Source organism: Prunus mume, linkage group LG2 (genome assembly GCF_029339155.1).
Source record: "Prunus mume cultivar Tortuosa linkage group LG2, ASM2933915v1, whole genome shotgun sequence".
In the NCBI taxonomy this organism is placed as follows: domain Eukaryota; kingdom Viridiplantae; phylum Streptophyta; class Magnoliopsida; order Rosales; family Rosaceae; genus Prunus; species Prunus mume.
Window position 1 is genome coordinate 18338384 of NC_142699.1, and position 140108 is coordinate 18478491.

At 37.4% G+C, this 140108-nt stretch overlaps 17 protein-coding genes and 1 long non-coding RNA gene across 24 annotated transcripts in view; 9 read left to right on the forward strand and 9 right to left on the reverse strand.

Annotated features, from left to right (window-relative positions):
- Positions 1–15238: 15238 nt before the first annotated feature.
- Positions 15239–18259, forward strand: LOC103341444 (Endosomal targeting BRO1-like domain-containing protein). 2 transcript variants are annotated; one of them, XM_008244962.2, is made up of 6 exons: positions 15239–15612; positions 16115–16282; positions 16722–16983; positions 17101–17267; positions 17426–17575; positions 17697–18259. In XM_008244962.2, the coding sequence occupies exons 1-6, from the start codon at positions 15568–15570 to the stop codon at positions 18045–18047; spliced, it is 1143 nt and encodes a 380-aa protein (XP_008243184.2). In that variant the 5' UTR covers positions 15239–15567; the 3' UTR covers positions 18048–18259. The 2 variants fall into 2 exon arrangements, with proteins under 2 accessions (XP_008243184.2, XP_088902862.1); XM_089046736.1 differs by lacking the exon at positions 15239–15612 and adding an exon at positions 16577–16618 and having other exon boundaries at positions 16144–16282.
- A 185-nt stretch (positions 18260–18444) lies between these two features.
- On the forward strand, positions 18445–21094 carry LOC103341443 (Metallo-hydrolase/oxidoreductase superfamily protein). Its single transcript, XM_008244958.3, has 8 exons — positions 18445–18653; positions 18744–18837; positions 18924–19049; positions 19189–19347; positions 19897–20015; positions 20357–20548; positions 20637–20727; positions 20822–21094. Exons 1-8 carry the CDS (start codon positions 18499–18501, stop codon positions 20912–20914), a joined length of 1029 nt encoding a protein of 342 aa, XP_008243180.1. The 5' UTR covers positions 18445–18498; the 3' UTR covers positions 20915–21094.
- Positions 21095–26886: 5792 nt separating this feature from the next.
- LOC103341442 (transcription factor HHO3-like) lies at positions 26887–29629 on the reverse strand. Its single transcript, XM_008244957.2, has 5 exons — positions 29005–29629; positions 28609–28886; positions 28200–28485; positions 27967–28043; positions 26887–27532 (listed from the first exon to the last, which is right to left on the reverse strand). The coding sequence occupies exons 1-5, from the start codon at positions 29135–29137 to the stop codon at positions 27161–27163; spliced, it is 1146 nt and encodes a 381-aa protein (XP_008243179.2). The 5' UTR covers positions 29138–29629; the 3' UTR covers positions 26887–27160.
- Positions 29630–33746: 4117 nt separating this feature from the next.
- Positions 33747–35345, forward strand: DOT5 (C2H2-like zinc finger protein). The gene is made up of 2 exons (XM_008244956.2): positions 33747–34400; positions 34678–35345. The coding sequence occupies exons 1-2, from the start codon at positions 33954–33956 to the stop codon at positions 35113–35115; spliced, it is 885 nt and encodes a 294-aa protein (XP_008243178.2). The 5' UTR covers positions 33747–33953; the 3' UTR covers positions 35116–35345.
- A 2398-nt stretch (positions 35346–37743) lies between these two features.
- Positions 37744–38848, reverse strand: LOC103341439 (allene oxide cyclase, chloroplastic). The gene is made up of 2 exons (XM_008244955.2): positions 38538–38848; positions 37744–38437 (listed from the first exon to the last, which is right to left on the reverse strand). The coding sequence occupies exons 1-2, from the start codon at positions 38833–38835 to the stop codon at positions 37911–37913; spliced, it is 825 nt and encodes a 274-aa protein (XP_008243177.1). The 5' UTR covers positions 38836–38848; the 3' UTR covers positions 37744–37910.
- Positions 38849–39119: 271 nt separating this feature from the next.
- MAP1C (methionine aminopeptidase 1B) lies at positions 39120–43633 on the reverse strand. 2 transcript variants are annotated; one of them, XM_008244952.3, is made up of 11 exons: positions 43371–43633; positions 43177–43261; positions 42560–42800; positions 42173–42334; positions 42053–42094; positions 41591–41662; positions 41292–41371; positions 41032–41129; positions 40456–40503; positions 39957–40106; positions 39120–39671 (listed from the first exon to the last, which is right to left on the reverse strand). In XM_008244952.3, the coding sequence occupies exons 1-10, from the start codon at positions 43492–43494 to the stop codon at positions 39961–39963; spliced, it is 1098 nt and encodes a 365-aa protein (XP_008243174.1). In that variant the 5' UTR covers positions 43495–43633; the 3' UTR covers positions 39120–39671; positions 39957–39960. The 2 variants fall into 2 exon arrangements, 1 of the variants encoding a protein (XP_008243174.1); XR_016123971.1 differs by lacking the exon at positions 39120–39671 and having other exon boundaries at positions 39939–40106; positions 40932–41129.
- Positions 43634–45698: 2065 nt separating this feature from the next.
- TEM1 (AP2/B3 transcription factor family protein) lies at positions 45699–47296 on the reverse strand. Its single transcript, XM_008244951.2, has one exon. It carries the CDS (start codon positions 47158–47160, stop codon positions 45901–45903), a length of 1260 nt encoding a protein of 419 aa, XP_008243173.2. The 5' UTR covers positions 47161–47296; the 3' UTR covers positions 45699–45900.
- An 8935-nt stretch (positions 47297–56231) lies between these two features.
- Positions 56232–61259, reverse strand: LOC103341436 (Di-glucose binding protein with Leucine-rich repeat domain-containing protein). The gene is made up of 9 exons (XM_008244950.2): positions 60916–61259; positions 59734–60792; positions 59507–59657; positions 59320–59391; positions 59162–59230; positions 58384–58452; positions 57899–57976; positions 57139–57347; positions 56232–56902 (listed from the first exon to the last, which is right to left on the reverse strand). Exons 1-9 carry the CDS (start codon positions 61004–61006, stop codon positions 56799–56801), a joined length of 1902 nt encoding a protein of 633 aa, XP_008243172.2. The 5' UTR covers positions 61007–61259; the 3' UTR covers positions 56232–56798.
- A 4510-nt stretch (positions 61260–65769) lies between these two features.
- On the forward strand, positions 65770–67644 carry GATL3 (galacturonosyltransferase-like 3). The gene has a single exon (XM_008244949.3). It carries the CDS (start codon positions 65841–65843, stop codon positions 67092–67094), a length of 1254 nt encoding a protein of 417 aa, XP_008243171.2. The 5' UTR covers positions 65770–65840; the 3' UTR covers positions 67095–67644.
- A 1053-nt stretch (positions 67645–68697) lies between these two features.
- Positions 68698–72664, forward strand: STN7 (Serine/Threonine kinase domain protein). 4 transcript variants are annotated; one of them, XM_016796516.2, is made up of 10 exons: positions 68699–69316; positions 69401–69490; positions 69803–69922; positions 70072–70170; positions 70589–70757; positions 70865–70958; positions 71459–71552; positions 71651–71707; positions 71858–72271; positions 72361–72664. In XM_016796516.2, the coding sequence occupies exons 1-10, from the start codon at positions 68867–68869 to the stop codon at positions 72526–72528; spliced, it is 1755 nt and encodes a 584-aa protein (XP_016652002.2). In that variant the 5' UTR covers positions 68699–68866; the 3' UTR covers positions 72529–72664. The 4 variants fall into 4 exon arrangements, with proteins under 4 accessions (XP_088900502.1, XP_016652002.2, XP_088900501.1 ...); XM_008244948.2 differs by having other exon boundaries at positions 68700–69316; positions 69800–69922; XM_089044376.1 differs by having other exon boundaries at positions 68698–69490.
- Positions 72665–75377: 2713 nt separating this feature from the next.
- LOC103341433 (small polypeptide DEVIL 6) lies at positions 75378–75920 on the forward strand. Its single transcript, XM_008244946.3, has one exon. It carries the CDS (start codon positions 75527–75529, stop codon positions 75671–75673), a length of 147 nt encoding a protein of 48 aa, XP_008243168.1. The 5' UTR covers positions 75378–75526; the 3' UTR covers positions 75674–75920.
- Positions 75921–79512: 3592 nt separating this feature from the next.
- SOG1 (NAC (No Apical Meristem) domain transcriptional regulator superfamily protein) lies at positions 79513–82885 on the reverse strand. Its single transcript, XM_008244945.2, has 6 exons — positions 82748–82885; positions 81644–81785; positions 81276–81462; positions 80745–81196; positions 79994–80434; positions 79513–79889 (listed from the first exon to the last, which is right to left on the reverse strand). Exons 1-6 carry the CDS (start codon positions 82753–82755, stop codon positions 79836–79838), a joined length of 1284 nt encoding a protein of 427 aa, XP_008243167.2. The 5' UTR covers positions 82756–82885; the 3' UTR covers positions 79513–79835.
- On the forward strand, positions 82754–91514 carry LOC148919768 (uncharacterized). 2 transcript variants are annotated; one of them, XR_016123528.1, is made up of 3 exons: positions 82754–82884; positions 83659–83830; positions 91121–91514. It is a non-coding gene; the product is annotated as an uncharacterized LOC148919768 (long non-coding RNA). The 2 variants fall into 2 exon arrangements; XR_016123529.1 differs by lacking the exon at positions 82754–82884 and adding an exon at positions 83049–83148.
- A 5385-nt stretch (positions 91515–96899) lies between these two features.
- LOC103341431 (GC-rich sequence DNA-binding factor-like protein) lies at positions 96900–102190 on the forward strand. The gene is made up of 6 exons (XM_008244944.3): positions 96900–98217; positions 98651–98818; positions 99126–99802; positions 100002–100284; positions 100527–100813; positions 101540–102190. Exons 1-6 carry the CDS (start codon positions 97018–97020, stop codon positions 101730–101732), a joined length of 2808 nt encoding a protein of 935 aa, XP_008243166.2. The 5' UTR covers positions 96900–97017; the 3' UTR covers positions 101733–102190.
- Positions 102191–111970: 9780 nt separating this feature from the next.
- On the forward strand, positions 111971–115559 carry LOC103341429 (leucoanthocyanidin reductase-like). Its single transcript, XM_008244943.2, has 5 exons — positions 111971–112369; positions 112490–112630; positions 112730–112967; positions 114557–114760; positions 114849–115559. Exons 1-5 carry the CDS (start codon positions 112166–112168, stop codon positions 115109–115111), a joined length of 1050 nt encoding a protein of 349 aa, XP_008243165.1. The 5' UTR covers positions 111971–112165; the 3' UTR covers positions 115112–115559.
- Positions 115560–119398: 3839 nt separating this feature from the next.
- On the reverse strand, positions 119399–125185 carry LOC103341428 (Transmembrane Fragile-X-F-associated protein). Its single transcript, XM_008244942.2, has 14 exons — positions 124837–125185; positions 123875–123965; positions 123663–123747; positions 123463–123532; positions 123035–123104; positions 122491–122560; positions 122334–122379; positions 121987–122236; positions 121694–121899; positions 121496–121570; positions 120945–121005; positions 120723–120803; positions 119880–119959; positions 119399–119777 (listed from the first exon to the last, which is right to left on the reverse strand). Exons 1-14 carry the CDS (start codon positions 124971–124973, stop codon positions 119699–119701), a joined length of 1401 nt encoding a protein of 466 aa, XP_008243164.1. The 5' UTR covers positions 124974–125185; the 3' UTR covers positions 119399–119698.
- A 3819-nt stretch (positions 125186–129004) lies between these two features.
- LOC103341427 (transcription factor bHLH30) lies at positions 129005–131990 on the reverse strand. Its single transcript, XM_008244941.3, has 2 exons — positions 131066–131990; positions 129005–130279 (listed from the first exon to the last, which is right to left on the reverse strand). The coding sequence occupies exons 1-2, from the start codon at positions 131627–131629 to the stop codon at positions 129785–129787; spliced, it is 1059 nt and encodes a 352-aa protein (XP_008243163.2). The 5' UTR covers positions 131630–131990; the 3' UTR covers positions 129005–129784.
- Positions 131991–138985: 6995 nt separating this feature from the next.
- Positions 138986–140108, reverse strand: part of LOC103341640 (Eukaryotic aspartyl protease family protein) — a 1742-nt gene continuing 619 nt past the window's right edge. The window contains exon 1 of the mRNA XM_089046908.1: positions 138986–140108. This exon is cut by the window's right edge and continues 619 nt beyond it. Coding sequence (XP_088903034.1) covers positions 139167–140108 — 942 coding nt within the window. The 3' untranslated portion in view covers positions 138986–139166.

The window sequence follows — 140108 nt, forward strand, 5'->3', positions numbered from 1 at the left end:
CGTTGGAATTTAAATTTCAACCGTCATATCTTTTTTTTTTTTAACCTTTAAAATATCTTAGATTTAATCATCATCGTTTATTTACGTTACATGAAAAAAACAAAACAAAACAAACAACAAATAATTTCAAATGTTGCCGTTAACGACAACTTCCTAGGTGATTGACAAGTGGCTTTTTGGAAGAAAATATGGCAGCATCAAAAAATGAGGTAGGGCCCACGGAGGAATCTTTGCACATGGGGCTACTGATATGAAAGTGGGCTCCACGAAAATATTTGGGTCTGGGCAATAAATGGTTTGGTATTTGGGTCCAAATTTGGGTTTTCCCAAATTTTAGCCCTTTCATTTTCATGGGTTGGGAGAGGTTTGGGGCCATATTTTGGGTTAGAGATGGCCTTACACCCCACTAAATTTTTAAAAAATTTCAAATTACTCACTATACCCTATTTTTCTTCATAAATTGCCCTTATGAACCCATTCCCTAACTTACTGTGTAAACCCCATCCATATCATACAACACCCATCGAAAAACCCATTCCCTTTCAGATACACTCCATCTGATATCAAACCCCACCCCATTCCATATCAAGCCCTACCCCATCGAAAATTATCTCCTCTTGCAGACACACCCCATCAAGTTTACAACAACCTTCACCGCACACCCCATCCCTTTGAAGCAGAGCCATCGCACAACCCATCTATGCAATCTTCATTACACAACCTATCTCTGCAAACCCGAACCCATCGCACAACCCATCTCTGAAACAGAGCCATCACACCTCATAGCCAACCCCAAATGCCTCATCCTGTTGCAAACCACCATTGCCTCAACCATCACCAATCAGTCAAGTTTTCACAAATCCTTCGAATAGCCAAGGTTTGATTTTAATTTTAATTTTGATTTCTATATTTATGTTTCTAAGTGTTGATTAAGTCTAGGTTTGATTTCACTTTTGAAAAGCCAAAGTCTAGTATTGATTTCAACTTTGTGGGTGTATGGTTCGAACCTAGTTTTACGAAACTGGAATTTTTGTTTCGGTGAATTACCACCCAAATGGTTACATTGCTTCAATGGTAGTCCACCGAATTTGAACCTGAAATTAATTTTACATTAGGTGAGTTACCACCGAAATCGTTACCTAGTTTCGGTGGTAGTCCACAGAATTTGTTTCAATTTTTCAAGAGACGCCCACTGAATGTATTTCCGTTTCAGTGGTACTCCATCGAATATGTTTTCTTTTTTCAATGATAGTCTACCGAATTTGTTTCTATTTTTTAGTAATCATCTACCGAATACGTTACTGAGTGTGTACTTAATATTGTTTGTTTTTATATATGAAGATGAACTCGCAGAGGTACTACGGAGGCTTTATTATCTCAATATAATAGACAGCATCTCATGGCCTCAACGAGGAGACAGAGAGCGGCTCCCCAAGATCACTTTGAGAATACTACAAAGGTTAAATATGTAGCTCCTACTCATGATAGTAATGTTAACGCAGAAGGTTGAAGATGCAGCTGCTACTCATGATAGTAATGTTGAGGTACATGTCGAGCCTACTGAGCCATCTCGAGTAGGTCACATTGATCCATCTTTACTTACGAGTTTTAAAACTCACATAACATCTGCAATTTGGAATAACTAGGTAAGTCGTTTTACTATGACAATAGAATGTAGAATATAAGTCTGGTTTATAGTAATTAACCTTAATATATGTATATTTTTAACTAAGAACGTGAGCCCCTTAGGTGCATGTCGAAGACATCTACCCTTCGTGCGTGGAATTGGTGGGGTAATCCAAATAATGGTATATTCAAAAGGTACATTCAGAGGTCTGGATTAGAGCAACTTATTAGGTGTTCTTATCGGAATGCTGATAAGATTGTGGTTCCTACATTACTTGAGAGGTGGCATCCCGAAACGAATACCTTTCACATGCCTTTTGGTGAGATGATCATCATATTGGATGATGTGTCATCTATTTTAGGCATTCCTGTGTCTAGTGCAGCGGTTGCTCTGCTTGAAAATGATAACGATACAAATTTTGAGTTGTTAGTTAAGTACTTAGGAGTGACTAATGAAGAGGCTACTGAACAAATGCACTAGTATAGTGATGAGTATGTGAGTTTGTCATAGTTACGGGCGCGATTCTCCAATGCTTTAGACACAGATTCAGAGGAGTATATCATGTATTCGGCCAGAGCATATTTGTTATATCTCTTGGGTTGCACTTTGTTTGTTGACAAGACTGGCACGAGAGTCCAAATTGTGTACCTTAGACTACTTAGAAAACCTTGATAGTGTTGTTGGTTATTCATGGGGTTCTAGGTGCTTAACATGGTTGTATAGACAATTAGAGCAACTCCACCTATTTGCCCTTAGCCATGGCAAGGGGGGAGCTAGGGCAGCCACTATTCACGTGAATAGTGGTTGCCTTTGCAAATAGTATTTTGTGTTTTCACCCGTTGCCATGGCAAATGGCAATTACTATTCATTTTTTTGTTTTTTTCACAAATTTTTAAACCTCAATAATTAATTTGGATAATATTTTCGGATAAGATTTCGGGTTCCTACGTGTCAAGACTATTCATAATCGGATAAAATTTCGGATAAGATTTTTGGGTTCAAATTTCGGATGAATTTCAAAATTCAAATTTCAGATAAATTTGGGTTCAAATTTCTTATGAATTTCAAATTTCAAATAAGATTTTTATCCAATCAAATCAAGCCACATGACATCTCTATCTTGCCAAAATTTTCTATAAAACCAGTGGCTCAGCTCATACCTCTCACACCACATCTTTCTATATTTTCATTTCTCATAGTTTAGAATTCATACTCCATTCATTCTCAATGGAAGAATTTTAGGAGATGTTTGGAGAGGCAAGAGCGAAGAAACAAATTAGAGAAACCGTAGAGCAGATGAAATCAATGAGTTACAGAGAGAAGTCGATGAATAAGTTGTCATAGTAGAGGCTTTGCAAGATGAAGAGAACCAAGGTCGCCGCCGTGGTTCACAAGTCGGCCGCCGCCAAAATGTGGACAGACATAGGCATTCTCGGGGTAAGAATCTTTTGAAAAATTATTTTATCCCAACTACTTTGTACTCTGATGTTGATTTTCGAAGGCGATTTGGAATGCAACCTCATTTGTTCAATAAAGTCGTGCATGATATTTGCAATTATGATGCATACTTTGTTCAAAAGTGTGATGCTGCTGGGGTTTTGAGACTTCTTCCGGAGCAAAAGCTTACATGTTATCTGAATGTTAGCGTATGCAGCATCTGCGATCATGTGATAAGATTGCCCAGATGGGGAAGTCCACTACGTTGGAGGCTTTGGTGAGATTTTGTGATGCAGTTGAAACTCTGTACACTAGGGACCGCCTGCGTAGACCTACTTCCAGGAACCTCCAACGGCTTCTACAAAAAGTTCGAAGCTCGAGGATTTCCAAGAATGATTGGTAGCATCGACTGCATGCACTGGCAATGGAAGAATTGCCCAACTGCCTTACAAGGTGATTACGGAAATAGAAAAGGCCAAAAAAGTATCATCCTTGAAGCCATTACTGGCTTTGACACATGGGTTTGGCATGTCTTTTTCGGAGTTGTCGGATCCCAAAATAACCTCAATGTGCTAGGTCAATCTCCGGTCTTCAACGATGTTTTGAGAGGCCAAGGCCTCAATATCATCTATCAAGTCAACAATACAATATACCAGATGGGGTATTATCTAGCTGACAGCATCTATCCGAGATGGACCACATTTGTCAAATCCATTCCGAATCCCCGATCCCATAAGCAAAAATTATTTGCTACCTATCAAGAAGGATACAGAAAAGATGTCGAAAGGTGTTTTAGGCATCCTTCAAGCTCGATGGTTGATTATTCGAGGTGCAGCCCGTATATTTGATGAAGAGATCCTCAGAAGTATTATGATGACTTGCATCATCCTCCATAATATGATTGTGGAGGATGAAGTACGATTATGATGCTTTAGAGGTCTACAAACTGGATCCAATGTAACACGGCCTTGACACGGATTTATGAAAGGCTCATAGGGCCAAGTGGAGAACCGTTTGAGCCAGAACCGTTGGTGATGGATGGTCGTTTCATGACTCGGATGATAGATCGTTATATAGAGATGCAATCTTCATATATTCATGAAAGGCGTCAAGTTGACTTGATGGAACATCTATGGGCGATGAAAGGCAATGAAGATGAATGATGTAATATAGATGCTTTGGTTATGTTTTATTTAGTTATGGTTTGCTTGTGTTGTTTTTTATTTATTATGGTTTGGTTGTGGTTTGTTATTATCATTGTGCCTTGTTTGTAGTTTTTTTTATTTTAATTATGTTTTGTTTGATGTATGGAATATATTGAATAAAAAGGTATTTTATTGAATGCTTTGTTTATTAAATAAAGAAATCCAATACAAGTCATTAAGAATTACTACTACTAAAATAAAATACATGAATTACAACAACTTTAATAGAAAACATGAAAAATACAAATACATAAAAGGTATGCCAACTAATTTAATGGTTTTCATCATTTAACCAATCCGTGTTGCTAGGCCCATCATCCTGGAAAAGTCTTCTTCTCATAACATCCCTTCGTTCCAGCTTCCAAAATTGTTTTGTTTCAAGGGACATATGGCTTGTATCCATCACCATAGTTTCCCGAATCCGTCTTGTACATATCTTTTTTGTGCAAATACTTCCTTTCTCGTGCATACTCAGCTTGAATTGTCATCTTGTTATCTTGGCGTTTCTACTCTATTTCAATTCTTATGGCGTTCTGCCTTGCAATTTCATCCAAAATTGTTGAATTATTATTGCTCAAATTACCCGTTTTCTTTGCCTTCACAGTCTTTCACCCAACGGGCCTCGGCTCCTTTTCGATGGGTGAGTCTTCACTCATAAGGGAATCGAGAGGTGAATCTGATGTCATTGAATCACAGAGTGGTGTCTTGTTTAACACAAAGACGGGACCCGTGGGAATAATTTTGAAGCGTTTGCAATATTTCACAACCTCCCAACATTGATGATAGTTGAAACTTTTTTTGCCTTACCCAGTTGCACCAAACCACATCTATGCTTGAATCATCTATTTTTTTTTTAAATGGAAATAGAAGAAATATTTAAAATATATTGGATATACAAGTAACAAAAAAAATAAAATAATGGAAATGCAATTAACCTTACAAATAAATTGAAAATGCAAGAAATATTAAGAAACAATTGGAAATGCAAGAAATATTAAAAAAAAATTGAAAATGCAAGAAATATTAAAAATATATATATTAGGACATTAAACTTAATAAAACGAAAATTACAAAATACTTACCTCGTTACTAAGATTTTCCCCGCTTCTATGGTTGTCCATCACTTTTTTCAAGGCATCTCTCCATTTTCCAACTCTTTATTGAGAATTTTCCACCTACTAGACAATGCAATTTCCGTATGAGTCGACCCCGAATTTTTTCATAAAATTCGGCATAAATTTTTTTCCACATATGAAAAAATTTCATCTCATTGCCTGACACGGGACAATGACAAACTTAGAGCCAAGCCTCAGACAAGAAAACATCTTCCATGGTGCTCCACGCCCCTCTGGTTTCGATAGAAGAAGCCATAAATATAAGAACTAAAAATACAAGGTGAAAGAGAGGAAAATGTTGAGTATAAAGAGTGAATAATAGTATAAGTAGAAGAAAATGTATGAGGATTGGTGTTGAAAGTGAAGGATATTGATAGGTATTTAAATTCGATTTTTTTTCATAATTTTATTGCCAAAAAAAAGCTAGTCATTGGATTAGAGGAGAGAAGCAAATCGGAGCGCCCAGGGCTTGACACTTGTCTTCTACCCGTTGGAGCTTGCGCAGGGCTAACGTCCACGACGCGAGTTTAAATTTTTTTACATAAAATAAACCAGCGCACGCGTCGTGCATGACATCACTAGCCCTCGGGCTGAATCGCCTAAGGGCCAGCCCGACTTCGTGGTCCCACTCCTAACCCGGCTTGGGCTCCTTGCTGGAACGTCATTTTTTTCCTCCCCAGCCTTGGGCTTAATGCTCCGCTGAGTTGCTCTTAGGCCAAACTTCGAGGTCTACGGTGAAATAGATTGCTGGGTATATGACTTTGCTAGAGGCATGGGTGTAAGAGCATATGTATGGTGTTGTTGTCCTTGATCATGACCTTGATTATTTAGAGGTCCAGCCTCGTGCATTTGTTGGATTCCACATCAAGACAATGACACAACATCGATAAACGTGCAAAAGTAAGACAGCAACTTAATGCTTTGAATGTTGAACATGTGTGTTTCTCTTACATATCATCCAACTTTGTTATGTTTTGTATTATATATATATATATATATTAGTTTAGTAATGTATATTCCAGTAGTTCATACTATATTGTGTATCATATTTCCGGTTATATGGGAACCTTACAATTTTGAAAGGGAACACCACCTATTTGCAGATATTGCATTCTACTCAAGGATGCTCCGATGTTGTGATGTTATTGAGCCCTACCATCCTGAGCGGGTTCTTAGGCAGTTTGGTCGAGTGCAGACGATTCCTCCTAGAATAAGTGCCCCAACTAGAAAGTTGACTAAAATACTTACGTATTTGAGGTCGTCAATCCAAGATGCATACAAGTGTATGTCCATGCGGCCACAAACCTATCATTAAATGGATTTAACCAATTGTCATGTATGTATTCAAGAGCTTTTGAAATTCACTAACTTAGACTCAATCTGTCGCAAACAACGTCAATATTCTTCCTCTGTTTCTGAACCAACCAAAGTATTTCAATCCTCATTAAATTGCTTCCGTTGTTTAATGATCCCAAATAACTTCTTGCAGTTTGTCAACACTCCTTTGTTAATATGTCATCTACACCAGAAGACGTAATAGAATTCATAACCAAAGCATTCATGAGTGTTAACTCTCGATCGATGACAATAACACCAAGAAGACAATTATCATCTAATAAACTCCTCAATGCAGTCAATGCCCATGGGTAATTATCTTCCTTCTCGGCATTCATATACATATACGCAATAGAGAATGTCATATTAGTATATGTCACTCCCACAATTTGCAATAGTGGGAAACAATATATATTAGTCTTATAAGTGTAATCCATGATAAGTACATATGGAAATACACGCACAATCTCAATATTAATGGGGTGTGTCCAAAACAAGGTCAGGTACAATATCACCAGATGTCCTATGGCACTCAATATAATTATGTTCGGATAACTTAGTAAGCAATTACACATTATGTTCCCACATTGTTGCCTTCAGTAGGGGCGTCACATTGTTTTTATTCCTTTAATGGGAGTAAGATTAAAATAGCTTGCATTAAATTTGTGGTCGGAAAAACGCCTCATACCTCATTCAAAACCTCTCTAACTTCAATGTCACCATTTATGAAAGATATTTTTTCACCAATATAAATGTATAAATCTAGGGTTTAGGATTTAGGAACATGATGATTTGAGAAAAAAGTCAAACTAGGGTTGCAGGAACATGTGGGGTGTAGTGAGCAATTTTATTTTTAGTTTTTAATTTTTTTGTCCTTAAAGATAATTATGTACAAGGGTAAAATAGATTATTCATATTTAAAATTAGTATGAGGTGTAAAGAGCAAATAATGGGGTGCCAATAAAATCTCCCTAGATATTATTAATTAAATGGGAATGATATCATAATTCACACTTTTTCATATTTAAAAAAATTAAAATTAAAAGAAAATTCAGATAATGAATACTATTTTTATGTAACACAACTACCCATTATTTTTTTAATTCTAAAATAAATTTTAAAATTTTAAAATAATGTCTCTCGCAAACGCGAGAGCACGTGCAATGGGGCTAGTTAAATCTTATGTCAATTGTATGAAAAAATATATATATTATGGTTAAAATAATTATTCTCAAATAAGGAGAAAAAAAAATTATGATTGAGAGCTGTTGATAAAAATAAAAAATAAAATAAAACGAACATGAGGTGTTAGTTGATGCTAAAAATTACTCCAAATAAAGCAAGAAGTACATGGAAGGTTAATAATTTTGTTTTCTATAAAATGTTTAGACCTAGGTCCCGTTTGGTTCATAGGAAAGGAAGCTTGAAAATGGGAATTCAATTGTTTTCCCATGTTTGGTAAGTCCAAGCATGAGAAATGGTTGCCTAGCACATGGGACAATAGGGGGGAAAGTGAAGCCCTCCTCTTAACTTGGGTTTTGTTTTCCCTCCTCATGGGAAAGTTTGGGAAAATGAGCCAACATTCAGTGCACAATTTTCATGACTATTTTGTCCCTATGAACAATTTAGAATTACAACGTATCATTAAATGCATTCTTTTTTTTTAATTTGATTTAATATGGGTATAATTGGAAATTATACAAACTTTGTTTTCCATTCCTACTCAAACAAACATGAGAAAGGAAACAAAGTGAAATATCTCGATTACTTTCCTGACATTACCAAACGTGGGAAAGAAATCTTTCATTCTCATTCCTTGGGAAATGACATGGAAGTGATTTCCACTCAAATCTATTCCCTGAACCAAACGGGGCCCTATAACACTTGTCAAACGTTGTCCATAAGTTTGGAATTGAGTAGTGGCTACACTTATTGAACATTTTCAATTCCTTTTAATGTAATAAAATAAGAGAATATTATACACATCAAAGACAATTTACAAGAAGTTCATGTGTCATAATTTTCCAATAGTTTTCAATTCCAACTCATGTCATGTATTTGTGGCTCACCAGCTTCAATTGGATTCGATTATATTGAATTCACAATTTAATAAATATTAAATTTTATGCAAATTTGCTACATTTTCTTAGCTACGATTGAATTCTAATGAGCTTGTATTATATTGGATAATTTGAAATTTAAATATATGGTTGTAAGTAAATTATATACATTTTCATCCAAACAAGTCGGATTGGATTGTATTGAAAAATACAATTCAAACGCATATTCCCCTATATTTTCAAGGTTAGGAAGCCTCATGGATTAACTAAAGTAAACCCCCCAACTTATAGGGGTTATTATAAACTCATACCCAACCTTTATTAACTCATTTGACCAGTACATGAACTTTGTGAATCCTTTCATAATACACCCTCCATCACTCAATCCGTCAAGAGCCTCGTTAAGTGATGAGGTGACGTTGTCGATGGAGCAATTTATAGGGTCACCATGGTGGCTCAAAGTTAGAGGTTGTCACATCGGATTCACGCCCAAATGAAGCTGCATGTGTTGCCATCCCCCCAAGACGATGAAGCCATAATCCCCAAATTAAACCCAAATCGTCGATTCCTCTGCATAGTACAGAAAAAAAAAAACTCCTCTTTTCATTGCCAAAAGCCTTCAATTTCTATGGATTGCAGAGGTAAAAGAAATCGAATCTTGAAGGTTTAAGTTGTTATCGGTGATGGCTTGGTGTACCAGACCTTGAGGAGAAGTGAGACTGGAGTACGGTAAGTTTCAAACGGTGATATTGGATTTGTGGGTTGTATTTGTAAGTTTTGAATTGTGGGGCCTGGTTTTGGGTTGTGTTTGTCGGTGTTGTGCTTTATTGCTTTTGGTTTTTTTCGTTTATGATTTTACCATTTTAGGTTTTGGTTTGACTGTTTTCTGGTTTTGCCATTTTTTTTTATGTTTTTCCCTTTTACAATTTGGGTTCCATTTGATACTGAAAGAAGGGTTTTTGTCATTGTGTATAGTGAATGCAGTGACTTTTATGGTCCCAATGAATACTATTGTATATCTGTTGTTTAATTGCATGTGCATTTTGGTATTTTCAAGTGATCCTGATATGTTTACAGTGACCATGTATCACGGGGGCAGATTTAGTGACCTATGTTTGAGGTGATATTGCCTATTTTGATTATGTTGATAAGGACAGATTGTCTATGGTTGAAATAGGTTATACGGTTCAAGAATTGGTTTATTTGGAAGGATTATACTTTATCATTATAAGTTACCTAGCATTCAAACTCTCTCACATTGCCTCAATATGATGAAGATGTAGTAGATATATGTGCATTAGTTCCAGAATTTAAAGAGATTAAGATATATCTAAAGTATTTAGACTATGACGTTGAAGACTTCCTTAAAGTAAAGAATCCCAATTCAGTTCTACAATTGAGAAAATGTGTAAAGTGCTTATTAAGAAAATACATGAGGAACATCCCCTGGCAATTATACAAAGTGGAAGCAAAGATGGAGTTGACATTAAGGTCAAGAATGGTTGTGACACTAGGGTTGAGACTGGAAATGTGACTCGAAATAAGGAGGCATTGGTAAGGGAGAAGAGAAGAATTGGGAAAGGAAAGACAGTTGTAACAGAACCATATGATTCCTGTGATGGTTATCCTTCTAACAACTCCAGATTGGTAAATATTGGGTATGTAATGTATGACAATGATGATATTGACCTAAATACCTTAGTTGGAGATGATTGGTTGAGTGATATTTCATTTACAAATACACAAGGCCAGGTTGCACATGAATTTGCAATTGAGGCCATAACTGAAGCTGCAAATGGGCTTAAAGAAGATACAAATGGGCCTGAACAAGATGGGCCTGATCAAGGTGCAAATGGTCATCCTCAAGATGGACCTGGGCCTGAGTGGAAATAAGCCTGAAAATGGTGCCACTGGGTCTGATCAAGGAAGAACTAGACATGATGGGTTTTTTTTTGCAGTGATTTTAAGCCACTAGAAGATATTGAAGAATGTGACCATATTAATGTTGAGTTGTGGGCTGCATCAGATGGGGAAGAAGGTGGTTCGACTAAGAGGTTCACAAAATACAATCCTAAGACAGACAACCATGATCTACAGTTTGAGTTAGGCATAATGTTTTCTAATTGTCATGTGTTTAGAGAAGCAATTAAAGCACCTTGCCTGAAACATGGGTAAGATATATATTTTAAGAGGAATGAAAAATACAAACTGAAGGTTTACTATAAGAAAGACCCATGCCTATTGCATATATATGTATATGCTAAGAGTTCTGTGGATAAGACCTTGGTTGTGAAGATTTACAACCCCAACCATAATTGTAGTAGGGTTTGGAAGAATAAACAAGCCACTACCAAATGGATAACTTACACTTTCATTGATAGAGTTCAATCCAATCCTCAAATTCTACCAAAATCACTTCTAGATGTTGCTGCTAAGGAATTAGTTGTTGGTGTTTCACACATAAAGCACTATAGAGCCAAAAGAGCTGCTCTTCAATTGATAGAAAGGATTATGGCTTCAAAATATAGCAGGTTGTGGGACTATTGTGAAAAAGTGAAGAGAACTAATCTGTGAACCACTATGAAAATGAAGTGTGATTTTAATGGCAATGATATAATATTTCAAAGACTTTATGTTTGTTTAGGAGGGTGTACAACCTATAATTGGGCTAAATGGTTGTCACTTAAGTTGAGTCTACGGGGGATTGACAGCTATTGGGATAGATGCAAACAATGAGACTTGGGTCATTGCTTATGCAATGGTGGAAATGGAGACAAGGGACTCTTAGGACTTGGTTCCTTGAACTGCTAGTTGCTAATATTGGAATTGTTAACTCACATGGGTGGTCGTTTATTTATGAAAGGAAAAAAAAGATTGCCTGAAGCATTTGAAGATGTAGTACCTAATGTTAAGTAACGTTTTTGTGCTAGGCATCTATTCAGCAAGTACATAAAACTGTACAAGGGCAAGGCACTTAAAGACATGTACTGGAGTTGTGCAAGAGCCAATATAGTTAAGTAATATTGGAGGTGCATGAATCATCTAAAGACTATTCATGTTGGGATCTAGGAGTGGCTAGTGTCTAAGCTTCCACAAAAATGGTCTAAATTACACTTCAACTCAGCTGTGAAATGTGATATGCTCATCAACAACCTGCGTGAGTCATTTAATAACATAATTAAACCTGTAAGAGATAAGCCAAACATAACTTTGGTGGAGATGATAAGATGCCTATTGATGAGTAGAATAGCATCTAGAATAGCATCTAGAATGTGCAAGATGATGAGTTGGCCTCATGAATTATGCCCTAACATTTTTAACAAACTACAAGCCAAAAAGGTTTTGTCTGGCCAATGCACTGTCATGTGGTCAAGAGGACGCTAAATATCAAGTGGATGGTGGGAAAAGGGATCAATATGTAATGGACTTAGACAAACACACCTGTTCTTGCAGGGAATGAGACTTGAGTAGTATACCATGTGCACATGGTATTGTTGCAGCACATTACAAATGGGGTAAACCAGTTTAAGAGTATGTCAACTCTTGCATTAGCAGAACTGCCTACCTGAGAGCCTATGACAACCTTATACAAATTAATGGTCCAAATCTATGGGCCAGGTCTAAGCATGAAGTTGTTAAGTCAAAATCATACAGTAGACAGCCAGGAAGACTAAAGAAACTAAGGAGAAAAGAGGCTAAGGAGAAAATCGATAAATATGGGAAGAAATTGCTTGGAAAACAGGGCATTGCTATGAGGTACAGCCAATGTGAAGAATAAGGTCACAACAGCAGGACTCATCACAGACATCTACCTCCAAAGCAAAAGAAGAAAACTGGAAAAGCATATGGCTCCAAAGGGAAGACAAAAAGAAAAGTTGCAAGGGGTAAGAAAAAAATTAGAGAATCTCCAAATGTAAGTCTCTAAACCCTAGTATGTTGTTTGATGTATACAATTGTATGGTAAGCATAGTAACTATGCGTAAACAATTGTTTGATGTATACAAGAATCAAACCCTTCAATTGAACCAATTGCAGTGAGGACAAGAAGCTACAAATCAACACCAATAAGGACTTGGGAAAGAAACAAAAAATAATTGTGCAAGGACAAGTGAAATGAATCCACATCTTTACTTTTCTTTTTCTTTTTCTTTTTTTGCTTATGTTGAACTGTGCTTGAATTGATATATTTTGATATGGGAAGAGTTATGTTCAACTATGAATTGGTATATTTTGAGATGGGAATAATTATGTTCAACTCTGATTTGGTACATTTTGATATGAGATAAGTTATGTTCAACTCTAATTTGGTATATTTTGATATGGGAATGGTTATCCTTTTGAGATGTCAACTTATGTATTTTGACACTTCAGTTTGGTTGTATTTACAAATGGGAAGTTATACACTTTCATATTGGAACTTATGTATTTTGACACTTGCATTTTCACACCTGTTTTTTTTTTTATATAAATAGTTTACTAAATGTAAAGGTTTACAACTTCATTTCAAAATGTAAGGTTTGCACAACTTCATTTCACACCCACATTTTCAACTCTACTTATCTCATTTCAAAATGTAAAGTTTACAACTTCATTTCAAAATGTAAGGTTTGCATTTTCAACTTCATTTCACACCTACTTTTTCAACTCTACTTCTCTCATTTCAAAATGTAAAGGTTTACAACTTCATTACAGATATGACATAACTTACATTTCATTACAGTGTTATCATACAAATACCCTTTGCAAAACAATGACTAAGACAAAGCCTAAAATTCTAATTCTAGCCTAACATTTTTGTTAGGTACATGCTTTCTCGAGCCCTCACCAAACAACACCAACAAAAGCACCAAAATTGTAACCCATGAACCCAGTAGCACTACCCACATAACATTCCCTCTTGTCACCACTTTTCTTTGCAACTCCTCATGCTTTTTTACCTTTTCAGCAACCCAGGAATAACAGTCCTAGACTTTTCACACATTCGGGATCAATCCACTGAAAGAAGTTGCACTCTTGTCCTCTCTGTACATTACATCAAGTCAAGCACTTTCTAACCCAACTTCACAACAACAAAAAAGAGAAATTCAAAAACACAAAACTCGTGTCTCTTACCCCCGTGCTTCGCACATCCAAAGAAACGTCTCCCAAGGTTCACATCAATCCAGGAAGTAAACTCTTGAGCTCACTTACCACAACCACACTTTGACACCTCCATCTTCGTATCAATTGGAAAAAAAAATAGAGGAGATAAAATTAGAGATTTGACGATTTTGGGGCTCATAGGCCTTTTCTTTTGTATGCTCAAGTCTTTTGTCAACAATTTTAAATTGCTCCACGCTATCAAAAATACCTATGTTGACAGCGCTAGCTCATCACTTAATGAGGTTCCTGACAGACTGAGTGATGGATGGTGTTTTATGAAAGGATTCACAAAGTTTATGTAATGGTCAATAAAGGTGTGTATGAGTTTGTAATGACCCTTATAGGTTGGGGGGTTTAGAGCACATCCACCCCAAAGGGTAAGGCAAGGTAAGGCAAGGTTTGTCACTATTCACATGAATAGTGGCAGCCCTTGCCTTTTTTATTTTCACTCCAAAGGGCAAGGAAAATTACTATTCACTTTAATTTATTTTATATTTTTTATACTTAAACCATTAATTTTAGTGTAAGAAGTGAAAAATATGACTAGGTATTTATTTTTAAAAGAAATTCTAAAATTTTAGGTTTTTTTTTTCTAATTTTTTTCCGTTGCTAATGTTATCGATGACGTCATGCAAGATTTGCCTTCGAGCCTACCCAGGCTTGTGAAGCCCACCAGCCTCTTGCTTGTTGCGTCTTTGGAGCCAATTGAGTCTAGGCTCCCTCCTGCCCCAACAAAAGAGGAGCGTTGAAAGTGCCCTTAGGCCCCGTTTGGTCATGGGAAAAGAGAATTAAGAATGAGAAATCAATTACTTTCTCATGTTTGGTAAGTCCAGGAATGGGAAATCGTTGGCTAGTCCATGGGAAAGTAGGGGAAAGTGAAGTCATCCTCTCAACTTGGGTTTTGTTTTCCCTCCTTATGGGAAAGTTTGAGGAAATGAACCAACATTAAATACACATTTTTCATGACCATTTTGTCCTTATTAACAATTTAGAATTACAATATATTATTAAATGTATTCTTTTTTTATTTAATTTAATATATGTATAATTGAAAATTTGTACAAACTTTGTTTTTCATTCCTATTCAAAACAAACATATGAAAGGAAATAAAGTGTTATCTCTCGGTTACTTTCTCAAAGATTATCAAACGTGAGAAAAGAATTTTCCATTTCATCCCTTGAAATGACATGGAAATGATTTTTCCTCAAATTCATTCCGTGAACCAAACGGGGCCTTACTATAGTTAATCCGACTTCTTTTTTTCTTCCATCCTTTTTAAATAAATTTTAGTTGACATTATTAAAAAAAAAAATTATGAGAGTCGGCCGGAGAAGCCCACGTTCGCTTGAAGAATGTAGAATCAGGGGCCCATTAGAGTATGACCACTTATAAAAAAATCGAAATCTTAGCCGAGAAGCAAACGAACGAATCCAGTAGGCAATGATCCTGAAAACGACCCAAAACAACAAAACCCATTGGAAAATGGTACGCGCTAAATAAGACGAACCACACTCTTCTTACTCTTCTCTCTGCTTCTTAACCTGAAAGCTGATCTCTACTAGTAATCTGAGCTCTGTAAAGGTAAAGGTTTTAGAAACTTCTCGTAAAACCCAGATATTGTCTGGGCTTTGTTTAATTGGCAACGATGATGCTTCATTTTCGAGACCCGGCAAAGTTGAAGACTAAGAAGGTATTTCTCGGTGCCTCTCATATTCTTGAGTTTATATTTTGGTGGTAAATGTGTTTTTAGTTATTTTTGGAGAGTCTATGGTGCTATTAAGCTTCTTTGGTCTTGAATTTTGTTTTTTTCGGATTTTTTATACTGAGCTTATTATACACCCAGTTGATCAAATTTCCAATTTTGTCATGCCATGTTGCTTGCTTGTAATCAGGATTGAGATTGCGGTAATGGTGAACGAGCATAGACCCAGTTGGGTTTTCGTGAATTTTGTTGGGTAGAAAATCATGTTTAGGACACACAATAGGAGGACAACAAAAAATATAAACTTAATAATGTGACATTGTCAACCCACTGAATGAAATTTTGGTCTACTATTTTGGAGGAAAGATTTTGGAAGGTTTTGGGGATGAATACATAGAAGTGGATATATGTCCAATAAATTATTCGGCAGTGTTACTTGTTCTTTGTGTGGTTAATAATTTTCCAAGTGATTTGTTGTCAATGGGGACAGATTGTGTTTGAAGAGGCTTATGCTGCTCGTGATTCCATAACACTTGAGCAACTGAAAGAATTGAGCTCTAAGCGTAGAATGATTGAGGAGTCTATTAATGAGAGCAGCTCCATTACTACGGCCATTGCAAGAGAAATGTCTGGAGGGTTAACTTCTCGTTCTCAACAGGTAATTTGTCAGTATGGCATTTGGTATTTGGAAGACCCACTTATTATTTCTTGCCAGGCATATGAGATTTAGTTTGCATTCTTTCATTTTCATGCATATTAATGTCACCCTTTGAATATACGTAAAAAGCTTTATTGTTTAGTAATACTGGCACTACCCTGTTCTAATGACGAACTCTGTTTGTTTGTAGGTACTTTAATATCTGTTTGGATGAAACATTTGTTGAACTCATGTCTTTGTGTTTAATAATCTTATGTTAGTTTAATGCCGTCCTTCAATCTTCATGTGTTTTAGGTTGTGAGATAATGTTACATGGAGAACTTGCGTATTTATTTGGTACAAATTGATTCTTTCCGTTTGCATCTAGTACGACTATTTAATCCAGTCTCTGATAGCATTTGATGTTTTGCTTATTCTAGTATTCTTTTCAATGTCTCAGGTTCTTCACAACCTAGAAATGTATCTTCCATTGCTGGAGAATTTGATTTTCCATGTTGGCATGATCAGCGACTTCAGCCAGATAGTTCGATGGAATTCAGAACTTAAGATGCAATGGACTAGTGCTCTTAGTTCATCTTCTTTCTTTAACTTTAAAGGTCCAAAATATTTTCAAATCAATAGCTTGCAGTTTGAGATTGGTATGACCCTTTTCCTTTATGGTGCAATCCTTCGGGAGAGGGCATTAGAAGTTCTTCCTGCAGGTAGAAGATGCTAGCTTACCTTCATATTGCACTTTTGAGATCTTTTATTATTGTTATTATTATTTCTTTTGTGACCATGGATGTAATTATCTGATCAGTTTCTTTGCGCTGTCATAGACCTAGTGCAATCGGCCACCCTTTTCAGAGAAGCTGCTGGTGTTTTTCATCATCTTGCTCATAAGGTTCTTCCTATTCTACAATATTCACTCACTGCGGAAAGGCCACCAGAAGTTGTCTCATCTGTGTCCACTGTCATGAGCCTCATTTGTTTGGCCGAGGCCCAGGTGAGTTTCCATTACAGAATTGCGGATGTTTGCTCTGTCCATACTGATATATGAATAAATCCACTTACTTTTCTTTACTAGGCCAGTTTTAAAGAGATGATAAAAGTTTTACGGTAGGCTTCTTTGTGATAATTGATGTTGTTACGAAAATGTAATAGGCGGTAACAACAAAGAGGGCTGAAGAGAAGGGCACTACCGTGGGTCTTTTGGCAAAGTTGCATCATGGTGTTGCAGAGTTGCTTGATGAAGCTGCAGGTGTTTTAAATACAGCAAGTAGGGATTGTAATGATATTTCTTCACGCATTGTGGTATGTGTGCATTCATTTGCACAGTTATATTTTTATATTCCTTCCTCACCTTGAATGAACAGTTTGGGGCTGATCAGAAAGTTTTCTTTCCCATTTTGGTTGCTCATTCTGGTTTGTACAGGAATTCATATCATGTTGCAAAGCGCTACATGAGTTAAAAAGTAAGAAATACTTTGCTGAAAGCCTGAAGATTGCCAACCAATTCGGGGCTGCCATCGGAGTTCTTCGAGTTGCACTGGTTGATGTGAAGAAGAAGAAAATGCCAGGCGAAGAGTCATGGAAATATGTTCTCAAAGAGGAAATTGATAAGTTTGCGGAATTACTCAGGAAGCATGAACATGAAAACGAGTTTGTTTGGCATGAGAAAGTCCCCTCTGAGGATGAGTTGCCAGAACCTGAAGGTAACAAAATTGCAAGTATCATACCTTATCAACCCAAAAGATGGGAAAGACAACTTGCCTTCAAGATTTGAATGTACAAGAACCACTTATTGTAAAGCATTTCTGTTTCAGGTGAAGCCAAACAAATTAAAGATTCCTAGATTAGCGAAAATCCAAGTTTTTGCTGGTTTCTTTCTTTAGCTATATGTGCTGAACAAAATTGTGTATATTGAGTTGCAACTTTGCTGGTGCATTGCTGCGTTATCTCCTACAAAAGAAAGGAATTTCAGTTACATTCTTTTAACTTTTCTTTAATCAAAAGATCAAAAAATAAAAACCATTACACACATTAAATTAATTTTCAAAGATTTACCATTTATTAATCATTCTTTTTATAATAAAAAGTTAAATGTTCTTGTGGGTGAGCCCGTGGCAAGTGGCAGCATGAAATCCATTTGAATTTTTAGGAAATGAAAATGATTTAACTAATAATAAAGTAATAAACTATGCACTTCAATCGCTCTCAAAATTCGCGGGAAGGCCATGGCTGTGGGTCAGTGCAGCTCTCTTCTCTGGTCGTGCAGACCATGCACGCCGAGAATACCCTTATCCCCTGTCGCGCCCTCTCCCATTCTCTCGACTCCTAGCCCCACTCCCATTCGCGCAAGTTCCAAACAATTGAGGCTTTCAACGTCCAGGTCTCTCTCTCTCTCTCTCTCTCTCTCTCTCTCTCATATATGCAGGGTTTTGTAAATCTTAGAGCTGTCTTCAGCTGTACATATTTGCAGGATTGGTAGGGTTGTTGCTGCTGTGGTTTCTGAGAAAAGCGCAATTCAGTCGAGTTTCGCCGGCACTGATGGGTTCGAACTCACTTACTTGGAGGTGGGTTTTCATATTCTTATTGGTCTTTCTTAGATTTGATTAGTTTTGGGCATTTCCTGACATATGCATACAAAATTTTGCTTTAGGGGAATAGCTGGTTGTGGGATGTGGGTGGGTTGAAAATTTTGGTCGATCCAATCTTGGTGGGTAATTTGGATTTTGGGATCCCCTGGCTTTATGATGCTGCCAAGAAGTTTTTGAAGAATTTCCAGGTAGTCTTTTAGTTCTTAATTCAATTTCCTTTTTATATATAATTTGCCTTGTTGTTATGCATATGTTGCCATTATCTTGTAGTACAATTGTTCTGGAATTGATAAGCCTGTTTTGATTGGGTGTGCAATTTTAGTGCAGCTAAGTGATCTTCCAGAAGTTGATTGTTTACTAATCACACAAAGCCTCGATGACCACTGCCATTTGAAGACTTTAAAGCCGCTCTCTGAAAAGTACCTGAATCTTAGAGTAATAGCTACACCCAATGCTCAGACGTTGTTGGATCCCCTTTTCAGCAATGTAAGCATATTCAATCTGAAACCAGCGTTTTCTTTTACAGGCTGCAGCTCCTGAATATTTCTGTTTTGTTTTTTATTTTCACATATGCTATTCATTCGTTGTAGTCACCATCAAAGAAATTAAGACCTGAGAAAAATTGGCTTGGTGGTCTATACTATAACAAGCTGATAATGACACTACACTTATATGGTATGATCAAATGAAATCCAAAATCATAACTTAACAATAAGCAATGCCTTTTTCTCAAGAACTAGCATAGTTTTTGGGCAGGAGATGTCAATCAGGCTGGGGCCTCTGTTCTTATTCAGCTGTTCCCTGTCAATTTTTGGGTAATTGCGTTTACTGCTAAGATGGTGGACATGACCGTAGACAAATTCCATGCCAAAATCACATCTCTTGTAACAACTGAACCTAAACCGTTGTCTCAATTGGTTTCTGAAAGTTGCAATACTAGCATTCAAGATAATTAAATAATTATGCCCTCAGAAGCATAAATTCAGATGCCTCTTCTCTGTTTGATACTCACACTCTAATTTTTTCGTTTTTCAGGTCACATATATGGAACCTGGTCAGAGCTCCGTAATTGAAGCAAGAAGTGGTTCTACAGTCAAAGTTCAGGCCACTGCAGGGCCTGTTCTTGGTCCTCCTTGGCAGCGCCCTGAAAATGGGTAAGGTTTCATTCATCTATTGCCAATATGACACTAGTGAATTCCATTTTCAAGGAATGTTACAGTTCCTTTGCGGTATAATTGTTGAGAGTGTTTGTCCCACATTGAAATGTTAAGGGACCTAGCCTGGGTTTATAAGGAGTTGGGCTACTTCCCCCATTGCCAATTGGTTTTGGGGTGGAACCTCAACTTCCTTCAATAATATGTTCTTCAACTTTTAGTCTAGTGTATTTCCAAGGAATGTTACCTATATGTAGATTTGATTTTGATGTAGTCTGTTATCTAATATTTACTCTTTAGTTGAACGAATATTAAGTATATATGTATGCTATGTGGACCAGATATCTTGTCAGTTCTCCAGAAGGGAAATTTACTCTTTACTATGAACCCCATTGTGTATACAACAAGAGTTCAGTGGAGAAGGAAAGGGCTGACATTGTCATCACGCCGGTCATAAAGCAGCTTCTGCCTAAATTTACTTTGGTGTCTGGACAAGAAGATGCAGTTGAACTTGCAAAGCTGCTGCATGCCAAGTACAAATTCTTTTTACCTTGACCCTGACATATAAAGAAAGATGGTTTTATTGTAAGTATTTCAATGTCTTTGTTGTACATTTTGTAGGTTCATTGTCCCAATGACAAACGGAGACTTGGATAGCAAAGGGCTTCTTGCTAGTTTAGTTCAGGCTGAAGGAACAATAGAATCATTCAAGGTTGTTTTCTTCAACTCCTTGTTGAGAAATATATTTGAGTCATTATGCTTTTGAAGAAAATAAACTCTTAAGATTACATGGTTATGTAATGCAGGAACTTTTGTCCAAGGAATTACCAGATGCGCAGGTACTGCAACCTACTCCTGGTGTACCTCTAGAGATCCCGCCACTTTCCAACCTCCCATAATTTCTTTTTGCAGATACACAGAAACTGTATCTCCTTAAAAATATGTACATCTTTATCAAATCAAATTTGTAATTTGCCAAATGGAAGTTCATTGAAAGGCAAGGCCCAATGGGCTTGGTCTCGCTACATATTTTTTAAAGAAAAAGAAAGTCCACTGTGGGTACAGTTAGAGGCGCAAAACATTTGTAATTCATAGAATGAGTGCAAGTGATGCGGGTAGTCTCTTAATCGTTTGATCAAATTAGTTAGTCGTTGGATTAAATTGATTAGTTTTATCATACAGTTAAGAGATATGACCTCATTTAAGGATATTAGACAAGGAACTAACTATAGAATGACTCGGATAAGTATAGTCTCAATTTAATTAGTAACTAAATAAAGTACTTGAAAGCTCTTAGTCTGTCGGATCCTGTTCCCATGAATTTTTACAGTTCTATAAATGGTGTTTGTTTGGACTGAATTTCCTATAAATGTTTACATTTTTGTAATTTTCTAGGAAGCATGTACGCCACAATCTGTTTGTTTGCCTATGGAGTTTCCTCTCGTTTATTTGCCTAATAAATTAGGTATTTTTCTCAATTATAAGGTCGCTTTTCTCTTTTTATTTATTTATTATTATAATAAAATGAAAACAACTTTGACAACCTCAATGAACCTGGCCGGTTCCATCCATGAGAGATATTAGCGGTAGTGTTATTAGACTGCAACCACAACAATATTCCATTTCTGGAGCCAATCAAATTATAAAACTAGTTTACTTTTTTATCACCAAAGAACAATGGGAAATGCACATAGAATCGAGCAAATATCATTGCATTTGCAACAAACCCGAATGCATTTGGACGTGTTGGCGTCGTGCTTCAGGAGACTGAATGAATGATTCCGTGAAAATGGCCTACACATATCTTGTTATTTATTTATTTAGAATTAAAAAAGCAACACTGGTTCGTCTTAACCACTGAACCCATTGATGATTGATCCAAGGGCCGACTATGGTTTAAGCTTTTAGGCTTAGTTGCTTGTTGAGATTTGTATGTATAAATAATATAATTAATCATCAAGCTATTGATAAATGCATTCGGTCGAGTTTGTGTCCTTAAGGGGCTGCATAATCATTTCATTAATCTCGGTAACTACTATAACAACAATTACTTAGTAGGATGCTATCTAAGGGTCTGTTTGGGAGTGTATTTGGAAAGACTAAAAGAGCTTTCTGATAACGAAAGTTCTTCTGACATTTGACAAAAAGTTTAGAAGCGCTTTAGGTCATAAAAGCGCTTCTTCAAGAAGCACTACTATGTGCTTCTTCAAGAAGCACTCCCAAGTGCTTTTCCAAGAAGTACTTTAATTTTTTATGAAAATTTAAGATTTTTATAATAAAAGCTCATTTGTTAGAAGCGCTTATGAGTAGAAGTACTTTCTAAAGAAGCAATCCCAAACAAGTTCTCTGCCAACCATAACTAGCTAGGAACTAGGAACCCCAAAGAAAGCCAATAATAATTGTTCCCATCATAGGTAATATATTACTTATTGTGAGCCATTGATGTATTATAAAATTCACTTGCATTAATAATTGACACTCAAATGCGTATTAACGGCTATTTCTAGCTTTGAACAAGGTGAGGGACATCACTCTCAGTGTGCTGTATAATGACAATGAAAATTTAATTTGCGAGCATGACTAGCTAACTGGAAGATTCGCTGAATTAAGGTTAATAGCCACAGAGAATCCAAAGGGATCTCGTATAATTAGATCAATTAAGTACATGGGGCAGAGCAAATAATGTTGTTGCTTCGTGGTGTTAATTCCGCCAACCACGTCAGCTAGCCAGCACATAAATGTGGACTTCTCAGACTCCAGAGCTATAGCTACCCAAAAAAGCCAATTAATTGTGTGGAAATTTTAGAAATTAAAAATTATGTGGGTAATATTGCCCCAGTGGGCACTTGTCCCCCTAATTTGTGAGATTCACTTTGGAATATAATTACAATTTAATTGGGGGAAATGTAAGGATATGTATTGGAACGGGAATGAAGTACTAGTACATACTAAATAGAGGGGTGAGAAGATAATTATAATTCTGCAGTTTACTCGAGTCAATATCAAATGCTAATTGGTCACAGTTGTTTTCTATCTTCAAGTTTGGAGGTCTATATTTAGTTTTGGGCTACATTTAACCCTCTAAAACAGGATTTTATAAAAAATAGTGACAAACTATATTTTAACCGTCTCCAACAATAAATAGCTAAATTTAATATTTTAATAACTTTTAGTATATAATGTAAATTTATTAGTTAATTTAATTAAACCACTATTTATATTTATACATTTTAAAAAAGAAAAATATTTTGGGATAGGATTTTTTACATATCCACGTGTTGGCAAGTGATTAGTCCTATAGATTTATGATTAGATTTTTTATTGTTATAAAAACAACTTCAAAATTAATTTAAATGGAAAAGGATGAATGATAGTTTGTAAAAGAATGAAGAAATTGTGAGAAATTATGTAAAAGGATGAAATTGAGGAAGGATAATATGTAAAATTATGAAGATGTTGTGAGAAATTATGTAAGAATGAGGTAGGTATTTATACCAAAAAAAAGTAGGAATTTTTTAGATTTTTTAAGAAACATCACCTAATGGCTAAGTGACGTTAGCTGAGCCCCATCCAATTATTTAGTTTGGGCAAGCCAAAGGGCCACATGTGGCCCTCATTTTAGAAATTGGCCCTTTGTGTAGTCATTCTTTTTTTTGATAACTCTTTGTGTAGCTCACTCTTGGATATGGATTTTAGGGATTTGGGGCTATATTTGAGGATATAGCCATCACGTGGAGATGGTCTTAGTTAAAGGAGATATCAAGTGCAACTCATATGGATGCGATCATGCGAAAATGATATTTGTGATGATTTTATTTTTCGGTCAGAAATATTTGTGATGATTTTGCTACTCAAGTTGTGATTAGTTATATTGTAAAAACATAACTTTGTTATTTGCGTGTGATCCGATCGGTCGTAAAATATATTTATAAATGTCATATCGTTTGTCCACAACAAAAATGTGAAGAAAAAAAAACACCAAATGCGCATGTATATTCGAGAGATACAGACGTTGACGTAGATAGATACCATATATGAAATCTTTTTGTTTTCATTTTTAATGTGAAAAGGAAGATGGGTTTCATTCAGCACTAATTAATCTAAGTCAAGCATGACAAGTTCAAAAGGAAAAAACAAAACTTGGCATTGAATAGTTCAACTTTAAGAAGATCACCAGAATATGCTCAATATCTTCCCCTCTTCTCTTCCCCCTCAGAAGAATTACGATGACATTTTGTCACCAAATGAACCAAAAAATATTCCTCTTAATGAATTTAATAGAAGGCAAGAGGCACTTGGCCTTAAGGTTCACTCAAGGGACGCTTCTCTCTCTCTCTCTCTCTCTCTCTCTCTCTTTCCCTTGGACTTAGTCCTAATCCAACCCCATCTTCTTCTAGAACACTTTGAAAATGTCCTCAACTCAATGGATTCGTTGTTTATTTTCTTTGCTTAAAATACATATTCAATTCATTTTCTATTTAAGGACACCTTTGATTCCAAAAATAGAAATATCATCTCCACCCAGAAGGAGAAGAATAAGTCTGATGAGAACTCAGAAACCAGACACTCGATTACAAATTGGCCCACCATCAAGCTCAAGCTGCATAATATACCGAGCATACATGTGAGCTGGGAGGCCCCCACACCACATGAACCAATTGGGCTCTCCGCTCTTCAGTAATTAATTAATCTTAATCTGAGTTTAAGTTGATTTAATTTATATGGTAGATTCTTGGACAAGGTAAGATTCTTGGGGATCAGAAAACCTTACTGATTGGTCCTTCCTTCCCCAGAAGATAAGTTAAGAAAATGGAGAATATACTAGCACATTATTACATTTTAGATGATAACATACATGCACATTTGCGAATAATAAAAAAAAGTAAATTAAAATATTAAAAACTAGTGCCTAATTGTCCCGAATACATTGGAATATTCGGATGTGGACCATGGAAGTGGTACGTTTTCACTTCGTTTTCTTGTATAAAAAAATTGGGAGGACTGGCAATGCGATAAGCTAGAAAATTAGCTCCAACTAACACACAGCTTTGTCCTGTGTGTCTTGTGTTGACACAACACAAACACAAACACAAAATGATAATAATTTATGGGGCCTAGCCTGGTTATAACTTTTAACTTGTACCATCTACCATGCATTATCAGAGCCGCCACGTTTTAAAATGGCCTGGATCACCGCCATGCAAGCATCTAAATAATATTCCCTATTGGATAACATTTGTTTTTCTCTGGTTGTTTTGTATTTGTTTAGATAAAAGCCTAAAAAGTTGATAGAGAGATGACCAAATTATTCCATATTTTATTACGAATGTGGACACTTTGAAGTAATTATTTCGTCATTCAAGCTCTATATATATATATATATATATCCAAACTTCTGTTTAAACTTGGAGGGAATGAAAGGAAAAAGAAATTGGTTGATCTTACATGTCATGATTTTATTTTATTTTTGGGGGTAAGGAATTCGTAACTCAAGTCATTATAAATTTTTATTTTTACGCTTGAGGCCCTAGGTTTTGGTGATCTGTACAACTACAAAGTATAAGACGAAAATTATGGTTAGCTTTGGACATTTGCATGAGTTCATCTTCTTAAATCTCAAGTATAGAACGACCCTTCATGATATTCTAAAACCTATCCTTATCCTTTCACTATTGGAAGGGCTCTGAAACATGTAATGGCTGGCTTCACTTGAAATGATAAATATACAGTCATTAAAAAGAACAAGAAAAAGTAAATAATATATGCAAACAGTTATATATATAGTTTAATAGTGCCATTCAATGAAGCCATGAAACATGTAATCGCAGGGATAAATTATACAAAATAAACTAAAAAGAGAGTGAGTGAGTGAAAAAATTAAAAGAGGGGGAGGGGGAGGGTTGGGGGTTGGGGTGTGGTTTTATGGATAAGGTATCCCCATCTAGCTTACCCAACCAAAACCTAATCAGCTTCAGATAGAAGTTAACATTAAACTGTTCAAACCCCACTTTCTAAAGCAGTTGATGTTCAGAGGGGGTGGCTTTATTGGGAAACATATGATATGTGTGTATGTGCACATGTTTTTGATGCATACATATCCAACAGACTACTGAATTTTCCCAATATTTTTCTCCTTTTGTGCAAAAGGCCAAGGAATTATCATATTGTGTGTAGCCTCTACGCAACCCAATTTTCTATGATTTGAGGCAACAATAGCCAAACAGAAAAGATTTGATTAGATCTGCAACATCTGTGATTTGCTTATTTTCTTGGGTAGGAAGATTTCTCGTGGGTCAGGATTCTTTTGTTGTCATTTTTTTATTTTTCAGGACTTTTAAGTAAAGAAGACTATATTCCCCTCTTTGTCAACAAAGCTCTATAACTCCCTCATCAAGTTATAGCTACGAATAGACCATCCTTTTCCCCAAACCTTATGTGGCTGTCCGGCCAGTTGGACAAATTCAGTGTGGAAATTAGTCAGCATTTACATAATTTGGAGTTTAGCGTTTAAGTGATTGGTTGCCTGTGTAATTATTATTGTCGAGCCTTTTGGGATTTATCAATGATATTTTTATAATTTGGCAAATATATATATATATATATGCAGTACAAGTCTTAACCTTGGTGCAATTAGTAATTACCACAGTAAGTGCCATGAAACAGTTTGATTTGCAGCTTCTCTGTCCATTAACATGTTCGTATTAGACTTTGATATTTTATTGCAAATTGTCTAGGTTCTTGCAATCTCAGCTACCATTCAAATTTCAACCTCGTATCCAGTACAAAACAGAGCATTCAATCAAATGCATACAACAGTTAACAAGCCGACGATTACTAAAATGTGCAGGCTATACATATGTACATAGAGATATAACAAACAAGAAACATTATGTTATTATTGGCGTGCTCGAGCCTCATAATATTTTTTGTTCTGCTTCCAAATTCTGTATGTAATTTATTCAACTTCAAAACTTTACTGTCACTGTCCCTCGTATCCAGCACACACCTCTACATCTTATAGCTCATAGACAACAGGAGGGAAAAACAAAACAGGGAATAGGTCAGAATATTGGTGTGGTAATCAGAAAGGACTTTCTATAACGCTGGTTACAAAATTTTTACATCATTCTCATGTTAAAAAAAGCTTATAACACAGGGGAAGCAGTGGTGTGAGTGGAGGATGATGTCGCGGTAGAATTGCAATGACCGCGGCCTTCGCTGTGGCTGACCCTCTCTTCTGAATGAGAGGACACAGGTCTCTTCGGTCGCGGTCTTTGCATTAAGGATGGTGGTGACACTGGTGTGACGGTAGACGGAGATGTAGCCACAGGTGCATATATTCCATTGGCTGCAGCAACCCTGGCAGCCTCCCCTGAAGCTGTGGGTGCTGCTACTGCTGCGTAGTCCTGGGGTGGCACCCAGATACCTCCCACAACCAAAAACTGTGGTGCTTGTGTGTTGCTGTTGTTGTTGTTGTGCATTGTTGGAGTTGGTCTTCGAGTGTGCAAACGATATTTCTGTGAACAATGGAAGATGATAGAAATTAGGCTCTGCTTGATTGCAGAACGGCTTAATAAAAATTCACAACTTCTGATTGATTCTTCAAGAAATGTATGCTTTTGTTAGATTCACAACTCTTTGTTGCTGGGTTGTTTTATAATATTGTTTTAATCACATTGTAACTTGCACATAGAGAAGCACCCAAAAGTTAAATATGAATTGAAATTCAAGACTAATAGCATGACTTGAATTGATAGGAAACCTAGGAAATACAAACTAACAGTACCAATAAGATTATTATATAAGTTAAAATTGTAAAGATCTCCATAAAAACATTGCTTCCAATCTCTGTCATGTATGAGTAGTGGCATGGCATTAGCTCCTTGTACAATTTTATTCACATAAAGCAAATTATTATTAAAACAGATAGATGATAATCACATATACAAACCTGTAAATGGCTTTTGACTTCATCGTTTGTGAGCCCATCAACCTTCATTAACTCTCTAATTTGCTTCGGTGTAGCAGCTGCAAGAAAAACCAATCACACCCACAAGTCAAGCAAACATCCAAATGAATTTAATCCCATATGCATCCAATCATAATAAATAACATATCCCATGATCATTGACCATCCAAGTAAATTAATCTCAAAAACATTATAAAGGTTACTCAACAACATACCATGTGAACCACCAAGCTGTTGAAGAGCATGCAAGAACCGGCGATGCAACTCCGGTGACCAATTCCGCCTTTGTTTCCTCTGACCCTGTCCATCCTTTTCTTCTTTCTTGAGGCTTTCACCACTGCCTCCACTGACGGTGTCTGTGGTTGAACTAGTAGCCGGAGCAGAAGCAGGCACTTTAGCCACTGGCCTATTAGTCTTTCCAACGCTTTTCTCCCTTTGGAAAGGCTGAAAAGCCCCCCCATTTCTCTTGACCTCCATCACTGAGGCCTTTCTAGGCAATTCCTGCAATGACCAACACCCCCAAAATCAATACTTTCCCACTCTTTTACCTCAAATAATGGAGCTGCTAAACAAAAGGGCAATCACAATTCATTTCAATAGATAAAGGTGGAATCTTTTTTATACCTCTTTAAGGGGTGGATCTGGGGTTGTATTCCAGAGCTGGGCAGATCTAAGCCAGTCTGATTTTTTCTTGTCACCATTAGTCTTATCCTTGTCATTGATCTTGGGCTCCTGAGACTCTTGCACCTCATCATCATCACTATCAGAGGAGGAAGTCCTTTTCAAGGGAATGAATTCCTCAAACACAAGCCCCTCACTTGAAGTTTGTTCCGAGCACTCAGATTGTCCATGCATGTAGTCTGTGGTTGTATCCGAAAGCTGTTGCTTACACCTCTCAATAGCTAGAAAAAACAACCCAAAAACAAAATAAGAAAACAAATCCATATAAATTCAAACCAAGACATGAACTTTAGGATTTATAAGACAAGACTTCAGGTGTAAATTGAAAAGGGTCCGTACCTTGAGTGACAAGCTCCAAGCAGAGAGGGAGCTCTCGCTGAAAAACTTGAATCTTATGCCTCTCCTCCTCTAAGGCCTTGACATAGTCACGGAAACCCAACCTTGAAGCCTGCATTTGCTCTGTAGACTCCATAGCTAACTTTTTATTTTATTTTTTTCTTCCTGGATTTTTCAAAGCTTGTGTCTTTATCTTCCTTCTTGGGTTAAATCAGAGCTAGAGAAATGCGGGTGCGGGTGTGAATGTCTTTATGTATGAGAGAGATTATAAGGAGGAGCAGGTGGAGGTCCAAAGCATAGATAGAACCGAACAAGGGGGATTGGGTAACGAATGGGGCTTGTCAAGGACGCATATGGGATCCAAGTAGAATCCGAAACCGGAATAATCTTGCAGACCAAAACCAAATTATTTAAAAAGAAAGAAACCAACAAAAACAAGTTTCTAGAGATATTAAATTAGAAAAGAAAAGATGGAATTTTTAGGAGTGTTTTTTGTTTTCAGAGAGAGAGAGAGAGAGAGAGAGAGAGACGTCGGGTCGTGGCGTCGCGTACAAAAGCGAATCTGTGATTGGGTTTTTATTTCCAAATTAGTTTTTTTAAGAAGTCGGGGTTGAATATTCGATGGTATGAATTGTGATTCGGTTTTCTCTGCCTATCTATGGGCTGGAGCTGACGTCACCACCTCCCCCACCTACTTTTATCTTTAATTTTTTATTTTTTATTTTTAAATGTTCTAATTTTTATCGGATAAGATCAAAGACCGATTGCTCCCTCCCTCCAGAGGGCTCAGCCTCTTACCAGTTCCTTTCTTTTTCTGTTCCCTACCCTCTGTCTGTTTTTATATTTTATTTTTCTGTTTATCTGATTAATTCTTGGTCATATTTATTTCAAGTCTATTGTTTCTCTCTCTCTCTCTCTCTCTCTCTCTCCCCCCCTCCGAATATTCTCGGGGTTTTCCGAGAGCAAAGGGAATCTTCAAGGTTCAATCTTCTTGTGCGTGGGTGTGTGCGTGCACACTCGTGGCCACGACGCGTAGCATTAGGCGTGATTAAATGTGCCTTTTCGCGCCCTCTGAGGGCCAACTGCTGCCCATCCTAATCCACACTGCCCTCTGTTTACGCTATGTTCAATCATTGCTTCCACCACGCCCTGTCATCGGTGCGTGCTTCCCAATACCCGTAGGATTTTGACACCTGTCATTTTCTATACAAGGAAATTGAGGCCTTTCGGCTAAGATCAAGTATTCCCGGATTCTGGACGGTGCAGCGATTCCCTGGAGGTGGGCGTACTGTAGAGATGGTCAATAAGGGCTTAGTATGTTTGGCGCGTTTCGGGTTGATCCATGGCCCAGGTAATAGCCGGGCTGGGGCTTATTTGGATTCAGCCCATTAATTTAGTTTAGAACTTAAATAAAAGAAAGTTTGGCAGACTTTAGCTTATTAGATAAGTTGGTTTGAGTGGATGTGAAACCTGCTATGCTCTCGAGTTTAGAATTCGGATCCCCCTTTATTATAATCTAAATTAGATTAAAATAGAATATAATTTGTATCAACAACAACAACAAAAAGTTAGTTTGGTATTTAAAATGACCAATGTGTTGCCTTACTATTTAATTAATTAATTAATTTATTTATTTATTTGGTCTGAAGATGTTTTACTACCTGAGAATTGAAAGAAGATCACTCCATGTCCAGTCTTTCAACAAAATAAAATCAATGTAATGTTGAGCAAGCAAAGTGCTTCTCAAAAGTTCATCGATCACACCCGAGAAAAAGAAAGTAAAAAAAAAACTAATTGTGTCAGGCTCGAGAAGGTGACGCATAATCTTATGACCATGTGATCAATGTGAATGATATGGCAATTTACGCTCCCCCCCAAACCCCCAACCCCTCCGGACATCCAATCAGAAAATAAACGTTTTTCTTAAATTTAGTGTTCATGAATATTGGACCATCTTTTGTAGGCTCCAACTCTACAGCAAACTTTTAAATGGAGCCCAAAAACAAGCTGCCCAAATTATAAAAGATCCTTTTACTTTTTGGGAGTACAAGAAGAATCTCTCTTTCTCAGCCCCAAGTAACATAGCATCTTCTCTTGCTTGCTTCTTTGAAAGTTTCTATTGAATTTTATTTGTTTTCACACTCTTCAAAAAAATAATTATTAAAAAAAAAAAGTCAGAAAATATTGGTTAAACAGTAACATAGAGATCCCTGTGCTGTGGTGGAGTCAACAATGAAATTAGTCTTTCTGTGTGAAGGAGCTGGGACTGTCACATGAACAGTAGTTAATTAGAGGAAGGGAAGGAGGGAGGTGGTGTGACAAATCAACTGGGGCGGCTATGAAGTCTGATGAGGTTGGCACTGTTGGCTTTTCCCAGTTTCTTTTTTCAGACAAGACGAAGATTTGGAAATTTTTACTTTGTCTTTCCTACGTTCGAGTCTCACATACACATATTTTGCAAGGCAAAGCCCTGAGTGACCAACAGTTTGTCTTTACACTTCCTCAGCTCATGTCATTCAACAACAATAGTAAGTAAGAGTACATCCCACCACTATATATACACACTGCATCTTGGTGGGAGGTATTTCTTTTACCCAATTTAATTTGTTGTGTTATGATTAATTGCGATCAAATTAATCGGAATGAACCCGTCATGTGGTATTATATATCAATTCACATGTTGTAGCGTAATCTTATTAGTTACATCCCGTGAAAAATTACTCCAAATAAGGTCAGCTAGCACGAAATAAGAAGTACCTTGCCTGCCTGCATATATAATGTCAATCAATAGCATGAAAATAGGAGAGGTATTATCTCTAATTATTTTGATTCTTTGTTGGGTTTCTAAACTTTCTATGTAAGTGTACTGAATGAGAGGCTGAGATCATAGGCCTAATAGCTAGTCAAAATCCGTTTTGTACAAGTTTTTTAGTTAAGAAAAAAGCAAAAGAGCAAGATTAAAAGTGGCACAGGGAATTTCTGTTCGTATAGAACCCAACCCACATGCGGGCACTTGACTTTGTCTCAGAGACGTACAATTAATCACCAAAACAAAGCTCATTGTTCAAAAGTTGCACCTTATAAATAGTGAGCTACAGATATAGCTAGGCTCCTATGCTTAGCAAATTACCCTTCTCTCTCTCTGCAAAGCCAAAGCCATGGATGCGTGCATGTTTTCGAGCGTGCTTTTGTCATGTGATTAGTCATGATCATGCAGTGTATGTTTCTTAATCCCGATAAGCAACTAAAAGTTGAGCTAGGGACCAGGCCAAACCTAGTACTTTTTTAACCAGTCCTTTCGCTAGTCCTTTCAATGGGTTATTAGCTTCGGGAAGAAGCACATGGATGGAACTGTTTTTACTATCTGGTGGTGTTTGGTTTTTGTTTTTCCTTGTATTTCAATGAAGTCTCTGGACATTGATGGGATGGTTTGAATTACCATCCATCTAAGTTTCTGTTTTGGGCCGTATCCAGTCAAACTTTTGCACTGCACCAATCGGTCAGGTTGGCCCATTTATTATTCTGTCAAAATCTTGTTCGTATATGGTACAGAAACACCTAATATTTTTGTAATTTATATAGTCTTTTTTAAAGTTGGTAAATGATTTATTTATTTGCCATCGGTTATTGGGATATTTTGAACAATTGGTGGCACTTTACTTATGCATGGATTTTGTCTGAGATTCTAAAAACAATATTCCAGCACAAGAAGAAGAATATAAAACACAAACAGTAGTATAAGTTGAATGAATGTTGCTTTAGCAGCTGGAGGTCGCTTTACTTTCTCACACTGCAGTGCAGTGCGGTTTCTGGCTTGGCTTGCCCTTATGACAGATTTGTGCATTTCATTTTGAAATTTTTACTTCTTTTTTTGTTTTGTTTGTTTTGTCCCCATGGTATAGTAATTAGTAACTAGGAGGAGGAGGTGAGTGAGACCCTGTGTGGGGAAATTGGTAATGTGTCCCTTTCGGGTTTCCATGCAGCAACATTATTTGGCACCATGGCTTAGCTAGCTATCGCCATCACCATCTCTTTTATAACAAAAGTATTGGGGGAGAAAAGCTCACGCCTTCCACTCTACAGTCCTCCATGTCTACCATACACTACTGTAATATTGTATGTGATCAATATATTTTCTCTCTCTCTCTCTCTCTCTCTCTCTCTCTCTCTCTCTCTCAACTTTTGGATTTGGAGAGAGAGAGAGACAAAGACAGAGACATAGAGAGAGTAAATAAGGGCGGAAGATGTATCTGAATAAATAAATGAGAGAGAGATGAGCAGGGGGAGGTATATGATATCTAAGCTAGGGTCTCGGGAAACGAGCAAGGGTTTGGAGCAAATTGGGGGAGAAAAAGTACGGAGTTTAGAGTGGTGTTATTGTAGAGCACGCTAGCTATTCTCTATGCATTGCATTGCCTTGCCGTTTGCCCCCACTACCCTAGACCTCCTCCTCCTCCTCCTCCTCCTCCTCCTTTTCTGGTTTTTGTCTCCTCCATTCCCGAACACGCCAAAAACCCAAACATCTCTCTATTTAATCAATTCCTCCTGTGCTCCTACGCCTATCCAATCCACGTGCAACTTCCCACAAACTCTAGCTCTCTCTCTCTCTCTCTTGAATCTTTTTTCTATATAAAAACTCACTCTCTCTCTCTCTCTCTCTCTCTCTCTCTCAAACGCAATGCCGATCACATTGACAAGCCACATTTATAATCTGATATGATCATAATTTATCATAGCTACCATAAGAACCCACAACACACAAAAAACCAAATACCCAAAACACAAACATAAACAACATTTGTTTATGTATATTTATTGCCTTTCCCTTTCCCTTTCTCTCTCGTCCCCACTTTTCTTCTCCACCAGAAGCCCAAAATCCCACTTCCCTTTCCCAATCTCTCTCTCTCTCTCTCTCTCTCTCCCATATAAACAAACGCTTCATCAAAATCACCATGCAAACTCCCTCCACTACTACTACTACCACTGATGTGGGTACCAGTGCTACTTCTTTCTTAGAAGCTGATGAAGATCAAGATGAAGAGTCCATTTTTCTTTCTCTTGGTCCTCCTGGACAGGGTGTCCCCAAACAGTACCACCTCATCTATCACCAGTCTTCTTCCTCAACCCAACCTCCTCCTCATCATCACCATCATCATCAAGATCAAAACCCTAATACTGATCATCTTGAGGATGGTGCTGTCACAGTAGCTCTTCATATTGGGCCACCAAGTACTGGTAGTACAACTAGTTCATCAATTGGAAACCCTAACCACAACCACATTGGTGCTCCTATAGAAGGCCAGTACTGGATTCCCTCCCCTGCACAAATCCTTGTTGGCCCCACCCAGTTCTCCTGCCCTGTCTGCAGCAAAACATTCAACAGATACAACAACATGCAGGTACTCATCATCACAATCAATACCACTGCTGTATACATAGTAATTCATTGCTAATACTGCTTTTATCTACTTTTAGCATTTTATTTTCTGTATGGCCTAAGCATTCCTTGCATTTGCTAGAGCTAATTACCAAATAATGTTCTTTCTTTCTTTCTTCTCTTTCCAAATCCCCACTCCCAAATGGTCTCCTACACTCGAAAATCACAAATTAAAGTAGGAGTGGAATAGCATTTGCCCTAAATTTTTTTAAAGCTGCGTTTACTGTTAATTTTTGCAGATGCATATGTGGGGGCATGGATCACAATATAGGAAGGGGCCAGAATCCTTAAGAGGGACAAAGCCAGCTTCATCAGTGCTGAGACTTCCATGCTACTGCTGCGCAGAGGGGTGCAAGAACAACATAGAGCACCCAAGGTCAAGGCCACTCAAAGACTTCAGGACACTGCAGACACATTACAAAAGAAAACATGGGTCAAAGCCATTTGGGTGCCGCAAATGTGGGAAGCCATTTGCGGTGAGAGGAGATTGGAGGACTCACGAGAAGAACTGCGGCAAGCTCTGGTTTTGCATTTGTGGGTCTGATTTCAAGCACAAGAGGTCGCTCAAAGACCATGTTCGTGCATTTGGGGATGGCCACGCACCCTATGGTGTTGAGTTGTGTACTGAGCCTGAAGAAGAAGATCATCTGGATGATGAAGATGAGGATGATGATTAAATAACTCTGCTTTATTTGTTTAAGGGTAATTAATTAGTAAGTACACTTGGAGTTCGATTTTTAGCTAACTAGCTAGCTAGCTAGCTGTAATTAATTAATTAGATTTAGTTAGTAGCGATGAGATTCTGTCTCTGTCTCTTCTCTCTTATGTGTGTGTGAGAGACAGTGAGAGAGTGAGGGAGTGAGAAGATGAAGACAAACAGTACAATGAAAAGCCAAAGTTCTATGCATTTAATGTTGGAAGTGGCAGTTCAATTCTTTAATTAAAGTACGTACCTTTTCTGATGCTTTTTTAATATTCATAATTCTAAGAAAAAACTAGAGAGAGAGAGAGAGAGAGAGTGAAGGTGGCCAAGTAAATTCAGTGAGAAGAGAAACAGAGGAGGGCAGATAAAAGTGCAGACATGGATACAGTAAAGTCACAGATTCTACTGTTGATAGCTTTACATTTGCCAAAGCTATTGAGTATATTGAGCTGAGCTTGGACTTGGAGAGCTAAAAGCATCGTAAATACTAAAAAATACAAAAACTTTTTTTTACCCAAACAATAAAAATAAAAATTACAAACACTTTGATCAATGAGTCCATGTAATGTCAGTGGGGTTAAAGAGGGACCACTGAGAGTTGCTGCATTTGGGGTTTCACCCAAGGGTTTGCCTTTTTCCTTTTCAGAGCAACTACAAACTGATACTACGAAACATTTTCAGACTCCTGTGAGCTTTGCCCCTTAACCCTATCTATCTATCTATCTATCTATCTATCAATCTTCTGCAAAATGACCACTATCATCTCTCATAATTAACATCTTTTTCCTTGGTTTTATTATCATTTTTTGATCTCTTCCATTTTTTCTTTTTTGCTTTTATGTATAATATTTGTGCTGCCATCAGCCATGCAAGCATGCATGTGAGGGGAGATCATTTTAGCATGCATCTGTGTGTCTGATCATTACATAAATTCAGGGGCTTGGTTGGTCGTGTCTGGAACCGTAAATGTTTTGTAATTAAATAAGATTAGGGCAGAACTCTGAGTTAAAGATCCGAGGCAACTGATGCAGCTTTAAACTTAAAATCTCAATCAGTTCCTTGCTGTGTGAGCCAATGGGGTGCTTTGCTTGTTGTTGCTTTTAATAATATTGTTTGCATGCAATCTTATTAAATTCTTCTTAGACGTTTTCATGTCTGTATTGTGTCTGCAAACATCGATCTTCGAAAACGAGGCCTCCATCATATTCATGATACTACTATTCGCAAAAAACTTGTATCAGAGGCAATATTGCTATTATGGTGGTTAACTTATATATATAGGTATTGTTACTATTATTATTATATAATTTAATTCAAATTCATCTTTTTATATTGTCAAAAAGTTAAAAGTAAAATTTAAAAAAACTTGTCTCTTTCCCTACGTAGGTCAATTTCTCAGCTGGTTACAGTTGTTTTTACCATAACAGCAGCATCTGGGTTGTAAATCGAATCTAAAAAGACTGCTTTCATTTTGTACGTTGGAGGAAATAAATAGGGACTGGGCTGATGATCTGGAAAAGTACAAAAAAGTGAATGTTGATAGTAGGAGGAGGCTTGCTCTTGCTTCTGATATCATTACAAATGACTAAATACCTGGGTCTTAAATTAGATGCGCAGCATGTGATTCCTTGTGAACATGAATTTGAAGAAGCAGACCAACCTGCACATATTGATACAATCAAATCCTATTCAAGCTATGAACTCATTCTTTTTTTTCTTTTTCTTTTTGTGGCTGAATTTATATATGTTTATCTGCCAAAGTCACTGGGACTGGGACTGGACATAATAATCCTACGTACTTATGTACTCACTAGTCGTCTTGATGGTTTTCAAGAGTCCAGTGTACAAAACAAAACAGGCAAAAGAGGACGTGGAAGAGGACAATGGTTTTCAAGAGACGATGAATCGTTTTCAAGGACCCTACTGACTGAAAAGTGCTACCGTGAGTGTGAGACCCTCTGTTTTCCCCCTTGTCTGTACTTTCATATTTTACTCCTCCGTTTTTTTGTTTCTTTGGTTTTTCAAGAGGCCCATTAGGCAAACCCAAATTTATAGCTTATGAATCAATCGGGTCGTATGTTTTAAATGGACGCCCATATGCGTGGTTCATTTTTCGTGGATCTGGTGGCAATTCATAAGCCCAACCCTGATATCTGGCCCAGGCAATTCAAGGTACGTATGGCATTCTATAGTAAGGGCCTTATATACGACCCTTATGTGAGGTCCCTCTCTTAATTATTTGATTATGGAATTCTTGATTATTGACGACTGTCGTTAGATCAGGGTCCTAGGTTTTCAAACCAACCAATGATGTTCGTTAGATTGGCCCAGACTTATAGTATGCTTAGTGCTCCCAAGTAATCATGAGCTCAAGCCTCCATGATATAGAGTGTGTAAATTTCCCCATACCCTTCTTTGAAAAAGGAACAAGTGATTGCAGGACAGATAAGCATCCATTATTCCATGACTAGTCCAATTATTATGTTATTACCTAGATGGCTGATTAGTTGGTTCATTTCAATTTTCAACAACAAAACATTAACAGATGATTTCCAAATTTTCCATTAGCCCTGCCTAAATCCGTCCATGATTCTCAATAAAGTAGAGAACGAAAATAAGATTTTAATACACAACTGCAATAGCAAAACACTTTAAAAAATAACAAAAAAACAAGAGGTTGGTGCCACGACATACACCAGAAAGTCCACACCAACGTTTTGCTTTTTTTTTTTGTTTTTTGGGTAAAGTTCCACTTCCACCATAAGATGATCAGTTGGTGAAGTTCGGGATGGTGGCGTTCGGCTCGGTGGCCTTGGCAGCCGGAGATGGCTCAATAGTCGGCGTCGGATCCACCGGCGTCCCGCCGGTAAGCTCCACAGGCAAATCAGAAATGCCCTTCAAATAAAACGTGTAAAACAACTTGATGGGAAATACAATCTGCTTCAGCTTGACCTGTCCGTACACTCCCTCAAAGATCCCAGATCCACCGGTCACGGCCAAGTAAGTGTCCTCATAAGTCAAATAGGCTCCCTGAACTGATATGTGCCCATAGTCTCCGAAGTAGAAGCTGTAGATCGCCTCGTACCTGTCTCCTTTCTTCTCTGGTACGTTTTGGATCAGAACACATAAGCCTGCTGTTACGCCCAACCTTTTCTCCAAGTCCCCAGAGTAGATCTTGTTGCTGAATGGAACAAGGTCACCGAGTGAGTTGACTTCTTTTTTGCTGAGTCTTAGGTATGCTGGGCTGCCTCTGTCTCTCTCGTTGATCTCATACACATGCAGTTCTTGAACTTTTGCTGAAAATGGAAAAGGAAATTGAAACCTTTTTAACAAAGAAATAAAAAGAACATGTTAATTGAGCTTATTGCAACAATAACAAAAAAAAAAAGTACTTACTGGGTCTTGAAGAATCAGCTGGCTCCTTCTTTTTCTGGGAGAAGAAAGCTGTGCTTGTGAAGTTCTTGGAGTTTGGGAAACCTTGGAGGGTTGGTGTGGATTTTAGGGTTGGGAAGGAATGCGAGAGATTGAAACCCAACAGTCTTTGAGCTTGGGAAGGTGAAGGAGACCTGATTGAGTTGGAAATATACAGGGAAGAGATTGCCTTGAGAGAGTTTGCAGACGCCATGGCAGAAGGAATCTCAGAGGTTGAAGGAAGGGGAAGATGGAAAGTAAATGGTAAAGTAGTGGGAGACATGATATGAAGCGGAGATAGTGGGAGTTATATAATATGAATTGCTTTTTAGAATATTGCTTTTTGAACACGTGGGTTCTCCGCTTGTGTGAAAAGTGGAATGGTGTGGACGACATTGCAAAGTGGTCGGCATGTTGACACCTCTTCGGAGGAAAAATAGATTTTGTTTGTTCAAAGGATGCTTGGTTGTTATTTAGAGGGCGTTTCTCACATGGATTCTTGATCATCATAATGGAAAAATAGATTTTGTTGCAATCCATTTACAATCACGTCTCCCAAAAAGCTAATTTATGAGTCTACTTAAAATCTCCGACTTTTTCACCATTAAAAAATAAAATAAAAAATCTCCGGACTTTCAAAAAGCAGATTTTTTGAAGTAAAATGTCGGGTGGTTTGTAGGGAACAACGATTATTTACAATGAAAATCTCAATGTTAAGCACTTTGAAGCTAAACCCAAAAAATGTCATGGCTTGGAATGATGAGGTGCATATTCAAGAATTGCAGTAGCGTCATTTTGTGATTCAATTTTCGACTGGTCAAACAGACATGAGCATGACAGGAAGTTGCGCTTCAAACTTTCCAAGGTTTGACTGACTGGCTGAAGGTGGGAAAATTCACCCGTTCTGAAAACACATAAACTACTATAATGCCCCTAAGAATCAGTTGCTGCCACACGTGTTGAAGGTTGGAGCTGCACCGCCAGAGCGACAGAGACTTGGATGAGCAGGAATGCTAGTGTTCGACAAAATGGTCGGTGATTTTGTGCTGAAGTTTCAAAATCCTGGCACAATTTTTCTGGTTTGTTCTTTTCTTCCAGCAGCCGGAGGAGAAATTTTACCTGCATTGAATAATATGTTCAAGGAAAAAAGGGCATTTACCAAATCATTTGGAATTGTTGAGAAAGTGGCTCAAACCTTCTCGTGTCTCAATAGCTAAAGAAAAATGCTACGTGAACAGAAGTTCACTAGAAATTTTATATGATTTCATGACACACAATAAGAAAATGCTAACTACTCTTTTGATGAGACTTTCCAAGCTTTGATCAATTTTACTAAATACAATTCTAAAAAAAAATGTAGAGACTTATATATAAAGCACTCACGTCAAAGAAAAGGAGCAATACCATGTTAACATATTGTTAAAATTTCAGCACCAGTTCTAGTGATCAGAATGGTATGCTCAAACTGTGCAGCAGGGCTACCATCAGCAGTTAGAGTTGTCCAATTGTCCGGCCATGTTTTACACTCAATGCTTCCCATAGTAAGGATGGGTTCTGCAGTCCAAGAGAAATAAATTTGTGTCATGAAGATTATAGAGTCAGAAATCCACTGTCACATGCTCAAACTTAAGATCTTAAATTCCCCATCTTCGAGGATGGAATACATCTCTAGACCAAATAGATCATCGGCTTTTAACCCTCCCCTACTTCAGCAGCAGTAATAGAGGGCTTTCAATTTTAATTTTTACTCTTTGTATTTCTCTTCTATTTTTTTGTAATTATTTTTCGGTACGAGACATTCATCATCCTAGCCATACTAAGTCGCCTTCAGTAAAATCTACGCATGTTTTAACCATCAAAATCTGAATAAGGAACTTCCCGGTAGTACTACTAATGCACTCACCAATGGTAAATGTCTGACCTTCAACCATGCAACCAGACTGGTCATTGCCTGTTAAAAAATTAACATTTAGGATTAGTCACGCCTAATCAACAGCCAAATGAATGAATATATTAAGTATGAGATGCAATGCAACCTCCCCACCGCAACCAAAGGAAAAGCAGAAAGAACCCAAGGTTTTTTATAAAAGGAGAAAATTCAACTTTCTTGAATGCTTGGGCGGCAGGTCATTGCAATTTTTCTATGTGAGCAGTTGATAGGTCAATCAGAATGGTATTCTTTCTTTGAGAAATGATAGAATATTCCTGGTCCAGATTCAAGCATAAGTATACCTTTATGGTTTACCTCATTAGGAATAATATTCTCAATTAGTAGCCACCATTATCACACCAGTCACTGATACTGTTCAGTTAATAGCATGAATCTTTCCTATCAGGATGTACCCAATGGCATAAAAAACATGGTGAATCCAAACTTACTGTAGTTTTCTTCACCTAACCATTCATAAGCAGTTCATTCTTTCCTGAGGCGAAGATAGCAACAAAGTATGCAAAAGTAGAATTTCAACTAGTCACTTACGGTGATGTAATATTAATGGTTCAGAATGAAATACAGTCCCCACACCATGCCCAACAAAACGCTCCACCACGCCATAACCATATTTTTCAGCATGTTCGCTGAAAATGATCCAAATAAAATCTTAACAAGAAGAGAAAACATTTTTTTAAATCACCTGTTGTGCATTTATGCAATACACATGTTTATTGCATCATCTTTCAAATCTAAAATATGTCTACAATCTGTTCTTATCCAACATATCACAAGGAGGTGAAGCAAACCTAATTCGCTTTCCAATTTTCTTGAAGCTAGCACCATCCTTGCAAACTGCTATGCCCCTTTCCAAGCACTCTTCAGTTACCTGCCACCAAAGTAAAACGATTAGCAATGATATATATAGATGAAGGTAATGCATAAATTGGAGATCCGTAACAGAATCAAAGCTTAATAAGGAATAGATATAGTACATTTCAAAATAGATATGAAACCTTGATGTACATGAATGATTAAAGTATGTTTTTTGCATGTCCAAAAAAATTCTGAACCACAAGAGGAAATGCTATCAATCTGAAAATTTTACCTTCACTAATTGTTTGATTGCATCACTGACATCCCCACAAAGAAATGTCTTTGATGTATCTCCATGATATCCCTATCACAGACAACATGGGATATAAAGAATTATACCATTCATTATCAGATAATAGGAAATGGTACAAGAAGTCAGTGAACAAAAATATCCAACCCATTGCATCATACCTTTTATTATCTAATAATGGTAATGAAACAAAATTCCCAGAAAATGGTTGGTATTGAACAAAAACCATTTTTAATGACTGCACACGTTAGACTACCAATAGCTGGTAGACAACTAGTATTTGTAAATGCAGAACTGGCATATTGAATGAATTGACGTAGATAAATAATCGGAAATTTAGGTTACAAACAATTAAACTAATGATAAAAACATTTTCTGGGAGCATAGGGAAGCACACAAATGAGCTAAAGCAAGAAGTCATAAATCATAAAATCAGGAACATACATTTAGGTAGACAGTCACGTCTATGTTTATAATGTCACCACTCTGCAAAAAAGATTATCGTTAGTACGGGTATGACATGAATATTGTGCAATGAGCAATGTACAATGTAGCATTCCAAACCTGTAACTGTCGAGAATCAGGTATTCCATGGCACATGCACTCATTAACAGATGTACAAACACTCTTTGGAAATCCCCCATAGCCAAGAGGGGAAGGATAAGCACCAGCATCAATAATCATCTGGTGCACTGCTTTGTCAATTTCATTAGTTGTTACTGATGGCTGGAAGGATGTAAAAGGATGTTAATGGAATACCAAAAATCCCTGATCTTTAAGATTAAAGTGCCAATGGTAGGAAAACATAAGTTGAATCGTAGAATTAAGATATGACATTGAAGAATAAAGGTACATTCACTTATTCTTTTTCATAAGAAACAAAAAGCTGAATCTTCAAATAGCTTTAAAAAAAATTGAAACTTCAAACCTAAATTCAGGTAGCAAGCTTACCCTAACCAACTTTCCTGCAGAGTCTAAGACGCGAGCAGCAAGCTCACATGCAGCTCTCATGTCAGCAATGCCTTGAGAGCCAGGAATTTGATGTTCACTGGCAATTTCTGGCAATTCAGATGAACCAACATAAGGAGGCATTGGAATGTGATCTGGAACAGGAAGTTCTGGCGATACCCTTCCACGCCTCAATGGCGGCCTTCTTTTAACCTTTGGTGTAAGCTGCTGACTCTCACGTTCTCTACATATTATTAAATAATCACCAGCTAAGCCAAGTAAGGTCATTGAATGATGTATTCTTAATATCAATTATCAACTTCAATGACTGAATTTAAGTGATGTTCGTGTATCTTTCTCCATGTATATATCAAATTATTGTCATATTTCTACTTTTTGTTGTTGTTTAAATTCCGAACTCTATTCAAAATTCGACAGTCTAATTCAAACAGCATTATTTTATAGGGGAACTCAAATTATCACATTTGTGACACCTAATAGAGTGTTCAACAGCAACTCTGAAACAGCAGAAGAAGGAAATAAAAGATTAATTTGATAAATCCGAGGTTTCACTAATTGTAAGACTTGGTTTGAAGGAACAGGAGGTGAGCGGACTGTACCTTTTAATTCTCATGGCTTCTTCCAAGCCCGAAAGTCTCCGAGCAAAGACAACGAGCTGCTGTTTTCGAGAATATGGTTCTCTTCCTGAATACGCAGAACATGAAAAGCATATAATGACCAATTAAACGCATAGCTAAATCAAATGATTACGAAATAAAAATAAATTTCATTTGACACAGAGCTAGGTAGGTACCAGAGGTGGAGAGTGAGAAGCGGAGTGGGGCCCCCGAGAAGAGAGATGACTTTGCTGAACTTAATAAGACTTGGCCTTGGCCATGTGCTGAGGAAGCCGAGAGTTGCAGACCAGCGACTGCCATTTTCTCTTTCACTCCAGTCTCGTCTCTCTACACAGAGACACAGAGTGACCAAGGAGGAGGAGAGAGTGGATAATGGAATTACAGTATCATTCGGAGGCGTTTTGGGTTTGCTTTGATTTTGAATGAGAAATACGGGCTTAGCGAGCAAGATTGGGTTGGGCTTAATGTAAAAAGGAGTTTTCTTCTTTTCTGAGCATCATCCGTACGACGTCGTTTCGATGTGGTTCGAATATACAAGATGTTTGGGTTTTGGGCTTTGGGCTTTAATGGCCACCACTCCAGCCTATCCATGAAATTTAAAGACACTTGAATTGGATGCTAAAAAACTGCAATGAATGGGATGAATATTTCTTTCATACAAGAGAGATTTGTGCATGATGAGTAACTTCTCTTAACCATTTGAGTTACAAACCGCTTACAGTCAATGAGATAAATATTAGGCATAAATGAATGTGTAGACGAATCTAAATGCCAAGAAAAAGCGTTGATACATGAAACATTAGCGTCCAACAATTTTCTATAAATGAACCCTAAGTAATACAAAACCAAAATGATTTCAGAAATGAAGATGCATATTATGGCGATATGATCCTACTAATATTCGCTATTTTAGTTAGCTTGTTTTAACCGAGAGTTTGACAAAAACATCCACTAAAAATCAATCGTGAGAAAACCGAGCTCTCTTTGTCCCCTTTCATAGTTTGAGTGTGTGTGATGGTATAACAGCAGCTGCTTTGAATTGTCTTGTCCCTATTAGGTATAATGGATTACATTTGAAACATCAATTTTCTTAAGCTAGATAGACATGAATTGCATCCATCTCATGCGCAACATGTCACATATCTAGCATGAAAATATCACTCGATTCGATAACACATTGCGATTCGATCAAACGTCCCTTTAATAACTTATTATAAGCATTTCAATATTTAATATTATTTATATTCCTTCACTGATCAAATTCACATCACATCTATCTGAAACTAGAAGTTGCGGCGAAATATACAGAACATTAACCAAGGGCGATCGGCCGCAAAGCAAAACAATACTTGATTAGAAAGAAAGTACAATTAGTTGTCAATATTTCATATTTTCCATATAAATACAAGATTCTTATGCTTTGAATTCGTCAAATATTAGTTATAAAAAGTCAATAATCTTGTGGGATTCTAAAGACGGATGCGATAATAGGCATCTTAGCATCTCCTTTGAGGATGCAAAATTTGACTAAACAGAATTGTTCAAAGTGTGCATGTGATCATATTTCCTTACGTTTAATAATGACAGCAGCAGCAGCAGCAGCATTGATATTTTCTTATCCCCATGAGGCAGGCATGCATGCATGCATGCATGATGCAGAGTACTTTGTATGTAGATATAGTCATATAATAACCACTTCAAAAATTATATATAGCAACTAACTACTTGATTATATTATCATTATACATATAATTGCAAGAACTAATAATATATTCACTTGCTAAGCCTAAGCCAAGAAAATGTGTGCTTTTACTCATTTTTCACTAATTATGACTACGAAAGATCACATGTTTTAATTCATTTACTAATTCATGCAAGTTTCAGGAAACTCTGTAGCTCTATATGATTTATAATTAGATAATTATGTCAATAAGGTGTAGTAGCTCAGTGAAAAAGAGTACTAACTCGTAAATTAGAGGTCTCAAGTTTAAACCCCCACGACATGTTAATTCTTAATTAATGGAGATATTTGCGGGAGATTGTTGTGCCAATACATATCCAAATTATATGCAAAATAGCCGACGTGAAAACAAAAGAAAGTATCTATTCCTATTCTAGGATATTACATTACAGCTAGGCTATAATGCCATAATGCTATAATGTTACAAGTCAAGATCTATTAAAAAGATCTCAACTTTAGATCCACTGCACCATCAATTATACTTTTTAATCCTCTCTGTTTGAGTAACTAATTATCTCCATTATATATCTTTAATTAATAATTAATTCCACTTGTGCACTATTATAATGTAAGAACACGTAGAATGATAATTGGACAAAATGAAGCCAACAACACGCCTGCTGGCTACTGCTATTTTGCTATTGGAAAGAGCTCAACAAATCAGCGCAGAGAGATATATTTTGGGAAAGCAAAAACAACCAATACTATTTTACTATTAAAGTAGTACCTAGCTAACAAGAATATCACAAATTGACACTTATCCTTTGAGATCGAAATCAATTCTTTATCAAATTAATTTGCTGCACCTAATTACAAAGCTTTGCTTTCTTCAGCTTAAGCATTTGTTTTTCTTTTTGCCAACTAATTTACAATTCGCCCCTTTTTTTTTTCTTTTTCTTTTTTGGTTTTTGCAACTTCACAAAAAAGAGCAAAAGGAAGTGAAAACAGAAAGGAAAAAACATTTGTTACAAAGCTCCAATGATCCTTGGCTTCTTGCTAAACTCTAATTCCAACAACTCCATCTCTCTCATTCTTTTCCCAACATTATTTATATTATTATTGCAAGAACCTCCACCAATAGCAGCAGCCGCAGCGTCCACAACAGCCCCACCCCCGCTCCCAGGTATTTTGAAAATGTTGACCCCAAATAGCCGAACCATCTGAACCGGCTGAACCGGAACCGACCCAACACCACTGCTATTATTATTATTCACATTCATCCTCGGCTTCCAATCAATGTAAAGCTGCTTGTCCTGTCCCGTCGACCTCTGGAAGCTCACAATGTCACCCGCTTTCAGGTTCTTCTCCTTCACGAACCGGCTCCACCCTTTGGTCAACACGTAACTTTGACTGCTGTTCCAGTACGAGTACCTGAATCTCCACACTTTTCCCCCGACGTCCTCAAAATTCAAAAGCACGCCTTTGCAAGCAGAACCGCCACTCGTGCTACTGGTAGTGTGGTTGTTGAAGTTGTTTCCGCTTTGTAACGGAAAGTGCTTTTCAGCGTGCTGCTTTGGGATCACGAGACGGTTCAACTTCCCGACATCGCTCGGGGTCACCGCTTTCTCGAAAAGCTGCTCACGCGCCTTCGGGACCCGGTCGGACCCGAACGGGCCCAATGGTCCGTGGGCCCTGGCCCGCTTCCCGTTGGCGTCGAGGAAGCCGTAGTTGTTGCGCTTGCTCTGCTCCAGCTCGTCATTGTAAGTGTGCTTCCTCAACATGTCGACGATTTCGGACTTGGAATGAGTATTGAGGAAGGCGGCCTCGACGTCGTCGCTTTCGTCGTCGTCGGTGCCGGTGCCGGTGCCGGTAGGGGAGGGCTTGAAGTTGGTGACGGCATCGCGGCCGCGGAAGCGCTGGGCGGCGACGTCGTAAGCCTTGGCAGCCTCGTCCTCCTCGTTGAAGGTGCCGAGCCAGACGCGCTGGTGCTTCTCGTAAATCTGGGCGCCCCAGCGGCCGTTGGGCTGGGGGACGACGCCCTTGTATTTGGAGGAGGGGAGCTTGCGGGACTCAGCTTCGATGCCGACGCCGCCGCTGCTGATTTCGGAGTCGAGAATGACGCTGCTGGCTCCGCTGCCGAGGCGGCAGAGGCTGTCGGCGTGGGGTGATGACTTGGCAATTGGGGACATAGCGACAGTAGTGGGAAGAAGATGATTGTTGGGTGAAATGGATATGGAGTCGCTGGTTGTGCTTTCTTCTGTGCTGCTTAAGCTTATGCCATCCATTGTTTTTGTTGCCTAATTTAATTGTGTGTTTAAAGAAGGAGAAAGCAAGAGGGAGATAAGAAGGTGCTTTTGATGTATGAATGATACAAGTCCAAGAGAGGAGAGGTGAGATGAATTGGGATTGTTTCAAGGTTGAGTATATATATATATATATATATATAGGGGGGGTGAAGTGAAGGAATAGGGGATGGTGGGTTGGGATTTACTTATGTTGTATGTTTACTGTATGGAGTCTATGTGTATAATTATACATATTAAATTTGAAGAAGAGATATGGGTATATGTGGGTATGGTGGGTCAACCCAACCCAAAGCCAAAGAGATTGGGATGGTAAGAGGTAGGAAGGTTCATGTCTACATCCTTTTTTTATCTTCATTTTCATTTCAACGCTGTAAGGGAAGAGAGAGAGAGAGAGAGAGAAATGAGAAACAATTGGCAACTGGGTGGGAACTAATAAATGAGAAAAATAAAATAAATATGAAGTGGGGTCTATGTCCATGTAATGCATCTGTCTCTGTGTTGTATCTATATGCTATAGGTCTTTGTTTTTTAGTATATGCACCATTCGAGAAGAGTTTTTCACACACACAAATTACAGTTAAAATGCTATGAAAATTCAAACATAAAACTTCTAGTTTGTAAATTAATATATTTTTTATTGGACTATACCCCATTGAGTATGGTAGCACTAGTCTAATAGGAATAGGGGTGATGGATAATAATATTATGAATGTGCGGGTTGTGGGCAGTGTATGTGAGGTGGGGCCCAGGGGAGGGGAGGGGGAAACAAGTTGATGAAGTTCACATGAGCATGGACCTTGTTTTAGTAATTGAGTTCATCCCCCCTGAATAAAGCTTTTGCTATGCCTCTCTCTCTCTCTCTCTCTCTCTCTCTCTCTATCTGTCTCTGTGCTCACCCTTCCAGCATGGTCTCCCCTTCTATTACCATCCATCATCTTCATTTATTTAATAAATATATATATATATAAATGAATCTTATCTGAAATGTGATAATCTAAAATGATTGTGCATAATTATCAATATCACATAAAGTTGGAGAGTGGTAGGATGTTTGGATATTTGTTGGGATTAAGAAGGTGTGTTGCTTTTATTGCTCCAATTAGAATTATAATTAGATAAACATTGAGACAAGGAGATGTTATGTTACTAGTTGTAGCTCTATTCCATTCCATTCCATTCCCACTAGGATGGGTTGTGGGGCTAAAGTTAAATGAGCCCTTGTGGGATTGGGATTTTTTGGATAGGCATTCACATCTCTCTCTCTCTCTCTCTCTCTCTCTCTCTCAATAGTATACATAGCCAAAGCCAAAGGCTTGGCTCATCCAACAAGAAATTCCATCTCCCCTAATAAGTCCTACCAGCTGGCTTGATTTGATTCGTCCTTACCCTACTTTCGTGGTTTGTCTTATTGGCTAGGTTCAACCTTACCTTAGTATCCCCCATCCCCACAAAACACAAATATACATAAATATATACTTCCTTCCAATTCCATTATTTCCAACCAACATTGACATTTCTCCCTCCAACTCTCCAAGTGGCAAGGCTACCCTCCGTTCATGCACACACCATGCCTGCCTGTGATACCAATATTACTCCTTTTAATGTGGACCCTTTGATTTGGAATGGGGATCAGAGACAGCCTAATCGGACGGCGCTGAACTCGTTCTCCAAATATTCAGTGGGCCCAACAATTACGTGTTTTTAATTTGTGGCAAACTATAGGTGACGGTGAGGGTGTTGAACATTTGATTTCAATTGAATCCAGATATATATATATATATTTGTCTAATATTATTTTTTAAATTGGGTTTTGTGTACGGACGAGTCCTCGTTCTTCTAAGGACCCACATGCAAGTTGATCTTCAAAACCGAGCGCTGAAGACGGTGGGTCAGCCCCTTTTTTGGGCTTTGCCTCTGTGGAATTGTGGTTTCGTTTTTCTTACGTGGGTCCTGCTGCTTCTTTCAGATTCCTTTCTAATTTTTTAATTCTAATAATACGATGGATTTACGTGTAATTAACTTTGATTTCCAGAAAACAGCGGACGTACGGTATTATTGTATACTGTATACGGAACCCGAGTCTTTCTGTTATCGCCACTCCTTACAAGTGGGAACTCAACAAACAAAATATGAACATAAAATTATTTTGTGTGTCTGAGGTGCATCATCTCCAATAAACTTGCTTGTACCACATAATATACACTTGTGTAATTTAAATATACCACAATAACAATAGGATTCGCAATGCATAAACGATTGACAATTTTATATTACTTCGCACGAAATTAGGCTAAGATTTCTGAGTAAATGATTGATTAATGCTAGTCTTTTTCATTCTGGAATTACATTGGTATGGTAGCGTAGGGCCAAATATTATTGCAACGTACAAGTGAAGCGGTCGTATATTTATTTGCTCATATAGAGAAGACAGCATGTTGGTTTTGCATTTTCCATTAATTTGCTAAGCGATTAGGTCATCCCTCATTAGCAAGATTGCCACATTGATTGGTTGTGTATGTCACGTCAGTTCCTTTCAAATCCAAGAAATAAACGTATGTATCAAAATATATATATCCAAAGGCCGACACAAAATAAACAAATAGTGAAAAACGTGCATCACATATCTTCACCTTATGTGATTTTTTTTTCCCCATAATTAGATGATTAAGAGTACAGTTAAGTATATTATCTTCTTGGAATAATTTTTTGATCCCACCAACCAAGCTCTCTCTGAATCTCTCTCTTCAAAACCTAATCTGATAACCCAAATGTTGTAAATATATATATATATTTAGATCTCTGCAAATTCCTCTCTTTAATCATCATCTATCTCTTAAGTAAGATAGGTGGGTAGCCTCCTCACCATGCCATACCTAAGCCTATCCTTTTCACCTCTGGATAAACGTTGGATTAATATTGAATCCTTAATTAATCCAATCAAAAAAGACATTGTTCAGGTGCTTAACCTTTTCCACCTGTACCTGAATAAACAAATTAAAAGCTGTTTAAAAGAATAAACACTTTCCTATCAACTACGTGGCATGTGCCCTTATCGCAAGTTTGCAACAAAAACGTTTATTTAATTGGAAATTACTATATATAGTGGGGCTGGTGACGAGGAACCTTATTTCACATGTCACCAATCCCAATTTGGTTAGTGCATATATTGATGATATCCAAAGCAAAAGCATGCGTTTATCTGTTTCTTATAGTTTATATTAATATAATAATTAAGATAAACATTTTGCGATTATCTGCAGAGATTTACATAATTAACTTTTAGTGTCGGCTAATTACAAGCCTCCTCTCTAGGGCATTTTCAACCGTTGATGATTGAGGATCACTATGCCAACACATTTCACGCCTCTACTTTATTTTTGTGAATAAAATACAATATACGGGAATATTTTTGATTTGGATGCTTGAAGAGAATAAAATTGAAGGGAACTTTTTAAACGGCCAATAGAAACTAACACCGAATTAAATTATGACAAAGATGAGCTTATATAACACTTAGAAGCTTGACTTTTATTTTAATTTTCACACGGCTTTATGGTTTTTCAGGTAGTGATGAATCTAATGATCTCATCTTGTGCGGTTTTATAATGGAAAAAAAGTCGGCATGGTGAGGAATTTGGTCATGTTTGTTTTTGATTGGTTGGAAGAGGATAAAAAAGATTTGTATTGTGCCATCAGCTTTTCTTTTTCAGTCATGGAAAGATTCATCGTACACTTCAAGTAAGTATACAAATAGAGATATACAGGACATTTAAGGCAACAACAAGTTACAATAATGCAATCAATATTCTAAATTAATTTAGTTTAATATAATATGCGGGAAGATAATTTGAAACTGAATACAAAGAAACAAGTTCATTGTCCTAACCAACTTGCACGAAAGAATGGCATGACATGTCAATTTTTATCTCATATTTTCAGTCACTAATGGTGGATTAGTTTCCTTAATTAACACATGACAGTACAAAATAATGCAAAACTCATCAAGGGGACGTGTTTTAAGAGTGACATTATTAACAAGGCTTGCCAGTTGCCGGATGCAAGGTGGAGCTGGACCACTGGTCCCCAAAAACAGGTGAAATCCCCCTATTATTTTTGGCAATTTGCACCAGTTGTGCGAAAAGAAACGCGGAAGTAAATATTTTCTTCAATTAAATTTTTTTTTATTTAAAAAAAATGGTTATGGGACAAACATGGGGAAAATTATATTTCCAAATATTAATTTTCTTGGGGGGTGGAATTTTTCCGCCACGTCAAGAACACGCATTATTTGCTTCGCCATTTGTTGTTTGTTTCTTATCGTCCAACTTGTTTCTTTCCATCTGTTGTCTGTTCACACGCAAGCAACACTCCACCAACAAATACAAAGAATATAATAATATAACTAGGGGCCAATTAAAATTAATTAATTACAAAATTAGAGAAAAAGGAAATAAGTAAAACCGAGTGATATCATGAGATCCTTGACCGTTGCCCGATCCTCTACCGACGTGGACAATGACCCACCGCTTTCGGGTCAAAACCACGTGATCGTATATCACCACTCAAACCCTACTTCGTACTGTGACTGTGTAATTAATTAGTAATAGTACTATCTCAATTAATTTAGAAGGAGTGCTAGCAATTTTCTCTCTAACTTTTTTTTTAGACATTTTCTCTTCTCCTCATGACAAGTGTCATTTTTCTTACACTAAAAACAATGTCATTAATGCATCACACAAGTTAGTTTTTGTTTTCCAAGTTTACCATTTTAAAATGTATTGGCTTTTATATTTCCTTCAGTTTATTTAGATTTTGTTACAACTTCTTTGGCACATTATTAAATTTGAAACTGCAAAGATGTTGTTTAGATCTCTTGACTAAAATAGTAAACTTTTTTTTTTCTTTTTTGGGTGGAAAATAGTAAACTTGAGAATATGTTATTTGAAAACCATATGCGAGAATTATATGTTACTTAACGAACACGACTAAACGTAATTCATGACTCAGTTAATTAGTCATTTATGTTTTATAAACTAGTCTTAGGGTATTAAAATTCAAACTTCTAGGGTTGAGGGCTAACGAAGAGTGAGATTAATTAGCTATAAAACCGGAAGAGAGAGATTAAACAAAACAATGCAGGAAATCAACGCATAAGTCCAGCTAAACCCTAGTGAGAAAAAATTGAAGTTGGTCAAAGAAGCGCATATATATATATATATATATATTTTTTTTTTTGGAGTGTAGAAGATTCTATATATATTTGTGGTGAAGTAAACGAAACGAAAATGATAAGTAGGCAAGTAGGCAGCCACATTGTTTGCAAGCGAGGACCAATAATGAGCTTCACATTAGGTGAGCAACTAGGCTGTAAAGAAGTAGGGTCATATCATATGTAACTAGAAGTTGCTTTTGTTGACTCAAACAAAAGCAAATGCAATGCCACCATTGGTCCTTGGGTTTGGGCCCCACTGTCCCCTGTGTGCCACATAACTCATCCCATTGGCTGAGAGGCCATGCCTCACACAAAGTCTTCCTTGGCAGTGTTCGATACCCACAGTTCACACCAGTCATATTGCTAGCTAGCTAGACCTAGAGAGTCTAGAGAGATAGTGTATTAAACACTGGAAAAATAATAACTGAGAATATTATTCGCTTCTAGATACACCTGCACTGTTTCAAGTCTTTTGACCCGCAATTTGAAGCAATGGGGTCTCACTGATTTTGACTTGATCAACTGATTTTGAATGATATTTTGGGCTTTTTAGCATTTCTTTCTTTCTTTCTTCATGCTTTAATGATTGTCTGCTCTCAAATTCTCTCAATCACAGAATCATTTGCATTTCAATGTCGGCTTGTTTAATCTTATGTAGTTTTATTTTTGAGGTGATGGATTCTTTACATTTCACATTTAAGTTTTAAAAAGTAAAATTGTGCGTGAATTATCGTCAATCGTTAACGTGTATTACATGCGTGACTTACTTATTTCTAACAGAACTCTCAAAGTTCCTATTCATATTCCGACTAAACCCATTGTGTTGCTAGAGGAAAAAGAAAAATGAAGAATATATTTTCTTAGGGTTAAATCAGCAACTAATGACATGCTTAAAATGGTTTAGATAGATAGATAATTTCCCCAAATGCAAGTGGGTCCCAGTATATTATTAGTAATGGACTAATGTGAGGTTATTTATGTTGCCGACATGGCACGCATGAAGTTAAGGCTCATAGTCAAATTAAGCCTTGCCACTTGGGTTGGGGTTTGTGGTTGGCTACCAATTTCCATTTGCCAAAATATATGGGGACAAAACAAAACAAAACAAAACAAATAGCAAGCGATTGTGATTGTGTCTTGTTTTCTTCTGTTGCAGATAAGCATTTATCTTTCTCACTCAATGCAACGTCATCACCCCTCCATGCCACCACTACCTGCCAATATTTTTATTTTTATAATTTATAAACACACACTTGCCAAAAAGCTATGCGGGTGAGATGAGACAGTAACCAAGTCATTAAGAAAATATAATACACCAATAACCAATGGAATACACAAAATACGAGGTCAAGCAAGCAAATCAACAAGTCGTATGCCAAACTATTTTCTTAATTTCGTGGATTACTAGTGTAGCGTACATTAAGGGACACACAAATTACTATTTTGAATTGGATGTTAAGAGTATCTATAATGATGCTCTCTATTTCTTAGCTAAAATTTAACTAAAAATATAAGAAATCTATTTTAGGGGCTCTCTAAAAAATTTCAACTCCAACCATATTCTCTAATTTGGAGAGTCATAAATGTTATAACTATTTTTTTATTGGTCTATTTCTATTGAAAAATAAAATAAAAAATAGTTAACATTAAATAAATGTTTGAAATACTCATTAAATAAAGCAGCATTAAATTATATGGAGTTACTAGGAGTCATTTTTCTCTTCTCAGATTTAAAAGCTCCTAGAGGATTTCCTATTTTAGGAGGTGGATAGGGAACGTGGTTAGAGTTGTATTTTTACTATTTCTCCCTGAAATTTGTTGGTTTAGATAGTCCATTATAAATGCTCTAAAGTATGTGGTGAATCGGTCTAATCAGGTATTAAGTGGAGAGGCTAATGGGGTTAACCAGTGGAGTAAAACTCATCTTAAAATATCATGGAATTTTAAATAGATTTTTTCTTTCATTCATTCATTCATTGTAATTGGGAATTAATAATTAATAAATTTACTAATTCACAGTCAAAAGAGAATATCTGACTCTGATCCAGAAGGGTGGTTGGGGACGTGGAAATATCACACTCAAAAACAAGAATAAAGAAAATAATAATGCAAAACCAAAACCCAATACCTGTCTTCAATTCAAGTCTTTAATTTAAGTTGTACGCATGAAAGTCGTCGGCAAAGCTTGTATTAAAAGAAGAGTCAACTCAAACTTGGGGATTTCATTTGATGAATTTGTTTGTTTTGATGGTGTCCAAAGTCAAAAGCTCAACGCAGCTCTCTTCTTCTCTACTTTAATACTTATTCTTGGGAATTTGTAAACCATACATTTTGTTAGGTTGATGCCACCACCACCATCCCATTTGATCATTTGTTTTCAATCAAACCTGACCTGACCCAGTTGGGCCACTTGATCTCTCTCCTTCCCTCCCAAGTCCGCTTGTTGACAAAGTCGTAGGCTGCAAATTGCAAACCCTACTAATTAAAGATAAGTGAAATGCAGGTAATTAACACATGGTTAGTGTTGCTTGATAGAGAAACTTGGGGTTCTGATGAATTGAATTGGTCTAATCAGATATTAAGTGATCAGTGTTTGCTTAATCATCAAACTGATCGTGGCGCGATTAACCATAATCAAAGTCATTTGGTCTTAATACTACTTGAATGGTTGTAGTAATTTATGATTGGAAATTAAGATTATTTGAAGACATGACATGATGATGCATGCATCATATTCTTTTGAACAAGCAGAGAAGCAGTCCAAGAAGCAAAGACCCATGACTCAAAGTCTGCTCAAACTGAAAGAGACAGGGCAACGTGGATTATTGTTGATAAGCATAATTTAAGGACTGCATGCAATGCTTAGGAATTGTTTAATACCAATTAATCCCATCCCAGCGAGTTGATAATCGTGATCAGCTCAATTAATTAACTTTAATTTTTGACAATTTGCAACAAGTCATGTGTGAAAGCATGAGAGATTCCTTTATTCAAACACTATAGGTCTCTGGATGAGAAGATATATATATATATATATATATATTTGTGTTGGTTTTGGTTGCTGGTTTTGCTGCTATTCTAAATCAAAGTCTAAATAAATATCCATTCAAATTTGGAGCGTGACATGAAGAATGAGCTAGCTGTAGAGAGAGATGAGATCAGGTCATGTGGTCCTTGTTTTACAGCGGCCGGGTCTCTCTCTCTCTCTCTCTCTCTCTCTTCCAAACGTGCTGCCTAATTTGCAATTTGCAAGTTTTAATTTGTGGTTTCTAGTGATGAAATGATGACTTTCGCAATATCTTTGTCAAAATGGCAGCTAATCTGATCTCACACTTTGGGAGGTCATCAGGTTAAGAATTCCATTACCTGCTGCTTTGTAAATTGTTTGTTAATTAAAAATATATATATTATCTACGATAACATGTGACTTGTTGCATATAAAATTATTGCTTTACATAGTATTTGAGGGTTGAAAACCTCCCACATATCATATTGCAAGACTGGATACTTATTTTTTCAATTTTATAAATTATTATAGTGATTAATTTTTATTTATTTATAACTTTTTCTACCAAACTTGAAGGGTGAAAATTCTATCACGTTAAGCAACAATATTTTATAAAAAGATAATTCTATTCCCCTAATAAACAAAAATAGTTGAGCCCTTACTTTCTCATTATTAGGCACATACAGAAACCTTTTCCTCTCATGGATAATTGCATTGGAACTGTACTAGAGGAAAATCCACCATAAGACACTGCTAATTGCATATCAAGGTTGAAACTCAGTTCACAACCGCAGCTGATACTGATAATAACATACGGTAGAAAAGCGTATCTTAGTGAAAGAACAAGCCTATATTTTCAGGTGTTTACCTCAATTATTCATCAGAAAGACACAAGCCTGCCAGTTGCTTAAAATAGCGTTATGAAAATCCACTACAAAAATTACACATTTCCGCAGGCAAATACTAATCTGGCTAAAGATCAGTCAGTGCATGTAGATTTAGCGTGGGAGGGGAAAATTAGACCAGAAATCAGTAACAATGAAACAGCGACCAGTTGGTAGAATTGTGAGTTCCATTTCATGCACTCTAACTATAAATTTACATCAATATATCCAACAAATGCTGAGACTTTGGTATAAGATGGCTGGGGCCTTATGCATTTCTTTCGTCAGTCAAAAATTTTGATCCATCGTATTCTGCGGACTGGCTTCGGGAAGACTTCATGCCTGAACAATTGTTCCAAAATGCAAAAACCATGAAGCCGACTCAGAAGCAGGGGTGCTGCTGTCCACATCATAATCGAGAACTTTGTACAAAACACAATCAAGTTCCTCATTGTATGTCTTCTTGGTAAGTGAGTGTTAAGTTTGCAACTTTCTTCTTCGAGAAAACACTTCGTTACTGGGGAGTAAAAGGTGTTAATGCCTTGGCATGTTGGCTCTCCATTTCAAGAAGCATCAAGGACTTCTGTCTCTGATATCTGTTTCTCTTAGCAGCAAGTGCTGGAAGAAAAGCCATTAATTTTATAATAAAAAACAAAAGAAAGAACCTGTCAGTAGAAGAATTTCAAAAAATAAAAGCATTATATCCAACTATCTGATTAGCCAATAATGCCTAAGAATTCCCACATGAATCCAAAAGTATTTCTGGCTGTTACAAGGAAACCAAATGCTAAAATAGTTTAAGAATGCAACTAAATAACAAAATCTAAATAAGATTGAACTTATTTCATACTCACACATTAAGTCTTGAGGTAGGCCAAAGTCATAATCATTCCTACGCCTTCGGATGCAGATTATGTATAACACCAACAGCAGCAGACAGAAACCAAAAACGCATGATACGGCTATTGCAATTTTACCCTTCTTAGATAAGCCACCATTTCCCCAAAATAGAGGGCAATCAGGCAAAGATGGTACCCCACATAAACCTTTGTTACCGTAGAGACTGTCAAAGAAACACAGTAGCTCATTGGTTAAACATACAACAAAAAGCTACGTTCAAGATTAATCTTAACCAACAAAAACAAAGAAAGTAAATGCAACGCATGTGATAAACATTAATAGGTACTTGCGAACTGATGTAACTCCTAGACAAGGTTTGTAACACAACTCATTATCCCTCTTTCAAGAAAGAGGTCTTGGGTTCATCTCCTAATAGATTCCAAATCTGAACCCCCAAGGCCAGCTAACCCAATGGCCAACAAAATAAAATAGAAAGGCCAGGCTATAGCCCATGTTTTGAAGTACAGCCACAGGAACCAAAAATGTTTTAATACCAATAGCAAAATTTGGACAGTATTCAGTGTCTTTTTCAAAGTAATACAGCAGGTTTCATATAAGTTTGCTGGTAAAACAATATATACATACATATTACATTTTAAACCTTACCAAACCAACAAGCATGTATACAAGTATAGAGAGAACTAACAGCTTCATCAAAATTTGAAATCATGTCAAAAGGAGAAACTAATAATATAAAATTAAATTACGACATACTCAATAGATCCACCATGCACACCAATCGAATACAACTCCTCTGGTACTTGGCCTTCCAATAAGTTATTATTCATTAGCCTGAGAACAGAGAATGTGCATTAACAAGATAGAAATAAACACATGGAAAGCGTTGGGCTGATCCAGACAATGCTTCTTTCACATTGTTAGTTAATGGAAATTACCTACTTTATATATGAATGATAAATTATTAGCTTAAGTAAAAATTCCTATAAAACATCCGCAATAGACAAGACTAGTAAGAAAGTATTGAGACCTTTCCAAACTAATGCATTTGTCCCTCGCAGATTAACAAGAACTTACTGTGTGGAGTGTAGTGTGTTTTACTCAAACAACATATATTTAACATACTTGGCTTGAGTGTTGGTAACATTTCAGTAGAATGCCTATTGATTGCGAAAAGTACAATGGAACAAAGCTCCATTATCGCCAAATGATGGACACAAATATACAAGGAAACTACTTACACAAGCTGGAGATCTGAAGTGGCTAAACTCTGTGGTATAGACCCGGAAAATTGATTGTCTGACAAATCCCTACAAAATAGCAGTGTACTAAAAATAAATAATAACTCGGAAGCACATAAACGACTAGAAAAATAAAAGCAAACATCAGAAAATGTTAACATACGAAATTAACAGGCGTGCTATCACTTTGCCAAACTTAAATATAACAGAGTTTTTGTGAGAAAGGAAAAGGAGGAACTTTCCTAGAAAAGAGTTCAGCAGAAGATTTTGCAGGTTTGTTTATCACACTGAAGCCACCATGAAGAAGGGTAATAATAAATATACACATCGAAACTGATATGACAACCCAAAACAAATATTATAATCTTCAAACAGATGCAACTCCTAAGTGAATTGATGACAGAGAAATGTTATTTAGAAGAAGAGTAAGAAAGGGGCCAAGAAAAATGCTTTTGAAGAAAGGATTCCAAACTGGTTGGTAAACTTGTTTCATCAGTGAAGCAGAAGAAAAACAATCCATGTTACCTCTTGAATTGTAAAATAGAAAAATAATGCATACGAACAATGAAATACAGTTTCAAGTCACACAGGGAAGGGATATAAGAAAACAATAAAAGTAAGATTATGCTCAACTGAATCAAAATAGATGCTCAGCCAGGAGATGCTCCCTTAAGGAACAGTTTTCAGTTACACAAGAACATCAAAATAGAATTTATCTTTCACAACAAAGATCAGTAAGTATTTCTACTGACATGGCAGCAAAATGAGTGGGACTTACAGCTTGTTGAGAGAATTTTGGCCTAGACCAGATGGTAATGTGCCCCACAAAGAATTAGAGCTCAAGTTCCTGTGTATTTATATTAAAAAAACAAAAACTGTATAAGCTGAAGCTATAAAGTATATCCACCAAAAAGTAGTTTTGCAGTTGATACTTACAGGCTTGCCAAGTTTGACAAGAGACTAATCTGGTCACTGATAAACCCTTTCAAGCCTTGACTTCCAAGATCACTGAAACACGTGATATAATTACTTGAATGTGTAATGCGTTGGCCAGTGATTTGCATCTGCAGGTTAAGGTTTGAAATTGAAAAGAAAACAAAGATTAAGAAAATATATTCCTTACATTCGAGATATGACGAGGGCAGTTTCATTCTTATTGAGATGGCATGTAACTCCCTCCCAAGCATCCCAATTCGTAGGAGCACAAGGATCACCATTCCACCCCATTCTATCAGGAATGCGAAGTGAATCCTTCAATGCTCTCATAGCAACCACTGCAAACCAATCATAATTCTTCAAGGCTTTCATCATTAATCAAACAATTAAATAATAAATTGGGATTAATTATACCTTGTTCTGGAACCGTCGCAACATCAGCCGGAACCAGAGCGTAGTTCTCAAGCCCACTGATCAACGCAGCACCCGCCACACTCTGAAGCTTCACGCTCAGCACCGTGCTGCTCAAATTCTTGACAGTGTAACTCCATGAATAAGCCGCGAAGTTCCCGACCTCCTTGAATATGTCAATTCGATTCACATTCTTGCCATTGATGAGTATATCGAACACTCTCTGCCCCGACTTGGTCACGCTCGAATCGATCTCTGCGAAATGGAACCACAACAAGTAATCGAGCTTCGCGTCCACCTGCAATTCGTACACCAGCACTCCTTTGCCGGCGACTAACGTCGCCGTCTGGTACAATTTCATCGGGAAATAGTTAGGGCTCTGGTCCGTGTTGGCAATGGTGTTTCTTGTGGACAGTGATCGGACCGTGGAATCGTCGTCGGTGGATCGGACGTCCTTGTCGTTTTGCCATGAGCGGCCGAAGAGATCGGTGTCGTTGCTGAAGCCGGGGCCGAACTGTTCGGAGCCGCAGGTGAAGCGGCCGTAGTTGACGAGAATGTAGTTTTGGCCGATGGAAACGGCGTTGTAGGAGGCGGGGTCGACCCGGATGAGCTGGAGAGATCCGATGACGGGAGGGTCGGTGGCAATGCTGTAGAAGCAGACATCGGCCTCGGAGTCGGAGACGAATGCGAAGAGATCGGAGTAGGCGCCGGTGCGGGCGAGGTCCTCGGGCCAAGGGGAGCGCCAGGAAAAGACCACAGTGCCCTCGACGGAGACGTCGAAGGAGGGAGAGTGGGACTTGCCGTCGTAGTTGTCGTAGACGGTGAAGGTGCGGATGTAGTAGCGGCCGGAGGGCAAATTGGGGATGATGTAGCAATTCTTCTTGCCAGCGGAGAGGGGGAAGTAGCGGAGGGTCTTCTCCTGGGGGTGGCGGAACTGGAGGGGCTCGGAGACGACGGAGGTGGCGCCGCCGGTGAAGAAGAAGCGGTCGGAGAGCCACGCGGTGTTGAATGGGTCGACGGAGTCGGTGGGGCCACCGCAGTCTATGTGGTAGGAGAGTCCTCCTGTGAAAGAAAGAAGAAGTAGAGTTAGTGACAGTTAGAGAGTTAGTTAAAGTAGTTGATCAGAGACAGAGAGAGAAAGAATGCGCGCAATGGTTGTGGAGTGTGGAGGGTGGAGGTTGTTACCGTAGGGATAAGGTGAGGCAGAGGAGGAGGAGGAGGAGATGAAGAGAGAGAGGGAGAGGGAGAGGGAGAGGAGGAAGAAGACGAGGCTCATTCTTTTCTTTTCTTTTCTTTTTTTCTTTTTTCTGTTTTTTGGAGGGAGTGGGATGAGTGTTTAGGACATGACTGATTGACACACTGATGAAATTGGAGGTTTAAAAAAAAAACAGAGAAAGAAAGAAGAAAAGGCGGAGATTGGAAGGCGAGATTAGCGGGGAAGACGAATGAATAATAGAATAGAAAGAAAGAAAGTGAATGCCGGTCCAGACTTGGACTTGGGGTCGAGTGAGTCGACTAATTTCAGTAGTGGTGGTTCGGTAATTATCGAATTAATTAAATAAATAGTAGTACTGATTTGGGGAGTTAAATCAGGGATTGAGACTTATGTAAACTTACCACTTACTTTACAGATATAAGATATTTTTAATTAATTAAAGAAGATTTGTTTGTTATTTTGGGTGAACTACCAGACTTAAAATGGCGTTGCTGCTGATGCTGAGGAAGCAGTAGGATTTGTCAAATTTTGAAGTGATTAAAGTGTTTTTTTTTTGGGTGTGGAAATATTAGATAAATCAAACGAAATGAAAAGGAACTTGTCAAATGGTACATGTGTCTACTTTAAGTAGAGCACAGCAGGCCTCACGTGAGAGAGTAGTGGAGGATGATGATCCGGACTTGGGAAGCCGGAAACCGGAAATTCGGAAATTGCAGAGTGTAGGCCGTGGCTCTCTACTCATCCGGTGGTCCGGGGTTCAGTCTTGCACTGAAACCGATGGAATGAGGTGGGACCCAACACAAACCAGATCTTCCATTAAGATGTACAGTGGCTTTCTTTTTCTTAGTCTGGCAGCCATTTATACAAAGCCTTTTTCCTTTTTCTCTTCTGTTTTTACGCGCGTTCTTCCTACTACTAGACGAAATTTCCCTTCCAACTTGCAATAGCAATTAAAAGATGGGACAAAACCCACGTTGCTTCATTATACTTATTAATTAAAACGAAATTAATTAAAAGTTATAATTATTAATTTTGATTTGAAGGGTATAAATAAATTCGGACAGTGAATGCGATATGAAGACAGTCACCCAACCTCTGCTACACAATCAACTGATATTAATATCCTTAATTATTCCACTAATTAACAGGCCTGTCGCTTCTAAACTAATCCACCGTGTTATTTAAAATGATTTCTTGCGCCTTGTTTGCTACTAGTTGTTGTTGCCTTGTATGCATGCATGCTTGGAGTTGTGTTGAACTCTCTGTGTATTTGGAGTTGTGTTGAACTCTTTGTGTATCCGTGACCTATGGTTTGTTGTTTTCTGCAATTAAAAACATATCTATTAGCTGTTAGGAAATAATTCCATCGTGCCCAAATATAGAGACAAATCACTGTTATGTCATCGACTTACCTCTTGTTTAATGTTCTTCATTTCAACACATAGTAAAACGCCTCAGTCGTAAAAAATGTGTTTGTTTTCTTTTAAATAGTAATATTATAATTATGTAAGGTAAATCAATCATCGATATTGTGTAATTTTAAGGTTTTCTTTCAAAGATTATTTATACAAAAAATCGGATAAATCGGACATTGTATGGTCATTTAACTATCCCACATTCTCATTTAGTGTTATGTAATGAAGTGCATTTTCTTTTGCATATTATAGATTTTCAAATAACTTTTTATTCATATGATTTTTTGCATGAATAACTCTTAATGAATAGCAAATCTGGATTTAGTCAAGTTGGCTAGAGCAGATGTGTTCCTCAATCTGCATCCGAATTCGAATTATCCTCCTTATAGTTAGAATATATTAAAGTAAAATATCGTTTATATTTAAAGTACATATATTTTGTGAGGGAATTTTTGAAAAGTGAGGATTGCCTCCCCAGCCTTATTCTAGATTTGTCGCATTCCATGAGTTCCATCTTTTCCGTGACATTTCCGCTCTCAAATTGTCCGTATTGTACATACATTTAGATACATGTAATGATTCTGTGTTGTGCTTTTGTGGGCTACTTGTGTATTCCACCAAACCAAACTAAATGGGCTGAGGGGCGAGTTTAAAACTGAGTGGGCTGTCAGTCTGACTTTAGGTAGTGTGGGTGGGTGGGTTGAGTATTTCATTTTGAGATGAGTTATGATTATTAGGTCCGATTGGTTCATGAAAAAGAAGGTTTGAGGATAGAAAATTAATTGATTTTTTATGTTTGGTAAGTCCAAATATGATAAATTATTGTCTTGCACATGGGAAAGTAAGAAGAAAGTGAAGCCATTCTCCCTCCACGGGTTTTCTTTTCATTCTCATGAGAAAGTTTAGAAAAATAAACCAACATAAAGTATGCATTTTTCATGATCATATTGTCTCCCTTAACAATTTAGAATTACAATATAGCATTAAATACGCATTTTTCATGATTTCTTCTCAAATCCGTTTCGTGAACCAAACAGAGTCTTAAGGTATCAAATGAAACTATCAAATTCTTGCCTTTCGGATTGTGTTATGAGTGGCACAATAATTCAACAGGACATGTCAATTAAGAATTTAAGATACAAAACAAATACCACAAATATAAAAGCATTTCTTAAAACAACAACTGTCCCCATTTAACATGTCAAATCACGTCCCCATTAACATTATTTAATTAAACATGACTCTGCTTAAAATGACATCATGATAATACCTTTAACTTCGACCTGTTATGTATGTTATAGCCAAAGGCTTTCTAGTGGCACCAATCAAGAATGAATGACTTTTAGAAATCAAAATTTCATGTAACACAAACACACAAACAGAACCATGGTGAGGTTATATATGTATATATTGATCGTGACATTTTCATGAAAAAATTTCATTAATTTATAAAGAGCACAATCAAACGAATTGTAATTAATCCATGCCCTAATTAAGAATAGCGAATTTAGCTACAAATGCGTTTCCTAACATGCGAATTTGTATCGTAACAAAAGTGCTACATATGGCATAATAAATCAGGATTGGGGCAAATGAGATTCATATGGCAAATGATGTGACGCGACAAAAAATGGATCACTAATTTACGAGGTAGATAGTTATTGCCAATGTCCGTGGTGGTTGAGAGCTTGAGAATGAGAAGAATGCTCTACGAAATTATAATATTTGTTTTGTATGATGTAGAATACAACAGGGGTGAGGTGGGGGGGAGATAATGCCAATGGCCATTTGAATAATGAACACAACTGCACAATTAATCAAACGTAAGCGAAACCACCGTTGATGTGCATTCTAGGTCTAGCTGCCAAGCCAGGTGGAATGGAATAATGGATCTTATTCCAAGTGGCATGTGGAGCAGCACAACACAGAACCCTCTTAATCGCTCATCTCCAGCTGTATATCATCCAGATCAAGATGGCAAAGCTAGTCTAGAGTTGCTTCTATCTATGTGGTCCCGCTTTTAATTTTTTATATATACAAAAATAGTCTTAAATTATATTTTAAATTAATTTAATATACGAAAAGAGAAATTCAATACAAGAGGTTAACTCGCTGTCTTAATTTACTCACCTGGCCAAACCGTCAATTCTATACGGTCTTCAATTTATAATGCAATGCATGGCTTGATGGCTTTCCCATTTCTCAGAATTATGCAACGGGCGAAATCAAATTCAAGTAGAATAGTAGCAGTAGAGTGCATTTGTAGCAAGTGTCTGCTTTAAACACTGAATTACGGAAGCTTCTTTAGCCTTTGTTCCATCCTTAATATAATGTCGACATTCAAAAGCATGAAATTACATTTTACCATCCATCCATCGCTCCCCATAAAATAGATACAGATGCATTCACGTGTAATGTACTGGGATTTGCTTTGCACATTCATTCCCTTAATTATATTTTACCATCCATCCATCGCTCCCCACAAAATAGATACAGCAAAAAAAAAAAAAAATCTTATCTTATTTGCTGCTAATTTCAGGCCACATTCCCTTAACTTCAACTCTTAAACAACGCCGCTGCCTCGTCTCATTACTCTAATCCTATATTCAGGGACGGACCCACAGTGGGGTCAATGGGGTAAAACGACCCTATGAACTCCATGAACGTAAGGTAGAAGGTCCATTTGAACTTGTATGTAACCCCATGAATGGCTGAAGGAGGAGTTGCAAATCTGAGGAAGAAGAAGCTGAACAGGGTTCAGCTTTTTAATAAAAGAAGCTGACCAAAACGGCGTCATTTTGGGTCACTTCTAATTTTTTTATAAAACCAGGTTGGCCAAAACGCATCGTTTTGGACCAATGAATTTTTTAAAAATACGCTGGATCCAAAAGCGTCGTTTTGAACCCAAATAAATTTTTTAAATGTCTGGCACCAAAACGGCGTCGTTTTGGACCAAGAACTAATTTTTTTTTAAAAGACCTGGCCAAAACGACGTCTTCTTGATCCAAGTCTTTGGAAAAAAAAAAAAAAGAGATTGTAGTTGAAACAAACCCTTCTCTTCGACCAAACAGAACATACCCTTCTCAAAACTCCAAAACCCCCATTTCCTAAACCTAAATCCCCAATCTCCACCTACCCACGAACCTTTAACCCTCTCCCCACCAAACTTTAATTTAAAAAAAAAAAATTGAACTTTTACACTATGACCCTACGAGTTCATATTCCTGAGTCCGTCCCTGCCTATATTAACCCATCCCAGTAATTCATTTGAACGAGACGACATGACGTCCACCGTACGCCTCCCATCGTACGGCCCATTTGTTGCCTACCGTGAAAGCTAACCATCCACCACAAGATGGCCACACCTTTGTTCCCAACACTAGTTTACAACTAACAAAAGGACGCGTCTTTCCAGCCTGGCTTTTGCCTTTGCGCCACTCCCTCCCTCTCTCCTCTTTCTATGCTCTGGAAAGAAATGAATGCAAAATCAATCAAAGTATCATCTCTCTCCTCTCTCAGACTCCATTTCCAGGTCCCCACAAAATACCAAAATTACCCTCTCACTAAAACATCCCTTCTCTCCCCTCCAAGCCACACTCCATTCCACACTTCATAGTCTAATATCTAATTCCCCTTCTCCCTCAAATTCCCTACACCACCAGACCATGCCACCGGACCATGGTCGCCTCTATTTCCTCCTCGTCGTCCTTGTCCTCACCGTGACCGTAAAACTTATGGCGACATCCACCGCCGTCGAGCTCCCAAAGTTTCAAGAAGCACCTGCATTTCGGAATGGACGAGGATGTCCCCGGACCGCCTGGTCCTCACTGGACCAGCACTCCCACTACAACCCCTCCATCATCCACATCGCCATGACCTTGGACACCACCTACCTCCGCGGCTCCATCGCCGGCGTCTTCTCCGTCCTCCAGCACGCCACGTGCCCCGAGAACATCGTCTTCCACTTCATCGCCGCCTCGCACCACAATTGCCGATCCTCCGACCTCCTCCGCCACATCATCACCTCCACCTTCCCCTACCTCACCTTCCACCTCTATCACTTCGACTCCAACCTGGTGAAAGGCAAGATCTCCTACTCCGTACGGCGCGCCCTCGACCAGCCCCTGAACTACGCGCGAATCTACCTCGCCGATCTTTTGCCGTCGGGCGTCCGCCGCATCATCTACTTCGACTCCGATTTGATCGTCGTCGACGACGTGGCGAAGCTGTGGAGCATAAACCTAGGGAGGCGCGTGCTCGGCGCACCGGAGTATTGCCACGCCAACTTCACCAACTACTTTACCCCGAAATTCTGGTCAAACGCGGCATTCGCGGCGTCGTTTAAGGGTCGGAGGGCGTGCTATTTCAACACGGGGGTGATGGTGATCGATCTGTGGAAATGGAGGGAGGGAAAGTACACGGAGAAGCTGGAGCACTGGATGAGGGTGCAGAAACGGTGTCGTATATACGAGCTGGGGTCTCTGCCTCCGTTTCTGTTGGTTTTCGCTGGTGACGTGGAGGGAGTGGAGCACAGGTGGAACCAGCACGGGCTTGGCGGTGACAACCTGGAGGGGCTGTGTAGGGACCTTCACCCTGGGCCCGTGAGCCTGCTGCATTGGAGCGGGAAGGGGAAGCCGTGGTTGAGACTGGACTCGAAGCGGCCGTGTCCATTGGATAGCTTGTGGGCCCCCTATGATCTGTACCGTCATTCGTCGTTGTTCTCTGATAGCTGAAGCCGCATCGTGATTCACGGAGGCTTGCGCTATGTCCGACGATCTCTGCTCAGCTGGCACGCGACGGGGGCGGTGGAGATAAATCCGACAATATGAATGTCCTTATTGTCTGGGCGGGTTTAAGGCACCGGGATTTACAGCGGTTAAGGGGGAATTTTACTGGAAATGGCGGGGGTAGTGTTAGTGGACACGTGTTGAAGAAAAAGGAATGGATTTTGACGAGGAAGGTGATAAATTGTCGGTGCGTGGTAAGAATTTGAGATATCTACGAAGGCCAAGTATGGTCTGGTAAATTAGAGTAGGTGAAGTGGAATGGCCCAATGGCCCAATGGGTGGGTATTTCGTGCAGATTTTTTTTGGTCAACTATTTGGTGAAGATTCGGAAATGAAAGATGCGCATTCTTTTTTGTTTTTTTCGTTCTTTTGTATGTGTAAAAGGCTAAAAATAGATATTGTAAGTAGTGGAAGTGGAATGTATCAAAGGTGTTAACTACTTTTCACTTTTGGAGTACAATCATTGAAAAAGAAAAAAGAAAAAGTTTCCTCCCAACCTACCACTTGTTTCTTTTACTGTAAATACGGGGGCGTTTTGGTTGTTAGGAATTTGTTAGAATAATGTTTGGTTTTGCAAATTAAAATTGGGTGATACATACTTACTTGTGATGAAGAGGACTTATTATAAAAATAAGCAAACAACTCCTGTGTACGGAAGGCATATATCGTTCATGAGTTTCTAGTTTTGAATGGGATGTTGTGATGCCTCGGACCTGAAAACAGTGAGAAGCAATGATTCGATTTTTGAATAAAGAAAAGAAATTATTATGTAAAACATACTCTCATTAATTTGAGGTTGAGGAAGTTGCTATGAAGAAAGACTTCTATGAAACGGGAATATCATTATTTAGATATTCCCAATTAATAACGCTCACATAAGTGATATCACATTATTGATTAAAAATAGCAAAATACAACTAAATATTTCTCGCTGCGATGGTACAATGGCCGCAACCAACCATAGTGCAGTGCAGTAAAAATTGAGCCACCGACAGCTGGAGTGGATGACAAATGCACTCAACCCCAGAGCTCCAACCAAGCCCATTATCTAAAAGGCTACAAGGACAACCACCACCGTCAACAACTGACCACGGACAGACACATTAATCTCAGATGCAAATTAATAATAATATAACAGCAAGGAAAGCCCAGAACAAGAAAACTATTTGTTGTGCTTGTGGGCGTTTTTCTTCTTCTTCCATTTTCATTTTTGTTCATGGGCTTCTGAGTCTGAACAGACAAATGAAATGAGCCAGACTTTTTCTATGGGGGGCAAGTTCAAGTTGTGCCTTCCTGGGTTGCATTGCAAAAGAAAGTTCAAACATGGGTTTTGCTACTTTCCCCAAGCCCAATTAGTCTTGTCTTTTGTATTTTTCCATACACGATGCACGTCAAAATATCAACAACTCCTTCTTTCAAACAGATGATTTGTGCAGCGTGAATGTCCCACTCCAACTCTGTGCATGTGTTGACGTGTCAATCTCTCAATTTTTTGGTGAATTATGAGCCATCAATCCCATTGAGCCATTTCCCTCCACAAAATAACGGTCACAAGGAAAATAAGAGAAAAAAAGAAAACACCTTCGAAAGAGATAGAATCTCAGATTGAAAGACATTTTTTAAGTAAGCCAGCGACTATAGGTATCTGGATTTTCACCCATACAAGTTCTGAAAGCCTCTCTCTCTCTCTCTCTCTCTCTCTCTGTGTATGTACAGCCATGGCTGCTACTGTTGCAGCCGGTGGAGTTAGTATAGGAGTGGCCAAGCTCCACCCTCACAAATCGAAACCCACATCACCATTTCTGGGCAAGAAGCTTAGAATTAATAAACCCAGTTTCGAACCACATCCCAGTTCAAGATCAATAACTGTCTCCAACCCGAAAACGTTGCTGGTTTTCGCCTCTGGCGGCGGCGAGTTGATCCATGCGGTTCAGGACCTCTTTTTGGGCGTGGGAGTGGGGCTTCCGTGTACAGTCATGGAGTGCGGTGATATCATATACAGAAGCACTCTTCCAAAGTCTAATGGCTTAACACTCACAGCCCCTGGTGCTATTTTGGCTCTGAGTGCCCTATCTTATCTATGGGCCACTCCTGGTGTGGCTCCTGGGTTCTTTGACATGTTTGTGCTTGCTTTTATTGAGAGGCTTTTTAGACCCACTTACAGGAAGGTTAATTTTTGGCTGATTTTTGGTCTGATTTTGGATTTTATTTGGGAATCTCAAGTTTGTTTTGTGTTTGGTTTTGTGGGACAGGATGATTTTGTTTTGGGGAAAAAATTGGGTGAAGGAGCTTTTGGAGTGGTTTACAAAGGTTCGTTGGCTAATAAGAAGTCTTCTTCCAAGGTATCAAGTACTTAATTGAATTTCTTTACATAAATTTGTTATTTTACTTGGTCCTGTGAATGAATTAAATTTTGAACATATCAAATGGATTGAGTTCAAAATTTGAGTTATATGATTTCAAAAAGTATTGCTTAATTTGCCTTTGCAGTCATTACTTCAATTTTGATTTGTGTCAAAAGTCTGGGTTTCGATAAGGAGCTCACTTGTATTGTCAAATGGGCAGTGTCTTCTCACATTGGAAGAAAGAAAAGAAAAGAAGAGTATGAGAATATGATATGCTAATATGTTATGTCTTTTGGTTGTCACTAGAAAGAAGGTGACTTTGTGTTGAAGAAGGCCACTGAATATGGTGCTGTGGAGATTTGGATGAATGAACGTGTGCGAAGGGCGTGTGCAAATAGTTGTGCTGCTTTTAAGTACGGCTTTCTCGAGGTGTTACTCTATAATGCCTACTAGTACCATATGATTTGAAGGGTATCATTATCTCTAAAGATTGAAAAAGAATTCTTTGATAGCTCTTTCCATTGTACATTCTAGTTCTATCCCCATTATAAGAATTAATACCATGAATCTTGTTGCAGACTTCTTCAAAGAAAGGAGCTGAATATTGGCTTATATGGCAGTTTGAAGGGGAAGCCACACTGTATGATTTGATGCAAAGTAAAGACTTTCCCTATAATGTTGGTACTTTCTCTCATCAGCCTTTTTGGTTGCCCTATAAATTGCCAGAATTAACCATTTTTGGTGTGAAACTGATGATTTCTTTGTCATAATTAACATCCTAGCAGGCAAAGTTCGAGAAATATTTATTTGATTATTCAGTTGAAACTGGGATTGCACCACTATTTTCAGTCTAGTTATTAATTATGACCAAAATTTAGATACTCTTTACCAACAGTATGCTACAAGCTTCCATGGTTCTTCCATCATCTATGTTTAAACTGATCTTTGATTCAAAAGGAAAATTTGGAAAAATTAATGATAATGGGAGTTGGCATGTTAATTGCTGGTTACATGTTGCTTCTTATTTTTACAGTAAATTTTGGTTTAATTCCGTTCTACAACTGTTAACTTCACTGATGGTCACATAAAATCCAGGTAGAAACCATGATTCTTGGAAAGGTCCAGGACTTGCCAAAGGGTTTGGAAAGGGAAAATAGGATCATTCAAACAATTATGAGACAACTGTTATTTGCGTTAGATGGTCTTCACTCAACAGGGATTGTACATAGGGATATAAAACCACAGAACGTTATTTTCTCCGAAGGTAATAATACTTAATGGCATGCTGTATTTGAGTCAATGGAGGAACTGGAAAAGTTCAATTATTCTCAGAGTTTAAACATTTCCTATTGCTATTTTAACAATGAGCAGGCTCTCGAACGTTCAAGATCATTGATCTTGGAGCTGCAGCAGATTTGCGAGTTGGCATCAACTATATTCCAAAGGAGTTTCTTTTGGATCCAAGGTAAACCTCTACTTGAAGAAGACAATGAATGATGAGTTTCAGTTTTTACTTTACATCTATGGGCGGAAGAACTAAATTTTCAGCACTAATATAGTTAATGTCGTCTGGAGGGATACCTTAAAATAGTATCAGTTTTGTCAGGCTAATGCACCTTGAAATGATCCTAAGTACTGATAAAACAGAAACACCCACAGTTTAATTTGATTTGCAAAAAATTATCCAGATGGAGGCCAGGGCAAAAAATATTTTAAAAAAGTTTCAGCAAAAAGCGTGCAGTTTGTGAAGTTTGTAATACATGAGACTTGTATGTTAATCGAATATATGATATTTGATTTCTGAATGAATGCTAGCTGAATCATCAGTCTTAAAAGTGTATCCTTCTGATTTACATATTTTTAGTAATACCTAGGTTCAGTTTTCTTATAACATCTCACTCAAATTGATGTAGTGTTCTCTTATCAGAAGGCTTTCATGATGTCTTTGGATCCTTCCCTTTTCAGATATGCTGCACCAGAGCAATACATCATGAGCACACAAACGCCATCCGCTCCCTCTGCTCCAGTGGCAACAGCACTTTCCCCAGTTCTATGGCAGGTGGAATATTAACTGTGAATTTGTTTTTGATTATAGCTAGCTTACTTTCGCAGGCAGCTGACTGCTTTAATGGTTTTTGATTATATGGTCTTAAACAGATGAATTTGCCTGATAGATTTGATATCTACAGTGCTGGGCTCATATTCCTACAAATGGTGAGTGACAAAAATTGCTAGGTAGCTATAGTTGTTATACTAACTAATTGACTGATACTCATTCAACTTCTCATTATCACACGCGTTCAGTTTGATGTTTATAAATATGGGGGGTTTGAAGGGTTCATACTGCTAGTCTTCTTCCTGTAGGCATTCCCAGGATTACGGAGTGACAACAGCCTAATACAATTCAACCGTCAACTAAAAAGGTGTGATTATGACTTGGTTGCATGGAGGAAAACCGCTGAGCCTCGTGCTAGCGCCGAACTACGAAGAGGTTTTGAGCTGCTGGATTTGGATGGTGGAATTGGATGGGAACTCTTGACATCAATGGTTCGATACAAAGCAAGACAAAGAATCAGTGCAAAAACGGCTTTAGCATATCCTTACTTTGACAAGGAAGGCCTGTTGGCTCTGTCCTTGATGCAGAATATGAGGCTGCAACTGTTTCGATATACACAACAAGATTATGGGGAGGCTGCCAAATGGATTATTCGGCTAATGGCAAGATCCGGAACCCAGCAGGACGGTGGCTTCACAGAAGCTCAGCTCCAAGACCTCAGAGTTTGTACCTGAACTAAGTTCAGAAATCAGTAAACCGTATTCTTTTGAGGATTTGTATGCACAGTGATCTTTATTTCTATATTGTGCAGGAAATGGAGCCTAATAAGAAGAGGGCAAGTGCTTCAAGAAGAAATGCTCTTGCTTCAGCTCTTTGGCTCCAGAGGAAGATTGTAAGAACATTGAATGAGAGCATGGATGAGATTAACCGACGTAGGAAGAGTCTCTGGTGGAGCAGGTGGATTCCCAGAGAGGATTGAAGTTCGTGAAGACGTACTTTTTTTTTCCTCCTTTTGTAAATGTTGTGTAGCAGTCTCAACTGACCAACTTGGTGATATAGAATTATGTTTAAACATGACAGCAAGTAGCTGGAATCTAATAGAAACATACCTCGAATACTGTCCCCCCAAAAAAAAATCCCATATATTTTTGAGCACACGTGCAAGGACGTAGAATATGGATTATAAATCTTACGACACGGTCCTCCATGAACTGCAACTGCAAGCAACCATTCTCAGTCCTACTTGACCAAAAGAATAAAAATATTCCGAGTCTTTCGATGTCAAGGCTGTGTGAGCCTGTGATGCACTTGAACTAGGCAACATGATTATGCTGCTCGTGTTCTTGCCTTTTTACCTTCTTTCTCTGTCATGGCCTTCCTTTAACTTGAATATAGGATCAAGTTTTAAACAATAATTAGTAACTTATTCCCAATTTTTACCCTAAATTGTTGTCATTTTATTTCTAGCAAATGGACTCGGCAAACCTAATGCTCGTAGTTGGACTTTGGGATGGATCGACGGGTCCGTCTCTAGTGTGATTTGGAGTTGGTCATTTAAGCAAGCAATCTCACCCTTCCACCGACAGCAAAACCAGTTGACCAAAACCCAGTTGGCCGAGTTGGGCTTCTTCCTTTGTGTTTCATAGATTTTTCATTTTCATTTTTTTGTTTGCAGAATTCCCCATTTCGTCAAAAGTTGCTACACTACGTAATTGTATGATTATCTTAACCAGGAACTAGCCATGCAAATGACCATGCTGGCTATGTGGTCAACGAGCACGAACACAATAATTCACTAGGAAATTGAAGTGTACGGCAATTAAAAGCTGTAATTGACGCACATTAATTCAAGAACGTGGCTTAAAATTATTCAAATCAAAGCTTCCTTTAAAGAAAAGCCTGCCAAAATCCGATATGCATGTAAGAATACAACTGTAGTTGCCACTAAAGTCCGTACAATCCACAGATGTTTTTTCACATGTTCATGGTTGATGCTAGCTAAGCTTTTAGTTGATTGCCATTTTGAATTGGAATTTGAAATTGCAGAGGAAATGCCGTGGAAGGAAGCACAACACAACATGTTGCAGAAGGAAGGAATTGAGTTGAATCTGAAGTTGCTTTTAATAGAAGCATCAAGAACAAATATAATTCAGGGCTTTAGAGATAAGATAAGGTTTAATATTATGTTACAGGCAATGACATTGTAAATCACGAGAACTTCACGTGCAACTTTGTCTGGCCTTCTTGCTCAGTACAACCAAGCCAGATTATTATTTTTGGTTCAAGTGCATTTGGAACAACAGACATAACATGAGACGCTTTGAATATAGTGCTCTCAGACTCAGAGATTAAGACTAATTAGCACCAATTTCTAGCTCTAATCTGGGTGTAATCTATGATTTGCCTGATTAGATATTGACAGCTTAAAATTGCTCAGAGAAAGAATAAAAAATGGAAAATTTTGTTATTGGAAGTTGGCCTCCTGAGAAAAAAATGGGAGGAGCACGAGACAGAGCAAGTGGGTTGGTTTGCTTTGCTTCTGGTGAAGCATAAGGTACCTATAAATTAATCAATCACTTGGGTTTTCAGGTCTTATATAATTGCTTCGCTTTGCTTGGGAAATCTTGGGCCTTTTGATCCACTGCAAAATGCAAATGGCTTCATCATCATAATATATTTTTTAGTTGCCCTTTCCATATATTCCTAGTGTCTCATTTAGCGCACACAGACAACTTTGTCTGTCACATTGCCCACCAAATATTTCAGTCTCTGTTTAAAGTGCAAGCTCTGCAAATCTTACTCTCTCATCTGCATGCCCTGTTGCCTACACTGCAAATAACATATATATATATATATATGTATATAGCATCATGAGATGAATCAGCAGATTCAACTTCTGGCCTTTATTCTGAAAGAACAAGCCGAGCAGAAAAAAATGTCCCATGTTTTAAGAAACCCACTTCTCCACAAGCCTTGTTTGTTACACAGAGAAAGTTTAATGACATCATCTTTGATAGAGACCAGCCAAAAATGACAATGAACTCTCATCATCTGCATTTCTTGTGTGCTCACTGGCCACCTAAAATATGCAATAATTGCCGGAGCATGGTACAGGGAAAGCCTAACATTGCAATCAAAGCCGTTGTCTTGTCCCTACAGATATGGTTCTGCTATTTATTTATAGTCCCCGTCTAGTCTATATGATGATAAGCTGAAGTCATTAGAGTCTTAAATCATGCTGATTAAAGTTAGTTAATATGCTTTCTTATGTAGGATTCAACTTCTTCCCACCTCCTATCCTAATCCTATTGCCTGTTTAGGTGGATCCAACAAAAAAGTTAAAAAGAAAAACAACAAGGAAAAGCACTAGAAAAGAGGGGAAATTTTGGTGTTTGCTGCAGAATTATGACCTTATCATTTAGAAAATTTGAAGGCTCAGCTCATAAACTCCCAAAAAAACAAACTTGCTACCTTGTGGTTAGTAGTGGCCGACCCATTATGCTGGTGGGTAATGCCTACACAAACATATTGATACATTTACCCAAATAAAAAAAGAGTAAAATAAAATATGATGTAATAGTCCAAATTAGACCTATGTAGGCATAGCAATATTACATGTGAGGGGGAGAGGGAGAGAGGGGTCCCCGTCTTGTTTGGATTGTTTTATCATTTTCTTATGTGTTGCTTGAGGTATGGATTCCAAAGTGGGTTGTGGGCTCCATTTGGGGTGTTGTCTGGTGAGTTTTGGGGCACTTCACACCCTTTCATGCCCCATCCTTGGCTCTTTTTTTTAGACCAATCTGATCGTGTGAGCAATTGGACCACACCCCTCCTCCTCTTTCTATAAAGAAGCTGAACCCCCTTTGGCCTCTGCACTTTGAAACCAATTCACACGAGCACATTCCCTCAAAAACCCTCATTTGACTTGGAAAAACTCAGCACCAGTCAAAGAGAAAAACAAAACAGATTGTAAAGATATGAAGATTGTGAGCAATTCCACCATGGCAGGCAGCAAGAGAAGGCTTTCTTCAAGCAAAGGACTTGGAGGGGTCCTCAGAGAGCAAAGAGCAAGGCTTTACATCATAAGGAGGTGTGTGGTCATGCTCCTTTGCTGGCATGATTAATTCAAGTCCTAGCTAAAGTTTTAAAAGTCCCAATAGTCCATGGCATGATGGGCAAGAAGATTTTGGTTCCCTTTTTCTTCTTCTTAATTTCCCCCCGTTTTTTCTATCTTGATCTTCTTGGTTGAGTGTAAATAGCAGCAATGTTCTTCTATCAGGAAGTTGAAACAAAATTTTGTATGGGTTGGCCTTGCGGGGCTAGATATGTACATCGGATAGCATAATATAAAGTTTGATATTTATATTGCAAGCTAGAGTTGTTGGTGTTCCTCATCCTCTCTGTATATTACAAGCTTGAGTTTGTTATGTTTATATGATTGAGCTTCAATGATCAACATTCATGTGATTCTGGCCTTAAATTTGGAAGAAAGTTCCAAACTTGCAACTATGAAGATTCAAAAAGAGGGGGGTATAAAGTTTCTTCAATCATCACCTCCCTAAAGCCTCTGCTTTACCTCAGAAGGTCAAAGCAACTAAAGCCTAAGCTTTTCACTTCCTATAATGAAAGTCCTCTTGGGCAAACCCTCTTGGGCTTAGCCTATAATGAACTTTTGTTTGTTAAAATTGAAGATTCACATGCATGCCCATCCCAAGTTTTCTTCCTTTTGAGAGGGTTTTCTCAATCTGTTGATTCAACAGAAGAATTATGAACAGATCAAATTGGTGCTAATCAGCTTAAATATCTTCTCACAGTGTTGTTAAAGGAAATGGACCATAAGCATTCTCATATTAATCATTTAAATTTCAAGTGAGGATTGGATTTGGAAATTGTAGGGTTCATTCAAACTGTTCACTTCAATCCTCCACATAATTTGTGCTTTTTTGGATTGCATGTCCAAAAAGTGCAGAGACCATAAGATGATAGATGCATTCATAAGTAATACTTGATTTAGTCGGTTGATGACAAAATTGTACCTGGGACCAGGTTTAATTAAACTTAAACAAGCAATTGCAGTTGGGCCCATCATCACCAATCACTATAACATTATAAGCTTTGATTGTGATCTTCTTGTCTTCAACCCCAACAGCACCAGCACCACCAGCATATCCTCAAAATCAATCCCACCTAAGCTTTGTCTTCAACTAAGTGAGCGCCCAAACATGGCCTTGTGAAAACAGCTTTTCACGTTTGGGTCAAAACCCAAACTCAAAGCTCCCCCTTGCTTTGTGGGCCACTTGAATTATTGGATCCCAACTCCTGTTCACGTGTGCCACGTGTACGGTAGTCATGGGCCTACCCCCAATATTATTCCCTTTTGTCTCTTCTTTCCTTATTAGAGGAAGAAGTAGGGAAGGGTTAAAAGGAAAAAAGGCCAGCAGCTTCTACTTTTGTTGGAGTCATAAGTAAACTCCATCTACTCTCCGGAGCACCATAATACTCTACGCACTTGCATAATACGTTGACACGTACTTGCACAATGGTAACTGGACACGTGGCATACGATCTATTATCTTTGTAAAAACCAAAAACAGCTCTATTTTGTTGTCGTTATTTATTTTCTTCCTCTTGTTTTGTGGGTCAGAATGTCAGATGCACAGGAGCTGAATATGCAATCTTATATTCTGTTGTCGGCCACATAGGATAGTGCCACCTCTCTCTCTGTTTTCCTCTCTTTTTTATGTAAGTTGGAGAAATACTTCCTTAATCCCGTTTAAATGTCTCTTTCTTCTTATTTGTATCCTCTTTAACAAATGACATGAGAAGATAAAAAAGGAAATAGGGCAACTAAACAGGAATACGAAAAAATTTCTCCTCACAGAGGGAGGCTTTTAGGATTTCGAAAGCTTCTACAATGAGGAGTTTAAAGTGAGAAGTTTATTTGAGGGGTTTAATAGCACCATCAACCATCAAACCACTTAAAATGTTTAAGTCCATTGATTTTCTCATATTTGTTAATAATAAAATTGAACCCCTCAAATAAGCTCCTCATTCTAAACTCTTCACTATAGCTTTTCCGCAGTATTTTAGGCTCTCTCTTCTCTTTTGGGCTATTTCAGCTATAAAAAAAAGCCCAGAGGTCCCCCGACAGAAAGCAATTGGGTCAAAGCAGCCTTATCATGCCCACGTGCGCCTCCCCAATCTTCAACCCCACCACACAACCGATTCTATTTTAATCTAACATGCGGCCCACGTGTGGTCCACACTTAGCACATCCACATCCCCTGTTCTCCAATAATGAAAATGTTAAGCATCGTAATAAGTGCAAGTGTAACATGGATGATATGCATTATATCCAATTACCCATCCACATCAACATTGAGTATGGATAAGTACGCAGCTTCATCATCAATCATGAAGATGAAGAAGATTCTCCAATACCCTTTTGCTGTTTTCTTTGTAGGATTATAAACAAATTATTTAGGATGATATTAGCATTAATACCGTGTGAGTGCGTAACTCAATTTCAGGTCTCACACTCATCAATGACACTTTAATACTGGTGGGCGTCACTGAAATGCTACTGAAGATAACTAATCACGATTGATAGGCGATTACACTCAATTCCTTGTTAGGATGTGGGTGGATTATGGAAGGGAGAGTTTAGTGTCTTGGCATAGTTATCATTTAATTAATCATGTTGACTTAGAGCTTACTTACATTCTTTGGGATTATTGGAGAAAGATGGGTCCTGGTGTGTCCCCAATGTTAAGAAGGTGGCCTATTAACTCTATATGATATAAATATACGATATAGGATAGAAGATTATGTTGTGCCGGGTGCCAACCAGGTTGCTGAATCTCATCTCTAAGGCCCCTAACTGCATAGCATGTGTACACGTATTGTTAGCAGCTGAGGTCAGGTAATTACAATCATTAGCAACATATTCTTAATGTCTTATTCAAACTAGTGATTAATTAAGATTGAATCATAAACTAATTTAGCTTCAAAGTAATTCAAGAATTTTTTAGTGGCATTTCTTCAGTTAAGCCAAAAAAAAATTTGCCAGGGTGCTGTGGCCCTCTGTGTCTACTCTTTGGCCGCATCAAGGTATCAAAAGAGAAGACCAAGGCCCGGCGGCACCGGACGCTTTTGCAACACAAAAGGGTACGTTTCCAAGTGCATATTGTGTTAAGGAGAAAAGCTTTAGGTAGGTCTTGCTAATACAACAAGGGTGGGTGCCCTACTTTCCAACAAGGGTACTTACCCTACAACATGCTTACCAGGCCACAAAGGGTGCTTGCTAGGCTAGGTCTTAATCTGCCTTCCCCACCAATCAAGATCATGCCTGCTCATCAACAAGCACTTGGAACCTCAAAAGTGATTAATTCATAAGCAGGCTAGGTCCGGTGGCGCTAGGCTAGGTCTTAATCTGTCTTCCCCACCCGGCAAGATCATGCCTGCTCATCAACAAGCACTTGGAACCTCAAAAGTGATTAATTCATAAGCAGGCAAGGTCCACTGGCGATAGGCTAGGTCTTAATCTGCCTTCCCCACCAAGCAAGATCATGCCTGCTCATCAACAAGCACTTTGAACCTCAAAAGTGATTAATTCAGCTGGCTAGGTCCAGTGGTCTCTCAAGCCATTTTCAAAAGCCAACTTGCTTGTTCTATAAAGCCCTCTAAGTTGATCAATGTCTTATTGGTCCAAGCTGTGCTTCTCATTTTATTACATGTCAGCAATTCACTAGTGCTTTCCTTGGCATAAAGTTTCCAATAATTTGCTGGTCCACACGTTTATGTACTTTTAGTTTTGTTTTTCTTGCGCTTTTTCTATAGTTCAAAATCCAGAATTTCCATTTTAGATGTTCAACATAAGTAAAATGTCCTGCTCACATCTTAAAATGCAATTCACTACATAAGCACTTTGCTGGAAGCAGCAACTAAAATTAAGCCTGGTGAATAAGAGAATTAATAGGTTTATATATTTGGATGTCAATGTTTCCAATCCAAAGATGCAAAGCAAACCAGATAAAACAACTGCATTTCAGCTTGAAGCTTAAAGAGAGCAGAAGTGTAAGTTTGATCAATGCTCAAACCCAAAATATCGGTGAATTACAGTTACAAAGAGTCTTTTCACAACAGATATCACGATTCAAGCTGTTTGGCAAAAGGTTAGATCTCAGAACCTGTAGATGATTTGACAAGCAAAATTAAATCAAAATGTAGCTACAAAATATTTACCACCATGTAACCATACTCAACACTAGAAAGCCCAAACCATATTCAGTCAGCCAACTTGACACCCCAAGAAAGGAAACTTTCCTGTGACCCGAATTCCTACAAAACCGAATGAAGAAATGCATTGCCATAACAAAATGCAAAGAGAAAAAATTGACTAAAAGAATAAGAAGCAAAATTAAATGGCAGAGAAGGTGACTTACGAGCTGGCTAAGTCGGAAATCTGGAGGTGTATCTTCTAACATAATATTTGCAGGATCAAGGACAATATTTTGGCACTCGTCTAGATCCTTCTTTAAATTCTCTGGTCCCAGCTTAGCATAATCAGCAAGACGGGGTTTGACTTGTGCTGGTTCACCATTTTCATGTCCAGCCCTAATTGGAGATTGACTCTGAAGAAGATCATCACACAGAGACAGCCCTTCCACAAGTTGTTGCGAATCCAGAAGATTCTGTGACTCGCTGTCCCACCATTTTGGATCTTCCTCAGCATTGTTTTCAGTGTTATTTATTACTTCATCGGCTTCATTTTCTACGTTGTGTTGATCATAATGGTCAGGCTTTTCAAACTCAGGATGAACTTCATCTTCAGCATGGTCCATCTCAGGATGAACTTCATCTTCAGCTTGGTCCATCTCCGGATGCTTCAGTTGAATACAGAAGCCACAAAAATAAGCCCATATCAGTATCTCTTTCGATCATTTACATTAAATCATAAAAATCTTAGGCAGCTTGCTTATATCTTAGAAACATGCCACTACCAATTACAGCATCCAACATCCCTTTTCTATTAATGGAGAGAGTATCCATTAGGGCAAGAATGTGAATGCAGAAAGTATAATATTTAACTCTTCAATTTGAGTATGTTCGACACAAACAATAAATATGTCTTGAAGCGCGGTTAGCAGAAAACTGGAAGTAAACTAAAAATCAAATATAGAAAACAAACTATACCTGAGGAAAGGGATCTCTGGAAGTAGTGCGCGGAGGTTCAGGAGTCACCGACTTGGGAGTGACTGGATCTACTTTTGTGATAACCAGATCAAAATTTTCAGGAAGATCTTGATCAGTTTTATCAGCTTGCTTGACTTGCTGCTGCTGGTAATATATTTTAGATATAACATACTCTCCATCCTTCTCATCCTCCTCAGTTCCCAGGTGATATTGATGCATAACCCAATTGGTTTTCTTAGGTTTGCCTCCTCCGACCGTGCTCATGTAGAGAACCATAATCTTCTTACATCCTCTTTGAACCCCATCCAACATCACTGGTTTAGTCCTTCCAGTCTTGTGCCAGCGAACATCACCATCACCATCATGTATTTTTCGGCGCTTTCGGGTTCCAGTATTGTAAGCCTTAATTGCTCTGTGAAAGAAGTGGGATGCACTTCCATCTTGCTTAACACCTAAAATTTAATTTTTCGAATCAATTAATAAAACATTAAAGACCAGCATTAAAGCAAAAAATAAATGTTAGCCACTTACTTGGTAGTTTGTGAGGATGGGAACAACAAATTCCTTCATCATCATCAACAGTTATGATAAACTCATCAATAAAAGGATGGGGTTTCAAATCCTCTACACCAGATTTTGCAATTAAGTGCCATATAATCTCTTGATCAGTTGGATCAAATTTTACACCCTTGGGTAAACCCGGCCACTCGTGAGCAACCTGGAAAGAGAAATTGCAAACGACTTTTGTTAAAAAAGAAGATCCAAGAAAAAGAAACAAACTTTCATTAACTAAATTGTTGGAAATGTTTTCCAACAAGAGCTTCTCTAACTGATGGGTTTTCATTGATGAACGTTAAAAGTGTAATATCTGGATGAAAAAACAAAAACAAGAATCTTACATCACTATTGTCAATCGTATATTGGCAATTTGGACAAGCTCTAGTTGGGTTGCTTTGCCACTTAATTCTTTCAGGATCACAGGTTCCAGATGCACTCTTGATTTTTGTGGCGATTCTATTTTTGTCCACCAACCATGATGGTCTGAATAGATCACACAAATTATTACACTTGAAAAAATCTGCTGCTCCAACATATGGATCAGAAAAATACTGTAAACTCTGAACCCATCTTAATTAAAACCAGATATTCTAATTAAACTGGGAGTACACTGAAAATATACATAATGGTATAACCAGCATAGGACAAAGACGATTGAGAAGAAACAACATATGAAAGATTAATCAATCATAATACGCCACCAAAGTATTAAAAGTGCCCAAATTATCAGAACACACACAGAGGTGTGTCATTGCAAACTGTGAATACAGGTGACCTCTGACTCGATGAGAACACAGCAAAGCTCATACTATTTAGAGGCTGTTTATGTTAGCTCAGGTGCACACGGCCTCTTCCATCTCTTGGAAAATAAATGTATTACACATTATTATGAATCCCTCTCTCAACCTTCCCACCTAAATATAATTAAGGGTACAATTTGAAACAGAATAAAAACCCTCTGAGGGCATAACGATTAATACATGAAATATACACACATACCCACAAAAAACGAAAAAGAAAAAAAGAGAGATTATGGATCTAAGAGCATAGCTCAGCACTCAACAATGACAGCAGAACAATAATCATTGCTAAACATTCAGCATGGCTCTCAACTGAACGAAAGTAGTTTACACTTGTCAGAGCTTAAGCATTGTCATTTGTCAATTGATAATCCACTGTCATTTAAAGCTTACAGATTGATTGCCACTCACTGACAAAATATTACATGTCCTAAATCGATAACTGTTTTTCATGGTACATTGATCAGATGAACACATAAACTATAACAAATTGAATCAAAAACTCAGAAAATTCCATGATAAATCTGAAAGAAGCATCAATAAATAAATATACACACAATTTTAAAACAAAAAATAGAAAGCTAAAAACTCCAAAGTCATCCAAAACAGGCCCAAACTAAAATAGCAACAGAGAGAGTCGCATACCCAGCCATAGGTGAGCGATGACGATGAACAAGCCCAACTCAGAGTTCAGAGCTTCAAAGGCCGCCGACTTGCTTCTCTCTCTCTCTGCTCTTCGTCTACTTCGACTGACCGACAGATTGATTCGAACAAGACTTCAGGTATTTATATTTAACTCGACTTTGCAATTCCCATTTACCTCGTATTTTATGAAAAAAGCAAGAACTAATAAAATATTTCTTTTTAAAATTTGATTTTTGAATATTGAAACCGCGTGTTCTTTTCTTCAAACAAATATATTATATTATATTAATTTTCTAGTTTCAATAATTGTAATAAGAAGAGGGCGCGAAGAGGGGAAAATGGCGACTTGGCGTTAACTTTATTCATTAATCGCTGTTGATCGAAAGTACGTTAAAAATTAGGTATTAAACATAACAATCTTTACTAATTAGGATTTGAGATATAGAGTATTTTTGTTTTGGTTTTAATACTTATGAATCAAATTTTGTTTTAGATATGCTCAAAGAGGAGACTCAGATTTGTTGGATATGTCTAAATCAATTTTACCCTTTTGTTTAAAATCATATCTCAGCCCCTCTCTCTCTCATCTTCCTTATTCACTTCATCGACGACGACGCCTTAACGACGCCCTTTCTTTCTCCTCTTCCTTCTTCGCTCAATCAACGACAACGACACCCGCTCTCTCTCTTCTTCCTTATTTGCTCCATCGACGACGACATCCTCTCTCTCTCATCTTCCTTCTCATGCGAAGCTCTGTTTTTCATCTAGTGATAAGATTTGGTTTCATATTCTTATTTCAATTTAGTAGTTATGTTTTGGTTTGAGAAGTTGATTTTGAAGTATTTGATGTAGATTTTGCTCTCATTTCGCCTTTTGTAATAAAATTTGAGTTTGGAGGTGCTTTTTGCTAGTGATATTATTGCTATTATGGGGATGGATGAGCTTAGTGAAGACGATAAGTTGACAGTCGCATGTGCCTGTAAAATTCAACGTTTCTTGAGCCAACCGTTTCATGTTGCAAAGGTTTTCACTGGTGCCCCTAGAAAATAGGTGGAGTTCAAAGAAAGCATTACCAGCTTTCAGGTATCCTTTCCTCCTCTCTCCCTCTCTGTTCTGTTTGCATGTTTCCTCATTTATGATATTGAAGTTTTGTTTATTACTTTGACAATTACTGGTGGAATTCATCTCTTGGAGAAACTATTAATTATATAGTTATGGTTTTCCATGATATTTTATTATAACAATTAATTATGTATGTTCTGAAATGATGGAGTCATTAAAGTATTAACACGAGTATACGTTAGAAGTGTAGTGAATCCATGAACTTTATATAGGTACCCATGCTACCCATATTTCTAGTATTGGACCAGTCAGAGAAGGCAAAACTTTTTCTTTAACTGTACAACAAGATCTTTGTTATCCTACAAACTCCATCTAGTCTTCTTCTTCCAAAGGGAATACTATCTGGAGTAGATATCTACACTATTAGTCGGCACTCTTATAATATGTAGGTAACTATTGACTTGTTTATTAGTTTATGGAGTTGCTTCCTATTGCTGCAACATTTCTTTTCATAAGGGAAGAATAGAAAATTGTCTAATATGAACTGTAATCATAGATACTTGTTGGACCATCGAATTCATCTATCTTGTAACATCTTGTCCCAAAATTTAATATAATTTTCAAAATTCTAAAGTGAAAGGATGACTTTAATCTTAGGATTCTTTGGTGTGTGAGGGTTTGTGTAACACCCCGACCCTAATTTATTTATCCAATTAAATTATTAAATTAATTTAAATTTGAATTTTACAATTTTGTCCTTGGGGTAGTGGTAAAACGGTCACTTTTAATCCGAAAGGATTTTGGGGCAGTGAGTGGTATTTTTTTTAACGTAGATCGTACTGAGATGAGTTCATAGATATGTAGTGGGCTTGATTTGGAGTTGTAACGAAAAAGTTATGATCAAAAGAAACTCAGTGGCACAATCGTAATTATTTCAAAATGAAATTTTTATAAAAACAGAAAATTCGCTCTCTCTCTCTCCCTTTGGTTCGCACGACCCCCCTGCTGTTCACGACAGCCATTTTTGGCCACCGCCGCCACGGAACACCACCGCCACTAGATCGGTAGGAACCGCCGCCACCCTTTCTGACCAACTCCGATGTTAGCCACGAATCCGTCGGAAAAAGCCACGAGCGATTGTCGCTTCGTCGTCATCCGGCTACCGCTTTCCGACGAATGAGGTATGCTTTCTCACCTATTTTTCATAATCTAGCTGATGATTGGGTAGGCTTTCATCAATTTTAAGCCTAGGTAGCTTGATTTTCGAATTTGATTTCGGCCGATTTTTGGGTAATGATTCCGGCCACTTCCGATCACTTTTTGGGGTAGGCCTAAGAACAAAAGTGACTCCAAATAGGGTGTTACACCTAGGATAGGAGTCTTGAACCGTGATTTTGAGATTTCCAGGCGAAGTGTTATCACTTTGGACACCCACGCGTGTGGCGTGCGTAGAAAAGGGCATTGTGTCCAGATGTGATCTCCTGATTCTCACGATCCGTTTGAATCTCGAACGGATTTCTCCTATTGTACGTTATCCGGGTTTGATAGGTTTGAACCATTGGATCGTTTTGAATTTAATATATGTTAAGCTAGGCATTCCTAGGACCATGTAGGAATTCACGGATCGCGGATCGGAGCCCCGAATATTCCGATCTAATAACTTAAAGTTTGTGTTTTACAATAACCGTCCGATTGTACGATCCAGAGCGATCCGACCGTCCGATCTGGACTAAACTTGGAGGACATGCATCCTAAATCTTGTGGAACCCATAGAAATTTTCAGGTCGCAAAACGGAGGTCGTGGGCACTTGGGCCCCGGTTGACCAAGTCTGGGTAGTTTGACCCTTCGGTTGACCGTGAGTCTTCCGTGGTAGTTTCACTCTTCGAGAAGTACTAGAACGACCGTTATTTGAGTTATAGTGACTATGTTGGGATTTTTGGGATTGCTTTTATTATTGTATGAAAATACTTGGATATTATTTTAATAATTGAAATTATGGGATAGATGAGTATGGGTTAATTGAAATGGTGAATTGTGAAAGTGAGTCGTGGGCTTGGCTATGATTATTAGGAAATGAGTGGACTTTGTTTCAAATCATAAGCATGGCTTTATGATGGAAAAATTATGCATAATGTTTCAATGGTTTATTGAATATATATATATATATATATATATATTCAATTGTTGAACTTCTTGTTTTATAAAGCATTTGAAATATGTATTTTTGGGTTTTGGGCATATTTGAGTATTTTGAGTTCAATTATATAATAATTGAGAATGTGCTATCTATGCTGAACATGTGTGGGGTACTTGGGTCCTTGTTGTGAGGCGTTGGAAAGATATGAGTTTAGAATGTCAGTTTGAAGTGCTATTAGCACCACCTTAGGTACCTTACCGGTTACGGAGTATATACTTGAGAGTTTTTCTGTCTACACTATGAATAAATTTTTTATTTTATTTTAAACAACTGAATTAAGGAAGGAAATATCATTTTAAAATATGGTTATAAGGGTTACGAACTCCACCATCATACTTACCTTCCATGGTTACTATACACACACGTACCGTGTTTCAGGCGTGTGAGCTTTCTTGGTCACGGATCTTGGAATTGTTGGATGCCGAAAAATTGTGGTTATGGTTTGAATATGTTGGCACTCGGACACCTTTGAACAGAGGTTCGTGGAGGTTTGGAATATGTTGGCACTCGGACGCCCTTGATCAGGGGTTCGAGGACCCTTAACAGGTAGTCGCTCGTGTAGAACTTGTCACAGCGTCATGAGTCTTAAGGGTCTCGGCTATGCGTGCTGGCTGAGAGTTCGTCCCCAGTTGGACGGCTCGCCCTAGCCGCATGCTTAATTTTCATGTGGTCTAGTTAAACAATCCCCAGTTGGATTGTTTCCCCCAGAACATGATGTGTATCATCATATGTACCTTCCTTTGGATACTGATACTTGAAAACAATGGAATGAATACTTTGATATGTGGATATGGATACGTGGGTATGTCGGAACCCGGGCATACCTTAACGGGGTGTTACCGTAGACCCTTTATTGGGTAGTCTGCGCGCGTAGGACTTGACATGCATACAGTCTTGAGGGTCTCGGTTGTATGCGTCTGGCTGAGAGTTAATCCTAGTTGACGGCTCGTTCTCTAGCCACATGGTTGTTGAGGACTCCTCCATGTGGTCTAGTCAAACAATCCCTAGATTGGATTGTTTTCCCTTGGTACATGATGATGGTGAGACGTGGGTGTGGTTTTATATATATAAATATATGAACACGCATATACATAGGTATATGTGGATTTGTTTCCGGATTGAGATCTGTGAGGTTGTGCTTTGTGACTACCATGCACTGATAGGAGTGTCCGAGTCCCGGATTCGGAAGTGTTGTTTGGCAACATAAGCCTTGGATAGGGTATGGTTGCGCTGAAAGAATTGATAAAAGAAAGGAAATCATAAAGTGTTCGGGGGTTGCCTTGTTGAATTTGATATAATAAGAAATCTAAAGTTGTTCCATGATTTTATTTAAAAAGGAAATTATATATTACTGGAGTTGTGATGTTTGATGGAAGAACTACGTGTGGCTTGATCCTCACAAAGTGCGTAAATGCAGCCGCGGACTAAATTTTAATTATGTTGTTTTATTTCTGACCTTGTCGTTGGTCTTGAAATTTGGTTGTAATCGAGGTGCGATTAAATAATTGTTCATTCTCAAGTTTGGCTAAGGGAGGGTTGTGTAAATGTGTTTTGGTCAAAACAGGTATAAAACCCGTTTTGGTTTATTGTACGATTTGGGCTGAGGCCTCATGATTGAAATTTGGGAAGTTATTTTATGTTAATGGTAGTGGTATTCGTAAAATGATTTGAGTTCCTTAATTGCATTGCTAGTTGTTCTGTTTGGGATCATTTGAAGGCTGGAAGTCTTATCTGTAGATTGTGTGTATTATTACTTTGTGTGTGCTGGAGTTGAATTTTTAAATTGTGAATTTTTAGCATGTTGAAAATTTGGGAAATGTTTAGTTCTACAGGGGAGACTTGCCAAATTTTGCAGAAAGTCTTGTACTGTTTTTCCTTAATTTGAAAAGAGAGGATTTAGTATTTGAAATGGACCCGGCATCGGTGTGATATCGAAATTTCCATAAGATTCGTCCCGGGTTCCGAGGAATTTGTGGCGGGTCTGTCAAGTGTTTCAATTGATGTCCTGAACCTAGGGTAGGAGCCTTGGCTCGAAATTTTGAGGTTTTGGGTGAATGGTATCACTTTGGACACCTACGTGCCGCCACGTGTCGCGGCGCTTATCATGAGAGGGGCATTGTGTCGATCGATCCTGTGGTCACGGCGCGTGGTGTGCTCGGTTTCAATGCGGATACCGTTTGAGTCTTGAACGAATTTTACCTATTGTACGTTATCCGGGTTCGGTAGGTTTGAACTGTTAGATCATCTCGAATTTAATGTATGTTAATCTAGACATCCATAGGATCGTGTGAGATTTAGCGGATCGTGAATCGGAGCCCCAGATGTTCCGATTCAATAACTTAAAGTTTGCATTTTACAATAACCGTTCGATCATGCAATCGTGAGCGATCCGACCGTCCGATCTGGACCAAACTTGCAGGACATGTATCCTAAACCTTGTGGAACCTATAAGAACTTTCAGATCGTAAAACGTCTATAAGAACTTTCAGATCGTAAAACGGAGGTCGTGGGCCCATTGGTCCGATTGACCAAGTTCGGGTGGTTTGACCCCTTGGTTGATCGTAAGTCTTTCGAGGTAGTTCCACCCTTCGAGGAGTACTAGAACGACCTTATTAACGAGTTTCAACCGTTGTTAAGTTATGTTGACTATGTTGGGATAATTGAGTTGAGTGAGTTATGAAAGTGAGCCTTGGGCTCGGCTATGATTATTAGGAAGTGAGTGGACTTTGTTTCAAATCATAAGCATGATTTTATGATGGAAAAATTATGCATAAGGTTTTAATGATGTATTGGATATATTATATATTCAATTGTTGAATTTGATGTTGTATTAAAGCTTTTGCAATATATTTTGGGTTTTGGTATATTTGAGTATCTTAAGTATGTATATATGGATTTTGAGAATTTCTACCTATGTTTGGCTATGTGTGGGGTACTTGGATTGTTGTTGTGAGGTTGTGGAAAGAAATGAGTTTATAATGTCAGTTTGAAGTGGTATTAGCACTACCTTAGGTAACTCACCGGTTACGGAGTATATGCTTGAGAGTTTATTGTCTACACTATGAATAGATTTTTGGAACAATTGAATTAAGGAAGGAAATATCATTTTAAAATATTGTTATAAGGGTTACGAACTCCACCATCATACGCACCTACCCTGGTTACTATACACACACGTGCCGTGTTTCGAGCGTGTGGGCTTCCTTGGCTATGGATTGGATACCAAAAAACTGTGGATATGGGTTGGAATATGTTGGAACTCGGACGCCCTTAATAGGGTTTTGTGGACCCTTGATTGGGTAGTCTGCGCTCGTAGGACTTGTCACAGGCATACAAGTCTTGAGGGTATTGGCTATACGTGCTGGCTGAGAGTTCGTCCCCCAGTTGGATGGCTCGTTCCCTAGCCACATGGTTGTTGAGGACTCCTCCATGTGGTCTAGTTAAACGATCCTCAGTTGGATTGTTTTCCCCTTAGTACATGATGTTCATCATCATATGTATCTTTCCTTGGATACTGATACTTGGAAACAGTGGAAATAGATATTTGGATACATGTAATTGGATACATGGATATGGATACGTGGGTATGTCGGAACCCGGGCATACCTTAATGGGTTCTTAATTTAGACCCTTGATTGGGTAGTATGCTCACGTAGGACTTGTCACATGCGTACGAGTTTTGAGGGTCTCGACTGTATGTCTTTGGTGAGAGTTAGTTTCCCAGTTAGACGGCTCGTTCCCTAGTCCCATAGTTGTTGAGGGCTCCTTTATATGGTCTAGTCAAATGATCCCTGGATTGGATTGTTTTCCCCTAGTACATGATGATGATGAGAGGTGGGTATGGTTATATATATATATATAAATATATGGACACGCATATTACATAGGTATATGTGGATTTGTTTCCAGATTGAGATTCTTGAGTTTGTCCTTTGTGATTACCCTGTCTCGGGTATGAATGTCTAAGTCTCGGATTGGGAAGTGTTGTTCGGCAACATACGCATTAGATAGGGTATGGCTGCGCGAAAAGTATTTACAAAAGAAAAGTTGTATATTATCGGAGCTGTGACCGTTGATGTAAGAACTACGTGTGACTTGATCCCTCACATGGGGTACGTAGGTAGCCTAGGGTCTTACCTAGGTGCAGATGTGGACTAAATTTTACTTATGTTGTTTTATTGGGTTTGGTTCTGACATTGTCGTTGGTCCTGAAACTCGGTTGAAACCGAGGTGTGATTAAATAATTGTTCATATTTCCTATTTGGCTAAGGGAGGGTTGTGTAAATGTGTTCTGGTCAAAACAAGTATAAAACCCGTTTTGGATTGTTGTACAGTTTGGGCTGAGGCCTTAAACTACTTGCGATTGTGTTAGGAGGTTAAACTTCGCATGATGGATATTTGGGAAAGTTAAATTATGTATATTACAATGGGCATTCATAATTATGTTTGAGTTTATTATTTTCTTTGTTTAAGGTATTATTTGATTTAAGAACATTGCTGGTGGTTATGTTTCGAATTATTTGAAGGCCGGACGCCTATTATGTAAAGTTGCATGTTATTATCTTGTGTATGCTGCTGTTAAGATATATGAATTGTGTTGTTAACATGTTGAAAATTTGGGAAATGTTCAATTTACAGGAGAGACTGCCGAAATTTTTGTAGAAAGTCTCGTGCCCCTATTCTTTTTCAGGAAAGGAGGCTATAGTTTTAAGGGAGCGGGCCCGACATCGGTGTGATGTTGGAATTTCCACAAGATTCGTCCCGGGTTCCGAGGAATTCGGGGTGGGTCCTGTCAATTTGGAAATGGTATTGCAAAACTACATTGTACATGTTCTGCATTGTAGTTTTGCACAAACTACATTGTAGTTTTCAATTAATTGCAGTTGGATTTTTGCTCTTTCCTTGGCCTTCAACCTCACCAATTTGAAGAACAGAGGCTTGGATTTTCAATTTCGTCCTGGAAACTTGAGATCATATTGCAATTCTTAGGATAGAGATGCTTCTTGTTTATGACATAATCTCATTGCGCAGTGCTTCTTTTGGTTTTGTTGAGTTTCTAGCAAAAACTCTTCTACCCAGGTTCTAACCTTGTGCTCATTTTTCTTTCTTGCAGTTGCTCTGGACTTATAGATGATAGAGATTCGTCGTTTGAAGGCTTCTCAGTTTTATATAGTTTTTACAAGCCAAGTTCCAAGTTCTGCATTGTAGTTTTGCATAAACTACATTGCAGTTTTCATTTAATTACAATTGGATGTTTACTCTTTCCTTGGCCTTCAACCTCACCAATTTGAAGAGTAGAGCCTACTCAGATGAGGAATTGAGAGGGCCAGAGAAGAGTAGAACTACCCAAGAGCAAGGGAACTCAAAATTGGACTTTTGGAAACTACATTGCCAGAAACAGAGTATTTTACCAACATGTATTGAATAAAAAAATATTGGTTTGTTTCTTTTAACTTTAGAGCTGAGCATTTTTGCCCAAATTCAGCATTGCAGTTTCCATTTTCGTACTTTCATCTTGGTTCCTCCATTTTGCTTCAATAAAATTACTTTTTGTTTTTGTAGCTGTTTTTATTTTTTTTATATAAAAATCGTTGATTGTTTATATAAATATTGTATAACTGAATAAATATTATAAAATCAAGTTTGGTGTAGTGGTTTATGAGTGAGCCTTTCTCCTTTGAGGGTCAAGTTTTGATATGACACCGATGTAACACTATTTATTTTTTAATTTATCATAAATATATAATATTAAAAATAAAATAAAAACTTAGGAAATAGCTGAAAATGCTACCCATTTTATAATTTTTTGTGAAAATATCATTCCTCCCTTAAAATTTTAAAACTACCACCTATAAATACATCTTTATTGTAGACTAATTGGACCCATATCACCTTTTCAGAAATTGGGTTCTCTCTTAACTCTCTTGGCTCCGTCTCTCTCTTGGCTGCGTCTGTCTCTATCGCTCACTCATTGCGCAGCTCTTTCTCTCTCGTGTAACTCTCTCTCTCCGACGCAGTGGTCTTCCTCCCTCTGCGATGTGTGTTCATCCAAGCTTAACTCCACGGTTCACATCCACAAGGTACTGTTCATCATCATTTTCTTAGAAATTTGGGGTTTTTGTGAAATTGGTTTATGGTGTATGGATTTGTATGAAATTGGTTTAGGGGTTTCTTCAAAATTGGTTTAGGGTTTTAGGGTTTAAGGGTTGCTCTAAAATTGGTTTGAGGTTTATGGGTTTCTATGAAATTGGTTTAGGGTTTAGGGGTTCCTTGGTACACCACATCTTTCTTACCCTTTAATTCTGCTGAGCGTTGGTTTTTAGATGCTTGTATTAGCTACAAACTTGCATTCTCTTTCGTTAAGTGGAATGAATTTGAGACGTGTGCTATATTTTAACCCAAGTAATGACATTCTCAACCTGTATAACTATCTAATAATATCTATTATATTATAGCATGGGTTCGTCTGAGTGCTTAACGGTGTTTATCATGTTTGCATCTCATGCCTTAACTCCCTCGATTCTCTCGGGCTTATGACTTGGGAATTCACTGTGCTCCTTAATTATGTGAGGAACTCCTTTATATAAAGATGCAGACATAGAAGCTTTGTTGGAGGTGCTTTATATGGTAATCCAGCCTTTTTGATAGGGCTAGTTGGTTTAGTTATAATCATTTCCCGAGTCTTCGGCCCTGTTGTACATTGTGAAGTGTAATATTTTACAGTCTACAAGCTGTGGCTAATTGCCTTACATGGCCCTGTTGTACATTTTGAAGGTGAACTATTTCATACACCTCCATATATAAACATAGTTGCTTTTTATGGAGGTATAATAGTTTATTTGTTCGAAACGACGTGTTCGTTTCCAATGAATGCTGCTCATTTTTGTATCCATTGTTGACATTTAGTCTCTGTGGTTTTCTTTGCAATTTATGTGATATAGGTATATTTCATTTCTTGCACTGGGAATCTGTTAGTGGACTTAGTGAAGCATACAGCTTTCTTAAGATTTCTCAAATTAGTTTTGACTTTGTTCCTTTTAAATAATTTCTGCAGCAATTCTACTTTTCTGCTTAGGATTCTGTTGTTATTGGAATTTGGAACCTAATAATGTTTAGAAAGGGGTAAGATATACTTTACCCCCATGAACAAATGTGAAAAATCACTTAACACTCTTCCACCACAATATTAGAAAAATAAGTTTCTCGTTTGTTCAGAATTTTTCATTAATAGCTATTCTGTCAGTATATTTACCATTAGTACAGTTTTAGGGCCAAGTTCGTATGAGCAAATGACTAATTTGAAATATGTAATCGATCATTTTGCCCTCTGACTCAATCTTTGAAACATTGGTGTGGTCATTAATAGATGCGCAGATGTGCAATGTGCAGTGTGCATGTACAAATAAATGTGCAGATTTGTTTGTTTCCTTCCATATGTTGGAAATCATGGTAATTTAACAGTTTTATCATAGAAGAATGAAGGTTTTGAGTGCATAGAAGTCTGTGACCCGTGCAAAGTTAAACTACAAAAATTAGTTTACTAGTTGTTCTTTATCTTTTTGAAGATTCATTATTTGTTCCAAAAATTAGTTATCCCTATTAGATCACATAATGTTTGAACTAATGGTCATAAACTCAATCCTGCCTTTGCTTGCTTGGAGAAGCTCTGCTGTTTATTCTTTTTTTTTTTTTGTCAAAAAGTGTAATGGAAAGCTATCTATCATGTATTCTTTGTGATCCTTACATGAAAATGGAGGTGAAACAATGGACTTATGTCAAAAATGAAAAATAGAGGCAGTGCATAATTCATTTTTGCCTAAAACGCAATAAATTGGTGATATGTTAGTGATACAATGGCGATACAATGACGATAAAAGGGTGCTAGAAATTGTTGTTTCTGTATATTTTGGGCTTCTTCTTTTGTTTCATTTCATTTACTTAGCTTTAATAATTGGATGATTACAAGATTCATTTGTGTAAATTATTAATACAACAATTATGTATATAAAGATCAAGACGAACAACACATCGTAACACCAAACATAATGAAACCACCGAATGTAATCATCATTTTCTTCAACCCATCATGAAGCATTCGCATATTTATTCATAACTTCCTTTTTTTTTTTGTAAATAATTTGTTAGTTATTATTTTTTTAAGTAATTTCTTACAATGTCTTACGGTGCAATTATGATGCACCTGACTACCAGTTTTTTAAAGGCACGTTGTTTCTTTCTCTTCGTCGTCTTCTTTTTGAATGAAGTAAGACCTAAACTGTAAACTCATTGATGAGCCGTAGTTAATATACATACAATATAATGACAATATTAGGCCAATATACATGCACTAGAGAGGCAATATTAGGCCAATATAACCGCAATACAATAGCAATAGTATCACAATATACATGCAATCGGGTGGCAATATGCATGCAATATCTGTACAATACACATGCAATATTAGTACAATACACGTGCAATAGGACAACAATATTACATCAATCTACATACAATACACACACATCCATTACATACTACAATTTAGACATGCAAAATAAATCACCACCGAACCCTAACAATACTATCTCGAAAAGGGAAAAGGAAGGCAACACTTTGACATCGCATCACCCATCAGCGCATAAACCGAACTAGCACTCACCCTTACTACAAATCCATCAAAAGATCCATGTCTTTGGCATTCCTTCTCGCTGCATGCACGAGGCTATGATGAGCCATTCCCTCTCCACCTATATTCAGCACCTCCCAGACACTAGCTACGTCAATTTCACTCCAATTGTAGTCTGGTGAGATGACCGAAGCATAATCTCGGAATATTTCGAATCCGTTGTTGAAACATTCAACCATGTCATGGTTATATTCTTCAGATTTTGTAAATTTTTCTACAACATATTTCTTTGTCTCTTTCAATTTTAACTTGAGGGACTATAACTCTTTACTCCGACTTTTTGCTTTTAGAGTTTGGTTCACTTCTCCAGCATATGCTTTGTTCAACTTGTTGGCCAAGTTTCCCATAACTTGGCCATGAATATCACATTTGCTCTCCCACCAATCTGTTGCCTTAGACAAATAATGGAGGTCGTGCTTGACATCAGAGATTGTGTCAAGTGGATCATTGCTCTCAGCTTCACTTCCAGATGAAGTGGGATCGTGATTGGAAGTTAGAGGTAGAGATGGGAACGGCACATGTGTCCAAATATGCTTCTCCATCATTTACATCGACCACATTGTACCGGTTTTGTTCACCCATTTGAGTCAAATAATGTTCAAGAGTGAGTTCAGATTCTCCTCCTAAACACATTATTGGCAATTGGGCAGATGTGTTCAAGAAGCCCAAAATAAGAGGGGCAGAGTACACTGACACTTCATTTGTTTCAGTACCATCATCACCACCATGCATCTCCTCCACTTCACTAAAATCAATCATGTCCATAAAATCTATCCCAACATCACCTTCCACATCAGTGACATTTGTATTATTCTGAGTTACTTCATTGCTTTCAACAATAGCAGCTGAAGAACGACCCATCCGACTACTATCTGTCGTGATATACATACTATCAACTACATAATTTGTCAGTCCTTTATCTTCTATACTCACGAGTAAGGGAGCTAGTTTTGAAGGTGTTACCTCACAATTGTACTTCATAAAAAATTTGACATCGTCATCGTCCTCAATCTTTATGTGCTTCCACTCATTCGAGGCCACCAAAACTGAGAACTTTAAGTAAACCTTGTCTTCCCTGCTATTTGTAATACAATCTGACGCACACGATCTAATAGTTCAACAAATGTGATGGTCCGTGGAATTATTAAGGCTTTTGAGTCACCCTTTTTGTATTTGCACATCTTCTTTGAGGTTATCAATTTTCCATTGTAGCAAACCAGAATAACAATTGTCTTCATTTCTAACCATGACAAAACAACATTTTATTACCACAGTACAATCACGATAAACAGGTAATAAGCAGGCAATACAATAGTAATATAATAGCAATATAACCACAATATAACAGTAATATAACAACAACATAACGACAACAAAATAATAGGAACACAACAGCATGCACTACATCAAATGGAAAATCCCAAGTTTCAAGATTCACATATCCAGATTAATCTAAATGCAATTGGTAAAAACCCAGATGGATGAGCATGAAGATTCAAAAAATCTAATCGAAAGTAATTAAACCCAAAACCAATTTATCAGAAACCCAAGCAATCAAAACAAAACCAATTTTCACATAATCCCACATATATTAAGAAAATAACTATCAACCCTACCTTTTCGAGGTCCGCGATCCAGTTGAGCTTCAAGGTTGCAAGCAGCTATTCAGAAGACATACCTAAAATATGGGGTTGAGGGAGGGGTTCGTGATTCAGAACAAAGAGCGAGATAGAGTTGCGAGAGAGAGAGAGAGAGAGAGAGAGAGAGAGAGAGAGACAGAGATCTGCGCTAGAGCAAGGAGAGAGACAGAGAGCTACACTAGAGAGAGAGCAAAGAGAGAGACAGAGAGAAAACGGAGAAGAGCAAGCTGAGAGAGAAACAAATTTTTGAAAATGTGATATGTGTACAATAAGTGGACAATAAATATATATTTATAGATGATAATTGTAAAAAAAAAAAATGGAGATGGGGTGGTATTTTTACAAAAAATTATAAAATGGGTGGCATTTTCAGTTATTTCCCTAAAAACTTTACCTTCTTTGTCAAAATTTCTAATTTATTTTGTCATTGAAACCCAAAAAATTCATATGAAAGGAATACCACAGGTACTCATATTTTATTTTTGGAAAAAAGGCCAAAAAGAAGCAAAAAATATATTTTTTAGGGTCCCCTAAAATGACTAGACTAGACTTGGGTAGGAAGTAGTGAATAATAAAAGTAAGTAGCGAATCGGCGATTTCTGTTCCCAATTAATCCCAAATTCCCCTTCGTCGCTTTCCCACTCTCTTCTCCGTTCGAATACTGCGAAATCCCCAATCACCACCATGAGCAGCAGAGCCAGAAACTTCCGCCGCCGTGCCGACTACGATGACGACAAAAACGACGACCCAAACGACACCGGAACCCCTGCGACGATACCCACCGTCAAATCCTCATCAAAACCCTCTTCTTCCTCCTCCAAGCCCAAGAAGCCACACAATCAAGCCCCAAAGCTCCTCAGCTTCGTCGACGACGAAGAAAGCGCCGCAGCCCCATCTCGCTCCTCATCTTCCAAACCCGATAAGCCCTCTTCTCGTCTCGGCAAGCCCTCTTCAGCCCACAAGATGACAGCTCTCAAAGACCGTCTCGCTCATACCTCTTCTGTGTCGACTTCTCTGCCCTCCAACGTCCAACCCCAAGCTGGAACCTACACCAAAGAAGCGCTTCGTGAGCTCCAGAAGAACACGCGAACCCTAGCCAGCTCTCGACCCTCCTCCGAACCCACCATTGTTTTAAAGGGCCTTGTCAAACCCACCGGCACAATCTCCGATACGTTGAGAGAAGCCCGGGAGTTGGACTCCGACAACGACGAAGAGCAAGAGAAGGAAAGGGCTAGTTTGTTTAGGAGGGACAAGGACGACGCCGAGGCCCGATTGGCCTCGATGGGAATTGACAAGGCAAAGGGCTCATCTGGGTTGTTTCCTGATCAAGCCACCATAAATGCGATTCGGGCGAAGAGGGAACGGCTCAGAAAATCGAGGGCGGCGGCCCCGGATTTTATTTCATTGGATTCAGGGAGTAATCATGGCGCTGCTGAAGGGTTGAGCGATGAGGAGCCCGAGTTTCGAGGTCGAATCGCGATGTTTGGGGATAATATGGAGGGTTCTAAAAAGGGTGTGTTTGAGGATGTTGATGATAGGGCAGCGGATACTGTATTGAGGCAAGAAAGCATCGACCGTGATGAGGATGAAGACGAGGAAGAGAAGATTTGGGAAGAAGAGCAGTTCAGGAAAGGGTTGGGAAAAAGGATGGATGATGGTTCTAGTATAGGCGTGGTCAGCACTAGTGCTCCTGTGGTTCAGAGTGTGCCCCAACCGAAGGCTAATTACTCTGCAATGGCGGGGTATAGTTCAGTACAGAGCGTGCCTGTTGGGCCAAGTATAGGAGGGGTCATTGGAGCATCACAAGGTTCTAATGTGATGTCGATAAAGGCGCAAGCTGAGATTGCTAAGAAAGCTTTGGAGGAAAATGTGATGAAGCTTAAGGTATGAAATGCTGCTCTTCTTGTCAAAAATGATTTTTTTTTTAATTGAAATTTTTTATGTTAGTGACATTTCAAGGTCTCATGGGAATTAATAATGGAAAGAAATATTGGCTTCTACTCTCGACGTCAATTTCTGCTCACTAGTTATGTTTTTAAGCCATGTGTAGAATAAAGATTTGTCACTTTCCAACAGCTTTTTTGGGATTTGACATTAAGAACACCGGTATACCGTAGAATACATAGCTGAATATGCAAACCATACTTTTGGAAACAAAAGACTCTGCCAGTGTCGGAAACTCATTTCTGCTTGATATATCCACATTCTTGGGGGCGTTTATAGCATATGCATATGTATGACTGTCCACTACGAATATGTTTTCTGATTCATATGATTTGCTCTTTTTTATTTTTTTTTATTTTTAATGAACTCTCAGGAAAGTCATGGCAGAACCATGTTGTCACTAACTAAGACTGATGAAAATTTGTCTTCCTCACTGTTGAATGTTACTGCTCTCGAGAAGTCTCTCTCTGCTGCTGATGAGAAGTATAAGTTCACGCAAAAGCTTCGTGACTTTGTTTCTGTCTTATGTAACTTTTTGCAGGTATGCTATTTGCCAAATAACAACATTAATTATCATTCCCCCCTCTCTTCCTTCCCATTTACACATATGTATAAGTTCATAGGAAAGGTGATTATGGTTTTTAAACAGACAAGAAGAATGGAAATTGGTGGTGTATGATATACATGGGGAGTTTATATTGTTTATGTTTCTTCTTTGAATTGGTAGTGCCATTTTACTTTCAGTTTAAAAACTACTTATGTTTCTTCTTTTGTTTTCAATTTTAATCCCAGTATGGACATCATTTGTCCAGAACTAATCTTCTTTTGCTGTAATTCTTCATTTTCAGGTTAAAGCTCCTTTGATAGAAGAGCTTGAAGAGGAAATGCAGAAAATTCATGAACAACGTGCATCTGCTACTTTGGAAAGAAGAAGTGCGGATGATGATGAAATGATGGAAGTAGAAGCAGCTGTAAAAGCAGCAATGTCTGTCTTCAGTAAAGAAGGTAGCAGTGCTGAAATAATTGCAGCTGCTAAAAGTGCAGCACAAGCTGCAACTACTGCTGAGAGGGAACAAACAAATCTACCAGTGAAATTAGATGAATTTGGTAGAGATATGAACCTTCAGAAACGTAGGGATATGAAAGGGAGGTCCGAGGCTCATCAACACAGGAAAAGAAGGTACGAATCTAAGAGACTGTCATCCATGGAAGTGGACAGTACCCATCGAACAATAGAAGGGGAATCAAGCACCGATGAGAGTGACAGTGAGAGTAATGCATACCACAAACACCGCCAGTTAGTACTCGAGACTGCTGCTCAAGTTTTCAGTGATGCAGCCGAGGAATATTCCAAACTTTCATTGGTCAAAGAAAGGTTTGAAGAATGGAAGAGAGACTATGCATCCAGCTACCGTGATGCTTACATGTCATTAAGTGCTCCTGCTATATTTTCTCCATATGTAAGGCTGGAGCTTGTGAAGTGGGATCCTCTCCGTGAAAAAACTGATTTTCTAAATATGAGCTGGTACTTGTTCATAAATTTGAAGTGCAAAATATTTCACACCTTCTAGACAGACTTGCTTCTCTTGTTGGGTGTAGCCTGCTTGGTTGCTTGGTTGAGGCATTAGCCATATTACATCTGTTATAAAAGAACACTGAAGCACACACTGATGTAGTGCTGCTGCTTTGTTCCATCTTTCTAATAAGTTCTTTTCCCCGTTCAGGCATTCATTGTTAGCTGACTATAATTTACCGGAGGATGGAAGTGATTTTGCACCAGATGATGCTGATGCTAACCTTGTCCCTGATCTGGTGGAAAAGGTTGCATTACCCATTTTGCATCACCAAGTTGTTCACTGCTGGGACATTCTCAGTACACGAGAGACAAAGAATGCAGTTGCTGCCACAAGTGTGGTAACAGATTATGTTCAGCCTTCTAGTGAGGCTCTTGCAGATTTGTTGGTTGCTATTCGTACGCGTCTGGCTGATGCTGTCACTAATCTTACGGTATAACTTTTGGATTATCAAACTAAGTTTTAAGACATTTAAGCAGGCATATGGACTGTTATGTGGCTATTTCATATTTTTGCATTATGTATTTAATTTATGCAAGTAGTGTATTTATGTTTTATGCAATTGAAGTATTAATGCCATCTAACTTATGTTTTAATTATCTACCTGTCAACTCTAGATTGTAACTGAGTTGATATTGTTTCTTTTCTCTTTCTTTCATAATTTCCAATTTATAGGTCCCAACATGGAGCCCACTTGTATTGACAGCAGTGCCAAATGCGGCACGGATTGCAGCATATCGATTCGGTTTGTCTGTTCGTTTGATGAAAAACATCTGCTTGTGGAAAGAAATCCTCGCTTTTCCAGTTCTAGAGAAGCTTGCTATTGAGGAGCTCTTATGTGGCAAAGTTCTACCTCATGTTCGAAGCATTGCTGCAAATGTTCATGATGCAATTACAAGAACTGAAAGGATTGTTGCTTCTCTATCTGGGGTGTGGGCAGGCTCAAATGTCACAGGGGACCGGTAGGTATTGCTAATGACAATAGTGTTTTAATAATATTGAATTTCCTGCCATTCAAAATATCCCCTGTTGCACTTTCAACTAACACAGTAAACTTCCTTGCATGAGTTTGCTTACTAATATTAGCTGTGTGAATAGCTGTGTGAATGTTAAGGATGATGATCTGGCTCTGAAATAGTTACTTCTGTGGCCCTTGTCTGTTATGCATACTTGACTTCAACTAATGATTTTAAGGATGTGATGTTTTAAGTTTAACCCCAGTTAATCTGGTGCTTGAAATTGGTAACAGATGTAGCCTTCTCCTTTCCTTCCATTCTCCTCCTCCCCTCACCTTGTTGAAGGTCGTCCCTACATTTGCATCCAGGGTATTGCAGAGGTTGACGAAAATTGTAACACTAGTTGAGTTGAACATCACATTTATCATAGCCAACTCTATGTTCCCTTTATAACATAGCAAACTTCTTTATTTAGAAGCCTTAGAACTGTCAAATCTAATTGTATTTTGTTAGTATGTCTGGCTTAAAATGTTGTTGCATCGTAAAACCCTCCTCCCTTTCCCCCTCTCCCCACCCTTCCCTGTCAGTTCCCTTTTCTGTAGGTTTTTTGTTTTTACCTTAAGTTTTATATTCCAACCACTAGATGAGTTATATAAATTGATATTTGTTTACTATATAATGCCTTTAACTGCATGTTCAATGCTCTCTACTCATTTTCCTTACATTGTGCAGCCGTAAGTTGCAATCACTGGTGGATTATGTGCTCTCACTGGGAAGGACTCTGGAGAAGAAGTATTCGCTAGGTGTGACACAAAGTGAAACTAGTGGACTTGCCCGTAGATTGAAGAAAATGTTGGTTGACTTGAACGAGTATGACAAGGCTAGGGACATAACTAGGACCTTCAATCTTAAGGAGGCATTATGAATTGTTAGAAGCCTGAAGAGATTTCGAGAGAAGCACCCCCAAGAAAAAAAGTCAAAGGTCACGGCTACATTTTTGAGCTATCCGTCTAGAGAGGCACTTTGAGCAAACACCAGGTGCAAATCTTGGACCTAAATTTCAAGCAGGCGCTTCTCTCCCCTGTGTTATCGGTGGACATGCTATATATCAAGCCCGTATATCAAGCATAGGAGCGAGCCGTTCAAGCAGGCCCTTTTATTTGATAGTTGCCCCATTGGTAGATGTGCTTTTATAGCATGAGTTCTAGGGGTTAGGTTTCTTAACATGAAAAGAAAAGGAAAACACTAAGTTCTTATTCAATTTCGTCCCACTCATAAGGGAATTAGGATGTGAATTTTTTTAGAGAAGCAGTCTCTGAATTTTTGGGGATAAATTTCAAGTAGTTATTTCGCTTCTGCTTTTACCCTGATGGGATAGCAAAATTCGACCAAAATTTTTAGGCTGTGAAAGAGACGTTATATTTTGCCTAAAATTGAATTATAGGGCTTCTTGATTACGAGTTCTTAACACCCACTTTGTAGGTAGTATTCTGAATTTGCACGTAATGCCGGTATGAAGCTTCACCATCCATCGCTGGAAGCTAGCCGACAAAATCTCGGACAAAAGAACAGAAGTTGCTTTCAACAAAATCAAAGATTTCACGTATTATATGGCCGCAGTTATTTAGGTGGGTGGGTATGGAGGTGGTTGGGGAGAGCGGGGGCAATGTCTCAAAGATTTTACTCTCTGGCCGCAGTTATTTAGAGCACCTCCATCCCAAAAGGTAGGGTCAAGGCAAAGGCAAGACAAGGTTTGATACTATTCACGTGAATAGCGTCAGCCTATTTTTTATTCTACTCAAAGGGCAATGGCAAATACTATTCACTTTACTTTATTTTCTATTTTTTTTTATATTTAACCATTAATTTTGATAAGCTTTTTAGATAATATTTTCGATTGCCATGTGTCATTATTTATTATAAAATTCTCACTTAAAATTTCATATAACATTTTCGGATAAAATTTTTTATTTAAATTTTCGGATAAAATTTTTGGTTGCTACGTGTCTATCAAATTTCAGATAAGATTTTTGGATGAGATTCTCGATTGCCACGTGTCTTATTTCAAATAAGATTTTCGGATATTGATTAAAAAAAATTATAATCTTAGATTTCAGATAATATTTTCACCATCTAAAATTGCGTCATGTGTCCCATGTCAGATAAGATTCTCAGATATTTATTTAAATATTATAATCTCATATTTTAGATAAAATTTTCACCCTCTAAAATTGCGCCACATGTCATTTCTATCTTCTAAATCCCTCTATAAAACTACACTTTCAACTCATACCTCTCACACCATATCTTTTCTATTCTTTCATTTTTCAAATTTTACAAAACACATTATACTCTCAGTGTCTAACATGAGGAGGGTGTTGGAGAGGCAAGAGCGAGAAGATGAAGAAATCAGGCGCATACGTGCTGAAGAAGATCGTGAGGCCAATGAATAGGAGGAAGAAATGGTTGTAGTAGTGTGTATGCTCAATGAATCAAGGCAACACCATCCATCGTTGTGGCCTGAACGTGGATAGACATAGGCAGTCTTGGGGTAAGAATCTCTTGGAAGATTATTTTATCTCAAATTCGTTATATCATGTTTCTTATTTTCGAGAAAGATATAGAATGTAACCTTATTTGTTCCAAAAATCATGCATGATATTTGTAATTACGACACATACTTTGTTCAGAAGTATGATGTTGTTGGGGTTTTGGGTGATGCTATTGGGGTTTTGGGTCTTCTTCCGGAGCAAAAACTTATAACTGCTTTGCAGATACTTGCTTATGGGGCATCTGCAGAGTAGGTGGATGAGATTGCGCGTATGGGAAAATCAACTATCCTAGAGTGCTTGGTGAGATTCTGTGATGCAATAAAAAATATGTACAAAAGGGAGTACCTTAGGCAAACCTACGGCTAAGGACCTCCGAAGACTTGTACAAAAAGCTGAGGCTCGAGGTTTCCCATGAATGATTAGAAACATCGATTGCATGCACTGGCAGTGGAAGAATTGTCCAACTGTTTGACAATGAGATTATGGGAATCGAAAGGGCCAAAAAAGTATAATTCTGGACGCCGTAGCTTCATTCGACACTTGGGTTTGGCATGCCTTCTTCGGAGTTGCCGGATCTTATAATGACCTCAATGTGCTTGGTCAATCCCTGGTGTTCAACGATATATTGCGAGGTCATTCCCCACAGATCGCATACCGAATCAACAATACCGTCTACTAGGGTGCGTACTACTTGGCCGATAAAATTTATCCTAGGTGGAAGACATTTGTCAAAACAATTCCAAATCTTTAATCTGAGAAGGAAAAAAGCTTTTGGTGCCTTTCAAGAAGGTTATAGGAAAGACGTGAAAAGGTGTTTCGGTATCTTGCAAGCTCGTTGGGCAATTAAGGGTGCTGCTCGGATACTTGATGAGGAGGTGCTGCGGAACATTATGATGACTTGCATTATCCTCCATAACATGATTGTGGAGGATGAGTATGATTATAATGCTCCAGAGGTGTTCGAACCCGATTCCATGAACACGACGTTGACAAGAATTTATGAAAGGCCGATGAGACCAAATGGACAACCAGTAGAGCACAAACTGTTAATTTGGGATGGTCTATACAACAACCCCATGATTGATCGTTATCAGGAAATGCAATATGTTCATGAGAGACGTCAAGTTGACTTGATCGAGCACTTGTGGGAGATGAAAGGCAATCACAGTGGATGAAGTCAAGATTACTGCTTTGTTTGGAATTATGCTTTATTTTATGTGTGGTATGTTTGGAATTATGCTTTGTTTTGTGTGTTGTTTGCAATAAATTAAGGTTTGTTTTTAATTAAACTTTGTTTTGATGTGCAAATGTTTTTAAAAAATAGTCATATTATTTAATGCTTTCTTTATTGAATAAAAAGGAAACAATACAACAAATTAATACATATGGCGAGTCTTTCAATACTACCTAATGGTTTTGATCATTTAATCAATCTGTATTGCTAGGTCCGTAGTCATGGAAAAGTTTTCTTCTCATCACACCCCTTCGTTTTAGCTTCCAATATGACTTTGTTTCAGGAGACATATGGCTCGTATTCATGGCCATGATTTTCATCTCTCTATCCTCCATGTCTTGTTCTTGTGTCTTCTGCCTTTAAATTGCAAATGTTTCATGTCGTGCCTTGTTCGCTTATTCTCTTTTCATGTCTCTCAATTCTCAATGCGCCGTTCTTAGCTATTTGTTCTAAAAATTGTGCACATTCATTGTTCGAAGTGCTCCCTCTCTTGGCCTTTGCCGTCTTTCTCCTAATAGGTCTCAGCACACGTAGGAGTGGTGAGTCTTGATCTATTGGGGAGTCCAATGGTGAATTGTGGAGCGGCGTCTCATTCAACACAATCGGCGGACCGGTGAAAATAATTTTGAATCTCGAACAATTCTTCACAACTTCCCAACATTGTGCTTGTAGGATCTATTAAAAATAAATAATTGAAAATGCAAGAAAAAAAATGAATATGCAAGAAAATATAAACAAATTGGAAATGCAAGAAATAAATTGATTATGGAAGAAAATATAAACAAACTGGAAATGCAAGAAAAAAAAATGATTATGCAAAAAAAAAAAGGAAATGAAAGAAAAAAATTACATTAAATTGAATAAAACAGCAAATATAAATATTTTACCCGTGTGAAAGATTTTGACTGCTTCGAATGTTATCCCTTGCTTTTGCTAGGGCATCTCTCCATTTTCCTAACTATTTATTCAGAATTTTCCATCTACTAGCCAAGGTCATTTCGGTCCTAGGCGAATTTTTCATCTACTAGCCAAGGCCACTTCATCTCATTGCCCGTGATAGGGCAATGACTAACTTTCACTCAACACTCACACAACACAATATCTTCTTGAGTTGTCCACGCGCCTCTAGCTTCGACAGAAGAGCCCATTGTTTTTTGGATACAAATGGAAAGTAGTAGAAAAATGTGAGTGGAAAGTAAAAAATATTAGAATGAGTATGTATGAAGATTTGGTGTGGAAAGTAAATAAAATTGTTAGGTATTTATAGGGAAAAAATCCATAATTTTTTGGTAAAATTGCAAAAAAAAATTGAATTTTTTTGCAATTTTTTTAGCCAAAAAATCAAGGCCGTCAGATTTCGGAAAAAACCCATCGCAAGCGTCAAGGAAGAGCCAAGTGGCATTTTTGGTTGGGTTTAGTTAGGGTTGACGCGTCGCGGTGGCGGCACGCTGATGTCAGCGTCTTCGAGCTTGAGCCCAGTCCAAGAATTGCTCGTGGGCTTGCCCGGGTTGGTTTCGTTGCGTTGGAGGGATTTTGGGCTCCTGGGGGGCTTGTTGCCAGAGGTGGTCCTGGCCCTAGGCGACCAAGGCTACAGCCCGGGGCCCAAAGTTGAGAGGGGCACACAATTTTTTATTATAATTTTTATCGCCCATATGTGTATATTAAAAGAAAAAAAAAACAAGGAGTCATTCCTAATATGGTGTGGTGGCATGTCACAAATCACTTTTTGATGTTCTCAAGGAAACTTCCTTACATGGAAAACAAAGTCAAATATATATTATATAATATAATAAAAGTAAAACAAAACATTGGGAAAATAAACAAAGATAAACCAACACGTTTTCTTCTTCTTCTTTTTCAATCAAAAAGCAAAAAGGCTCTCAAATGCAAGCAAATTTTTATTTTTATTTTTTGTGATTCTCTTCTTCTCCAACACTGAGTTGGAAAACAATCCTCCACAAGACCAGACTAGTGCATTTCTTTCAAGGTTTTTATTTATTTATCAGATCTTTCAAGGTTCTTCCTTTTTTATAGATAGATATAGATGTATAAATTTTATAATACATTATACACATCTTTATTAACTTCTTTTTTCTTTATTATTTGATTCAACAAAAAAATTGGCAAATATTATTGTTCTTTACAATTGGAAGTTTCAAGTTAAAGAAAAGATGCTCCAAATTCAAGTTATATTGTTATTTGTTAATTAGTCATTTGTTATTGTTTTGTGTTTATTATAAAAATCAAACTGCCACCTCCAGTGCGCGATCTACTTGGTGCCTCAATGACAAGTGTTTGAAACTCGTTGGAAGCACTTTGTAGCCATAGAAATCTCAAAAGACAAAAAAGAAAAAGAAGAAGAAAATTTTCCAAGTTTAAGAGGATCTTTGAATAAAAATTTTGTTTAAAAGACCAATGCTTCATTTGAAAATTTACCAAATGCATCTACGCAGTGTTTAATTTTGATTAAAAAAATTGTAATTTTAGTGTTTAATTTGTCTAAAGGAGCACACTTTCAAAATTTGCCCAGGGCCTTAGAAAACCTTGGACTGGCTTTGCCTGTTGCCAGGGTAGGCCCCTTGCGTTGCACATGCTCTTAGGTGGGTTTAGGGTTGCCTTTTTTTTTTCCTTTCAATTTTATGTTATTTATTGTGTTGTTTAATTAATTTATATTTTTTTTCAAAAGTATTTAAATGTAAAGGATTTTTTTTATTAACATTTTGTTCAAAGTGGGCTCCACTTTGCCACGTTGCCCACTCATATTGGTGGTAAATGATCAATGTGTAAGAAATTACAAATCACGTCATCAAACTTAACTGACTTTTGGATGGATTTGATGGCAGGGGGCAACGTGGGACACCAAACCTTGGTCAAAAGTGCAAAATATGTCATTTTAACTTTTAAGGGGCAACGTGAGATACCAAACCTTGATCAAGGGTGCAAAGTGGGTCATTTTAACTTTCAGGAGGCAAAGTGAGATTTGACCAAAGTTTCAGGGGACACTACAATAAAAAAAAGCCTTTAGAAAATTGAGATTGGTGGTGCATCATGTCTTGTTACGTCCCCTCACCATAAACATTTTAATTAGTAGGTGAGTGGCGCCTTTTAATTAGTATTGTCTTAGGATTGTTAATCACACCTGCTCTTCCTAAAACGCAAGCACTTTTTTCTTCATCTTACCTCAACCATAACTTTTTTACAACAAAAAGCCATTTTCACGTGTATCTAGCAACCTAAATGAGGATTTTTTGTATTTATATATATATATATATATATATATATATTCCAATAATGTCACAATACGAATAGTAGGTGTTACGTTGGTTCTAATAATTTAGGTTTATTTGTATTTCCAATACAATACGAATAATAGGTTCTAATATGTATGTATGTATTTCCCTTCAGATTGTCTCCTTTTTTTTGGGTTAATAATTGTGTCTTGTTCTTATATGCAGAGGCGGCCCATGGTGTGTGCGAGGTGTGTGACCGCACAGGGCCTCCAAAATTTTCCAAGTCAACCCATTAAATTAACTAAAACATGAAAATGAAATATTAAATATCACCCCACAACACCACATGCAAGGCACCAAAACCAAAATTGAATTGAATATTAAGTATCAACAAATTCTACGACTTAGAGAGTAGAGGCCCTAATTTAATTCATTTTCCTCTTCCCAACTCTCACGATGCAACTCTTCTTTTTATTTATTTATTATGGTTTGAAACTTGTGTTTTCCTCTTCCCAACTCTCAAGCTGTAAAACCATTCTAATATTCTTTTCTTTTTCAGTAAGTCTTTCTCACACTCCTCCATAAAAAATAAAGCTATTTCTCTTCAGTACCAGTGTACCACCCTCTTTCATCAAATTTTGGATTGTAAAAACCCAAGCTTTAGCCATTTCCCAAAAATCACAGTTCTTTTCTCCCTCCCTTATTCACATGAGAATTCACCAAGCATTGAAATTGGAAAATCAATTTATCAGCTCTGTGATTTGGAAGGGTGACTAAAGAAATTTTTCTGGGAAGCTCTTTCCGAATGTATTCTTCCCGTGTCAGAAATTTTTGTTTCTATATGGATTTTTTTTTTCCTACTTGTATATATAGGGTCCTCGACATCCATATTTGCACAGGGCCTCCAAAATCAATGGACCGGCTCTGCTTATATGTAGTCTAAACTTAAATATCAAGATTCCAGTTTCACATGCCAGATTCGAATGCTGATTATTCGAGTAATTAAAATATTTATTAGGATAAAGATAGTGGATTAGGATTTGGATTTGTATGCTGATTGGTTGAGCACACTTGAAATTTCTATTAATATAAATCTCTTCATGCATTATGGAGATTTATCTTTCCATACTAATTGGACAAGCTTCCCGTTTCGAATACATTTAATCAGCTGCTTAATCATTTTGATAATCACTTTCACCAAATGCTACCTGCTGCGTTAATATTCTAGCAATTTCTATCTGTCCCACCTCCCTACATATCCAGATTCCCAGCTCATCAGATCTTCTGCAGATTGTAGACCTGCTGCCTTTCTTCTTCTTCTGCTGCTCTCTTTCGTTTTCTTTATCCATTTTTTCCCTAACTCCTTACAGTAGAACAAGTAAAGTCCGTGTTTTTCTACTAATTAGGTAGAGCGAGTGACATTTAAAATTTCAAGTTGCTCTGTGCTTTATCATGCATGGGGACGGGGGTTCTATTCATTCATGAACTTAAAACTTCGAATGTCAATGCACCAATTCAACAAGACAAATATGAACAGCTAATTCAAAGTGTGGTCTGCACTCATCCCTATGAAGCTTGTAAGATCCCGACAAGATCATGAATACTAATAAGCATTTGTGTTAGACCAGGACGTATGCCATGCATGTGTCTGCATATGGAGTCTGGAGAAGATATATATACTGCCCTATCACCGGTTCCGTTCGTATACAATTATATTTGTCTATATCTATCTTCTTCTGACTGTTCACATGATAAAAGAGATAGAAAAGTGATTACACCTAAGTATCTCTTGGTTAAAATAAAGAATAAGCATGTATAGATATATTGTGGATTGGTGCTTGCATATTGTTCTCATTGGACAAATAAATCTACAGTTAATCAGTTCAATAAAATCCATTATTTTGCTTCTCATTCACGTCGCGTGTTTGGTCAATTCACCATGTTAATTGGTGAGCTCCTTCTCCATGCCTTTCGCTGATAAAAAATACCTGAACTTGAAAACCTAACAAGGTTGAATTTTCATGTAATATAAGTGCCACCCAAGTGTCTAACCTGTCTTGTTGGTCTTCCAAAGAAAAATAAGCATGATAGTTATAATTTCATACCTAACAAGGTTCAACTGTAACTTTGACGCACCCGTGCGAGAAGATGTGTAGGTGCTGATGATCATATGACTGCATCTGCATGCCCTTGGTTGTTGAAACTTGGAAGCTTCAATCCATTAATAATTAAATGACGTTGAATTTGTTTACACTATAATGATGACTAATTAGCCATTTAATCATTATGAAAAAAAAAAAAAGAGAAGAGCTGAGACGTGGCAAAGGTCTGTGCTTTGTGCAGTACTAGTTTTGAGTTGTGTGCATATTTAAATTAGGGGTCGTGTAAACCAATCGGACAGGTTTTTTTCTAAGGATATTTATAGAAATGTCCCCTAAATTTATACTTTAGTTTTAATTTGTCACCTTAAAAAAAAACAGAGGAGAGGGGAGTTGTGGTTGGGGAGGAAGGGAGAATAGAGAGAAACGATAGGGGGATGGAAAAAAAATGCAATTTTCAATTTTTTAATGTATGGTAGGAAAGAATCTTGATTTTTAATGGTTTATTTTATAATATATATATATATATATATACAATTTTGTATAATGATTTTTCCATTTTTAAACCACCCTTAAAAATGAAAAAACTAAAATACTTAATCATGGATGAAAAATTGGATGATGTTAAAGTTAGATGACAAGTTATAGATTCTGAAAAATTCATGTGACATTTTTTTTTTTTAAGATGACAAATTGAAACTAAGGTGTAAGTTCAGGTCACATTTCTACAAACATCCCTTTTTTTAATTTCTCAGGGGAAAAAATTACTTCTTTTTTTCAGCTATTTTTCTATTGATTCTAGTAAATTAAATCTGTAAATAAGATTCCTCGAAGTTGACCCAAAAAATAAATAAATAAATAAAAATTCCTGGACGAAATTAAAATGTAATGCAAGCTCCACGGACCGTGCTCTGTTTGGATACGTGAGAAAGCCCCACCTCTGTTCTTTCTATTATTAATCGGTACCTACGCGAGTACACATGTTTGAAGAAAGGAAAACAATTGTTGATAACGTGGCACTCAAATTGGAAGTGCAAATGTAAAATCTCAGAAAGGTCAAAACTTTACTCATTCAACGCAAACTCAAAGCCCTGGCAGACTTGTAGATGAGCTGATGAGCTAGCTGCCAACTTCCATTTTGGTTCCATTGTGGTTGTGGGCACTGAAACAAAGCACTGAAGAAAAATGGCTTCTTCGTTTTAGTTTTTGTATTTCATAATTTTAGTTTATTGATGATTTGATAGTGACCTCTAACTCATGGCCCTTGTGGATTGTAAAATAAAAAGAATAGAAACAGAAATTTAGGATCTACTTAGATGATCGTTGTTGCCCCATGTTATCATTAATCAAATTTTTAAGTTACATGATCAACGTGATGTTTAAACAATTTTTGTTGTATTAGTGAAGTCATTTGATGGTCAAGGCTCTATCTTCCGGATCAAGCTATTGCAACGTACGTAATTAGCAGTATTTTGCTTGTATATGAAGGTATGGGGACTTTGAATTTGGTACGTAATTATTATAAGTGTGGGTTTTAAAGTTTATTAATTAATTTTAAGCATCTTTCTTGTCCTGTTCAAACTCCTCCCCTCTAGTCTTTCTACAATGCAAAACATGTTACATGAACATGGTCAAGAGAGGAACTAATTTTTGGATTGTGATAATAACACCAATAATATAAAGGTTTCTTGATGTCAGATCTCCAGTGAATTTGGACTTGGAATATAATGATCCAAGATTTGACAATGGACATAAAAACAAATTTTTTGGAATCCAAGTGGGAATTGTTTTAACCTTATAAACCAACAGTGCCTAAATTCAAAAGATGAAGAAACAGATTCAGTTTTATATAGCTAAGCTATCAGTCAACGCATGGAAACAGAGCGGTTAGCTACACTTCAAAACACTCGATCATGATCAGACAAATACACCACCAAAATTTGTATGTTGAAGGGCAGCTGAAATATAAATTAGGGCCAGCCATGCCTTCATCCCTCATAGGTTCAATAAAAACAAATTCAAATCACCCCTACACGAAAATAGATGGTAGCATGTTATTCTCCTCTATATATAGAATCCCGTATTTCTCACACTTGCACACCCAAATCGTGTCAGGCTTTAAGAAGCCAAATATCAATCAAAGGCCAGCCATTTTAAGTTACTTGGGAAAAAGACTTAAAATTTGAAAAGAAATAACAAAAGGGTGAAGGGCTATAGGAGCAGCCAGCAACCAGCAGCCAGCCATGACCGTGTCAACTTGTGTTTCGGCAGCCAAGAATGGCAGAATCTTCATTGTTGGTGCTACTGGTTTCATCGGGAGGTTTGTGGCTGAAGCTAGCCTTGATGCTGGCCAACCCACTTATGTTCTGGTCCGGCCAGGCCCTCTTGACCCTTCTAAGGCTGACATCATCAAAGCCCTCAAAGACAGAGGCGCTATAATCTTACATGTATGTGTATATGTCTGTGAATAAATATAGGTGTCTCTGTTTTTCTCTGTTTTTGCTTTCTGGGGTCAAATGTTTCTTGTTGATTCTGTAACATGTGTTTGTAATTTTGAGTATTGTCAGGGGGTGATTTCTGATAAGGCACTGATGGAGAAACTGCTAAGAGAGCATGAGATTGAGGTGGTAATATCAGCCGTGGGTGGAGCAACAATATTGGACCAGATCACCCTGGTTGAGGCCATTCAAGCTGTTGGCACAATTAAGGTATATACATAGATAATAAAACCTTAAAAATGAATGTAACAAAATATGTCAATATGAATTTCATTTTCTCATGGTAATGCAACACAATTTGTGTTGCAGAGGTTTTTGCCGTCAGAGTTTGGGCACGATGTGGACAGGGCTGAGCCGGTGGAACCAGGGCTCACCATGTACTTGGAGAAGCGCCGAGTCAGGCGGTGTGTTGAGAAATCTGGGGTGCCCTACACCTACATTTGCTGCAATTCCATTGCTTCTTGGCCCTACTTCGACAACAAGCATCCTTCTGAGGTTCTTCCACCGTTGGATCAGTTCCAAATCTACGGTGATGGCAGCATTAAAGGTATGATACACATATTATTGCGGGTGGATCCACTTTTTCTGCTGCACGGATTCGTAAGCTTTATCATGTTTTGACTAACAAATAATATCGAAGAAGTCCCTTTTAATCCCCAAACACAGGGTTATTTGAAGGGTTTGGAGATTACCCAAATCTTATCCAAAAATAGAGGGCTTAAAGCAAAAGTTAGCTAACGAAAAATCGTTTGTTAATATTCTGATGGATAGATCAAGCACACGTGGCACTTTTGGTAATATTCTTAAAAATTTGTTTTTAGTTTCAAACACTAAATTTAAAGGAGCTGATTTTTTCACTCATCTTTTGCCCACTTACATTCCTTTTTATTTTTTAATACTTTTTAATCATTTTTGTTCTTTTTTGTTCTTTCTCTTTCGTATTCTACCTCACTCTAAATTAAGGTTTTGATAACTGAAATTAAGAAAAGTTAACATAAAAAAAGGAAAAGTCCCAGCGATAAAAATAAAAAATAAAAAAATCCATGTACAATATTCTAGCAAACTAAACCATTTTAAACTTGTGTTTTAATTTTGTTATTAGGACAGATGAGAGGTGTTTCTCCATATAAATCACTTTAAGTAATTTTAATCAATACAATACTAGTTAAATACTTGTTTATATGTATAAGAAATTATTATCGTGTGTGACACTAACACTAATTTATAATGCTTTTTTCAAAAAAAAAAAAAAAGGAGTTTCACTAAAACACTCAAAATGAGAGCTGAAATTATAAAAAAAAACACCCAACACCCAAAACCCATCATTACACACACTCAAAACTCATTTATAAACACACCCAAAAATATACAATTGTTGACTTTGGGGTTGATTTTGGGTGTGTTTCTATGTTTAAATAGTGTTTAAATTTTTTTATAAATACATGTTTAGGATTGGGTTTATTTATAAATTTGTAAAAAAAAAAATCAGAGTGATATTATTTATTTATTGAAAGTAATAAATGTATATGATGGGTCCAACAAAGCCTAACTTGCACCATATGTTACATCGAAGAACTGTTTCTTTATTTTGTCCACATCAACAAGTTGAGTAGTGTCCACATCTTATAGAATTCTGCCACATTCATAAGACGGAAACTGTTTACTTTTTGTTGATTTTTAGAAAAAGGTTCACTTTTATAACATGTCCTCATGTTCGGAACTCCTTCCCCAAAATCAGAATAATTTTTGGATGTTCTAGGTAAATCACGTACCATAGGACATGTGGAATATTTTTAATGCAGTTAGTTACATATCATAAAAAGTAATGTAGTAAGTTATAGAATAATTTCATATGTTTTATGTGTATCGGATGATACACCATATGATGTATTCGAAACATATAAAAATTTCTCCCAAAATTAAGACTTAGTGTCCAATGGGCCATCCCATCCAAACTTTGGGTCACGCTTTACCCACATCACATAAATACTATTCACACACATCTAAATTCTTTCACTTGACAATGAATTACTATAGTCTATATTATTGTAATGCACCGATAAAGAATGCGAATTCGTATGTACAAATCGTCTTAATCAACTGACCTGATTTATTATTTTATTTATTTATACACAGCCTACTTTATAGACGGCACTGATATTGGAAAGTTCACAATGAAAACGGTGGACGACATCCGAACCATCAACAAAAATGTTCATTTTCGACCCCCTTCCAATATATCGGACATCAATGGTCTGGCATCTCTGTGGGAGAAGAAAATTGGCCGCACCCTTCCCAGAGTTACCATCACTGAAGATGACCTACTAAACATTGCTGCAGGTCATTTCTGAATTTGGGTTGTGATCAAAACTTTATCTTTTTTCTTGTTTTATGACATTAACGTTGTTATTTTTCGTTGTTGTTGCAGAGAACCGCATACCAGAAAGTATAGTGGCCTCATTCACTCACGATATCTTTATCAAAGGTTGCCAGGTGAATTTCCCCGTGGAGGGCCCTCACGATGTGGAGATTGGGACCCTTTACCCAGAAGAATCTTTCAGGACCTTGGATGAGTGCTTTAATGACTTTCTTCTCAAATTGGAGGACAGGCTAGAGCTAGAGAAAAACAAAGTTTCCACCAAAACTACTGCAGTTGTTGAACCCAGGGCTGTCACAGCCACGTGTGCTTGATCTACCCATCAGACTCTCTGACACCCAAGACACATTCATCTACTGTTTTATTTTTTTAAGGTTGGTCTTTTTTCTCCTCCCCCTCTATGCCCTCATAAAAAAGGACATTACAAATTGTCCAACAATTTGGGAGTGAATATGTTAAATTAGCATGGAGGCTTACCATGTTGTCCGTCTTCAGAGACACATGCTAATTTGATTGTTTGGTTTCTAGACAAGGAAACTGGATTTCGTCTGCAAAATTAAAGTATCCAGTTTGTTATGATTGTTTGATAATTCAATGTAATAGTATGTAGAGAGTGATATATTCCCTCATGTATGATCTTCAAGTTCAACCATGCTTTTTACTACAAGTTGCCAAACTTTGTCTGTACTGTCATCTTTATTTTACTCCAATAATAAGAACGGAAAGAAGAAATTGCCTGTGGCATTTTTTCAATTTGTACTACCACTGCTACTTTCTTCACTAAAGATTATCAAAAGTGAAAACATGAAGGAAACAAACAACCTTCTCTCTTTCTCTTTTGGACCTTCTTCCTTTTCCTAATGACATGTTGCACTTCTCTCTCACTCAAAATAATGTTTTTAATTTTAAAAAAACATTAAATTGTATTTTCATATATACCCTTGACAGAAAACTAAAAAGTCAAAAATCCTTTGAGTTTTCACAGCCCAAGACACAACCCAACCTCTCTCTCTCTCATTTGTGCAATGAGAATGTCTCTCTCTAACCTCTATAAACCCTTTGCTTCCCAAATCATGAAAGTTCAAACACTTTTTTTTTTTTTATAAACGAAACCAAATAAAAATAGAAAATAGTGCTTTGGTGGTGAGATTTGAGAAATAAAATAAAAAATTGTTCAATTACAAACAACAGAGAAAGCGAGGAGGTGGGAAGGTGGGGGGCTGTTGGGTAGGGATGAGGGAGATGTTTGGTCGTAATGAGGGGGGAGAGGAAGTGGGTTTCTTGCATATGCTTATTTGGGTACTGGCCATGGGTCGTTGCTGGGATTTTCTTTTCTCATTGCACAAATGAGAGAGAGAGAGAGAGAGAGAGAGGGGTTGGGCTGTGTCTTGGGATTGGGCTGTGAAAACTCAAAGGATTTTTGACTTTTTAGTTTTCTGTCAAGGGTATATATGAAAATACAATTTAATATTTTTTTTAAATTAAAAACATTGTTTTGAGTGAGAGAGAAGTGTCACATGTCATTAGGAAAAGGAAGAATGTCCAAAGGAGAAGGTTAGAGAGAGGTTCTTTAGCAGTTTTCATTTGGACCTTCTACTTTTTCCTAATGACATGTGACACTTCTCTCTCACTCAAAATAATTTTTTTAATTTTAAAAAATATATTAAATTTTATTTCCATATATGCCCTTGACAAAAACCAAAAAGTTAAAACTCCTTTGAGTTTTCACAGCCCGATCCCAAACCTCTCTCGCTCTCACATTTGTGCGATGAGAAAAAAAATCCAAGATTTTTGTCTCTCTCTAACCTCTACATACCCCTTGCTTCCCAAATCATGAGAGTTCAAACACTTTTTTTTTTTAAAAATAAAAAAAAAAACCAAATAAAAATAGAAAATAGTGCTTTGGTGGTGAGATTTGAGAAATAAAATAAAAAAATTGTTCGATTACAAACAACAGAGAAAGCGAAGGAGGTGGGAAGGTGGGGGATTGTTGGGTAGGGATAAGGGAGATGTTGTTTGGTGGTAATGAGGGGTAGAGGAAGTGGGTTTCTTTCATATGCTTGTTTGGGTTCTGGTCATGGGTCATTGATGGGTATTAGTGGGGAGGTAGACGAAGGATAGAGAGAGGATTAAGAGTGAGATGGAGAGAGAAAATATTTTTTAAATTGAAGAAATTAGGGAAGTCAATATATTTAAATTAAATATTTCATTTAATAAGGGTAAATTTGGAAAACAAAAACTAACTTATTTGATTATTAATGACATTATTTTAAGTGTAAATAAAGTGACACATGTTATGACAAGAAGGGAGAATGTGCAAAAGAGAAGGTTTCTAGCATTTTCCTTTCCCTACATATTTTTAATCTTGACTGTTGGATTGTATTCATTAATTATATTAGTAGTCTCTTAAATGCAATTCAACAATTCAGATTGAAAGTATGTAACCAATCCCTAACTTTAATATTTATTGCAGAATCTCCAAAAGAAGCATCGTTCAACTTGCAGCCACAAACATGAACCCAAAAAAAAAAAAAAATTGATAACCAAAATTTTTGACTTTCCAAATGGTCAATTTCTCTTTCCTGAGTTGATAGATTGCAAACATACGATATGGACAAGAAAACATCAACCAACTCCAGTGTAGTCGATGACTATAAGGGCACTTCCACCACAAGGACCTAGCCCGAGCTGGAGAGGACTTAGGCCTTGCCCAACACACAACAACAAGCACGGGCAAGGCGTGGAGCCCACCAACCCAAGCAAGCCTACAAGGAGAAATGACTCAAGCTGCTGCCTTGAGGTAGCTTAGGCCATCTCCAATCATGGGTCATATGCCAAATATAGCCATAAATAATGCAAAACCCATCTCTAGCCATAGGGAAAAAAAAAATTGGCCAAATTTAGAGTATATTTGGCCATTTAAGCCCTCCAACTAGCCAAATGTAGCTTTGGCATAGGTCAAAAAATTTGTGGCCTAGCGGATGTGCTTTCCAATGGAAGAAAGTATCATGCGTGGGCAAGTCACTAAACATCTCGTACAACTGTAGATCCAACAACCAATACTAAGGGTGCGTTGACATCATTGATGACGTCAGCTAGCCGTTAGGTTTTTATTTTTATTCTTAATAACCTTTAAAAAAAAATTAAATTTGTTTTGTTTAAAAAAAAAAAAAAATATATATATATATATATATATAATTGGTTTCTAACTGGAGATGGCCTTACATCATCACTGACTCCACAAACATCAATTATATCTTATTAAATAACTAATCTTTGCCTATATTCAAACCCAAAATTCCATTTAAAAAAAATTTGAATAGATTCAGAGTATGCAATGTGGCGTAAAAAAAACCCCATTTTAGATTATACGAAACAAAATTTACCGACATGATAATGTTCTCTCATTTTCTTCATATAATGGTGCTATTATTATAGTTCCTATTATTACACACGCCAACATTAAAAATAAAAAATAAAACTGACGTCAGCGCCACTTTACTCAACAGCTCTATGTCACATGGTGACTCCTAGACGGTCTAATCCAAAGTTTGTGCTCCAATCCAATAGCTACCAATTTTTTGACTTAAAAAATTTAAAAAAAAAAAATTTTTAAAAAACAAAAAATTATGAAATTTTTTTCTATAAATACTTACCAAAATTTTAAAACTTGATTTTTTTTTCCGTTAAAAAAAAAATATAAAAATGAATAGTATTTGTCCTTTACCATAGCAATGAAAGGAAACACATGAAGCTTTTGTAAGGGTTGACATTATTCACGTGAATAGTAACAACCCTTATTTTAGCACATTTCCATCTATATATAGTCAATTTATCGAAAATTTCCTAGATAATTTTCAGATCTTAAACTCACGCACATAGGGGTTCGAACCCCTCCTCCTTCTAAGATCTATAGTCATTTAACCACCACGCTAGTCATCACTTTGTTATTATTACCTATGGAATCTCGTATTTATAAATGTTGCGAGCTGTTTCTCAAAATATAAATTAACATAATTACTTATTGTTTTATATTATTGCTCAGTTATTTAATTACTTAATATAATTTCTTTCTTTCATATTTAATCCATTTAATGTTATTGATTATTTTATTATTCATTATAAGTACTTACATTATTAAATTCCCCTTCAAATTGTTGTTAATTACTTAAATCTTATAATCATTTTATTTTTTTCCTATTTAATTCTTCCTTAGATAAATTTATTTATGTTCTTAGTTAATTTTCAATCTTCACTATTATTTTTTAAGCATGATAAAATGCCTAATTTTCATGACAAATCAAGTTGGTTTACATCTTTATTTATTTATTTATTTATTATAAATAATAAATATAAGAATGTGTACCATCTCCAATGAAATAAGATTACTTATGTATCTTACCCTGCAATTTATAAAGTATAAAATATTATGCTAAAAAATAATAAATAAATTACTACGAGATGTTTAATTCTCTTTTATTAATTACTCCAAATTTTCTAAGTCACAAAGTTTGTCAGCTCGCAATATAATCAACTTATATCACTCAAACCCACTATGCAATACATTTCTTTTTAATTTTTTGTGTCAAAATAATATATGATTGACTAAATAAACTTCTAAAGTTTCATTAAAAAATTCCATGTATTTATTACAATTTCCGAGGTTTTTATCCAATTTTTATCGATATTTCCATGTTTTTGAACCACCGATATTTCCGAAACCCTCAATATTTAAGACCTTGGGTTGAAGTGCTCAAAGAGGGTATATACAATTCTTTGGCACGATGCTACAAGATAATGACATGAACAAAGAAAACAAATTTTTCCAGCTTCCAACTGCTTGATACACAACCTGAAATCACAAGCAACTTCAGAGTTCTGGAACTGCTGGTCTTCTTGCTTTACACATGATATATGGGCAGTCGATGTTCAATGGAGACGCGGCATATGGGGCACTTTTTACACTTCGCACAGCAAGTGCTGAAATTCATTTAGAATTATGATTAAGACGAATAAAATCACTGTAAATTGTTACGATGAAATGGTGAAAACAAGTTAGGTGTGAAAGGTATATGAAGGTACCTGCAAAGAACATGATGCCTGCAGGGAAGGAGGACTATATTAATCTGCTCCTCAAAGCATACTCGACATAAAATCTTTTCCTGTTGAATTCAATTGAAACAGGTAAGCCCCAAACTAGATCCTCACACTGGAACAAGAATAGTGGCACAAACTATGGATAATATTCAATTGATTTCTTCTAGAATACTCCATTCCATACTGAGTCTTCGGTTTGAAAATATTAACTTGCTTTATCTAAGTAATTGTTATGCAAGTAAAGTTGAGTAATACAGGAAAATAAAAAATTTAGAATACTCTTTTGTGTCAAGAACAGCAACAAATACCCAAGGAAAATAACCGAATTAGGGAACAAAAGAACTTTTTGAGGTATATTGACCTGTTCTGTAGTTAGAGAGATGTCACCTTCTCTACAAGAAACAATCAGAACTGATGAGTGATTATTGCCAGAGGGATTGGACAGGATTCATCTTACTACTGGAACTACAGGTCTGTGCAGACCTTGTACTCATAAATTCTCTACTCCACCAGCAGAACTCACTGGTTTTTAGTTAAATGACATTTCACTCTTGAGCATAATGATTCTTGAAAGCAAAATCAATAGGTTATAAAAAGAACCACTAAAGGTAGGAACAAGATTATTCAAGATGCAATGGAGACTGGCTCATGACTGGAGAAGTGGGGAAAAGAATTTATGTTCACGACTCTATCACAGAAAGACTCATGTAGCTAACCCAATTGTTTGATGTGGTTGACTTGAGTTGTTAGGAACGGAATTTATGAAATCAACAGGAAAATATTCGTATACTCATTATGTGGAAAACAACAGGTCATTTGAACCATTACATTCTGCAGTCTTTCATACTCCTGCTGGCTAAATTTCGTGATTTCTGTTTGCTCACTGAGTGCAGCTTGCAGTTTCCAAATCTGAGATAGGAAAACAGAAATATTATAAGCTGATATTACATGTCTCAAATATCAATTAGATAGTAAAACAATGCTGAAACCAAGACAAATGGTTCAATTAAGAGGCAACCATGACCCAATAGAATCAGGAATAGTGTTCACCTCCTGAACAAGGTCCGATCTAGGCAATTTCTTCACTATATCAGGTGAAAAAGTGTCATACCTGAAAGAAGGATCAGAGCAAGGATTGACAATGATAACTTTGTATTACTTTGCAAGATACGTCTATTTTCATGCAATTTAACAGATATCTATCTATGCAACAGCACCTACTAGAAAGCCATGCAGGCAAGTTGCAACACATCCCAACAATGTTTCTATTTCAGAAAACATGTACAAAAGCATTCTCATGCATTAACGAACATTGTAGAAATTCAGGGAATTGCAACAACACAAAGCTTAAAATATTTGTATTTCCAGTTATAAAGTGTGCAATGTATTACATGAATTGCAAATCAAGCATTATATTCACCACACGAGAACGCACCATAGTGCAGCATCTATACAACATTTTGAGGTACTTAGAACTTCTAATTGAGAGAATACAAGGACTCTTTAATATTGTTTCAATAAGAAAGCAGGAGGCATGGAAGAAGATTGCCTAAATATTGCAGAAAATGAATGCAGTTATGAAGAGTAAGGGAATCACAGACCCTGAAGCCCCTGCACAATACAGTCTAGCCTGTTCCTCTCGACTTCCTTCGTCAATCGACCACCAACCCAAAAACCTGCCAACAGGAAGATTTAACCAACAATGACTACATAGTAACTTGAATTTTGTTTAAAGTTTGTGTTGAGTAGAGATCTCTAAAGATCATTTGAAATCTCTATTTCTAAAAATAAGTCCTTACCTTGAACCATGGCGAAAGAACCCAAAATACTCACGAACTTTTGATGTTATGTCCAAGTATCTTCCAGAAAAAACTCCATTATGTACTAAAAGAAGAATTTTCTCTGTTAATCTATATGCAGCAAATAAAACTCCGGCTCCTTGCAGTAAAAGAAGAGGAGTGAAAAGAACAGGAATTGAGATATGCCTAGCAACAGAGGGTCTTCCCTGAAATGATAAATGTACTCAAGATGATGACTTGTTGAGAACACTCCAAAACTATCAACAGATAGATCTTTTAAACATTGAACACACCTCTAAGTGCATAAAGAGTAGGATCTGGAAACAGATTAGAGGAATTTTCATAATATGTCCACCAATATCCTGCAGGCTGCATACTGCACTCTCATCTTGATCTTCATCTGAAGAAACTACTAAGCCACTATTCCAGTCAAGGTATCTTATAGTCATTGAAGGTGAACATGGTTCTTGAATGTGAGCATGTCTGTGAATAGCTGGATTATACCACTTCGTGCAAACAAGAAAGGCAAAACACTCTGCAATTCTGTAAAAGGATATATAGAAGCTACTTCAGGAGGTTAAGACAAAGAATACTAAACATTAATAGTCAAACATCATTGTAAACACAAATGTAACAGTACCCAAAGTTAATAAACAAGTCCCACCAGCCTAAAACAGAAATATCACCTGCACGTTGAATAAAGTTAATCAGGCCAGGAAATATTGTAAGAGATGAATGCATATCATTGCAATACGTGCCATTAAATACAAGTACAAAACTAGAGAACCAAAACTTACCATTTATCTTTAGAAGAGTAAATATTGTGGCAGCAGTAAGGAAGACCATGGATATAGAGATCCAGAAGTGCTGGAAACCAAAGATTGGTAATTTAGCATAGAAAGTATAAAGGAGGTCAGAGCCATAATTTTTTTTCCATAAATACTACATAGGCAAGGAAAATATCACACAACAATTACCATCTTTAAATTCACTACATGTACAAATAATGCTACTTTCATTACCCATCAAACATATTATTAGAGGGTGAAAAGATCTTAACTGCCATTAATATTTCTTTCTTTCTCAAAAACAGATTTAATTATCACTTTTCAGCATGCCACATAATTTCATGTTTAGATTTTTTCCAGCTTACAATATAAACAGAAGTTACTTGTAAAATAACCGCAATCCTCTTAGTCACAAACAACTAGGTGACCAGAACAAACAGATGAAGCAAACATTTCAATTCATAATCAAGAATTGAATTCATTTAAGCCTAATAACAATACGAAATACCTATTCCAACTCAATCCTTCTATAATAAAATAGTGGCAAACTTACAGGAAGCGTTTCCCATATCACATCATCACTCACATGCTCATCATCGCTAGGCATTAGAGCCTTACACATCCTATACAACAGAAACATTAATTACTTAAGCTGAAGTACAATTTACTCAACCAAAACATTACATTGTAAAATACAAGATACATAGCCTTATAGAACAACTTAAGTAACGCGAACTTTCAGATCAAGTGAAGGTTAAGATTTGGCAATAGAATCAGAAGTCATAGAATAAAATTTTGGTGAAGTTTTACGATAATTCATTAATCTACGATCTGGATGTCTCAATGGATTTTATCGGGACTCTGCTCCAGATTGTCATAAAGCAGGTCCAATTACTATTACAGGGTTGAAACTAGTCAAAAAGTAGTATCGGGAGGGGGGTTAACCTGAAAAATAAAACTTATTGAAGCAAATATAGACACCTGATATTATCAAATAGAATTGCGAGTTCCAACGCCACCAAAGGTGCAAAGACAATCTTCAAGCTTACAACTGTTCACAAAAAATAGGAATTAGTGACACATCTGATAATCCATTTATCTACATACCAAAATGTATAAATTTTTAAAGAAAAGAAACATGGTTTTAATGATGATTGTCATTTAGTATGTTGCCTCTATACCATATCTGCTCTCAAGATAGATACAAAGCATTAGTTCAAATGCGACAAGCAACGGTGTCGCCATGACAGCATGAAAAGGTGCCCACTGTCCATAAGAAAGAAATATTTACTGTTTTGTAAATAGGATCGTCCACAAAATCATTACAACACAGATACGTGGGAAACATGAAAAATCCAAAAAAGAAAAAAAAATTGGAAATAGTATATCATACGTTGCGATCATTAGGCAGCTTTGGAGCAGGTAACGAAAATCTGCCTCGTGCTACAACTGCATGGAAAAGCCACAGAGGGGAAAATATGATCCTGCGGTTTTAAGACAACAAAACATTATACATTAAACCAATATCGAAAACATCAGTTGATGTAGTAGACAAATCAGAGGAATCATTTGGAAGCATTGGGTTTCTTTTTTCTTTTTAAGGAAAGTTATGCTTCACCAAAGAGGTTTGGAACCCTCAATACGATTACAGCTACAAAACCTAAACTATCAGGCAGCTTTCTTGCATGAGATGACCTTAAATGGTTCTTTCTACAATCTTCACTGCTCAGCTACAACCATGAATAAATGAATGGCTTAGACCTTGGTAAGTTCGTGGTGAACAGGTATGTTTTCAACTCTGTTTTTAAAGGTTTGTTAGTGCATTGGTCAGTTTGAATTATCTTGCAAAAATGGATTCATTGAGTTATGAAATCTCCAAACCAAAATCATATAGTGCACGTAGGAATTTGAAACAGTAAGCATAAGAAAACCTAACTAAAAACATAAAAATCAAAGATCACTTTATGTTCAATGAAGCAGCAACCCTCCATGATCACTGAAAATGCATATCCAATACAATAAATATTAAATTGCCAATCAGAACACAAAAAAATATTTTACTCAAAAATTGAGTGTGATTCTCAGCAATTAACTCCATAAGACACCTAGAAATACATAAATTTGAACCCACAAAGGTAAAAACTTCATAAACTCGCAAAATAGGCACCTTTAGTTTCCCAGAACAATGCAGTACAAGAAGATAAACTACAGTATGTAACACTCTCCCTCGCGGAATTAAATGCTTATGAAAATTCCATTTTTTTTCCCTTTATTTTCTTTCAGTTTCTCGGCAACCAAACAAAAACAACACAAAAAAAAAAGAGGAAAAAGCAGAGGGAAAAGAAAATTACGAACCACCAATGGTACCGCACGGCATGGTGGAGTTTAAGGACGAGGAAAATCGTGAATGTGAAAAGCGAGGCATGGGCAAGAAGAGGTTGCAGAGACTTGGCCACCGACCTCCACGTCATCACTCTCCGCGGAACCAACATTTCCAGAAAGTATTTGTGCGCAGAAATTGAGCCTCTCTTTCTCTATCTCTTCTATCTACAGAGAAGGGATTTACAGGGACTGTACGGAAACAAACAGTAGAGAGAGCGAGGAGCGAAGAGGAAGAAGAAACAGAAGCTGTCGAAGGTTTTAAACTTTTGAGAGAAAAAGACACAAAAGCAGACTTCTTCTTCGAGGTGGTCTGCTGTGTATAAGGTATAAGCGTTTTTTGTTTTGTTTTTTATTTCCTCCTCCACTTCACTTTCACGCTAAGAGCCAAGCGGCCCAAGTCGTTTGCTTACGACAGACAACTGTTGTGGACGAAACTACCCTCGCATTTGTGTGTAACGAGACCAGGGAAGGTGGGCTGAAATTGTCCGCGTGGAGTAAAGGGGAAAAAAACGCTTTCTAAAGAGAATTTACAATACGCTTTCTAAATCCACCTCCTTAGATAAATTTTAGGGATGAATTATAAAAATACAACTTTAACCACGTTCCTATTCACTTCCTAAATAGGAAGTTCTCTAGGATCTCCTAAATCTGATAAGAGAGAAAGGACTCCTAGTGATTTCTTATAATTTAATGTTGTTTTATTTTTTAAGTAAGTTTAGGTTTTAGCCATAAAAAAACTTTCACTTTTGAAAAAAGCCAAAACTTTTTCAAAAAGACAGAAAAACCTCTCAACTTTCAAATCAAAGACATACAAATGTAAAGATTCTTTAGGAAATCCAAAAATAAATAAGAGCAATTTTGTCTATTTTGACTTCTTTTAAAAAATTTCTCTCTCCTTTTGCTTTTTCTAAAGTCTCCCTTTATTTTATGAGTATTTCAAACATTTATTTAATGCTAACTATTTTTTATTTTATTTTTTTAATAGAGATGGACCAATCAAAAAAGAGTTATAACATTTATGACTCTCCAAATTGTGGAGTATGGTTGGAGTTGAATTTTTTTAGAGAGCTCCTAAAATAGCTTTCTTATATTTTTAGCTAAATTTTAGCTAAGGAATAGAGAACATCATTGTAGAATGCCCTAATTAATGCTTCACAAAATCATATACGAGATCGTAATAATTTTCAACCGTTGATGCGCACGAGTCTCATAACACTCTTAACATACGAGAGTAACTCTGTCACCTCTATGTTCTTCTATTAATAGCATTGGGGAGACTAGAAATTAAGGTTTAGTGACGTAAAGTCGTTATCTGTAATTGGATATTTATGAGTTTTTGGGTTGATGGTTTAAAGCGGATAAGATCTGAGAGTGAGGTGGTATTGGAAGTACAGATGGCAGGCACAGCTGCGGTTCTTTTGATTGGTGCATTAGCATTTTGATTGCAGCATCTACTTTAACCAATTGTTTATCGTGTCCGAATCAATTGATAATTGAGTGGTCAAATCCAGTTTTCTTTTTCTTTTTCTTTTAAGAACACAACTTTATTTTTGTTGTCATTGAACAATAATAGTTAAATGAAAGAATGTATCAGATTCATTTGCGTCTATGACTATGAGACTTGTAGGAAGGTCATTCATTGGTCAATACATATATCATATATGGTATGTAAAATCTACACACTTCTCAGGGTATCTATACCATGTTTTTTAGGCTGGTGCTTGATATATATATATATATATCCACCCCCTGAAATGGACAAATGGTATTGAATATATTTAAGAGATAATGACCAAAAAAGATGAGGTTTTTTCCTTAACAAACTTCAATCCCTTTCACACCAGAAACGAATATCTGTGTGAGAAAAAAAAAGAGAAAATTGTTATTAAAGTTTTTTTTATAAAAAAAAAATTCATCATCTACTTTTTTAATATATTTTTTTCTACAACAAAACGGAATGCAAAATTATATTTTTAAAGTGTCAATAACAATTCCTTTTAAGGGAACAAAGCCCAACAAAACACAAAAATTACCCAACAAGGTCAAAAACATAAGAAACAACAGAAGGATAGGCTTGTCGAAGAGCATATAGTACCCGAGTCATTCTATAATGCAGGCTTTTATGAGGCTCCATTTTTTAATTATTGGATCAAACAAGCCAATTTAATAAAATGACTAACCAATTTGAAAACGGTTAAAAGACAGATCCTCGTTTAAGGGCCTTATATAGAATTCTACCCTACGACCCAGCTTCACCTATATAGTTAAATAACTCAGTTATCTGTTAGACAGTCAAAAAATATATTAAAAATTGAAACAATCATTTCCGTGATCCATAATCCATTCCATCTTACAAATTTACGAAATTTGGGTTTCATGTTTAATAGTCTCCTATTCTTAAGGATTGGGCCTACCAGGAAGCTTCCTCACACACCCCACTATACGAACTCGGAAGAGACAAGGTTGGGCTGTTTTGAGACAAATTACCAAACATATTATTATTATTATATACTAGTATATCTGCACGCGATTCTGCATTTGTGAGAAGTTTTTTTTAATTTATTTTAGAATTTAAAAAATAATGAGTGGTTATATTCTATAAAAATAAATATATTATCTGATTTTTCTTTTAATTTTAATTTTTTTAATATAAAAAGTGTAAATTTACCATATTGTCATCATTTAATTAATAATTTCAATTCTTAATGTTTGTATTTTCTGATATTTTGAATGTTTTACTATTCGCTGCATTTTGCTTTATATATACAGATAGAGTAGTCATATTGTATTTCCAAAAAAAAAAAAATCATATTGTAAGAAATTACAAATACTAAATGCATTTGTAAGCAATTAATGTTTGCATGCACCTAATTTATATATAGATATGTATTTCAAATGATGAAAAGCTAAAATTAAAAATTAAAAAAAAAATATGTGGTTTTATTTTCTAAAAGCATATGCATTTATCCAATAAAAGAAAAGGGGTTGGAGTCGTATTTGCAATTAAGTAAAACGAGATTCGAATTAAAATACAAAAGAAGGCAAAAGGAAAAAAAATCATTTTAAATAAACATCCCAATTGATTGCAGACTGGCCATTGCCAAGTTTAGAATTTTGCTTCCGTCACATACTCGTCAATAAACACGTCAGCGTGTTTTCACCGGTCGAATAAAATATTGGATGAGGTTGACCCGAAGGTCAAGGGCTTTAAGCAGCCCAGCCCAGCATGAGCGCAAAGCCAAGCCTTCTAACGTCCTCTATTATTATTATTATTATTATATTTAAGTATTTTTCTCACTTAAAATTCAAATGAATCTAAGGTTGTGAAAGATTTTGGCAAATTGCGAATTGCGAGTGTACCCAAAAGTTTTGTGTTGGATTTGTTCATTCGTCAATATCGTTTGTATGAACAAAAAAGTCCTCATTATTTTTGGGTGCTATTCGAACTAATAACATTGCATGCAATGACGTTGTCATATAACAGTTTGTATTGGCACAGTCACTGCTTCGAACGCTGCTCTTTCCGAGTAAAACAATTCATGGAAACCCAATTAATCACAAGTGTATTTATTTTATGTCGCGGGAACATCAAATTAATGGAAACCCAAATGACGCTTCACATAACCGAGTGAAAGAATCATCATATTCACACAAAGAATATACATGCATTAATTTCCTTTTTAAGCTCCTCTTGCTCTTGGTTTTTCTTTTTAAGCTCCTCACACAAAGAAAATAGAAAATTATATATGGACCATTCACATTTTCTTTTTGCATGAACTACATTGCATATATATATATATATTAGGTGCATATCTAATTACAGCTTTTCGACCTGCAAATTGCATCTCCTTTAACCAACACCACTGCAGCAACTGTCGGGTAATGCATCGTTAACCCTTGATTTTCTTTTTCTTTTTATATATATTTTCAAGTATAAATTCATTAAAAATAATAATTAAATTGCGGCATAAAATGAATAAAAAAAAGAAAATTAAAGGAAAAAAGAGCAAGAAGATATTTTCTATATGCAATGCAGGTTCTTACAGACATTACATTGCATCATATGTAGTATATATACGTACCAATTACCAAGCACATATAAAACTCCAAAAACAAAGAGGACGAGAGAGGCAACAAAAGGTGAAATACAAAAAGCATATATTTATGTAGTAGAATATGTACATACAGGTAGCTCTGATGAAACTGAAACATGCATGCCTCGCTCGCTCGCTCGTTAGGGTTTTGAGGGATTTTCTTTTTCACCAGAAAAAAAACTCTGCACGTACGAATTGTAGTAAGAGAGTGGTACCTGCTCTGAGCCTGAGTGAGCGGTGGCCAACGTGTTGTGGGGACGACATTAATTACGTACCATATGACAAAACTACGTCGTCACTACATAGTTCCACCAGTACACTATAACTAGTCTGATCAATTCTCTGATTAGATTGAGAGTGATCAACAAAACTAGTGGAAAAAAACAAAAACACCACTGCGACTTTGAGTTCAAACCGGATCAAATCAAAACAGCAACACTCCATCATGCATTTTGGTTTCTATCTTTGGATTTTATATAAGGTTTCCCTCCCCACGAAAAAGATCCTTCACTGTTTTTTCCCTTCCTAAATAACAAACCAAGCTCATCTCTCTCTCTCTCTCTCTCTCTCTCTCTCTCTCTCTCTCTCTCTCTCATCTATTTATTTGGAGCAATGCAGCTAGTACACGAACCACACCATCATTACCCATTTGTTCACTCACGGAAATACACCACACCAAACACGCAACCAAGAAAAGAAAAGAAAAGAAAAGAAAACCCAAAACCCCACTAAGAAAGAAAAACAAAAAGAGAAAAAACAACAAGAAGAAGAAGATTAATTAACTAGCCTTGATAATAAATAGCTGGTTAAAGAGACCTGTCTGTGTTTCAGTTAAGGATATTGATGTTGTTAGTCCTTTGCCTCTTAACACTCCCAGAAGAAGACTGCTCATGTTCCCCACCAGTCTTCTCCATCACAGCCTTAAGCGCTTCTTCAATCGAACTGATACAATATTGCTGCTGCTGATGCTGATGTGGCATTTGATGCTGCTGCTCTTGCTCCCCTCCGCTGCTGCTCGAGTCTTCTTCCCCGGTGATGAACAGCACGTTCTTCACACGTCCCCCCAGCGTTGTGATCTCAGCTTTCAGTGTTCTCAAGCGCAAGGCCTTCAGTGTCTTGATGAGGTCGGGCAAGAGATCTGAACGGTCCTCGCAGCACAGCGAGGCTTTTATCACAAACTTCCCGTCCTCGTCCGACGCATCGTCGACTATTAGCTCGTCCATTTCGGTCGGCACCGGACTTGTCTCCGCGATCAAAGAAGTCTGCCGTTTCAGCTCTTTCACATGTTGAATTACTTCTGCTAGTAAGGAAGCTTTGTCCGTCTATATATCACCAGACACAAAAGAAAAGTATTAGGTTGATATTTGTTCGACATTTGATGTCTGATTGATACTGCATTTACATGCACTTGAAACCAAAAAAGAAAAAGAAAAAAGATTAAGAAAGTTGGCTACTTAATTAATGTATTTTAATGAATGGCGTGGTTTTTGAAGGAACGGCATGGGATGGGTGCATATTTTGACTGACAAGGGTGCTAGTTTGTCTGGCTTTAAGTTTCTCGAACATGGTTTGACTGATGGGTGATATATGTGATATATCCGGCAAGAAATTTCCATGGGAAGCTTTTTAACTGCTCCATGGTTCCTCTTTATCATATCAACCCAGCGACATTACCCTTATTCCCCCTCCCCTCCCTCCGCTTTTCTTCCCTTTTTTTCTTTTTTCTTTTTCTACTTCTCACCTCGGAACTACCACACGACTCAGAATGAAGAAACCAAGAGAAACAACAAAAAGATGGAAAAAGCTAATTCATAAAGGGAATGTAGCTCATTTCTAATGAATGGTAGCTAGGTCATGAGACTCTTGATCGAAGGCATGCATAATCCTAAAGGGACGAATTAGAATCTTAGGAAGATCCACAAAGATCTTAGATTGGAAAAGCTGTGTACAGCCGATCATGATAAAACAAATAAATAAAAAAGGGATAATGCCACACCCTATATAAAATACATGTTGTACACGCATGAATCTCACACATGTATATTAGTATTTTGTTTTTTCTTTTCAGTGATATATAAATATGATAATTATTTTTAGTATAAACTTACTTTGGTGGTGCTGGGCAATAAGCTGCGCAACTTGGCGAGATGGTTATTGATTCTCTCTCTCCGTCTCCGCTCGGCCTCGCTATGACTCTTAGAAGCTGCGAGAGCCTTGGCGTCCATGATTTCTTGGGCGGTCAACTTACCCAACTCGGCTTGAAGCCCAAACGGGGCGGAACCGGGTTGAACCATGGGTCCAAGTGTCTCGGATAAGATTCTGAGATGGTGATGGTGTTCAGATGCTGAACCGTCATATGTGAACTGGAGAGGAGCTCTTCGGTTGAAGAAACTAGCATAGGATGATGACGATGGAATTGGAGGAGGAGGAGTTGGGAGAAGATACTGGTCGTGGGCTGATGGGTTGAAGGTGTGGATCGGAGGGAGAGTCCATGGCTGCAAGATTGGTGGCGGGGCTTGATGATCATGAGGGAAAATCAAACCTTGTTGTTGATGATGTTGTTGTTGTTGCATCTGATGTTGTTGTTGGAGAAACAAGTGTTCTTGGAAGGCTTGTAGGTTTTGGACAGACTGAGAACACTCCCCTTGATCTTCTTTCTTCCCACACATCATCTTCACTTCTTATGTTATATATATAGTGGTTGTGTATGTCTAGCTAGGGCTCTAAACAATTAGTTTCTCAAAAGTATAGGGCTTTAATTGAAGCTAAGAAATTGAAGAGAAATGGATGGAAGGGAATCAAGGAAGAAACATTGGGAGAAAAGAAAATATATATGTAAGACAAAAACCTTTGGTTGATTTAATGATGGAGGGTTTTGGTGTTTCTGATTATCAGTTCTCTGTTCCTGGCTAGCTTTCTCTCTCTCTCTCTCTCTCTCTCTCTCTCTTGTGGTTTTGGTGCTTCGCTCTCCCTGTCTCTCTATCTCTATCACTTGGGGTAGGTTTTTTGATCTGCCACGCCTTTGTGGGCTTTGTGTTTGTGGGGGTGATGACCCTTTTTATCCTTGGTTTCAACTGAGCTTTCCTTTTCCTTTGTGCTTTGTTGGTATCTTTTTGCTTCCTTTGTTTTTTTTTGCTCTCACTTTCTCTCTCTCTCTCTCTCTCTCTCTCTCTATAACCGTGATGTGGTCTATGTGACTCTCTGCACCCTTTCCACCACTCTAAATATATAGTCTGTTGAGTACTGCTAGTCTCTTTTCCTTTCTTCTTACGGCACTCTCTATCCATTCCATTCCTGTATCTTTCAGGGTGGGGATGGATCCCTTCTTTTTTTTTCATTCAATTCAATTCACTCGTTTATTTTTATATATATTTCATTTATATTCACATATAAAATTCAATTAATACCAAAAATGTAATCCCCCATGTAAAAGAAAATAGTATTTTGTGATTGGTTGAAAGCAAATAATTACACTGTGTGAGTGCAGTAGTAGCTTGGGGGAGAGAGAGAGAGAGAGAGAGAGTGTGGATTGAGTGGAAGGAGGTATAGGGATGGGAAACACAACACAAGGGAGAAGCAGCACAATTAAACAGAGTGAACACACAACACACAGATTGTCGACCGACCAAAGACCAAAAAGGCTGAGAGTATCATCATGATAAAAGGCTTTCCTTTTTGTTTTCCTTATTTTTCAATTTATTTATATATACATATAATTATTTAAATCATTTTTCATCTTTTCTGATTAGGCCCTTTCCTTTCGTTTCCTTTCCTATATACCTCGGTCAAGTCCCCACGTTCTTCCATACTGTTGGCTATTTCCATGCCAACCCTTTCTGCTTCCCCAAGACTTTGTAATCATTGTGTCTTGGAACACACTCCACCCCCCTACTTCCTTCTCCCATTTCATCATCATCATCATCATCCATCTCTCTCCCTCTAGCCTTCCTCCTCCTAAGTTATTAATATTATACCTTGGTTTCAGTCTCATGTCTCTCTACAAATACCTTGGTGTACGATTGTATATTACTTGTGCTTCTTACTGCACCCTTAGGATTTTGCACATTGTACAATTGTATTATTCATGGGAAGTTTGAGAGGAGGGAAGAGGAGAGGCATCTTCATGCATACTCACTCATAACCCATTACATGTCATTGATTAAAATTGTTGTAATTTATTTCTTTGTCACATTCCAACGAGGACAAAATGATGAAAGACTGGGAAAAATATCAAAAAGTGTATATAATTTGGTAGTTGGTAAGATTTCCCATTAAAACTTGAAAGGCCAAAACAACACCAAAGGGAATAATTTGATGTTTCCAAACACTTTTGTTGTTGTTGTTGTTGTGTTGTGTGGCAACTGGCACGATATTCCAAGCTTATAGCTTCTCCTCCCTTTTGCCAAATATTGTTCTCCTAATCTTGCACCAGGAGCTCTACTTCCCCTGCCCCTATTGGTTACCGGTTGGGCCTAAAGAGGTTTCCATCTTTCTTTTTACTTATGATGTCTTTATGGTAAAAACAAGATGCAGGAATATATATCATGCCTTTAAGCTACTCACTCACACTGTCAAGGCCTTCTAGGTAATCACACAGTTACCTAAATCCCCCATTACAGTATTATATCGTGCATTCCCTTCCCTATGTTTATTATAGAAGCAGCCAGCATGGGTAACCAAAAATCATTAACGCTAGTTACCTTTTAGTTGTTCCCCTTCCCAACACAATATATAATTTTTTTTCTTCTTTGTCTTAAACCCTTTGAACTAATTTTTTTATTATTATTATTATTATTTTGGTCTGAAAAAACAAATTTGATATATATATTATTTATTTATTTTCAGTGAAAGTGGCTTTAGCTTTTAGCTAAATTAGTAAATAGATTTTTTTATTTTTTAAAAAACTTTAAAATGTTTGATTAAAACCCATCAAGTAACAAGTTAATTCCCAATGTCTCCTCTAGTCTAGACTCTAGAGCACCTCTTCTCCCTACATTTCTGTACGGCAGTCTTCTCTTTACCATATTGGGTCAGTCACAAGGCACTGCTAATATATTTTCTTCTGCACTAGCCTGGAACATCTTTATACATGTTCAGTCTACTTTTATTTTTTATATAATAATATATATGTATTCAAATTCTAGCTAGGGCTTGGAGACTATGGGAAGGGAGAGGAGAGGGTTATCTTTGAAGAGAAATATCACTTTGTGGTCACTGATCACACGCATGGCTGGTTTGGTCCCAATTCTTTTCTTTTTATATATCTTTCTATATATTTGTAGCTTATTATTATATTTTTATTATAAACTTATATATATATATATATATATATATATATTACAGCATGCTGATTCAAACATTTGATGATAGCTGCAGCACCACTAACATAACGCACGAGAAGGGCTTTCTTTTCTATGTGGGGTTTATGATGACATCAATCCCACCCTGTCATGACGCTTGTTCCCTTTGAGAGCACTATTGCTGCTTATTGGTGCTTGCTTAACTTATATATGCCTCTTCCTCTGCATTTCCTGGCATACATACATCGTGAGAGAGAAACCTTGCAACTTATCAGTACCTGTTGTCTGTTGCCTTGTACTAATGATGAGTGCTCTTTGAATTCTCCTTCACATTTTTCACTTTCATATGCTTTTTCTGGTTTTTTCTTATCCACCATTCATGCATGTCTTCAGTCATTACCAAAACAAATAATCTAAACTTATAAACACAAAAACCAAATTATGTTACATGTTGGATCTCATGGATATTAATTATGAATGAAATATTTAGATTTTAGCACAAGCAAGAAAAAATAAAAGAAAAAAAACCTACATTCGTCTGCAATCATGAAAACCAGGGGTTAAGTACACGCATGATGGATCTCTTGCGGAAAAGCCTTAAGTTACCTTCGCAAGCAAACTTTAATTCTTAGTGGGCCAACCATACTCTCCTATACTACTATATATATACATCTTGTTGTAGTACTAAAATTAAATTACAAAAGAGCTCGACTGACATACCTCCAACATCACAGAAGATCATATGTCCAATTTATATGCTCTTTGTGAATTGTGACCGTTACTGGTTTATTTGTAGAAACAAAACAATGCCATCCCGAAAGGGGTCAGAAATTACTTAAACACTACGAGAGCTAACGAAATAACTTATTTAAACTTAGGTGTAAGGGAGCGAACTTACTGGTTTGACCAATTAACCTAAATCACGTATGCAGCTTGCTAATACATTTTTTATCGTACTTAATGCACAAATTACAACAAAGCATGAAATCTTTCAGTGTGGTGGAAGTTGGAACTGCCGAATTTGAAGTTAACAAAGGCAGGTTCCACTTCCATAATAATTGATGCTTAGTACTTGGCCTACATATTTTTTTTGGTTTTCCCATTTCACTCATTCAGCTGCTTCCTATCTTTCTAGAGATTTCTAGCTACCCACTTGCAAACCCTAGTGCTCTGTACCTGTCACTCAATAAAATATTTATGATGAATCCAAATCAGTCCTTGTACCAGTCACGTACCCAAAACAAAAACCATCCCATCTTCATTTTCAATTTCCAGATTTCTTTTTTCCCCGAATTAATATCAAATAAATAGTAGGATACATATGTAAGATCGTACGGAGGAACAATTGTTTAAGTTGAAGTGGTATATTAATTATAAAAAAAAAGGGCTTTTTGGCAAGCTTAGTGTGCTTGCAAGTTGCAGCGAAGTCCACAACTTTAAGCTTCTCTGCAAATATATTAAGCACCCTCTGAGTTTGCCCTGTTATAAAACAGAGAAGAGATTAGGCACTCGTTTAAATAAAACTATATCCTTTTGTCACTTATTAGATAAAGTAATAGGATCCTTTAATTCCTTTGTGTCTGTCTGTGTTTATATATAAAATAAAATGCAGAAACTTTTCTTACATACGTAATATTATTCCCATTAAGTCATTATCAAAATACATTTCTCTCCAAAAGCCTACACTTGAACTCCAACCAAACGTTGAAACCTACCTACCTATCAATTTGGGTACTGCTTTTTTTGACAGAGAAGCGAACAAATTAAGATTCACCAGCTGCAACCTGCAAGTTATAACATACCTAATATTTCATACGAGCGAAGGCATCATCTTAAACTTAATTAACTGTTAAAAAAATAATCTAATGGTTGATGTTGTTCCATTAATTAGCATTAATGCAGATCATTAAGTTAAGCAATCAACATTTTAATCTCAGGGTCGTAAACTAACCAAAAGGAAGCCAACATGAATGGACGGTCATATTGTTGGCTAAATCCTAAATGTGATGATCAATAGGATCTGTGAGTGGGGCCATACAAAATCTCTGCTTTGAGCCAAATTCCACAAAACTTCAAATTCCCAATAAAGCAGTCCATGGTGCTTGACTGGGTATAGTATAGTGTTTTTCTACCCCTATACCTGAGTAGCTGTCCAAGTCATGGATGAACAAGAATATTGAGTTGGAGATAGTTTATCCTTTGATTTGTAGGACAAGAACACCCAATTTTCCAAAGGGATGTGTCCCCATGGTGGGACAGTGCTCTTCTGCTTCCAATCATACCCTCCACCAGTTCATACGTCTTTGTCAACTATACCAGAAATTTCATTTTTCTCCAGCCGAAAGTGAAGTAACTCCTATATATATTGTAGTAAACCAGAGAGAGAGAGAGAGAGAGAGAGGAGCCGAAAATAGCAGAGTCTTTAGAAAGTGCAACACATGTACCTGCCAGGTTACTAGGGGGGCTTTGGCCTAATGACTTTTATCTTAAGCAGGGCCTCCCTATCTAATTTTTGGGATGGGAAAGCAAAGGTGCTTTTGAAGTATTTTTAGTTGATCATAAAAATGAACCTCATCTAGCAATTGCCTACATTTATTTTTCTTCTGCTAAAAGATATTTCCATGAAATCGTTTCAAACCAACTACAAGGAGTTGATGCTGTATATTATACATCACAGAAAATGTATGCAAAACCTTTTAGTCACAAGAAACTTATAACTCAAGTGGTTATGATAATTTACTCATGTACGCACATGAAGTTTTAAGTTCGATTTCCCACTCCTCCCGTATCTCTTCTATAAAACAAAAAAACAATTCAAGTCTTTTTCATCCACCCGGCAAACCCCTTACAACCTAGTGTATTTTTCAGTTTTACCTGCATTAATTGCATTATTTCTCAAACAACAAAACAAATGGGTTTTGTGGGCTTTATCAATCAGATGTTAATGATGAAATGGGATCAAGGCCCTAGTCTAATCACAAGCTATAAGAAGTGTGCGTTGGCCCAAGGTGGATGCACTTGAGCTTGGCAAATGGAGGGTGGGTGTATGAATGAATCATTGAATATTGGACCCATCAAATTGTTGATAATGGAATGGATATGGACGCAGTGTCTGCGAAATTTTGGAAGCATCGGATAATGCAAGAGCCAGAGACATAATAGTAAAGCCAGGTTTAGTCTCTTGGAATGTTTGTTGGTGTGTGGCGAACGAATGATTGCTTCTGCATTATCCTACCAAACATTGATATACATTTTCTTTGCCCACCACCCACAACCACAAGATGGTCGAATTCATAAGCAAAAAGGATTATAAGCAGACCTTTATTAATTAGTACTAATAACATTAAGAAATGTTCCTAATTATTTCCTTAGTAATAAATAAGAATGTTAATTGTGTTTTTTATTTGTATATGCCATGCTCGTGTTCATGATCACATATATACAACAGCTGACAATTATGATGATTTGTATTTTCTAGAGAGAGAGAGAGAGAGTTGCTGCGGCCATAGACTAATGATGAGAGAGAGAGAGAAGAGTTTGTGTTGCGTTGTGTCCATATATGTGTGTGTATATATATATATATATGCATGATTTATTAATGTCCATCCCCGCGACAGAAACAGAAACAGAAATTAATGCAAAGGAGGCCCAGCTGAAATTTAGAGAGCAGTCATGGCAGCTAGCCAGCTGTGAAGAAGATAGCTAGGATAGGATCATCAGTAATTTCCCTCACATCATAAGCATGTTATGTCGTGCTCTCTCTCTCTCATATCCTGCTCTTTTATTTATTTATTGTCACATTTTTACTTGGACATATTTATTATGAATAATATATATGTCTCATGCCTTCAACTTCTTAGTCAATCTCTATATTATTACTTCTTGAATGAAAATAAAGTCATCTCTCTCTTGCAAATTGCCAATGCACTTTCATTTGTTTTTGTTTTTTAAGTGTTATTCATGGGGTAAGTAGTAGTAGGTGATATTTAACAACTGTTAATATTTTTTGTAATTTAGTAATATTTTTTGTAATTTTTATTACCAAAATCGAATATTCTCATTATTAATGAAAAAACACAGCCTTGAGAAAGGAGCATTGTCGTCATTCACTGAGAAAATTACAGCACAAAAAAGAAAAGAAAAGAAAAAGAAGATCATATCATTGTCCCGAAAGGACCACCTCGACCATTGACGTGACAAGAGAATATTGCTCCACAAAGCACCTTCAATTCCAATTTCACGACATCATCAAACTCGGACGGCTCGGATCCGGACAACACAATCACAGCCGTGTAACTTTATTTCTTTAATTTTTTTTTAATCCAAAAATAATTTGATAGCCAATCCATGCAATCCGATTTGCACCTCAACTAAAATCTGCAAGTGTCCCACCCACGGGTTTTATTAGTAACGACCACGAGATTAAAGTAACAACTTCTGTCTGCTATAATCACCTAATTGGACTCTCATGTACACTACCTTTACCTTACATGACCCAATTTCATTATTTCTTAATCCCATACCTCTAATGACTACAATGCCCCCACCATTATAATCTATGAGATAGTCTAAATTATTATAAATCAATTTAATTTACGAATAACAATTTGAACTTTAATACGACTAATTCGCTATCCTACCCAACTAATCTTACACATGCCTACCCTAACACTTTATTTTTAAGTAAATTTCAAAATGAAAATAAATAAGTACAGCGGCACTTTGGAGTTGAGGAAAACCAATTAAAAAAGGAAAAACAACCCCCACACAACACAATGTCCAAAAATAATTTCACTCTATACGTAGAAACAATTAATTATTAAAATCAAAGTGGAAAAAAATAAAAAGAAGAGGAAAACAAAATGAGTTTGGACTCAGCCCCGAGTCATGCCTCGGACTCGTTTCGTTGTCACGGTCGCGCACAGCCATGACGTGAAAAACCGAGCCGCGACTTGTCCCTGTCAAACTCGAACAGGAATCCTTGTTGCATCAGATTCCCTATCACCCCAAAACCCGACCCGGACTCCACGGGCTGGATCGCCAAGCACTTGACCTGCTCCGCCGTGTCTATGAAGTAGCTACTCGGCGGCGGAGCGAACAACGCGTTCCCGACGAGTCTGAAACTCAGCCTGGGTAGACTCGGCCTCGCCACGCCCGACAAGTTGATGCAAAGATCGAAGCCCCGAGTCGGCTCGGCTGGCTTCGCAACGTGTCTCAAGCTCCGCTTAAACGCCGCCAGGATGAGGCGGTAAGCCGGCTTGGGTAAAAAGGTTAGCGTGGTTCCTGAGTCGATGACTGTGCCGCCATCACCGGACTGGTCTAGGGACCAGACGGAGGGGTGAATAGGTAATTTAACGCCGTTGACGGATGCACTTTTGATCCCAATGTAGTAAAATGTGGGGGAGAGAGGGTTCACTAGCAAGGGGGTGAAGCGAATTTTCGAAACGACTTCGTGCGGGAAGCCTCCGCCGATTCTCAGGTAGCTCGTCGGAGGCGGGGATAGGGTGTAGTCCATGAGACAGTACGAGAACTTGTTCCCGAACCGGCGGCCCAGTTGAGACGCGAACGAGATGGGCCCACGTCCCAGGCCCATAACTCCGTGTGCCCCATTGAAGCTCGGACCGGTGACACTCGGACCCGAGACCCGAAACCCGCACCCGAACGATAAGTTTGGAAGCTGGGTTTCTCTCCCGGAGCTGGTTTTCAACGTAGTCGTTTCTCTGGAGAAGAACCCGGCCGTTAGGGATCCGTCGGCGTAGGTGTACTCGTAACGACAAGGGCTGTGGAGGCGGGTGCGGTTGCAGGGACTCGGGTCGGGTTGGGGGACGAGTGTGCAGGCGGAGTCGTAGCA

Bases quoted from the DNA above. Each gene is read 5' to 3' on its own strand.
- LOC103341444 (XM_008244962.2), top strand. From the start codon at position 15,568: ATGATGCTTCATTTTCGAGACCCGGCAAAGTTGAAGACTAAGAAG. The intron at 16,984-17,100 runs GTAGAAGATGCT...GCGCTGTCATAG, and splicing joins ATTAGAAGTTCTTCCTGCAG to ACCTAGTGCAATCGGCCACC. The intron at 17,268-17,425 runs GTGAGTTTCCAT...AAAATGTAATAG, and splicing joins TTTGTTTGGCCGAGGCCCAG to GCGGTAACAACAAAGAGGGC.
- LOC103341443 (XM_008244958.3), top strand. From the start codon at position 18,499: ATGGCTGTGGGTCAGTGCAGCTCTCTTCTCTGGTCGTGCAGACCATGC. The intron at 19,050-19,188 runs GTAGTCTTTTAG...ATTTTAGTGCAG, and splicing joins AGTTTTTGAAGAATTTCCAG to CTAAGTGATCTTCCAGAAGT. The intron at 19,348-19,896 runs GTAAGCATATTC...TTCGTTTTTCAG, and splicing joins TGGATCCCCTTTTCAGCAAT to GTCACATATATGGAACCTGG.
- LOC103341442 (XM_008244957.2), bottom strand. From the start codon at position 29,137: ATGGAGTCTACAGAGCAAATGCAGGCTTCAAGGTTGGGTTTCCGTGAC. The intron at 28,486-28,608 runs GTATAAAAAAGA...TGGTCATTGCAG, and splicing joins CAGATCCACCCCTTAAAGAG to GAATTGCCTAGAAAGGCCTC. The intron at 27,533-27,966 runs GTTTGTATATGT...CATTGTTCACAG, and splicing joins AAGTCAAAAGCCATTTACAG to AAATATCGTTTGCACACTCG.
- DOT5 (XM_008244956.2), top strand. From the start codon at position 33,954: ATGCAAACTCCCTCCACTACTACTACTACCACTGATGTGGGTACCAGT. The intron at 34,401-34,677 runs GTACTCATCATC...TAATTTTTGCAG, and splicing joins ACAGATACAACAACATGCAG to ATGCATATGTGGGGGCATGG.
- LOC103341439 (XM_008244955.2), bottom strand. From the start codon at position 38,835: ATGTCTCCCACTACTTTACCATTTACTTTCCATCTTCCCCTTCCTTCA. The intron at 38,438-38,537 runs GTAAGTACTTTT...TTCCATTTTCAG, and splicing joins AGCTGATTCTTCAAGACCCA to CAAAAGTTCAAGAACTGCAT.
- MAP1C (XM_008244952.3), bottom strand. From the start codon at position 43,494: ATGGCAGTCGCTGGTCTGCAACTCTCGGCTTCCTCAGCACATGGCCAA. The intron at 42,095-42,172 runs GTTTGGAATGCT...TCTTTTTTGCAG, and splicing joins CTGATTCTCGACAGTTACAG to AGTGGTGACATTATAAACAT. The intron at 40,504-41,031 runs GTAAGTGACTAG...ATTTTTTAACAG, and splicing joins ACCATTAATATTACATCACC to GCAATGACCAGTCTGGTTGC.
- TEM1 (XM_008244951.2), bottom strand. From the start codon at position 47,160: ATGGATGGCATAAGCTTAAGCAGCACAGAAGAAAGCACAACCAGCGAC.
- LOC103341436 (XM_008244950.2), bottom strand. From the start codon at position 61,006: ATGAGCCTCGTCTTCTTCCTCCTCTCCCTCTCCCTCTCCCTCTCTCTC. The intron at 58,453-59,161 runs GTAAGTCCCACT...GCTATTTTGTAG, and splicing joins CAAAATTCTCTCAACAAGCT to GGATTTGTCAGACAATCAAT. The intron at 57,977-58,383 runs GTAAGTAGTTTC...CTCTGTTCTCAG, and splicing joins ACTTCAGATCTCCAGCTTGT to GCTAATGAATAATAACTTAT.
- GATL3 (XM_008244949.3), top strand. From the start codon at position 65,841: ATGCAAAATCAATCAAAGTATCATCTCTCTCCTCTCTCAGACTCCATT.
- STN7 (XM_089044375.1), top strand. From the start codon at position 68,867: ATGGCTGCTACTGTTGCAGCCGGTGGAGTTAGTATAGGAGTGGCCAAG. The intron at 70,959-71,458 runs GTAAACCTCTAC...TTCCCTTTTCAG, and splicing joins GAGTTTCTTTTGGATCCAAG to ATATGCTGCACCAGAGCAAT. The intron at 72,272-72,360 runs GTTTGTACCTGA...TATATTGTGCAG, and splicing joins CTCAGCTCCAAGACCTCAGA to GAAATGGAGCCTAATAAGAA.
- LOC103341433 (XM_008244946.3), top strand. From the start codon at position 75,527: ATGAAGATTGTGAGCAATTCCACCATGGCAGGCAGCAAGAGAAGGCTT.
- SOG1 (XM_008244945.2), bottom strand. The intron at 80,435-80,744 runs GTATAGTTTGTT...ATTCAACTGAAG, and splicing joins CCAGAGATCCCTTTCCTCAG to CATCCGGAGATGGACCAAGC. The intron at 79,890-79,993 runs GTAAGTCACCTT...TCGGTTTTGTAG, and splicing joins ATTTCCGACTTAGCCAGCTC to GAATTCGGGTCACAGGAAAG.
- LOC103341431 (XM_008244944.3), top strand. From the start codon at position 97,018: ATGAGCAGCAGAGCCAGAAACTTCCGCCGCCGTGCCGACTACGATGAC. The intron at 98,218-98,650 runs GTATGAAATGCT...ATGAACTCTCAG, and splicing joins AAAATGTGATGAAGCTTAAG to GAAAGTCATGGCAGAACCAT. The intron at 100,814-101,539 runs GTAGGTATTGCT...TACATTGTGCAG, and splicing joins TCAAATGTCACAGGGGACCG to CCGTAAGTTGCAATCACTGG.
- LOC103341429 (XM_008244943.2), top strand. From the start codon at position 112,166: ATGACCGTGTCAACTTGTGTTTCGGCAGCCAAGAATGGCAGAATCTTC. The intron at 112,370-112,489 runs GTATGTGTATAT...GAGTATTGTCAG, and splicing joins GAGGCGCTATAATCTTACAT to GGGGTGATTTCTGATAAGGC. The intron at 112,631-112,729 runs GTATATACATAG...TTTGTGTTGCAG, and splicing joins AAGCTGTTGGCACAATTAAG to AGGTTTTTGCCGTCAGAGTT.
- LOC103341428 (XM_008244942.2), bottom strand. From the start codon at position 124,973: ATGTTGGTTCCGCGGAGAGTGATGACGTGGAGGTCGGTGGCCAAGTCT. The intron at 123,966-124,836 runs GTTCGTAATTTT...TTAAAACCGCAG, and splicing joins GCCGTGCGGTACCATTGGTG to GATCATATTTTCCCCTCTGT. The intron at 123,533-123,662 runs GTATAGAGGCAA...TTTTGTGAACAG, and splicing joins CTATCTTGAGAGCAGATATG to TTGTAAGCTTGAAGATTGTC.
- LOC103341427 (XM_008244941.3), bottom strand. From the start codon at position 131,629: ATGATGTGTGGGAAGAAAGAAGATCAAGGGGAGTGTTCTCAGTCTGTC. The intron at 130,280-131,065 runs GTAAGTTTATAC...GGTGATATATAG, and splicing joins TATTGCCCAGCACCACCAAA to ACGGACAAAGCTTCCTTACT.